The sequence below is a fragment of the Gastrolobium bilobum genome, unplaced genomic scaffold (genome assembly GCF_033153095.1).
Source record: "Gastrolobium bilobum isolate Gb01-03AN ecotype WA unplaced genomic scaffold, APGP_CSIRO_Gbil_v1 utg1425, whole genome shotgun sequence".
Taxonomy (NCBI): Eukaryota; Viridiplantae; Streptophyta; class Magnoliopsida; order Fabales; family Fabaceae; genus Gastrolobium; species Gastrolobium bilobum.
The window spans coordinates 438,596-582,774 of record NW_026898713.1 but is presented as its reverse complement, the minus strand read 5'-3'; the positions used below and the strand labels follow the sequence as shown (position 1 = coordinate 582,774).

The 144,179-nt window shown below is 34.3% G+C and overlaps 5 protein-coding genes across 7 annotated transcripts; 4 read left to right on the top strand and 1 right to left on the bottom strand.

Annotated features, from left to right (window-relative positions):
* Positions 1-30,734: 30,734 nt before the first annotated feature.
* On the top strand, positions 30,735-37,481 carry LOC133318667 (BEL1-like homeodomain protein 8). 3 transcript variants are annotated; one of them, XM_061520716.1, is made up of 5 exons: positions 30,735-30,792; positions 31,850-33,250; positions 35,745-36,148; positions 36,260-36,320; positions 36,649-37,481. In XM_061520716.1, exons 2-5 carry the CDS (start codon positions 31,892-31,894, stop codon positions 37,162-37,164), a joined length of 2,340 nt encoding a protein of 779 aa, XP_061376700.1. In that variant the 5' UTR covers positions 30,735-30,792; positions 31,850-31,891; the 3' UTR covers positions 37,165-37,481. The 3 variants fall into 3 exon arrangements, with proteins under 3 accessions (XP_061376700.1, XP_061376701.1, XP_061376698.1); XM_061520717.1 differs by lacking the exon at positions 30,735-30,792 and adding an exon at positions 30,911-31,597; XM_061520714.1 differs by lacking the exon at positions 30,735-30,792 and having other exon boundaries at positions 30,911-33,250.
* Positions 37,482-57,391: 19,910 nt separating this feature from the next.
* On the top strand, positions 57,392-58,012 carry LOC133318662 (uncharacterized). Its single transcript, XM_061520709.1, has one exon. It carries the CDS (start codon positions 57,392-57,394, stop codon positions 58,010-58,012), a length of 621 nt encoding a protein of 206 aa, XP_061376693.1.
* Positions 58,013-74,931: 16,919 nt separating this feature from the next.
* LOC133318648 (uncharacterized) lies at positions 74,932-109,182 on the top strand. The gene is made up of 20 exons (XM_061520684.1): positions 74,932-74,988; positions 76,001-76,516; positions 77,118-77,362; positions 81,121-81,169; positions 81,620-81,732; positions 82,998-83,191; positions 83,349-83,479; positions 83,587-83,874; positions 84,720-84,869; positions 85,346-85,597; positions 85,807-85,947; positions 92,881-93,183; positions 93,835-94,008; positions 96,450-97,377; positions 97,514-97,534; positions 97,637-97,758; positions 99,142-99,246; positions 105,178-107,562; positions 107,663-107,876; positions 108,436-109,182. The coding sequence occupies exons 2-20, from the start codon at positions 76,001-76,003 to the stop codon at positions 109,041-109,043; spliced, it is 6,939 nt and encodes a 2,312-aa protein (XP_061376668.1). The 5' UTR covers positions 74,932-74,988; the 3' UTR covers positions 109,044-109,182.
* Positions 109,183-112,863: 3,681 nt separating this feature from the next.
* Positions 112,864-121,100, bottom strand: LOC133318661 (phenylalanine ammonia-lyase-like). Its single transcript, XM_061520707.1, has 3 exons — positions 121,071-121,100; positions 115,497-115,852; positions 112,864-114,610 (listed from the first exon to the last, which is right to left on the bottom strand). Exons 1-3 carry the CDS (start codon positions 121,098-121,100, stop codon positions 112,864-112,866), a joined length of 2,133 nt encoding a protein of 710 aa, XP_061376691.1.
* An 8,618-nt stretch (positions 121,101-129,718) lies between these two features.
* Positions 129,719-136,279, top strand: LOC133318676 (E3 ubiquitin-protein ligase WAV3-like). The gene is made up of 3 exons (XM_061520732.1): positions 129,719-129,732; positions 132,473-132,695; positions 134,335-136,279. The coding sequence occupies exons 1-3, from the start codon at positions 129,719-129,721 to the stop codon at positions 136,234-136,236; spliced, it is 2,139 nt and encodes a 712-aa protein (XP_061376716.1). The 3' UTR covers positions 136,237-136,279.
* Positions 136,280-144,179: the final 7,900 nt, after the last annotated feature.

The following is a 144,179-nucleotide window of genomic DNA, read 5'->3' as shown; positions in this document are numbered from 1 at the left end:
GGGGCGTTGCATTATTATAACTACGACATCTTTTGCACTTAGCCATGGTCGGAATGAGTGTATTAACATTTAGTTAGCAACGAGGTTTCTTATGTTAGGCACATTTGGGACGTGGCTAAACTGTTTACTTCATCACAAAACAGAAGATTTATTTTGCCACAATAGAACCGTGGCTAATTAATGGAAATCAGTTTTTAAAAAAATTATTACAAATTGTACAAAAAGTAAATCACACGAATTGCAATGATTCAAAATCCAGGAACAAAGTTTTACCAATTTCACAAATGCCATCATTTTCTAATTCATATATATAAATAAAGTTTTTATTACATTATAAAAGGAATTGTCAAATAAAGTTAAAATTAAAAGTTTGTCATTGTCATTAGTCATCTATACAAAATTACTAAAAATATGACAACGCTATTTTTTATATCAGCCTTTCGAATATCGCCCTTGAAGCATCCTAACCTTTTAAAAGACTTACTATCAAATCACAACGGTAAAAACAACACAAAAAAGAATGGTATTAGTCTTTCTTCCACTTGTGTAAAACATTCTCATTACTTACAAGAATAAAACATAGTAATATTTGAAAAGTCTCACCTATTGGTATGCAAGCAAGTAGACCGCAATCAAAACTGTTACCATACATTATCTTGGCTGATTAAACCTATTATCTTGATTTTCAATGTGCTACAAATACTTAGTTACTTCTTATTTACCTAATTTTTTTGTGAGATTTTTTACAACGGACCTTGAAGTCTCAAATTGAATTGAATTGTGTAGGCCTGTGTCTTTTTGCCCTATAAATAATTGAATGACAAATGCTGAAAACAAACAAACCCAAGGAATTAAAGAAATGATATAGACATAGGGAGTGCGGCATTGGAAATTGTATATGCCTAAGTGGAAAAGGAAGGTCTACCTAGATGTATTTGTTGTTTTGCCTTTTCTTTAATACTTAGAAATGTTGGATTTTTAAATTTATCAAAACTTATTCTACTAAAAGGTTAATTTTGGTTAAAATAAATTATGCTGCTTTCTTTAGCAAGATTTATGTAACTGCACACATCTTGTATGATCTCTACTCTCTAGTTTAATCAGAACAGATAAAACCAAATACTTCTCAAACTTCCTCCATGAAACTCCTAATTATAATGAGATAGTAAAAGAACTTGGACAACAACGCCGAATTTTGGCCTTAGTTTCTACATTTCCATAAAGAATCTAATTACATTAAAAAGCAACCAACAATGATGCATCAACAGTAGACATGATTGCATATGAACGTTTGTAAATAAAGGGGAAATAGAAAACCATCAACAGTTGTACACGTTGGTGTTTCCTTCTTCAACTTGGGCCTGGTTTCCTCCTTCAATTTGGGCTTGAACCATCTTCCCTTCATTACGATCCTTTTTTTCTCTTATAAACCTTCATTGGAGACCCATCAGAAATATTTCCCCAAGAATTCTTTTTTGGTAATTTTCCCTATATTTTTATGAGCATGATATTTATCCTAGTTCTTTCGCAATCAGTTAGACCATAGAGCATGCCACATTTAACAAGCAAGGTATGAAAAACAAGTAGAAAGAGTGCTTACTACCATAGGACAACAGTTTGAAGATCTTATGTAAGTAGAGGCAAGGACTATATATTAATGAGTGAACGAAACAAAGCCCAAAAGATTGACGCACAAGAGATAGATATTTTCATAGTAATTAAAGTGTATACCTCGTGAGCCATGTAACCAAGGGTTCCAATTTCACCAGTCATGTCATGAGGATTGGAAGCCTCAATACGAGCTACTCCAAAATCAGCTATTTTCAAGGTTTGTGTCTTGTCTAGAAGCATGTTTTCTGTTTTAGCATCTCCGAGTACAATATTTTTTGCGTGGAGATAGCTCAACCTATAAAGGAAACAATAAAAAGTTCGCAGGCTTAGAAAGAAAGTTTATTATATTAAACTTATATGACATAGATCAGGCATGGAGATTAGACCCTCTTGCAAGTCAAGAGCCACTTGAACAACCACTTTAAAAGCAAGCTTCCTTCTCTGATTTTTAATGGGATAAGAGTTCAGTGCAACCCTAGGACAATATTCTATAATAACACAATTAACATTACTAGGCATTCCTTCTGCCTCATGCATTTTACTGTTTAAACTTGCCAAATAGGATGTAACCATTTCAGCCGTGGATTGCCTTAGCCAATATAAATGAAACGAAAAGATCCCCGAAGAAATGACATAATATTTTTAATATAATAATGATTAGCATGAAGTGCGTTACTCTTAGAGAAGGGAGCCTAGCATGAAGTGTGTTTAGCCTAGTATTAAGATGTAATCTAATTAATTCATTGAATGTTTGGTTTCTTCAAGGAACCAAATGAAAATGAATGTTCACAATAAAAAAGAATTGCAATGTAACATTAAAATCTACCTTAGGCATTGAATTTATATCTGATTTTTTAATGGTAATTTCATATTCTTTCTAATTTCGTTAAAAAGACAGTTTATTTTCCTTCAACTTATTATTATTATCATTATTGTTATTATTATTGTTATTATTATTATTATTATTTAAGGGGACTGAGCAGGGTTGGAATTGAAATTAGAAAGAGTACCTGCCATCCAGCTCCAATGCTATTAAGACCAGAGTCGTCGAAGGATCCTGAAAAGATCTAAATTTATGAGAGACTGAACTCATTCATCGCTTGAATTGATGGCTACCACACATTTATTGTTGCTTTTGCCCCGTAAATCTCTTCTGATGATCCCGTTTATGCAATTGCATGTTGGATAGATATAAATAACAATTTGAATTAATTAATAATGCAGAATCTCTTTTCATTAAAATGAAAATTACTGGTACTAATGCTACCATTCTCACCTATCTTCACATTCATCCCTCTTGGCATCTCCGCTGACACTTTCTGTTACATTAGTCAAATCATCCAAAATTATTATAAAATCAAGTTAACGTAAAAGTAATAAAATAAATAAAATAAAACATCATTTTATAAAATCTTACTTCATGGTGATCTAGAATGGACCAGAATAAATAGAAGAAAAAAAGAGCAAAGTGGGGACCAATTTCAAAAGGAGAACCTAAAAATAAAATCAAATAAAGAAATTAATGTAGTCGAATCCCTGGATCTTCTGATTATTTAGAAGGGGGTGATCTAATGATAGTTGTTTTCTTGTGATTATATACATACATATATATATATATATATATAAGCAAACCTTTTTGTAGAGGGTGCGGACAATCCTTGGTGCCATCTTGCACCTTATGGCAGTTCTTGGCTCTATGACCAAGTCGTAGACACTGCAAACATATTTACAAAGACAACACTACCATTTCTTCACAAGGTGCCAAATCAAGTTACATCATTAGATTATCAATCTATTAATCAATGTTTATGAAAGAGCATTTACATGATTTAGGAACAGCTTCTTATTTTTCCAATGACTATGAAGAATGTCAGGTTGAACCAATGTTTCATATTTAATCACTTAAAATTCAAAAAAAAATTGAAACTGAACCATAAGCATCACATTTTCATAAATTTCAGAGTAAAATAAAGTGATAAGACGTGTGAGAAATCAAAGCAAAGAAAACCTTACTTTGTACTTTTCCCATTCAATGTTTTTTTAACCGAGCTTAGCTACATGGTCTTTAGGCTTGCAGATGATGTAGTTGTGTTCAGGCTTCATACCAAGAACTCTAAGAAGGTGTTCTCTGTAATTGCTTTTAGAGTCGTACTATTTGGTCTCTTCTATTTTATGCTTGAACACATTTATTTTCTTCTTCTTGGACTTTTAGGCTCTCCTTTGGTGGAAAAGTTCAGGGTGCTATGCTTTCGATCACTTTCAAGCGATTCATCTCCTTTGGCCAAACTATTCATGTTATGCACACAGTTAGAAATTAATATTTGGTTCGAATTGACATATGGTAGCAGTACTTCAACAGTCATTTTCCATAAACAAGGTGATTCCATTATGACTAAGACAGTCAACTGAAGCAGAAAGTCAACATTGATTGTCATCAAGGTCTAGTGTGTACCATTCATAACAAAAATAAATATCAATTAATGTAAAGAACCTTGGGATACACCACCCCAAAAGCTAGCTCAAAGGGTGAGAGTGTCCAAGGCCTTATAAACTCCACATTAGTTGCTCATATAACCAATGTGGGACTATATATCTCAACACGCCCCCTCACACAAGAGCCTATTGGGCTTGAAGAGTGGACAATGCAACAGGCCCAACCTACCTGTGCTAAGAAATGCCACAAGAGAAAGTGGGGGGCGGCGAGGCTCTGATACCATGTAAAGAACCTTGGGATACACCACCCCAAAAGCTAGCTCAAAGGATGAGAGTGTCCAAGGCCTTATAAACTCCACATTAGTTGCTGATATAACCAATGTGGGACTATATATCTCAACAATTAACTTATAATTTTGTTTCCCCCTATAAGGTTTTCCAAGTTAGTTACAAGAATGTGATAATAGAACCTGGGATCAGGATTCGAAGCCAAGAATTTATCCAGAAAGTCAACAGCTTCCAAGCTGCTGATATGAAACAACTGAAATGAAACAAAAAATCTCTTTTATCCTCCTTTCCAATATCGCTAGGAGTATAATTTTATTAAAATCGACATGATCACATAGACCATAAACAAAATGTAAGAGAGTAGTCTTCAGACTGAGTAGATGAAAGAAAGAGAAGTTGACCCGTGAAGATTTGGATGTTATTTGTATCTCACTTTAATAATTAGATAAAATAAAAAGGTGAGAAAAAAAAGGAGGATTTTAATAGAATAATGTAGGAAAGGTTTGGGCATGGATTTTGATTAGACACTGATTCTTTTAAGTTAAACCTTGTGGCTTTGAATAGAGTTTGAGGTGTGATTTTATTTTATTATTTTCCCTTGAACTAAGCATGACAGAGACCCACTAATACCATATTAATGACTTATTACACTATCCGTTGGCTATATATTTGGGACAAGCCGACAATCATTTATTTATTTATTTAAGGTGTGCATGATAGTTAGTATCAATTGTACACCACCAACCATACTAGTAAACATAGAAATAATATCATTGACCACCAAATTTAATTGAAATATTGATTTTCTAGAACTTAACTCAATCTATAATTGGTCACTATTTGTGTGTGTGGTAAAGACGAGTATATAAGAATCATAGGCTTAGGTCATTATCTCTTATTGATGCTATTGTCAAATTATCTAAATGTTTTGTTATATGCTTGAAACGATTGAGCTATAACCAATACATGATCTATGATAATTTCCCATGGGCCAAACAAAACAAAAAACCATGAGTTTGGTGAGCATGCTAAGGAAAGGAAAAGCACTAAATAATTGAGAGCGGGAGTTAAGACTAATTGATTTTCATATAGGAAGTTCCCATTGGGATTCATGGTTCCAAAAGAGTGTAAGCAAGACATCAAAATTGGTCATAACTAATAGGAATAAGTAAAATATCAGACTACAAATTCGCACAATTTTAAAACAGATTACACTTTGAAGCATTGCTCTTAAACAATTTCCCTTCTGTTAAATCAAATACTGAGAAAGATTACAAATTCCTGTTAATATAGCAATTGCAAATTAATAATTAATTAATGAGTTTAATTTGTGAAAATAATAACCGTTGATTGACGAAAATCAACGATTAAGATATGATTGTAAAAGATTGTAAAAAAAAATAGGTTGTAAGTATAACCTTCCTCTAAAAGGTTATATTTCTACCTTTGTATTATAGCAATTCATATTTTTTTTTAGATTATCTTATGGGCAAACAATTTATATTGGCCCGTAAATTTAGAGTCTTACTTGCTGATATTTTTAAAAGGGATATGATATTCTATCTATCTTTTTTTATTGTCTACCTTACCTACTCATCTTCAATACTATTGGATCAAAATCTCACTATTTCTATCTCCTCTTGAGATTCTGATCAAGTGGTATTAAAGATAAGTAGGTAAGGTATGCAAAAAAAAAGGTAGAATAATCTATCCCTTTTTAAAAAACCATAAAACTCTCCTTAATTATTCTAAAGTGAAAGGATGAGAAATAAAAGAAGCCAAACCATTTGAGTACGATTAAATGATTAAATTTAAATTTTACACCCACCTTCGCTTTTTTCTCCCTTGGCTGAGTTAGTGTTTGCGATTCTTTAGAGTATGATTTTAAACACTAAAGTGAAAGAATTTCCACATGTGCAAGCATACAGTCAACAAGTAATATAATAAAGAAGAAAAAGAAGAAGAGTTATCGTTCCCTCAAGGATTTATACAATTGTGTATTAAGAGAGATTCCTTTCAATCAGTTGAATGTTCGTAGAAAATAAAAGCAAGAATATAACTAACATCAAGGATCCAACAAATATGAGATTTACCTAAGGAATCATTGACAGTTGGTGAAGCCATTAAATTCAAAGCAGAAGTAGTGGCTAAGTTGGCAGAGTGAAATAGATTCTATGTATTCTCAAGTTGAAGTTGAGTGGTTTGTAGAAGAGTCAAAAGTCTTTGGTACTGATCTTATGATAAAGAAACCCTAAGCTTCGTGTCATAATCGAGCTTTGTAGCTGAGTTTTCTGTTTCAACTTCTTGTTGAACAAGATTTGCAGCACTTCGTGGCCTTGCACCAGTCTTGTATCCAGGAGGGAAACCATGCAATTGATAGCATGTTTGATAGTGTGGTTATTCTTACCACAATGTATGCATATTTTTCTGCCTCTAGCAGCAGTAAAATGTGGCTTTCCTTTCTCAGTGGTGAAAGGTTTCCTGCCATTTGATGTGTTAGAGAAAGCATGGGATATCAAGGATGACTCACCTTGTATACATGATTGGAATTGCCTCTCTTGTTGTGCAACCGAAGAGAAGGCTTTGCTAACATCATAATCTGAGATCTGACATGAGCATATTGCTCATTCAATCCCTTCAAGAATCTTACAGTCTGATCTTGATCCCTATGTGTTCTTATCAGCTCAAGAAGACCACAGTTGCATGGATCAACGCAATGACACATTGGTAAAAGGCGTAAATTATCAAAATCATCCCAAAGAGATTTTAATTCGGTGAAGTAATCAATTATATTCAGCTCACCTTGTTGGAGCTTGTAAATGTCTTCCTGGATATCAGAAACGCAAAAAATGTCAAATTGACTAAAATGATTCTTGAGATCAAGCCAAACCTCTGAAGCTCGATCCATCCAAAGAATGGATTTCTCGATGGAGTTGCTGATCGATTTATGTATCCATGTAACGACCATGGTATTGCAACGATGTCATGGCGAAAAGAAAGGATAAGTGGAAACTGGTGGGACGATGGTGCCATCAATAAACCCAAGTTTATTCTTGGATAATAGTGTCATGTTGCGCCCAGGTATGATAGTTCTTTCCATCCAATGGTGGAGTAACATGAACGAGAGCAAAATTCTCGTTTGGATGTAAAAAAGGTTGTCATAGATCGCTAGGGTATTCAGGAATCGTATTCGCCATTGTAGAGAGAAAGTAAGAATAAAAAACAATCAAGAAAGAAGTAGAAATGTAACGCCTGGCAACTTGCAAGAATCAATGATTGTCCCCACAAACTAACAAGAGACTTTTCAGCGTGTTTTGTCCTTATTCACACAGTTTCTGAGAAAACTTCCCAGGAGGTCACCCATCCCAGAATTGCTCCAAGTCAAGCACGCTTAACTTTAGAGTTCTTTCATTCTGTTCTACTGAAAGTAGATGTATGTTGTTAGTATAGGTAGTACCAATTAATTCTTATAAGTTATCCTCAACTGTACTGTCCCATACCAGCACAGTCTCTGGAATCCCTCTCTTTCAGATGTTGATTCGATTCATTCATGTACCCACAACTGCAAGATTTGGCCTAAACCGCTCATTGTATGTGCCCTTTCGCACCGGCGATCACTTCTTGCCCTTGCCAGCCATTGGGATGTTAAATGCCAATCAGCTTCCACCTAGTTCGTTCTCGAACCACACCGTACTGGGATAGAAACCCTGCTCTGATATCACTTGTAACGCCCCACATTTTGCAAGGACCAATGACTATCCCCACAAACTAACACGAGACTTTTCAGCGTGCTTTGTCCTCACTCACACACTTCTTGAGAAAACTTCCCAGAAGATCACCCATATCAGAATTGCTCCAAGTCAAGCACGCTTAACTATGGAGTTCTTTTGTTCTAGTCTATTGAAAAGTAGATACATCTTGTTAGTAAAGGTAGTACCAATTAATTCTTATAAGTTATCCCCAATTGTACTTCCCATACCAGCACAGTCTCTGGAATCCCTCTCTTTCGGGTGTTGATTTGATTCGTTCATGTACCCTAAGCTGCAAGATTTGGCATGAGCCGTTTATTGCCTGTGCCATTTCGCACCGGCGATCACTTCCTGCCCTCGCCAGCCCTTAGGATGTTACAGGAAGAATGAAATTTGACACCATATTACCAATGAAAAATATTAGAGAGAAGAGGAAAGCTGGAGAAAGTGGTTAATGTCATTTCTGTATGAATGAAGAAAAATGAATTGTCTTATCTACATCAGCCACACTATACAAATATATATACTTCTGTAATAAGATTAAAATACATGTTAAATGAAGCAACTAATATCTAACAGCCTATGTTGCACCGACACGAGACACGACACAACACGCCAACATGTTAATTCTAAAAAATGCCATATTTCAACACATTAGGACACGTTTTGATATTAAATAATATTTTTAATATAAATAATATAATTTATATTTAATACTTATAAGAGTCCATAATAAGTCATATAACCAATCAAATATTCAAATTCCATAACATAAATTTAAAGTAAAAGTAATTTGTCATACCTTGTTAATTTTTTATGTTAAATTCCATAACAGAAAAAAAATTGACTTATAAATTATTTTTTTATTTTTCTTACAAACAGAAAATAAAAGTGTTTGTTTCATTACTGAGAATGCAAAAACTGCATAAGTTACAATGAGAGACACGTACTTATAGTCAGTTAGAAACAAGCCTACATGTCACAAATATAACAAAACAGAAAACTAACTACGTGTAAGCTAATCAGTTAAACAGGTAGAAGCGGTTAGTTGTCACGTGTGAATAGCACGTGAGAATAGTGTATCTCATCACCCCTCTTCAAGTTGGGAATGGATATCTAAAAGACCCAACTTGGACAGGAAATTCTTGAGAGGAGAAGGATGAAGCCCCTTAGTAAACATGTCTGCCAGTTGTTGAGCTGAAGAGATAGGAAGTAGATGTATTAAACCTTGGATGATCTTTTCGCGAGTAATGTGGCAATCAAGCTCTATGTGCTTGCTCCGTTCATGGAAGGAAGGATTGTGAGCTAGATGAACTGCTGCTCGGTTGTCACAATAAATCATTGCTGGACCAGAGATTGGTACTCGTAGATCACGCAGCAAGTAAGTGAGCCATTGTATTTCACACGATAATGTAGCCAATGCCCTGTACTCTGCTTCTGCTGAAGATCGACTAACAGTACTTTGTTTCTTTGATTTCCATGATATGAGGGAAGGTCCAAGAAAGACACAAAAGCCAGTTGTGGATTTACGTGTATCAGGGCAGGTAGCCCAATCTGCATCAGCGAATCCTGATAATTGAAGATTGCTTTGTGATGAGAAAAAAATACCTTTGGCTGGGGACCCTTTGAGGTATTTTAAGACTCGGTAAGAAGCATCAAGATGAGCTTTTATAGGAGAAGCCACGAACTGACTTAGTTGTTGTACTGCAAAGGAGATATCAGGTCTGGTGTTGGTGAGATATAAAAGGCGTCCCACAATTCGACGATATAAATAAAGATCAGAACACTTTTCTCCTTGGTTCTGATGTAGTCGAACTGTAGGCTCAATTGGAGTTGATACAGGCTTTGCTACAAGCAAACCTGTTTCCTCAAGCATTTCTAAAACATACTTTCTTTGGTTCAAGACTATCCCATTTGTGGAACGTGCCACTTCCAATCCAAGGAAAAACTTCAAAGGTCCAAGGTCCTTGATGTGGAAAAGATTATCTAGGTGAGACTTGGAGAATCTGATTTCATCTATGTTATTACCTGCAAGGATCATGTCATCAACATAAACAAGTAATACAGTAAAAGAATCAGCTGTTGTTTTGGTAAAAAGTGCATGATCACTGGATGATTGTGAATAGCCAATATTTATCAATTCAGTTGTAAGTTTGGCATTCCACAATCTACTTGCTTGCTTTAATCCATAGTGTGACTTATGAAGTTTGCATACTTTGCCTGGATGAGGAGATGTGATACCCTCGGGTACTGACATATAAACATCCTCAAGTAACTCTCCATGAAGGAAAGCATTGTTAATGTCAAGCTGTTCAAGAAACCAATTGTTGGTTGCTGCAACTGTTAACAATACTCTGATGGTAATGAGTTTGGCAACGGGTGAAAAAGTTTCAAAATAGTCTAAACCTTCTATCTGGTTATATCCCTTCGCTACTAACCTTGCCTTATATCGGGAAATAGTGCCATCTGCATTGTGTTTTATTTTATACACCCATTTTGATCCAATAGGATGCTTACCAGATGGTAAATCAACCAAAGACCAAGTTTGATTTCTCTTCAATGCATCAATCTCTTCACTCATAGCTGTAATCCATTCAGGTGACTGCACAGCTTGCTTATATGTGCGTGGCTTAATAAAGGTGATAATATTATGACAGAAGGCAGAATATGTATGAGAGCATCTATCATATGACACTGTAGATGAAATAGGGTAAAGGGAATTGGTCTCAGTGAGGTTGCAGTGGAAATCAGTGAGATATTTCGTTTGGTTTTGATTCGGGTTGAGTGCCTCTGTGGGTTAGGATTGTCTATACTGGAATTGGTATTGGGGTTGGTATTAGTAAGGTCATTGGAGCTGATATCAATATGGTTACCTACTGATGTGGGAATACAAGGTTCAATGGAACTAAGTGGAATATCTTATTGATAAGGCAGAGTAGTTAAGGTCTCTAATGTTTCTGTAGGTTTTGATGGTGTGTCATACTGAGTAGATGATTCAGTGGCAAAAGGGAGAGTTGGTTGTTCATGTGTTTCTGGATAGATTTTGGAGAAAGGGAAGTTATGCTCATAAAAGACTACATTTCGTGAAAGAAAAATTTGTTTAGATATAAGGTCATAGAGGATATACCTTTTTATTCCAACTTTGTGTCCAAGATATATACACCCTCTAGCCCGTGGATCAAATTTCAATCTTCCAGCTGTGATTGTGGTGGCATGTGTTAGGCATCCAAAGGTTCTTAAATGGATAAGAACAGGTGGCTTGTTGAACAGTAGCTGATAGGGTGATTTGAATTGCAGTATTGGTGAACTAAGCCGATTCATTATGTGGATGGCATGGGAAATGCAGTAACACCATAAGTCTTTTGGGACATTACTTTGAAAAAGAAGGGCTCTTATTATGTTGAGTATGTGTTGATGCTTGTGTTCTACTATCCCATTTTGTTGTGGGGTCTCAATGCAAGTGGTTTGGTGAATTATTCCTTTATATATAAAGAAATCATCCATAAGAAACTCCTGCCCATTGTCACTACGAAGGGATTTTATAACTACTCCAAACTGATTTTCTATAAGTGTCACAAAATCTCGAATGTGATTTCTGGTTTCTCCCTTTGATTTCATAAGGATTCCCCAAGTGAACCATGTGTGATCATCCACAATAGTCAAAAGATATCTGTTACCATGTATAGAAGGCATTGAATAAGGACCTCATATGTCCATATGAACTAAATCAAAGGCTGCACTTGAAACTGTAGTGCTATGATTAAAAGGAAGCTTTCTTTGTTTTGCTAGATGACAGGCCTCACATGGCTCATCCAACTTATTACAAGTAATAAAAGGAAATCTAAGTATCATTGCCTTTAGTATAGCTTTTGAACAATGTCCTAGCCTCATATGCCAGACATCATCTTCTGTAATAGTAGAACTAGTGTTGCAAGCAGCATCCCATATGTTTTCTTCTACACTATCATGTGGAAATCTTTTCCTGAAGTGCCTGTGATTAAGTATGTATAATCCTCCCTCAAGATTAGCAGAACCAATCACCACCATGGTTGGAGTTTGCTGTATAGTACATGTTTTTTGCTGAAAAGTCACTTGACAGTTAGAATCATGTATCAACCGATTTACTGATATCAAGTTCACCTTGAATTCCTTAACAAACAAAACATTTGTTAGTTGAAGAAAATCAGAAATCACAACTGTTCCTGATATGGATGCATACACCTGACTTCCATTGGGCAAGGAAATTGATATGGGTTCAATCTTTTGAATAGATGACAAGAATTCGAGAGAGTGTGGATATGATCTGTAGCTCCAGTATCTAAAATCCACTGAAAATCACAATTACCTGATAAGGAATCATTGGTTTCTGCACTGTGTGCCTTGGACTGCACCAGGTTGCTAGCATGATTTGAATTCTGTTGTGTTGCAGGATTCTGATGCATTGTTTGTTGTATCATCTCCATTATGGTTTGGAACTGGTTCTTTGTGAAAGTATCCTTCACTTCAGGAATTTCTGATGCCTGATCTTGATCCCCAACTGATGCCATATTGGTTCTGTGTGCATAGTTCCTTTGTTTGTAACCAGGAAAGTATCCATGCTTCTCTAAGCATGTCTCAATTATATGGCCAGTTCTAGCACAATGTGTACATAATCTGAAAGAGTTTGATCTACCTCTTCCTGTACTACGTCCTCTTCCACGAATTTGAGAACGTCCTCTGCCTTGAATTTGAGAAGGTCCTTGGAACTGATCTGCAGTGTTATAGAAGATTTTGGGACTATCATAAGTCAAAAGATGTCCCTCTAAATGTAATTGTCTCTCTTGTTGCATAATAAGAGAGAATACACGATTAACAGATGGCAAGGGGTCTATCAGCATGATTGAGACCTCACATGTGAAAACTTATCACTCAATCCCTTAAGAAAACGAATGGAATAATCTCTTTCTCTAATCTTCTTCACTTCTGAAGACACATTGCAGCAAGGACGTATACATCTGACACTTGGAGTTGGCTGTAGTGCTTCCAACTCATCCCATAGCACCTTTAGTTGCGTATAGTAATCAGATACAATGTTGTCTCCTTGATGTAATCGGTAGATATCATCTTGGAGATCAGAAATCTTGAATATATCACCCTGAGAAAACCTCTCTTTCAGGTCATTCCAGACATCTAATGCCTGATCCATCCATAGGATGGATTGAGAGATCGATTCTATAATTGAACGATGCAACCATGACAATACCATGGTATTGCATCTTTCCCAAGCACCGTAGTGTGGATCTGACAAATCTGGAGTAGTTATGACTCCATTCACAAACGAGAACTTGTTTTTGGAGATTAACGCCATTTTCATGGCTCTTGCCCAACCGTGATAGTTTTTTCCATTCATGAGAGAAGAAACTAACACTAAAGAAGGATTTTCGTTCGCATGCAAGTAATATGGACTTCCTGGATCTGAAAGATCCAATACAGTACCAGAGGTTTTTGAATTACCTCGATTAGGAGCAGAATTTTCACTTGCTCGATTCACATCTGAAACTTCAGTTGCATGTTCATGAAACAATTCGGAACTCTAATTCGCCATTCGTACCAGCTATTGTCGATTGCAGATCTTGAAGAACCTTTGAAGAAGAAACTACTATTTGTGAATTGAAATGAGAAAACGAAAGGCGAATATCAGAGCTCCGTGAAGAGCTCTGATACCATCTTACAAACAGAAAATAAAAGTGTTTGTTTCATTACTGAGAATGCAAAAACTGCATAAGTTACAATGAGAGACACGTACTTATAGTCAGTTAGAAACAAGCCTACGTGTCACAAATATAACAAAACAGAAAACTAACTACGTGTAAGCTAATCAGTTAAACAGGTAGAAGCAGTTAGTTGTCACGTGTGAATAGCACGTGAGAATAGTGTATCTCATCAATTTTTAGTTAATAAAATAAAATTTAGACCTAAAAATAAAAATAGTGTCGGATGCGTGTCAGAACATTGACCGCGTGTTCCAAAATGTTGATCGCGTGTCGGTGTCCAACATGTAAGCTAATAGCTATAACTAATTAAGAAGCTCTTCGTCACGTGGGCTCCGTAATATTCGTTGAAGCAGGTGCTGAGCTAGCAACAGAGTGAATGATGTGGCTTTTCTTCTTAGTGACGTGGCTCTTCTTTGTAATTACCTTCTTTCCGTCCAGTACGAGGAACTTCAGCTGTCGGTGTCCAACATGCAAACTAATAGCTATAACTAATTAAGAACCTCTTCATCACGTGGGCTCCGTAATATTCGTTGAAGCAGGTGCTGAGCTAGCAACAGAGTGAATGATGTGGCTTTTCTTCTTAGTGACGTGGCTCTTCTTTGTAATTACCTTCTTTTCGTCTTCAGCAGCAGTGGTAGTACGGGGAAGTTCAGCTTCTTCATTTATACCAACAAAGAGCGTGTTACATGGTCCATGGCCTCATCTATTGAGGAATGGATTGATAGGTGCGAGAATAGCATAAAGCAAGCATGATGATGTATGTTGTTGTTTTTGTTTTTTTTTTTGGTTTTTCATTTCAATTCTTTGTTTTTCTAGAAAGTACAACATGGATGGGAATGCTCGCTTTGTGAAGGAGCATTCTTTTTTATTTATCATTACATAAATTAAGAAGTAAATCCAAATTGCTTATGGTTCAGCTACTTTTTTCAATTTGGTACTTTGGTAATTATGAGGTCATTTTTTTGCCTAAACTGTGGTTCTTATATATATATATATATATATATATATATATATATATATATATAGAATTTGATTTTAGAATGTATCTACATAATAAAATAAAACGAAACAGCTAATTATTAAAAAATACATCTATATGGACAACGAGAGTTGATGTAAATGGATAAGCTAGAAGTACTCTTTTAAGTAGGATTTTAGATGCTCTAAGTATGAGGAAAAAGAAACTCCAATATTATAATAATGCAAGAAAGTTTGAAGAACATAACTACATCAGACACTTAGAAAATATTTATAATTCAAGAGAATAAAAATCATAATCAAAATAAAATTTTAATAAAATCTTTATTATTTGAAATACAAAATCCAAACCAAATCAAATTAAGTAAGAAATCTTTCATGATAGCATTTTTCTAACAACATATAATTTATTAAAGAAGAAAATTCGAGAGAGACGCATAAGTTAAAAGGCTCAGAAAAAAATTAACACTGTAAATTCAAAAAAATGCGAATTTTACAAATTTACAGGTTGATATATTCAAACTTTTGATTCGTAAAATCTTCAATTGTGCCTTGATTAATATTTGAATTTTATTAAAAAAAATTGATAAACATTTTAGATAGCTCCAAACCCGTATCCCTTAGCTTAATGATATTTTGATATTATTGTATTTTGATCTGATTATGTAACTGGATTGCTAATGCTTATGAGCCAGCGCTAATTGACCTTTATTTGGGCCGAGATTATATTGTTCAGCCCATTCTCAATTAAGTCGACAGCTACTGAAGAGGAACTGTTTTCGTTATGGCCCAACGATAATTATATGAGTTTATAGTTTCTCTTTTGCAAAATTTATATAACAAGAAATAAATAAACTTTTTAAAATATCCGTCATTAATTTCCTTAATTTCCAAAATGACATGATTTTAGTATTGTCGGAAATAATTTGTTTCAATTTGATGGAGAAACAATAAACCCTAATTATATTCGGCAAATAACGAAACATTACATAATGATGAACCCCAAAATATAAGTTATGAGTTTATAAATTGATTAAATTCTTCTTAAACAAATGAGTGGAGCACAATGGCTGGCGGGCCCCAAAATCTTGTCAAATTTTTTTAAATTTTTATTTAATTTTAAAATTCAAAATTTTCCAATTTCAAATGTATTATTAACTCTTTCGTTTTTTCTTTTATATATATATATATATATATATATATATATATATATCGGAAAACACTTTCTCCTTTATTAGGAGAACTGTTTTATTATGTTTGTGAGAGATTATTTTGCGTATAATATTTTTTTTATTTTTTATTTATGGTAGGACCTATTTGAATTATGTATGTATAGAAATTTTTTTAATCTCATTTTAAATGAGAAATGCAAAACCATATATATATATAGGAAAAAATTATTTAATGTTACTTTTGATAACTTTGTCTAATGTTCATTGAAACGACGTCATTTTGGGGTTGAAAAAAAAAATTAGAATGATAAAGAGTATTATAACCCTGAAATAAATTAAAATTACAAAAACAATATGATTTTCGCCCAAAACGACGTCATTTCGGTGAACATTAGATAAAGTTATCTAAATTAACTTTAGAAAAAACAAACCCTATATATATATATATATATATATATATATATATATATATATATATATATATATATATATATAAGAGAGATGAATACGGCCCCATGATAAAATTTCTAATGCAGGCCAGGACGAGGTTAGAGGTTATTAACAGCAACACCGCAATGCTTTGTTTGGTACTGGATTGTTCAGAATTGATCTTGACCATTTACAAGTAGGGCTTCCATGAACAGAATGAGCTTTTCAAGTTGAGTATCTCTTTTTTGTTTGGGTATTAAATATTTAACAATAGAAAGAGTGTGTGTCATTTTAAATGATGTAAAATAATATTATTTTAAGAGAGAAAATGAGATAGATAAATGAGGAGAGAAAGTTGACAAAAAAATAAATGTGTGGATCTCATATTTTTATGAGAGTAAAATGATATAAGTTATGTTATCTAAAAAGATAAAGTATATATATTACTTGCATTTACGATGGCATGTTTTGATTTCCAATATTTTTTTAGTAAAGGTAACCTGATTTAATAGTGAGGTTTCATATAACATGTTTAACGTACTTTTTCAGGATTGAAATGTGATTTGCAGTGTACTAAGATGTAGTTAATCGGTAAAAAATAATAAAATTATCAAGTGCAGATTATCCTTACGTACTAAACACTCACAAATACAGGCAGAAAGTTAATCTCTTTCTTCTCTCTTTTTCTTCACCCATTTCTTTTGAAGTATCAATTTCACTTCGCTACGGTCAATCGTAATCTCATCATTTTTACATGGAATTGTTTGGTGAAGGAAAAAAAAAAAAATTTATTAGAAAATCTTGATTTTCAAAAATATAATTTTTACATTCAGTTTACGATGATATCAGAAAATTAAAAATTTAAAAAAAATTGGTTTCCCATGAACCCCGAAGAATACCGCGTACCAAACGGTCCGTTAAGGTTTTATAGCTTTACTGTTAGTGCAAAAAAAAAAAAAAAAAATTGCAGTAACGCTGGGATACATTTCAAATTCTAGTGTTTTTTATTTTATTTTTAAAAAATCAAATAAGTGGAACTCATTTACTTATGTCTGCTGCAATTATTAAAATTGTGCGGTCGATGCAGAAAATTTGTAAGTTTTTTATGGAAATTTTTAATATACTACCGCTGCACCCAATTTTATATACATCTATCCAATAAAAATTAAACATCTAAGCACACACGGTAAAATGTAAAAGACAAAAACACTGTTTAAACAGACATGTTTAATTCTTAATGACAGTAGTATCTACAACGGTTGCACGTAAGATGTGCTCCTTTTTTATTAACTCTTCAGTAAAATTCCCTTTTCACGATAAAGAACACCTCTGGCACCTGGCAATTCTAAATAACCTTGCATGCCAATAATTCTAAAATAGTAGTATACAAAATTGTTTAATACTTGAATTTACTTGTTGATGGTAAAGTGTGTGTCATTTTAAAGGATATAAAATTATATTATTTTAAAAAAGAGAAAGAGATAAATAAAAGAGGAGAGAGAGTTGACAAAAAAAATAAAAGTGTGAGTCTCACTTTTTTGTGAAAGTGAAATGATATAAGTTATATAAACACTTTTCCCTTTGTTGATATATCACAAATAAATCTTGATTTTAATGTATTATTTGTGAAAAAAATTATTAACACTTATATTTAATGGTGTTAATATTTATATAATTATTAACATAATTAAATTTATTAAATAAGATGTTAACATAATTTTAAATGACACTTTTACCTACGGTGCATTAAAATTTAATTCTTACAGATAAAATTTATCTACATCTTGCAAAAGAAAAACAATCTTCCTCCTAGATTTTAACTATTCATTCAAATATTTAATGAAAACATAAGTCGTGATATATTTTAACTTGGCATGCTTTCCAATATTTCACGAAACAACGGGATAACTTTCCTTTTTCCCATATTATCAGAAGAAGAAGAGGAGGGGCCAAAAAATATATGTATATTTAAGGAAGGTGGGCATTGACTAATGTCAATTAGGAAACCATCCTTGATTTGATGTCGTTTATTAACCATTATTTATTAAATTCTAATTTAATTAGTGAAAAATAACTGAATTTTTCAAAAATTTACGTATGCTATTTTTTCATTTAAATAGTTTTTAATTTAATCGTACTTTTTGAATTTTTTAAATATTTTTTTTTAGGATAGTTATTCTTACCATTTATTTTTATTTACAATCTTTTACAACCATAATCTTAACCGTTGATTCTCGTCAATCAACAGTTATTATTTATTATAAATTAATAAATTTAATTTGCGAAAATAATAACCGTTGATTGGCGAAAATCAACGGTTAAGATTATGGTTATAAAAAGTTATAAACAAAAATAGATTGTAAGTATAATCTTTCTCTCTATTTTTTAATTTTTTTTATGTATTTTAGTTAAGTTTAATAAAATCTGTGCACACAGGATATTATTTCACTAGTTGTGGTAGCAAATCAATCAAGTGCCTAGCGGGGCCAAAGCATTTCGGAATACATAATAATGTTACTACGATGCTCGCGTTTCAACAATCAACAAAGCCTACTCTCATTGGTTCTCTTTTTCCCATTGTACCACGAAAAAACCCTATTCTCATTGCAACCCACTTTTTATCAAAAAAGGGTCCATCATTGTGATTCGCAAACCTTCTTGGCAAAAGCGGGTTTAGAGCTATTCTAAATTCAAAGACCCTTGTTATGGCTTTGAGCTTCGATAACATCCTATGTGAATTGAAGGGTCCTGTCCCTTTGCAACTTGAGAAACAGAAGAGCATAAGTGTCACGTTTGGGTAAAAAAAATTATCAGACTGTCACGTTAATAGTAAATTTTCCAAAATACCACGCGGCATAATTCGTTACACAGTGTAGCGAATTATGCATGCAAGTAATTCGCTACATAGTGTAGTAAAATATGTCACGTCAAAATGCACAGAACCAAAAATGCCACATGTCAAATTTTGAAAAATTCGCTACATAGGGTAGCGAATTTCTCAAAATTTGACATGTGGCATTTTTGGTTCTGACATGGCATATTTCGTTACACTGTGTAGTGAATTATGTCGCGTGATATTTTAGCAAAATTTACTGTTAACGTAACAGTTTAGTAATTTTTTTTATCCAAACGTGACAAAATGGTAAGGTTCCCTCAAAGAGACGCCGCTTCTTTAGATGCTTTCGTGTCATTAAGCAAATGAATGGTCAATGTGAGTGAAGGATAGTCCAATACTCCAATGTGCCTTTTCGTGAAATTTTATTATTCTTACTTTAAGCTTGAACACATATCGACCCCATTTGCCAGCTAGATGTGAGAATCTTATGCCTATGCCTACAACAACGATATCATATTTTTTATTTTTTATTTTTCAGAAAATGACAAATTGAAAATTTAAGATTAATGTAAGACACCGATATTTTTGTTGGCTAACCCTTACCTAAAATGTGGGTACGTACACATGGCCTACTTTAGGAGCATTACATTTTACATAGCAACAAATAGTACAAGTGATAAATGTTAAGTCTTCACGATTAGACAGGCTTTCACGTCTGAGTCCGGAGGAACATGACAAGGGGCAGTGGCGTGAATATAGGGAAACCCGAGTGGCAAAAGAAGAAGATAAAAAAAAAAAAAGAGAGGGTATGTGAGAGAAGTGTGATAGGAAAAAAGAAAAGAAAGATTGATCGTGACATGCACTGAGTGGTGTTATACTGTGGACACTCACTCGCGTTCAACCACACAGCGAGGGCAAGGCAAGCCCTCAAACCAGAATGGTTTCATGTGCTCCACCCCCCCCTCTGCAAATGTAGGAACCTATGTAGGGTTTCTGTAGTGACGTGATAGTATTACCTCAGGGTCCTCACTACAATTAAGAGCTATGGTAGTCCACTTTATTAGGGATTGTTCCTTTTGTAGTCTTTTCTTTTAATGGCTAAACATAATTACTTAATACTTCAAATAAATATTGATTTAATTTCTTAATACCCCTATTGACATTAATTTAATCTTTAAATTAACATTATTTTTTTGTTAACATATTAGGGCCCAAATTAACATTCTTTTTATAAACGAGGGACATAAGTTTTCTTTTTGTTTTACTGAGAGCAGTAGTTATAATTTTGATTTAAATATGTAATTTTATGATTTTATTTCAATCAAAATGATTTCATTAAAATTTTAAATACTTTTATGTTTTTACGATTTTTATAAATTTTTTTAATTAAAATTTTACGTTTTACGATATTTTATCCTGCTTCAGATTTTAAATAAAATCTCAATTGTAACTATCATGTTACTAAAACCGTAAAAAACACAAATACATTAAAAAAGAAAACACATTCAGATACATTGATACAAATTTGTTAATATAGCGAATTTTAAAAATTACAAAATGTGAAAGGATTAAGACACGAGATAAAAATTTCAATATATATAATATTTACATAAAAACACAAATTATAAGTTAGACAAAATGCAAAAACTTTAAATATTATCAATACTGTAAAATATATTATTTTTCATATAACTGTAACATCCTATTCGTATCAGAAAGATATATCAAATAGTGATTAAAAAATAAACCTATAAATATAAAAATAGTCGAGAAATATTGAATAAAAATTCGTAGATATGATACTGTTTAATGACTTGAGATGTTGCATTAGAAAAATCAGTTGTAGAGGGTATGTCGAAACATTACGCAACGGAAATTTTTTATCATGTTTAAGTTCCGCTAGTCCTGTTAAGGGATAAATTTTTTGTTACAGGGTCATTTAATAAGGGTTTATTTATTAATATTTTGAATAAATCTTCATTTATTTATTTTAATGTTATATTTCTTAATTTTTCTGGTTCAAATTTATTGCTTATGATCTATACACTTCAAGGAAGTGTTGAAAAAAATATCTTTAAAATATATTTATTATTTGTAGAAATTAATTTTCTTATTTCATTAGAATTTAAGTTAGATCTGGATTAAATCTATTAGTATCTATTTATATATTATATTCTCTTAAATCAATTCAATATACAGATTTATTCTATATTTCTATTGTCTCTTGTTTCTCAACATATTTGTATTAATAAAATTTTATAATACATAATCAATTCATGTTTATATAAAAAATTTAAATTTGAATCAAATTTACGGCAAATTTTATTATGTTATTACATAATTCTATATCAACACAGTTTATGTATGTTAATAATATCATGAGGTTTATTTAATTTATTGTTTTGATAAAATCTATAACAAAATTATATTATTTTATAAAATATAAATAAATAGACAAATGAAGAATGGATAGAATATTTATTGCTATTTCGGTTAGTGAATTTTGTTTAATGTAGATCACCCTTAATTGTGTAGGCTTTATTGTTAAATTAAAATAAATTCATATTTCTGTATATTTCATATATATTACATTGATTATATGTAAAACATAAAATTATTATTAAAGTAACACAACTACATAATTACAATAATATATATTAATTAAAGGGAAAAGTATTTTCCAAGTCACCGGAGATAAAATTATCTCCAGTGAGCTCAAAACGACGTCGTTTTAAGATTAGAAGATTAAAAAAATTATAATGATAAAAAAATTAATATAATCCTGCAATATATTATAATTACAAAAACACTTTAATTTTCATCTAAAAACGATATCGTTTTGGACTTAGCGGAGATAACTTATCTCCATTGACCGGAGAAATCCTTTACCTTTAATTAAATATTATAAAATAAGAACATTTTCAAATTTAAAAACGCATGAGAATCTTTTTTACAAAAACATGTTATATTAATAATCGGAAAAATGTGTAACATTTTAAATGACACATCTTATATCTTTTTACTCTCACAAAGAGGTGAGGTGAGACTCACACCTTTAAAACTTTTCTCACTCATTCCCTCTCATAATTTATCTATTTCTCTCATTTAAAATGACACAACGTTATATCCTTCAAAATGATACATATTTTTCTCTAATGATAAATGGGTTTTATGTTTATCATGTAACATGATATAACATCACTTTCCTACACACACATTAAAGATGTGGGGTCCACATGTTTTTCTTTCTCTTTTATCATTCCACTTTCTCTCTCTATTTTTTTTTGTATGTTAGAAACAACACTTAAATCATGTAACATAACAGTAATAAAACCCTGGATAAATACTTAAAAAATACATAGTAATGAAAATCATTAAATTATTTTTTCTTAATATTTAATATTCTTAATTCTTTAATAATTGTCAGTATTAAAAAAAATTATATCAGGTTGTGAACAGAAGTACAGAACTGTAGATAAGACAAAGAAAGCAAGAGATTGGGGAGGTTGAGGATACGAGGCAACTGGAGACTACGTCACCTGCGGATTGCAAATGCACCCTGTAATTTTCAACGGACAGAAGAGTGAGAGTTTTGGGGGTTCGAACCCAGACAGACAGGTTACAGTAACTGCAGCATATCTTTTGCTTAGCGGCAGTGATAATTCGCCATTTACCAATAAATTGAAAAGCTGCTCACACTAAATTCCTAGCCCATAAAGCCTGTCTTTATTCTCTTTCCTTCTCCCCACACACACACACAGAGACACACACAACTCCCTCCTTTTATTTTATCATCCCACCATTGAATTGCGTTTATTATAGTAAGTATATTAGTCACAGAATAGAAGATTTATGTCAGCTCTATTTCTAGATTTGTTAGGTTCCAATTAATGAGGACAACAGTGATATATAGTCCAAACTCCAAAGTTATCTCTTGCTTAATCTTGGGATTGGCAACTGCTAGTTTATTAAAAATTGTCCCTAATCCCTAACATGTTGTCTTTCACACTCTTTAAGCATTTATTGTTGTTTAATTATTTTTAAAAAGACCTTAATAATTAAAGATTTATTTGTATAGAAATTGGATCGCGTAAGTTTTATTAAAATAATGAAGATTACTGTTACGTAAATTAGAGCCTTGTGTGTTCATGTGCCTGATGTCCATCCAATCACAATAAATAAGCTTATGGACGAGGCCTGACACAGTTGCGCGAGACATACACAAATCTGACTGACCCACGTGGTCCAACAATATGTTGACTGCTTATCAGATTTCTGTCTCAAGGGTGCGACATTGTACGCATTAAATATGCCAAAAAATGATTTAACGTTGGTTAGCTATAGCTATCATTCGCCATGCCACGCTCTGATCTTATCTTTTTGCTATATTGTTGTTGTAGTAAATAAGCATACTGCATACAGGTAAAACTAAGAAATTTTATGACTATCGGATAAAGAAAATATGGAAAATATTACACAGTCTATATAGTAAATATTGTTGTTTCACTTGTTTGGTAATTACCATATTTCCTTTTAATTTATATTAAGGTTGATATAAAAACTTTTGATATTAAGCTTGTTATTCCGTAATTTTCATATGTTACTTTGATTACTTTAGTTATAACTTTTATTATTGAGTTCATAAAATTTATATAAAATATGTAATATTTATATAAAATCAGTACCTGCATTTTAGGGAGAATGCCGAATCAGATTCCAAAGAAGTACCTGTTTAAAATAATAATAATAGAAGACAATATGGTCGTGTAGCCTTCAATGGTGGATGGATTTTAAGTGGCTTTTAATAAAAGGATTTTTTTTTTTTTTTTAGATTTCATAGGAAAGTGATACTGAGAATTATATTTAACCACATTTGAGATAAGAATTATAATTTTTCTTTCGGGAATATAATTTTTTAGGATTTTGATTTGTGAATATTTTTTAAGGCAAAATGTCATCCAAGAATATAGTGGTATTCTTGAATTTTTGAGAGATGAGAAAATATGTTGGTCTTCTCGCCACTAGTGCGGTGATGCCGTCTCTAATGTCAAACAATATTTTATTCACCCACCATTACCGTTAGCAATGCAGCTTTTAAAATCTCTCTACATTTTTAGTAATATTGACCATCAATCAGATATAGAATAAGAAATTTTTACAATCCCCCGCACTCACAGGAGGGTGCCAAGTGGCACAATCTCTTTAATCTCACTACCGTAAAACTTTAGAATGCTATAATTTTTTACTTGAATATTCAAATCAAGATATTCTTTTATTTCGAATAACTTTTTGAGATCTATTCAATAACACCTTACACACATATTTTATCTCTCGCAAATATAGTTCGATTTTGTAATAAGGGTACCACAAACGTAGCTTCAGAGACATCAAGCATGGCCAACATGTTATCATCTATCTCTACTTTGTTTCTTTTTTCCTTACAGCCAGGGATCTCCATTTTTGCTCCCACTTTTTCTTCACAAAAACAAATTTTGAAATTAATTATTATCTCGCACAGGTGCTGCTGCAACTATAACAAACAGAAATTCAATTAATTAAAATTTTAACAAAATTGTTAGAAAATCGAGGAAGCAAAACAAATCAAGATTTTCTATCTCTTCCCACCAAAATTTGAATTTAAATGCTCTTTTGATCGTAGAGTTATTATTTCAAAATTGAACTATGTTTATGGAAGATAAAAATATGCAAAATGATGTTTCATTGCGTAGATCTCGAAAATTATGTGAAATAAAAAAATATTTAATTTGGATACCCGAGTCAAAAGTTAAGTCTTCCAAAGTTTTACGGTAATGAAACTAACGAGATTGTGCCAAGTGTTAGTGCTGCGGGGGGAGGAAGCACTCATGACCTAAAGAAAAAAAAATGTGTGAGTGCCGCGAGAGAGGGGGGTGGCACTCATTGTTGCTCCCCCTGCCACGACACTAGACAACCCTTATTGGTAAATATTGAGAATCAAATACTAGATGGAAAAATTAAAGGAATAAAATTTCCCTTTCGGTCAAAGAGCCGATTTATGTCTCTCATATTGCAGGACAAGATGTGGGTTTCCTATAGACACAATATTATCTGGCACCCACTCTTTTAATAAAAAATAAACCCAACATGTTTTTCTATCGGCATGACATGATTTTTGTTTTCATGTAATATAATATTTGCATTTCCGTTATATATATCATGTCTCTAACGAAGGTAAGCAAATGAGAAAAATCAGTTCATTAGGGGTATTTGGTAGAGAATTTTTTTTATCAAAGAAATACAATTATCGAGGAAATGATGGAAAAGTTAAATAAAAGTTATTCGGTAGGCCAAAATATTATCAGAAAAATTTTGGTGTAAAATTGCTACAAATTTGAATTTGCTGGGAAAAATAAAATATCACCATCAAGGTGGTATTCTCAAGTATGCATTTTTCTTCAATTTTATACTACAAAAAATTTTCAATCAAATTGTTTTCCTATACAAATTTTCACTAGTCTATACCAACCATGGTCATTTGTGAATCCCATTTACCACTTTTCTAGCATTCTAAAAAAATTTCGAAACACCCCCTTAAAATTGGTATTAGAGGGTAGAAATGAGTTCTTAAAAGAAGATTATAAGTTGGGGTTTGGCTAATTTATATGAGGTTATAGATTTAAATTTCACTGTGGCTATTATAAGAGATAAGATTAAATATTTTTTTAAAGATAAAAGTAATATTACTTTAATTATTTAAAGAAAAGATATATGAATTATGTTTTTAATAATAAAATAGGCATTAAATTGTTTTTTATACGGATAACAAAAGGGGAAATAGACTTTTATGTTATACAAGAGAAATTTTTTCTCAAGCACACATATTAGAGAAGAGGTCCACTTTATATTTTTTGTCTTTTCTCTATTCTTTTTTTCTCTCTTTTCTCCTTTAATATATATGTATAAAAGAATTTTTCTCTCATATAATACGAATATTAATTTCCTCGTAACAAAAATATTGTTAGAGAAGTTTTATATTAAAGATTAAATTAATATTTTTTAAAAAAATTTAACCAAGTAATATGATTGATTTAAGTTCATGTTTAGACATAAGTGATATTTGTGTGCTCCCGACACAATTTTTTTTGGGGCGAAGGTGAAAGAAAGAGAGAGAGGAGAGATGAGAACAGTGACTAAAGTGTCACTGTTGGCAAAAAAAATATCAAAATGTTACGTCAACAGTAAATTTTGTCAAAATGTCACGTGGCATATTTCGCTACACTGTGTAGCGAAATATGTGTGCAAATAATTCGCTACACAGTGTAGCGAAATATGCCACGTCAGAATGCACAGAACTAAAAATGCCACGTGTCAGGCAGGGAGAATTTTGTTACACTGTGTAGCGAATTTCTCCCCGTTTGACACGTGGCATTTTTGGTTCTGACGTGGCATATTTCGCTACACCGTGTAGCAAATTATTTGCACACATATTTCGCTACACAGTGTAGCGAAATATGCCACGTGGAATTTCGGCAAAATTTACTATTGACGTGACATTTTGGTTTTTTTTTTTGCGAACAGTGGCAAAATGGTCACTGTTCCGGAGAGATGAGACAGAAACAAATTTTAGTCCAAGTATCAATTTTTCAATGAAAGGATCATGGTAGTCTTGGACCATATTAAAATTTTCCTTTAGACAGATAACAGGAACAATAATCAAAATGTCACTTTTTGACAAATTTTTTATCCAAATGTCACGCGAACAGTACTTTTTACCAGACTGCCACGTACACTTTTGCAGGAAAAAACTGACGTGTCATAATTCGTTACCAGTGAAAGCAATGTTGAGAAAACCGGCCCACCAACCGGTCCGATTCTTGCAACGGACCGAATATGTAATTAACCCGGTATAAATTGTCGAACCGATTTTGGAAAAAATAATTCGAATTTTGGAACCGCTGGGGTTCAAACTCGAGTCTCATGAGTATGCCCAACACCAACTTACCACTAGGTTGAATTTATTTGTTGGTTAATATGCACCATTTAATATATACATATATATATATATATATATATATATCATATTATTTAATAGAATTATTTAAAAATTGCACCTAGTGGGAATCGAACCCTTATTGTGAAGATATAAATTGTAGTATTTACCACTAAGCTACATTTGGTTCTTAGTTCACTTGCACCATTTAAAATATTTATTATATAATTAAGTATAAAATATAAATTTATATACATATCCGGTTTATGCGGTTGAACCAGTGATCCACTGACCCGGTACCCCGACCAAGTCGATCACCGGTCCGGGTTTAATAACATTGAGTGAAAGCGAATTTGGTCTGCAATATGGCCACGTGTCACGAAATTATTGATCACAAAATTTGCTACCATGATAGCGAATTATGACATGTGACAATCTGATAAAAAATAGTAGCAAATACTGTTCGCGTTATATTTAGATAAATTTTTTAACAAAAAGTGATAGTTTGATCATTGTTCTCATGTAACAACAGCAGACCTGACCGTACATGGGACAGCATTGATTTTGATTATCTGCGAGAAAAGGTAGATGAGAGAGGAGTTGGTCATTAATCGACACCACAGGCGACAGCTGTACCTTCTAACCTTTTCAATTTGTAGAATCTTGTTAATATATTCTTGAGATATTTTTGTGCTAGAGTTCATAAGTTGCTCATTTTTTGTGGCATGTAAGTATTCTGAAACTAAATAATTCCGTCATAATTCTCAAAACTTATTTTGTCAAAAATTATGAAATTTAATTTTTTTGCAATCCTTTTTCAAACAATCGCACTATCAAGTTTTTTTGTTTTAAGTAAAAAGATTGCCAAACTAAAAGTTCAATCATATTTGTAGTGAGGCATCCATTAAGGCAGTTATTGATTCAAACCCAAAACTTACTTTTTTTTATATTCTAATTTAATGATAATTTGTTCATAGCCTTTCCATCTGAAAGGGTTTGTGGTTTAATAGCGTTTCATAGCAACTTTTTTTTAAAAGGAAGTGAGAATTTGCAAACCTAGAGAGTAAATAGAGAGAAAGTAAGAAAATGAAGAGTAAAATTGATCATAAGGTGATTAATTGTCATAAGGATTGATTGTCAGTCGTCGGATATAAAATTGATCTAATGGTGATTAATTTAATTGCAAAAATGATAAATTTAATTAATAATAAATATAACATTTTCGATATTAAGTTATGTTGGAAACTTGTTTCATAATTTAAATAATGAATTAGTATTTTCCATGTTGTCATTATTATGAAATATTTCTCATATAGTATTTCTCTTTCTTTTCTTTATATAATTCTATATAGATCCTATATATTTTTATGTGTATAATTTTTTTAATTATAATATTATAAACATTAATTTCTTCAAATAAATGTAAAATCTGGCTTAATAATAAAAAGTATGTTACTGACAGTGTTTCTTTTTTCAATTTATGATTGGAGATGGTACTTTTGAAATTATGACCATGACCGTTGCTTCTTTTCTTTTAGCTTTGGTAATGGTAAATTATAACATTAAAGGTGCATGAAAATTGAGTAACTGACACTATTATTAAATCCGATTGAGTTGGGATATTGAGTTATTCGTTAGATCGATTGATCTGGATATATATAGATATATAAAAATATGAATATATAAATTTAATTATATTTTTTATGAGGAGGGATATTCTAACTACTAAAATTTTCTACTACCAACTTACTACCTATCTAATTACCATTAGATTAATATTTTCTCTCTCTTCAAATTTTTTTTAATATTCTCTCTCTTTGATCGAATGGTGATGTAATGGGTAGTAATATAGTAGTGAGAGTTTTTGGTAGTTAGAATATCCTCACTCTTTCTTTATATCTAAAATGAATTAAATAAGGTTCATTAAATAAGCTAAAAAACATAAAGTATAAATAAATAAAAATGCACGCTATTATTATGTCAATTTAAATTGCAACTCAGAATCCCCATAAACATACCTCTCAAAAGACATTGAATTTATATTTTTCAAATTCAACTACATTAAAATGACATATGTCACATTATTTTAATTTATTATAATGCAAATTGCTTCAGTATTGGAAATTAAAATTTGAGATCATTGTAGAAGAGTATACTAGCAAATAAAATTATAAATTTTTTCCACACTAAAAAAAAAATTATAATTTTTTTTAAAAATGAGTTCTACATTTTCCTGACAAGATGAAACAATTTTGATTTTTTATTTTTTTTAACGCATAACTCGACCGGGTCATCGGGTTACCGATTTTGTCCGGATTTTGACTGGATTTGATTGGGTCGATGTTTGACTGGTCCAATGCTTAATCCGAACCGATCCAATGACCGATTCACCGGGTTCCGGGTCAACCTGGCCGGATTGGATCGGGTTTTACAGGTGGAGCCGTGAGGTGAAAGGATAAGTTCGATCTTCTTCAATATTATATGTGGAAAGGGTTTAAAGCCTTAATTCTGTATTCACTCAGCATAAAATTACCTTATGAGGAAGATACTTGTGATTTATCAAAAAAAATAAAATAACACTAATTATTACAATTATTAGAAATATTTTAACAAGTGTCATTAAGGAATTAGTTAAAAATTAAAAATAAATTTTATAATTAAAGGGTTTAATATTTCTTATGATATAGGAGATCAATTTAACTGCTACACTCAAACATATAAAAGGGTGTGGATTATATGAAGAGTAGAAAATAAAATTTATTTCCTATAATATGAGAAATATTATATTCTTAATTAAAATACATAAATGTTTATTATTTTTTAAAATAATTTAGATTATAAAAAATATTATTTTTATTTCTCAACTTTTGATTTAGAGACACATGTTAAAAACCAACTTTTTGATGGCGACGAGTATTTGAGATTAATGTTTCTCGTGTTATAAGAGATAAAATTATTTTTTATATACACATAAAATTATGTGGGACTCATATGAGGTCATGTAAAGAGAAGAAAGAGAAAAAAAATATAACCCTCATATATTTTTATATGTATATGGAAAATAAAATCAATTTTTACATCATGAAAAGTACTAATCTCTTTAAATTTTTCACATTTTATTTTATTTTTAAAAAATCTAATTTTGACATTTTAGTGATATAAAAATAAGCACTTAAATTTAAAAAGAAAATAAAAGATGATTGAGGAAGTCAGCAAGCTAATAATCAGAATCAAAAACTCCATTGCATCTCCCCAGACACACACACACATACGCATACACACGGTTTCAAACACACAGTGAGTATGAAAAGGGTGAAAAAAACACAGACATGAAAAAAGAGGGAGATGAGTAACGAAGGGTAGGGGCCCCAACCACAATGGCCACATTTTTCATCTGCTTGCGTTTTTTTTTTTTTTTTAACTTTAAACTTTTAACTGCGAACTTTACGTTAATTTAAACGTCAAACCTTAACGGGCAACGATAATGATGGTGATGCTAGGCTTGTAGTGGTGGTAGCTTTCTTCAATCTCATCTGAAAGGTTCAGTATCCATCGCCAAAGTTTCGATATACAGGTAAACATGTAAATGACCTTACCCTCCTTTCTCAGAGTCACAGGTTTCAGTTGTCTACACCAACTAATACGCCAATAATAAACTTCACGTTTCCTTTCTTTTCTTGGCTATTTTTCTTCAAACTTCTGATTTTTATTATATGTCGTTTCTCGTTTCATGTGGGGGGGTCTGCTGCGTCGTTTTCTTCGTTAATCCAACGTAGCTGTGTTTTCTTATTTCTTTGTGCTTTTCTCTGAATATGTTTATGCTTTCAGGGTGTCTCCACTACCGTTGCTAGCTCAAGTTATTTTTTATTTTTTATTTTATTTAAAAAACACTACTAGAAAAATCATATAGCGAGGAAAATTTCCTTGCTAATTTCATCCTCGTTACTACTTTCCTTCGCAAATTCTATCGCAAACGATTATGCGAGGAAATTTGCCGGGGTATAAGTAGTAGCGAGGATAAAATTAGCGACGAAATTTGGATAGCAATTCCCTCGCTATATAGGATTTTTCTAGTAGTGAAAAAAGAAGAGAAGCTGCTATAGATATTGGTGATGCTAGCTGTGTGTTGTTTGTGAGAGTCAGTAACTAGATCCTTTAGAATGGAACCCCATAACTAGGGTTTCACTCGTTAGACATGGTGATTAATTAACGTTGTCATGTTGTTTTACGTAATTGGGTGGTTCTTGTACCGTTTGGTGGGTGGAAAAGCATCATGTAATGGAGCTGCTTTTGAGAGAATTATTAATGCTTTTGGTGTCTTCGTTTTTTTCCTACGGCAAGTTAAAGGTAGTGAGAATTGATAAAGGAAACAAGAACAAGTAAGTAGCTTTATTTGAGCCATTACAAAGTGAATAGAATAACGATGCTGGATCGGTTTCTTCACTCTCAGTTTTGCCTTGCCCACACATGTAATGTAATTATTGTGTTATATTTTTATGGTAGTTTTCTCCCTCCCTCTCACCTGTAGTGCAATTTGTGGTTATTTTAATTTAATTTTCGGTTAGAAAAAATGTGAAATTATAACTGACTTTTTTTTTTCTTATTGTTTTCTAATTAATTAAACATGTAAGGTCGGTTAACTCATTGTTTATGAGTTAATAAGAGGCTTTGGAATGAGCAGCTTAAGGCCTGAATCTCATGTAGCGCAACAAATTCGGCGGGATAAATTGAGAATCCAGAACAGTTCACAGGAATTTCCTAACAATATGGAACAGTTATCATTATTACACCCTGGGTTTAACTTGGATCTTCTTCCAGTTAGGAATGTTAGGAATTCTAATTTGCTTGATGAAGAACCTGCTGTTTATTCATCAGAAATGCAAAACTTTTCAAACCCTTTGCAAAGGAACGGATTGGAGTATCAGGAACTAGGTGCAGCTGAATCTGGTAGCAGGCTAATGATGCATCAGTATGGTTCATTTCCTCATTCCTTGTCTGGTATTCATTCTTCTTCCCAAAAAGAACAGTGTAATTATTTGGGAAATTGGAGAAGCAGTGCACAGAATCAACAAGGTTGTGATTGGATTGTAAATTATGGAAGCAGTTCTCTGTCTGCTGCTGAGCTCAACAATGTGTCCACTTACAATGAAGTTACTGAAATACAATTTAACAATGCTTCTGGTGGAGAAATTCAAAAGCAATTAGGTGTAATGCATCATCATCATCATCCTCCTCATTCTTCTTCATCTCCACTTTATCAGAATGCTTTGCAGGATATTGTTAAGTCAGCTTCTATTAGTGCTCATGGATCAGACATGTCTTCACTGATGCAGCAGCAGCAGCAGCAAACTGGCCATGGCATTTGGGTAGGTGATGCTAATGAATTTGAACCTCAACCAAGCTATGGAAATCAGAATAATAATCCGTTGCGTTTTGGGTGGACAAATCGAACGGTTGATTCTAATCCTCAGAGCTTATCTTTATCATTATCATCAAATGCACAATCCAAGCCTTGTGTTTCTCAGTTTGAAGATGGGACTGCATCAGATGACCTTCAATCTGGAAGTGGCATTTCTAAGGATCCTCAATGTTTGAAGTATATGAAGTCTATTGTGAAGTCCTCTATAGAAGACACGGTTGGGTTAACTTCAAAGGCTAGTTATAGAAATGTGGGTCCCCTTGGCCCTTTCACCGGGTATGCTACTATTCTTAAGAGTTCAAGATTCTTAAAATCTGCTCAACAATTGTTAGATGAGTTTTGCTGTCTCTCTGGTTCAAAATTTGGGAAAACATGTGATGGTTCAGAAAGGGTCTCTGAAGATGTTAGTGCTTCTACTTCTGCTGATACTGTCACAGTCAATGAAACTGGGGTTGCCACAAATAATGCTAGTAATTCAGGTTCTTCATCATCTATGTTCTATATTTCAAACGAAAATAGTGCTGATATGGGAGCCGGAAGTGGTAGCTTTTGTCTTTCTTCGCGGCCGGATTATCAACAGAAGAAAGCAAAGCTACTGTACATGCAAGAGGAGGTTGGTTCTCACTGTTCCCATATATGACTTTGTTTTATTAGTTGCTTTCCAATCTGGGAGTAGATCCTCTCATGTGAAAAAGTGGTCATGTGGTCATGTTATTTGATCACAACTAGTCATTTAAAAATTATACACATTTCTGTCTCTTATCTCATCATCAATGAGTGGTTGTGATCAAATAACATGACCACATGACCACTTTTCCACGTGAGAGGATCTACTCCCTTCCTATCTAGTTATTTTGGCATAATGTCTGTCAGAAACTTACTGTAATAAGAAAAAGGCCAAATGCTTTTCTGAAAAGTTTGGTTGCAAAGTTAAAACCCGGTTTAATATCTCACTGTCCACAGAATATGGGGAAACAAAATTGTATCCTAGTTTGCATTTTAATTTGTCCATTCCTTTCAATGTACTTCGATTTTTGTAGCTTATAGCTTTCGGTAGTTGCTATAAAGGTACCGTACTCTCTGTGATTTGTGGTAGTTCTATCGTAAAGATTTATTAAATATAATCAACAAGCAATAAATGTTTTTCTCAACTCACCCAGGACCATGGTATATATCCTTAAAATATATGAGTACAGGCACAAAGGGCAAAAGAATAAAGATCTCATCACATTATATAATATAATACAACTTGGGTTGTTGGTAATGCTATTTTGATTGGGTAGCCTCCTTATGGTCAAATCTATTCCTTTTTACTTTCTAGTTCATTTTTGTGGTCTCTTTAATTGTTGCTCTTATCCTGTTCCCTTCTTTCTCATTGTTGGTGGTGCCTTGGCTTTGAATCGCCTTTAAACTTGGGATGTATTTTCATCTAAATCCTACATTTATGTCATAGGTTTCCTCACACTTAGTGAATTCGGAAAAGAAGAATGAAAAAGAAAATTGATAAAGTTCATTACTCCTGTATGAATTGATTTTAATGTTTATTATTGTAGTGCTCTAAAGTTACTATTTGCTGTTATATAATCAAAAGACCTTCAATTGAGGTGACGCATTGCGGTGGGAATGATTATAAGAAACAAGTTCATTATCGAACATTATATTACATTTATAGGTCGCCTTTGGTTGTAGATTCTGAGAGTGTTGACTAATTTCTCTGTCATCCATAATGTTTAATGTTTCATTGTTTGTTTATTTCATTGATAAATTGTTGGTCTTCATATAATATTATTTTTTAATGTAATGTCTTGTGAATTCTAAGAGTGAAATTTTGAATGATTTTATTGAATCTATCTCTGCATATTGCTTTGACAAAAATGATATGGGGAATTATGAAATAGGAATTCTCGGTAAAGTACCGTCAACTTGCCCTCAATTGACCTCTTGAGTAGTTATCAATAAGAATGGTTAATTGTTGATAGAATGGAAATTTATTGATCAAGATTTTTTTTTTTAATTTTGTAATTATCCCATACAACAAATTAAATTAGCTCCCTAATTGGCATCACCATGGAACTGGCTATGTAAATTTTAAATGTATCTAATCTTGTTAACATAATGATTGTACTGGTCTAAGATTCATCTCTTTTGTTGTTCTTTCATTTTTTACTTGGAAAATGTGTCATCCTCAATTGCTAATTTCGTATTCCTTCCATCCTCTACTACAAATGAATTACATTTACTGTAAGAATATAAATATAATGTGTTGCTGACTAGAGGAAATTTTAAGTATGCATTTGTAAATCACAAATCCGTTTGTGTACCCACTTAGATGTCGATGTGTAATTACTCCGAAACAGTTTAGTGCTCCAAACAAAGTTTCTGAAGATAAACGCTTTCAAGTTTTGATTTAGGTGATGAATAATGGGTATATATAGATTATGTGGATATGACTGCATTGTTTCACTCCTGGTTGATTTGGAGTTACCATAGTTTCAGCCTTTCAGGCAGTGACAGAGCAAAATTGTGGACGCTGCATCCAATCAATCCCCTTCATTTCTACTCGCAAACTTAACTTTATTGCTAATACTGGAATGCCCCACCTGGTTACTGTCAACTTGGTCAAATTGACCGGTACCTGTTGGTATTTATTGTCTGTAAAATGTACTTCAACATGCAGCTTGTACAAAGTTGGCTAAAAAGAATCTCGATTGCTGTGAAGTTAAACAAATATTATGTTAATATGTTTCTACATCATCACTTTACAAGGCATGCTACAGTTATTTGAAAAATCTTAGATTTTGTGATGAATTGCTCCCGTGAAGTCAAAGTAATTTTATTGGTTTAAAATAAGGGGAAAGTCATATTTACAAACTTTTTGTTTACAAACCAAATTATGTTTACCGGTAAGACACTCTTAAGTGAAGTCTAAGAGTGTCTTACCGGTAAGACATAGTGTAGTTTGTAAAAAAAAAAAAATTTGTTAATATAACCCTCTTCTTGAGTAATATGATTCTCCAGGTTATCCTAGATCGAGCTGGTTATAAATTTTTGTTAAATCTTTTAAAAGATTGCTTTTGACACTGTTGCATTGTGCAAATATATAATAGGTTACAAGGCATTTCAAGCAGTACCATCAACAGATGCAAATGGTTGTTTCATCCTTTGAGTCAGTAGCGGGTCTTAGTTATGCTACTCCTTATATCTCGTTGGCTCTCAAGTCAATAACAAGACACTTCAGGTGCCTAAAAAATTCTATCTCAGATCAGCTTAAGCTTATAAGCGAAGTCTTGGGAGAGGATTTGTCAATACCTTCCACCAGCACTAGTAGCAAAGTTGACACTAACATGGAAAGGCTAAGGTGCATTGATCATAACTATCAGAAGAACAAATCTAGCAGAGTTGCCACGGGCCTTCTTGAACCCCAACAGCATGCTTGGAGGCCCCAGAGAGGCTTACCAGAACGTTCAGTGGCAATTCTCAGAGCTTGGTTATTTGAGCATTTTCTTCATCCGTATGTGTCTCTTTCTAGCTCCCTGACTCTTCTCTGTCTTCCAAAAAGAAAGAAAAAGAGATTGAATTGTGTTTTTTATTTTTTATTTTTGGCTGTTGAATTTTTTTTCAGTTACCCCACAGACACTGATAAACACATGTTGGCTACTCAAACAGGTCTTTCTCGAAACCAGGTTGGGGTTTACTCCTTTAAATTCATTATTATGCCTGTAGGCTTTTTGATTCGGTTTATTGAATTTTGTATAATTGACATATGTTCACATTTGTAAAACTATTCCTTCATAATCGAAAGGTCACGAGTTCGAATCCAGAAAACAGCCTCTTTGCAATTATACAACTAGTCGGGTTTAACGGGGGAGTGGTTTTGGTTTTTTTTGACATATGTTCACATTTGTAGCTTTTTATGTGTCTCCATAATTGACATATAATTACTATCTTTGCTAAGCTGTTTAATGTAATATACTGCTAAAATAATGGTGTAACTGTAACCGATTATTGTAGGTATCAAATTGGTTTATAAATGCCAGAGTTCGTGTGTGGAAGCCAATGGTTGAGGAAATACACATGCTTGAAACAAAAACAACAACAGGTGCCAACGAGAACTCTAGTAAAAATGAGGGAACTTCGTGCACTGAAGGTAGTACCAGACAGCCTAGAGTGGATAAGCCAATGAGCAAATTTGGCATGCATTCAATACCTGAAAACCAATATCAGGATATTGAAATGGGTTCATCATCCATAGCCACCAATGTGGAGGAAAGCGAGTTGAATGCAGAACAATGGAGTCAAGAGAAACGGTCTAGATTGGAATGTATGAATTCTAGCATGGATGGTACACTGATGGGTTTTGTGCCATATAGACGTGGTGGAATTGAGATTGGAGGACTTGGGTCTGTGTCACTAACATTGGGTCTTAGGCATGGCCATGTTGAAGGTGTGCAGCAACAACAACAACAACAATTGCAAGAGGAGCAGCTTAGACGTCACCTTGGAGGGCATATGATCAATGACTTTTAAGGTTGATTATCATGCCTTGTAATGAATGGGTTGGGAATGAAAAAGGAGTTAAGAGTAAAGATAAGGGACACCCTGTGCTACTAAGTCACGTGCTATAAGAAGTGACAAGCAAAATTTGTGGCCAATAATTTGGAAAATGTGTGGGGTGTTTACATCAAGTGTGGAAATGGGTGGCCAAAGTTCTATACTTTGGTATATCTCTTCCACGAGGGCATTGAAAACGGTGACAATTGTGTTGTGAGGTTTGTGTTAGAGAAAGATGGGGTGTAAGCCAGTGAGTAACTTATGGTTTAAGCATTTATTAACTTGATGTGATCTTGAGCACGGAAAAAAATTCAAGATTCCAAGATTTATAGAAATATAATTATTTATTATATATGATGGGAAAATTTCATTCTCTCCCAAAAAAGAAGAAATTAGTGTATAAAACGTAATCTTTGTGAAACATAGCTCCATGATTTCGTTATTAAAATTGAGTACCATGATTTCGTTATTAAAATTGAGTAGATGGAAATTTTAGAAATATGGGGACAGTTGAAGTAGGAGACAATAACCATCTGACAGGGTTCTTTTGTTAGTATTGTCACAATCTACAATCACATACAACGGACGATTATTAATTATGCTCCTTCAAAATTAAAATTTTGCTTCAGAAGGTTCGGGTTAGAGTCATGTACGTTGCAAAATCGAACTCGTTTTTAACTTTCCTATGCACAAAGAAGCAAGTACATTCTGTACTTAAAAAAGAAGAAAAAAGAAGCAAGTAAATTTAAGGCATGCATTGCCATGTTCCGATTATCGACTTCTGTCTATGTATGACCTGCTAGGCCAATTGAGACCTAATTTTAATATCTCTCTCTATATATATATATATGAAAAAAATATTTATCTTTTTTAAAGAATCTAACTTTATGTCATTTTAGGTCTTTATCGTTGATTTCCGTCAATCAACGGTTAGGATTTATTAAATTTTATTATGAATTATTAATTAATTAATAAATTTGACTTAATAAATCTTAACCGTTCATTGACGGAAATCAACGATTAAGATCTAAAATGACATAAAGTTAGATACTTTAAAATGACAAATGTTTTTAAAATTATATCGGAAAAAACACTCTTCTCTAGGTAGTTGTAGTTGTTCTTGTGCTATTTGAAAATTAAAAGGACTTATTAGCATAATTTTAAACTAAAAAGACTATTAAATTCATAGGAGACTAAATTAGCTAAGCATAAATTGAGAAAGAGAGAAAGAGCATTTCACCTTATGTTTGGAGTGAGAGAAAGAAAATATGAACAATTTTTTTTTTAAGATTTGAGATTTTTTCTTATTTGGTTGGAGAGAAAAATGTAGAATAAAGAAAATCTAAAAAATCAAAATTCAAATTTTCTTTCAAGTCTCTTCATTTTTCTTATTTTCTTTCCTCTCATCCAAAACTAAGGACCAGACTCGGTTTATAGCACACCATTGTAGTTAGAAATTTCACATATTAGATAAGCAATTAAAAAATAGGTTTAATGTGTCTCATGTTTTAGGAGATAAAATTATTTTTTATATATTCATAAAAGTGTATAAGCTTATCTTTTTTTCTCTCTCTCCTTTTAACATGACCCCACATGAGCCTACCCATTTTTATGTGTGTGTACGAGATAATTTTATTTTCTACAACATAAGAAACATCAAACCCATAAAAAAATATACTAAAAAGGGATTTTTAAAAAGAAGGAGTAGATGACAAATTGTAAAAGTTATTAAGTGAAGACTTATTAATGGTTGGCGTCTCTTTACTCAAGAGTTCATGGATTACATAAGTTTTGATGTCACGTAAAAAAATCAATTTACCTAAGAGCTTAAGTTGTTAAGTAAAGATTTATCAATAATTTTTATATGAGCAGAGTTATATTGATTTTTTTTTTTTTACAAACTTATAAACTGTATCATGTCTTATCAATGAGACTTCACTCAAGAATATCTTACCGGTAAGACATAGTGTAGTTTGTAAACAAAAAAATTGTAAATATAACTTTCTCTAATTTATATTATGGGTTTGGTGTTTGTCATTTCAAATGACATAAGTTATGTCATTTTAGGAGAGAGATAGACACAGAAAATGGAAATCATAGGAGAAAGAAAGTGTGTGGTTTTTTTAATTTAAAATTCAAATTTTCTGTGTCTGTATCTCTCTTAAAATGACATAACTTTCTGTCATTTAAAATGATAAACACTTTTCCCTTATATTATATATCACTAACACAAAGTTTTCCAATTCAATTTTCAACTGCTACTACAATTTCTGTTTTGGCGGTTGAAACTTAAACGGTTGCAACTTACAAAATCCCATTTCAACCGCTTGTAAAATTTCTGTCGTGTTCCAGTGAATCTCACCGATAAGACTGTACATATGCAATGAAGATATGTCTGGATGACTTACTGTGCTACAAATTTCAGAAGTATTATTTTGCTTACTGGTTATAAACATGATAAGATATATGTATTTTTGAAGAAACGATAGGAACACACTATTACAAAATATAGCAAAAGCAAACTGTCTCATATCTTTATTAATTAACAGAAAACGAAATACATTCAGTTCTAGGGTACTGAGAAATTCTTGCGTACATGATGCAAGGAACAACCAGGATTGCATCATAAATTCTAAATCCCAGCCCTTCCTTTGCTTGTAAATCTCTTGCTCATAAGAATTTTTCGTATTTTACCTACACATATAGCAATCATCGATTTAATTATCAAACATTAACTTACAAGCCTTATGAATATATATATATATATATATATATATATATATATATATATATATATATATATGAGGCCGGATCCTTTGACATCGGTGTCAAATTTGAAGTTTGACACCTTATCTGAGAGCCGTTAGATTAAAAAAGAGCAATGACTCTGATTTGTAAGCATGTGACACCATATATTGATCTTTTTTGATCTAACGGTTCTTAGATAAGGTGTCAAATTTGGTGTCAAAGGATTCTGCCTATATATATATATATATATATATATGGAAGTATCTGTTTACAAACTTTTTTGATAAATTTTTACTAATTATACTATGTTCTTCCGGGAGAACATAGTGAAATGAGTGTTCTCCCGGAAGAGAATATAGTGTAGTTTGTAAACAAAAAAGTTTGTAAATATAAGTTACCCCTATATATATATATATATATTCTTCATCTATCAAACATTTCATTCCTCCCCATAATGTGCACCATAATTCTTGTGAGGAATGGAATGTTTATCATTATGATCTCATTGACCAAAGCCAGGTTTGCCATAATCCTTGCGAGGTATGTTATGATGATCATTATCGTCATTGATATCAAATTGGCCAGAGCCAGGTTTGCCATAGTCCTTTCGAGGGATGTTATGGTGATCATTCTGATCACTAAGTAGTTTGTTTTCCGTGCCTAGCTCCTGTTGCGTTTTTCCATGCATTTTGGCTACTAAATTCCTCATATCTGTGGCCATACAAGAACTTGCAAGCATCAACACTAGTGCAATTGCCAGAAGCCTCATTTTGACACTAGTTATACCACCTTCCCCTTCCTGTCTCAACAACAATATTAGAGAAATGAAATCATTGTATGCATGCCTGCTTTATGCTCTTTTCTAGTAACAACAACAATATTATTATAACCAATGGCATAAGCTATGTATATGATATAACATTAAAAAAAAGAAATGGGAAGCAGGGGAGTAATGTCAGATATGTAAATAAATGTACAATAATTCCAAAAATAACCAACATGTTAATGCTAGTTAACTCACCAGATATAACTTGGATGCTATATATCTATTTATGAATCTGTATGTATGGAGAAGAAAGAAGAGGCTCAAGCTGGTTTTATAGGGCATGAGAATGCTATGGCTAATGAGATTGGAAATTGGGAAGTCAACTTCAAATAATACAATGGTGGGGTTGTCACCGAATGAGGCAAGCTTAAGTGCGATGCCCATTAAAATTGTTATTCAGCCATATCAAATGATGAAATGTTCTGTCCAAATTTATATGTGGACTAAATAGGGAAATTCCACCTGATTCAGGGGTATTGGTTATGTTGATTGATGTAAATTTGGGATCGCTAATTCCTCCTCCTTTTAAAAAATTAATATCCGTTGCAATTTGGTTGTTGGGAAAAGACTAATTCAGATAAAAATCATTGTGAGGACTCTGGTCATTTAGCCTACAGACTAAAATTAATATCCGTTACATATTCATTTTAGTCACTTCAATTTGTATATTTATCTCAATTTCAATATGAAAGCGTGTTTGATCCTCATGTATCTAATATTTTGGCGTCTTTTAGTACTAATTTATATATAATTTGGTAACTAATAAGTAATAACAAAGGCTAATGTTTTCAATCATTGATTCAATTGAAAGAAATGAAAGTGCGTAAAACCTGTTCTTAAATAGAAGGATAAATATCAAGGTATGATGCTAGTGGGTATTAAAGGGGATTGGTTCAAGTGGTATAAGCTTGATTCCGTTTAAGCAAAATTTTGAATTCAAGTTCTTGTAAAAGCAAAAAATCCCATTTGGAAGAACTAATCCTCCAGCTCGAACATGATTACCTTCCACATGATATCTGTGGTTTATCCAAAAAGAGGTATGATGCTAGTGGGATGGATAAAATCATATCAAATCATATATGTTTTAAAAGCTTGCGCTATTTGTATTTATTTTGGATTGACCTTCATAACCCACTATACATGGGTTGACCTGGTAAGACCCTTTAAGGGGTCACTTCTTGTCTCCTTATAATAAGCACGTAGTCTTCACCTAATACGATTTTTCACTCCCCTACACTGCTTACCATAGTACACATAGTAATGCCCATCCTCACAGTGAGGTATTCAAAAATGGTTATCACTCTTCTCGTTCATCATTTGAAATATTTATCACCTATATAAATCTCTTTTCTATATATATATAATGGGAGTATTGAGGTATAAATCTATCACTTTATACAAACTTCCTCAATCTTTTGCCATTAGACCAATTATAATGGCTTCTTATATAAACCTCTTTTCTGGCACTGACGAGCCACCTTTCATTCATACATCTTTTGAGCTGTTACTCTAAGGTCATTATGCCCTTGCATTTCCCCCTTTTGTGAACCATCTCTGAGAAAACATGTACAGTGATTCCTTATAAAGATTTGGTCTATATCACATTCTCCAAGTGCATCCATACAGGGAAATGCTTTATCTTTTGAGGGAACAAATTTAATGTGCTTCCGACACACATGGTCCGAGAGAAGAGAGAGACAGAGAGAATGTGAGGAGAGAGGAGAGAGAAGGAAAAAGAAAAGAGGGGGGGTCACTGAAATAACTTCTTTTTCGAGGAATATAGACCTATCTTCACGACACAACAATCAATATTATTAAAAAGGAAAAGTTTAATACAAATTTGTATTGCTTCTAGTATTAGATTAGCACTTTTTCTCTGTGCAAGGTTATTTTGCATATTTCTATACAAGGTGGAAAAATCGCCTGTATATGTTGCATATTTTGAGTGCGAGAATTTCTAATACAGAGGTTTATAAATGTTAGTGCATATGTGTTGGGCATGTGATACGAAATGGGTAAATACTTATCTACGATAACATTTTACATATAGGAGGGCCTGCAAATTATTTATATTTCACTGTACAGACCATATTATAAGCCATAACACTGCAACTGCAGAGGCTCAATATCTTTTATTTAAATTCTACCTTAATGAACCACATCTTTGGCCTCAAACAACAATAATATATATAACAATAATTTTATTATCTACTTCCATCTTCATTTTTATCACCACCACCACCATTGTTGTTGAAGTCCTTCCTGGGCATTGTGATATTGCTCAATACAGAACAAAAAAAACAACTATTCAACTATGCTGTGATGGCTTGTGGAGAAAAAGAACAACTTCAGAAAAAGCTTTATTTAACTTCTTGCTTCTCTATTCTGTTTCTTGCTTACAATTCGATGAACTATTTGTAGGTTGTAATCTGCCTTTTAAAAAAAATCTGAAAGATTAAAATCTATTAATAGCCATAAACCAAAAATAAAACTGAAAACAAAACTACTGACTCTTGAACTTTTATTCTCCTAAAAAAAAATTGTTGAATTACACCAAAAATAAAAACTGACATTTAACGTTTATTAAACAAAACTCCCTCGTAAATTAAAACACTTATGCCTTCCTTCATGCCAATCAATTTCTTGCAATTGTCAAAAATTACCGTCGGTAGAGGTTTCGCGAAGGTATCCGCGTCTTGGTTCTGACATGCCACGTGCACTAATTCCACACTTCCTTCCTTCACATGATCTCAGATGAAGTGAAAGCGAACGTCGATGTGTTTGCTTCTCTCATGATTCACCGGGTTCTTTGCCAACTCAATTGCCAGTTTGTTATCAACTCGTATCATAGTCGTACTGAGTTATTATTGCTTCAACTTGCCCAACAAATTTCTGAGCCATATCGCATGACATACACGCCAAGAGGCTGCCACATATTCAGCTTAACATGTCGAGAGCGTCACGATCGGTTTCTTCTTTGAATGTCATGTAAGCGTCGTGTCACCCATAAAGAACACATATCCCGATGTGCTTTTTCGATCGTCTAAGCATCCACACCAATCGCTATCGGAGTACCCAATCAACTTGTAATATTTCGCATTTGAATATAATAACCCGAGTGACAATGTTCCTTGGATATACCGCAGGATTTGCTTCAATGCCGTCAAATGTTAATAAATCGGATCCTCCATGAACGGACTTACAATGCCAATACTTAACGAAAGGTACGACCTTGTGCATGTGAGAGAGCGAAGGCTTCCCACCAAGCTCCTGTATTTGCTCGTGTTAACTCGTTCTCCTCCATCGAACTTCCAGATTTTTGCACCCGATTCCATTGGTGTTGATACCTAGTTGCAATCTGCCATATTGTACTTCTTCAAAATCTCTTTTGCATATACCCCCTGTGACACAAAAATACCTGTCTCTCCTTGTCTTACCTCTAGACCAAGGAAAAACTTCATCAATCCCAACTCTATCATCTCGAATTCCCATGCCATTGTGCTCTTAAACTCTTATATCATCTCATCATTCTTCCCTATAAAAACGAGGTCATCAACGTAAAGAGCAACAAATAACAAATTACCTTTACTCTTTTTCACGTAAAGGGCATGTTCGTAAGTACATTGCTCGACCCCGTTCTCCTTGAAGTATGTATCGATATGAGTATTCCATGCCCGCGGTTAGGGTTGGCAAAACGGGCCAACCCGGCTCGACCCGGCCCAACCCGCATTCAACCCGTAAAAATCGGGTCAGGTTAGGGTTGGCTCGAAAAAATAAACGAGCCAGAAAACCCAACCCAGCCCAACCCGAGCCGGGTTAGGGTTGGCTCGATAATCAGCTCGCGGGTTGGCTCGGAAAAAAGCTCGCGGGTTGGCTCTAGGAGAAGGAAGAAGATTCTGAAGAAGAGAAAAAATTCTAAGTGTTGAGCGCTAAAACGTTCATCCAGAACGTTTTAGCGCCCTGCTACAGAAAGAAGCCAAAAGATGCTGGTGTGGAGCGCTAAAACGTCCATCCAGAACGTTTTAGTGCGCTGCTGCACGTCAAAGCCAGAAATATGCAGGTCTTCAGCGTTAAAACGTTAAAGCTCAAACGTTTTAGCGCCCTGATGCTGGAAAAGGATTCTGGTCTTCAGCGTTAAAACGCTCAAACTAAACGCTTTATTTTTTTTAATTTAAAAAAAAATACCCAACCCGCGAGCTGGCCCGTTTAACCCGAGGGCTGGCTCGTTTGGGTTAGGGTTGTATCGGGTCGGGTTGTATCGGGTTGGCAGCTCATTTAGGCCAACCCAACCCGACTCATTTAGGACGGGTTGCGAGCCAACCCGACGGGTTGACTCGTTTTTGCCAACCTTACCTGCGGTGCTTGCTTTAACCCGTAAGGCGCTTTCTTCAATTTCAGCGCTGTCTTTTCTTCTCCGATTTTCTTGTACCCGGGTTTTTGTTCGATGTAGACATCTTCTTCGAGCGGACAATTCAAGAATGTTGACTTGACATCCTTTTGAAATATCGGCCATTTGAATTTAGCCACTTTTGAAATGAGCGATCAGATTGTCTCCATTATTGCAACGGGAGCAAACACCTCATCATAATCGATTCCCGCCTTTTGCTTGTAACCTTTTGCAACAAGTCGCGCCTTGTACCGTTCTATTTTTCCTCGAACATTCATCTTTCTCTTTAACACCCACTTCACCTCAATGAGCTGACTTCCTTTCAATAATTCCACTAACTCCCATGTGTTGTTGCGGACAATTGCTTTAATCTCCTCGTCCATGGCAGTCTGTGACTTCTTGTTCTGCTCTGCCTCCTCAAAACTTATATTCTCGGAATCCGCCAAAAGACATACAAGGTGTACCTTATTTATCGAATCATACAAATCTTGCAAACTTTGCATTTTGGGTTGTTGTGGTTCATCTTCATCGTCAGTGGTTTCAGGATATGTCGGTATGGGTTTTGGTGTAGCGATTGATGATTCTCCAAATTGAATGATAACCTCTGTTAATCCCAACGACTTGCTTCATTGAATCGAACATCACGACTCACCACAACCTTCTTGCTTTTCGAGTTGAGTAACTTCTATCCTTTTGTTTTCTTATCCTACCTAATAAAAATATACCTTTTGCTTTTGTCTTCGAGTTTCGTTCTTCGCTGATCGGCACGTGTGCATAGTCCACACTACCAAATACTTTGAGATGAGAAATTGTCAGTTTTTGTCTTCTCCATGCCTCCTGCGGTGTTTTATCATTCAACTTCACATGTGGACACCGATTTTGCATAGAGATGGCACATTGCACGACTCCTGCCCAAAATTCCTTCGGCATCTTCTTGCTCTTCAGTATTGACCGAACCATGTCGAGAATGGTCCGGTTCTCCCTCTCAGTCACACTGTTTTGTTGTGGATAGTACGAGCGGTTAGAAATCGTCTTATGCCTTGCTCCTCACAATACTCCATGAAAATCGTTGAAGTATACTCGCCACCTCTATCGGATTGTAGGGATTTGATGTGTCTACCAGTTGCCTTTTCCACCATCATATTGAACTTTGTGAACACCTCGAACGCCTTGGATTTTTCTTTCAGAAAACAAACCCCAGTTTTTCGTTTGAAATCATCAATAAAGGAAATGAAATACCTTTTATCGCTAAAAGATTTGGGGGTGATTGGACCACATATGTCGGTATAAATAAACTCGAAAGGTTGCTTAGCCCGATATTCTGCCTTCTTTTGAAACGAAGTTCTCGCGTGCTTTCCGAGCACACATTCTTCAAAAAATTTTCCCTCGTAGTCCATGTCCAGTAGCCCAAGCACCATGTTCTTTTTCGCCAACTCGTTTAGACCACCATGACGTAGTGACCAAAGCGGAGATGCCACAACGACGCCTTGTCCTTCTACGTCTACTTGTTAACATTTTTCTCGCACGTTTCTCAAATTCAGGTTGTACAAGAGATTTCTCCCTATTTCAACTCGAGCGACCGAACGCCCTTGGTAATCTTTCAAGTGTAAAACCCGGTCTTTTATATGTACCGAATAACCTTTCTCCTTGAGTTTCTCCATACTCAAAATGTTTCTCTTGAGGTCTACTACATAATACACATCTTGGATTAACCCAACTAAGCCATCCTTTTGTAAGTAACAAACCGTACCTTGGCCTTTGACCTCAACCTTCGTCACATCTCCAAACGACACATGTCCAGTTTCAACCTTACGCATATCTTTGAATAGGTGCTCGTGCCTGCACATATGGTTTCTTGCACCCGTGTCGAGGTACCACACCGTGTTATTGCCGGTGTTTCTTTCGTTGTGTGTCATCATGAGAAGACATTCTTTCGTCTCATCTTCCATGGCTAGGTTGGTTGTCTCTTCCACCTTTTTCTCGACTCGACATTCTTTCGCAAAATGCTCCACCTTACAACAATTGTAACACTTATCGAAGTTGAAATACTTCGCATAGACCATATTTGCCACAGTTGTAGCACTCGATGTTGGAAAATTCGACCGATCGCCTCTCCCACAACCGTGTTCTCTTTCACGCCAATTTTATTAGTTTGATTGCCCCTTCTCCTCATAATACCCTTCTTGACCGCGACCTCTACCACCGCGACTATTTCCTCGACCTCCACAGCCACACCCTCTACCTCGAAAGTTTTGAGAATAGATTGTCTTTTCGTCTTTGATTGATGCCTTGGTTTGAAGTGTTTGCTCGGGTGTCTCCTCCTTTTTGTTCTTCTTACGTTGTTCGCGTGCCTCGAGAGGTCCAGCGAGCTCATCGACTGTGAGAGTTGCTAAGTCCTTTGACTCTTCTATGGCACATACTACATTCTCGAAACTACCGGTTAACGACCTCAAAATCTTCTCCACAACTCGCGTATCATTTAACGTTTCTTCGTTTCGGTTGAGTTGGTCCACCACGGCTTAAACACGCGTGATGTAGTCGAAGACACCTTCCGAATCCTTCATCTCCATGCCTTCTAACTCGTCGCGAAGAGTTTGAAGGCAGACTTGTTTAACTCGGTCGGCTCTTTTGTATACCTTTTCCAAAATATCCCATGCTTCTTTTGAAGTTGTCGCACTCGCAATCTTCTCCAAGCCGACTCGTCAACAGCTTAGAACAAAACGTACAATGCCTTATCTTTCGATCGCGTCTCTTTCAACCCCTTGTTTTGAGCCGCCATATAGCACGCGGTAGTTGTCGGTTCTTCGAAACCTTTTTGAACCACCTCCCAACTGTCTTGAGACTAAAGAAGAGCTTTCATTTGGATGCTCCAATTCTCATAGTTCGCCTTCGTTAGTCTAGGTAGCGACACATTACCGGTCACACTTTCCATTGGCTCTGATGCCAATTTGTGGAATCGCTCAATACATAACAAAAAGAAACAATTATTCAACTATGTCGTGAGGGCTTGTGGAGAAAAAGAACAACTTCTGAAAAAGCTTTATTTAACTTCTTGCTTCTCTATTTTGTTTCTTGCTTACAATATGTTGACTTATTTGTAGGCTGTAGTCTGCCTTTTAAAAAAAAACTAAAAGATTAAAATCTAGTAATAGCCATAAACCAAAATTAAAACTGAAAATAAAACTGCTGACTCTTGACCTTTCATTCTCCTAAAAAAAACTTACATTTAACATTTATTCAACAGGGATGTGGTAGTGATTATTCACACTGTTTCCACCATACTCTTAACCCGAATTGTTGTTTTCATCTTCTTGGTTTGGAAGTTGCTCATTCTTCCTTTTCATTTCATTCGTCGAGGCCTTCTTTCACGCATCCAAGCATATTGACACACTCAACATAAAGAGAAACATTAGTTAAATCAAGTTCATGAAACATTAGTTAAATCAATTTGTGGCAAAGAGAATAAATCAATCCGCCAAGATAATAAGTTTCCTGCTAACCTTACCTCTTTGGCTTGCGATATAGTAAAAATGAGTGTGTTTAGGATGGTTGTAGTAATTAAGCTACTTATATACAGGAGCACCCTAGCTAGAGTTTATGTTATGCTGTTAGTGTGTGTGTGTGTGTGTGTCTATATATATATATATATATATATATATATATATATATGGGGCAGGATATTCTTACACCGGTGTAAGAGTTAGAAGTCTTACACTCAATCTTAATCATTGATCCACTTGTATCTATTGGCTCATATTACTAAAAAATTAGAGCCCTTAGATATAAGTGGGATCAACAGACAAGATTAAGAGTGTAACTTACACTAGTGTAAAATGATCCTGACCCTATATATATGCATCTGAACCTTTGATTTTCATGCATCCAACGGTTATAATTTAAGAAGTCATACGAATTAATTAATATTAATTAATCATTAATTACACTATAAATACCCACCGATGATTTTCGTCTATTGACCCCGTCTATTGACGGTTGAGATGTGGTGTAAGACTTGTTAGTCTTACACTGGTGTAAAAAGAACCTGCCCCTATATACATATATATATATTTAAAATTCTCACTAAATGAGGCAAGAATATGTGGGATGCCCAAACTATCATCACATAATTATGTTTTTAAGACATCTAAAATCATGGCACGACCCATACTTAATAGCAAAGTTGCAAATTAGATGATGGAATCGGATAACTCATTATCCAAAGTCAACGAGCCACAATGTATTGGGATTAATATCTGTCAGTTGGTAAGTGCTGTATTCATGGACCTAACAAAAGCTCAGATTCTGGAAGATCCAATAAAGGACAACACAAAAGGAAATTCATCCAAATAAGGAATAAAATCTTTTATTAATGGCGATCATATTCAGACAGCTAAGCAGTTCGATTTGGACCCCCAATATTTCTAAGAGGTACAGACATTCACTCATGCCAAGTAATTCATCTATAAATAAAGGGTTAAGCCAATAAGGTACAAAAAATTCTAAACCCTGTCTCTCTTAGCTGTCACTATACAGACACCACACGTCTTGACTATGTCATTTATTATTGTGCACAATGATTTGCCTACCATCAAAGGCATCTCATTCAAAGATACCTGAGAGAGGGCATATAGATCCAACATAAACATTACCAACCATTAGGTTGGACATCTCAATTTATCATATCGGAACATTGACGCTGTATGAGGAAAGTCGGTAAAATTTGATTCCCATCCAATCACGGTGAAAAGCACGGCTCAGTGCAAAGCCACCAATAATCGCCCCATTAGCAACAACAGCCAACGCGGCAGCCAAACCCTCGTATACGATGGGTATTGGGGATAAGAAGATAATATTATCAATGTCTATGGTGACAACAATAGCTTGGTCGCGTGCCCCAACAACGCTAAAGTGACACGATTATGAGCACACAGTGCACAGAGAAGCCTTCACATATGCGTCAGAATTCCAGGAAATCTACCTCCCATCCACCACAGTTGCTAACGCAATGCTTTGAAATGCAAAACCTTCCACTCCTTACTTGCAATCACGATTTTCGTTCAGATCGCAAACCACAACAATGAAAGGGCAATCTCACCGCCCTTAGAGTTCGGACCTACTGGATAAACGGGTCGATGATTCGTAGACCATGGACTGCATCTGTGGCACCAACTTCGACGATGGCGGAGAGATGGTGAAATGTAACGAGTGCGATGTTAAGGGAAATGGCACCTTCGTCTGCGACAAATGCAAGAGCTAGAATAATGGTTGACAGTGATTGGCGATTGCGATAAGAACGAGGGGACGGCCTAACAAGCTGGTTAAATGCTAGGAATAAGACGGAGATTCCAGCGCACCCGTAATAAAAATAGCTTTTTTTAGCACACATGTCGTGCCTGCAGATCGCCATGCTGGTTGACTAGTTTCCAGAATTAACGCTAAGCTCACAGAGTCCTAGAATATGGTCGCCAAGTACTCTGCGTTCGGTATGGGGCAAGAGACAGGCTTGGGGATGATCTAGAACTTGATCAGTTATTGTCGCACTATATTTTGTTGCTCTGTTCCTTCAAAGAATAACTCCAACAACACATCTGAAGATAGAGCAATCGTTGCAAAAGGAAGATAGTAGACCTGAACTTGTCTAGCAGTGAGGAAGGTGTAACATCTCGTGTGTACTCGGTGTATTAAACAAAGGTATTAAGCGCAACTTGATTAATTAAATAAACGCAGAAGCTACTTATCCAATTATGAACACTCTTACTTTATCCGAGTGAATAAGTTTTTTCTTTTAACTTTATTTATTTATCTATCCTTATATAATTACAATAAGGGGAGGGTTATACTTACCACCAGCTAAACTTACCACCCTTACAACCAATCTAATCATCGTTAGATTAGAATTAGATCTAATGATGATTAGTTACCCCTTATAATCTTAATTTTTTCTCGGACATCCCCTCTCTGTCTGCCTCTCTCTAGGTTTCCATCAACTTTCTGTCTCTCTCTAGGTTTGGCATTCACTTCTCTAATACAATTCATTAATCGATTCAATCACCAACATGCCACCCATTTTTACCTCTTTTGCTTTTGTCCTTTTTATTTTTGATATATTATTTAGTAAATTTAATTTTATTTTTCTATTTATTTTTTGTTCATTTTATTTTGGATTTCTGTGCTGTGATAAAGTTGTTTTATTCACGATTTGTATAGGAAGGCAGAAGGATTGGATTGTGTAATAGATTGGTAAGTATATTGAAAGAGTTTAGATTAGCTCAATGGAACTTTGAGTGATGAACAAACCTGAAAAAAGAAGAACATTAAGGAACCAATGGAACTTGAACTTCGAAAATCAAATCATTCAAGTAATCAATAAAAAAATAAAAAAACCAATGATCAAATCAATTAAATGAAGAAAAGGAAGGAATCGAAAGAACCTGAATAACATGAAGGAAGACCCACCGAAACCCAGAACACTAAATACCCAAATCAAAGTGAAAAAAAGAAGAAGATTAATCTAATAACCTTGCACTGAATAAACTTGAAAAACATTATTTTGGAGGAATTTAACGGGGGTGAAAAATTAGATTTGCAACAAAGGAATCAGAGATTATACCAAACATAGAGAGGGAAAAATTTAAAACGATTAATGAATTGTATTAGAGATAGGTGATTGCCAAACCTAAAGAGAGACAGAGAGTGGATGGAAACCTAGAGAGAGGCAGACAGAGAGGTGATGTGAGAAAAATAATTAAAATTATAAGGGGTAACTAATCACTGTTGGATTTAGTTCTAATCTAACGGTGATTAGATTGGTTGTAAGGGTGATAAGTATAACCCTCCCCTTATAATAATGAAATAACCTCATAATCATAAATAAAAAACTTAGCCATGAACCTACATCAAGTAGTCATGACAACATCCATAACCATGGTGTATACAAATACACGTCCTCGATAAGAAATAAACAAGATTTTTTTAATAGTGGCATAAACAATCCCTATGCTCACAACAAATAACAACATAATCCAACATGTCTAGTCATAATCATGTCTCATTATAGTAAAATGAATAATCATAAATATGCATGTCTCATGGCATCAAGCAAACTCTACGCCGACCTCTTGCCTCTAGATTAATCCGTCTCATGGATATCAGCTCCTAAAAAATGTGCCCCAGAAGGGGTGAGATTTTGACAAATCTCAGTAAACTGATGTCGAAATATAAATGCTATGGCTTAACATCATACAACAGTTATTTAGATATGCTAAGTGGTTCTTATAAATCAACAAAGCTTAAATACCCATTTTTACATTTTTTAGATTGGAGGTACCATCAGTTTTATCAAAACTGCACATGGACTACTTGTCCATAAATTTCCATCTTTTACTATGTTAAACTAGACTCTTCTAGCTTACCAATGTGGTATCATACGCCTCAATTGGAGTTCTATAACTCTGGATACGCTTGTCGTAAGTTAACTCCTCAAAACTGTCAACACTCTGCACACAGGGAACCAAATAGGCCTATTTCTCTTCCATCACATACATCAATATTTACATACACGAGATCCTCAGGTGATACAATTAAGATTACAAAAACTAAAAAAATATAACTATTACATAATCATTGTCACCTGTATAACATGTTACAACACATAACCAAAATAATAACTAAATGACTTAGATATAAAACCGTGAACAACCCTGAGCATGGAAAAAATATCTCATGCAAGACCAATGCTCATGCACTAAGTCAGTGATAAGAAATAAGCAACTATATTAACATGCTCCAATAATCCAAAATGTAAGCATGTCATGTCAAGATACTTCATATGCTCGAATCCACACTAAGTGGGCCTTTTGCCCAATGCTACTCCTGAAAGCTGAACAACACCTGAAATGTGGCCCCATAGCGTGGGGAAAGATTTGACAATCTCAATAAACCAAGGGTCCTGGAAGGTCACTTCACCCAATGGCTCACTCAAATGTACAACAGTAACAATACATATATCATTGAACATACATCAAGCAATCACAACTGGGTCCACATCCAAGAACATATCCCCAAAATATTATTCAAGACACCCATCATACAACTCCTGAGACATTCCTAGAATGCTCCCAACATGGATTATAACTCTATGGCATCATACCAACTGGAACTTCCTACGGGGGCCTATCCAGTGGAAGTCTCTTAAGATAAATAATGTATTGCCAGAGATACAGGTATAATCACACATATACCACACAAATATGTCAAAATGCATGATCATATCACATCATATATCATTACAGTCAACAATTTCCAATCACTATCCCAACGGGCGTGGTGGAGCACACATGGGGATTAGCCTAAAGACAACAGGTTTATGATATGCCTCCAGCACAGATATGATTTTAAGCCCAAAAGAGAAAGAATCTTGATCAATCTTGAATAAATAGGGCCATGATTACCATTAAATTGATAAATCCTAATCAAATATCTTGACACTGATTTTATTATATTTTTGTAGGAAAAAGTACAAGAAAGGGGCCCAATTGAGAAGCGTCAGAATCTTTCTCCAATCACGCTATCAGCGCGAGATTCGCGTTAGTAGCGCGAAGATACTGAATCTAAACAAATCCACGCTGATTTGAACGTTGCGAAATCGGTAAGTATACCGTTCGTTTCAAGTAATAAAGTGATAAGTAGAGTATCGTTCCCACGAGAATTAATGCACCAAGTACTAGTTTAACTATTGGTTGAGTTGTGAAAGATAATTGATTTTGGAATTTAAAAACAGAATTTAAAATAAAATAATATTTAAAAAAAGAATTTAAAAACAATTAATTTTTAACGCATGCAAGAAAAGATCAAGAACACGAGAAAGTATTGATGAAAAATTTATGAAAAGGATGTAGCCAGGATGCACTTCACCTCCGATCCTCCCTTATATTCCTATATTGTATTTTATAATTAATTAATTTGTTTGTTTAGACAATTCATTATTTCCCTATAAAATAGTTGAACCCTAATGTCTTAGTGATTTCAACCCTTTAATCCAATTAGAATCCTAATGTCTTAGTAATCCCTCTTGAATTAAGCATTAAGCAAATGAATTATGAGTATGCAATTTATGTAAGCCTATGTCTAGATCATACAAAAATTGTTATTCTACCCTTGTCCAGACTAAAACCCCAATATGTCTATTGTGAGTCCTAACCCTCAAAGCCCTATAATTTAGAGTGATCAGTTCTAAACAGGATAAGAAAAATTAAACCAGTTAGAATAAAACAAACTAACTAATTAACTTATAAAATATCAGTACAGAAATTATAAAGGATTCACATTGGGTCCATGATCCTAACTACAAAAAGAAACTAGCCAGACATAGCTGGCTTAAACAAATCAAAGTAATAAAAAGAATTCATAAAAGCAATAAAGAAAAAGAAAAAGAAGAAGAAGGATCAATGATCTTCGTTCTTAAACTCCGTCGGAATCCGGATCTCCAGCGTGAGCCTCCAAGAATTCTCTCCAGCCAAAGATTATTTTCTCTGGGGTCTGAGTCTCTATTTATAGACTTTATGTTGTGCTTACAAATCTTGATCAAATCTTCATGTTAAATCTTGGTCCAATCTTGCTCCGATTCAGCCTCGGATTTGTTTAAAATTTTCTCACGTAACTCCCGCGCTACTAGCGTGATTTCCTTGCTAATAGCGTGGGAGTTTTATTCAGCCTACTGCAAGCTGGTGCTACTAGCGTGAGTTCCACGCTAGTAGCGTGGAAGTTTTGAATGGCTGGCGCTACTAGCACCAGTTCCACACTGGTAGCGTGGGTGTCTCAAGATGAATTTTAATTGTGGCGCTACTAGCGTGAGTTTCACACTAGTAGCGTGGGTGTCTCGGGATGAATTTTAATTCTGGCGCTACTATCGTGAGTTTCACGCTAGTAGCGTGGGGCTTCAGCTTGGAAACTTCCACTTGGACTTCTTTTTGTCCTATTTTCCTGCAAAATCAAAAGGAAATCAGTTGCAAGATCTCTGATTGAGATTTTATCAAATAATCAGTAATTCTAGCCCTTATTATCCAAGATTGATCAAGATTCTTTATATTTTTGGCTTAAAATCATATATATGCTGGAGGCATATCACTATCCCAACGGGCGTGGTGGAACACACATGGGGATTAGCCTCAAGACAAAAGGTTTATGATATGCCTCCAGCATAGATATGATTTTAAGCCAAAAAGAGAAAGAATCTTGATCAATCTTGAATAAATAGGGCCATGATTACCATTCAATTGATAATCCTAATCAGATATCTTGACACTGATTTTCTTAAATTTTTGTAGAAAAAAGTACAAGAAAGGGGCCCAATTGAGCAGCGCTAGAATCTTTCTCCAATCACGCTATCAGCGCGAGGTTCGCGTTAGTAGCGCGAAGATACTGAATCTAAACAAAATCAGCGCGAGATTCGCTCTAGTAGCGCGGGAAGCACGTGCCAGGGATTAATTACGCCAATATTAGTCTTAACTTTCGATGTTTCGATGTTTAAGCACGTGCGAGGTAAAGCTAACAAAGAACCTTTACAGTTTGATCCAGAAATCGAGAAGACTGCAAAGAGGAACCAGAAGCTAACCAAGCTAAGGAACATAAAGGAATCCTCGAGTTCAGAGCCAAAAGCTGAACCCGAGATGGAAGCTAATAATCTACCACCACCGGAGGAGGAGTTAATGGAGTCAATCCTGGCTCCATTATTCACAGGGCCAAATTCTAGCATTGTCAGGCCACCAGTCAACGCCAATAATTTTGATTTCCAGCTAGCCCTGATAACCCTGGTGGAGAAAAACCCATATGGCGGGGAAGCCTATGAAGACCCCCATGATTTCATGGATCGATTTTCGAGAATCTATGACACTACTAAGCACAACGGGGTGTCCGATGACACAATTAGACTCTGTCTGTTCCCTTTTGCTGTAAAAGGAAAAACTCTGAGATGGTTGGATAGACAAGCTCCCAACAGCATCAGAACGTGGGATGAACTGGCTGCTAAATTCTTTGCTGAGCACTTCTCCATGGAGAAATACAACAAGTTGGTGAATGAGATCACCAACTTCACTCAACAACCATGAGAAACTCTATGTGCAGCTTGGACCAGGTTCCCAGAGTTGATCAGAAAGTGTCCCCAGTACGACTTGCCGGACGGAAAGAAAGTCAGAGTCTTCTACAATGGAATGACACCAGAATCCAGAATAGTTGTCAATGGCACAGCTAGTGGAACCATAGGGAAGAAGACACCAGCTCAAACCATAGAGTTGATCGACTTCATGGCAAGGATTGAGAACGCATCAATGACGGCTCAACCAGTTCAACCAGTTCAACCAAGAAGGGGAATCCTCCAGTTGGGAGCCAATGATGCATCATTTGCAGAACAAAAGGTCCTATCTCAACAGATAGCTAGTTTGAATGCAAAGTTGAACAAGTTGCAACTTTCTACAACTCAAGTTGACGCAGTTGACTCGGTTAACTGTGAGTATTGCAAAGGTTAGCATGATAGTAACGTTTGTCCAACATTGGTAGGAACAGGTGTTGTACAAGTTAATGGAGTCTGGTATGAACCAAAACCACAGTCAAATTTTCAGGGAAACTAGAACAATGCTCCTAGAAACAACTACCAAAGGAGAATTCAAGGTGGAGGTTTGGATTACAAATCCAACAACTATTTACAACCTCCTCCAATTCCACCAACTCCAATATCTGAACTAGAGATAGCGCTGATATAGTTGACAAAGACAACTGACACATTTATGAATGAGACAAGGGCTCATCACAAAAATCAGGATGCATCTCTCAGAAACTTGGAAAACCAGATTGACCAACTGTCAAGACAACTAGAAAAAAGGACTAAAGGTCAGTTTCCAAGTAATACAATAATCAATCCGCGAGAAGAATGTAAGTCTATTGTTACAAGAAGCGAAATTGTCATCACTCCTCAAGAAAAATCGAAGGCGGTTCAGAAAAATAAAGCAGACGAACCAGTTCGTGAGCCAGAGAAAGAACAAGAAGAAGAAACACCTGCAAAAGAAGACAAAGAGGAAGCAAAGGACAAAGTTGCAGAGACTCCAAAGAAGCAATGAGATTTCTCTCGCTTTGAGAAATCACCTTATCCCATAAAGTCAAGGGAAGCACAGAAGCAACAACATGCCAGGTTTTTATAAATATTTAAAAAGTTGCAAATTAATATTCCTTTTGTTGAAGCTTTAGCTAACATGCCTAACTATGCTATGTTTATGAAAGAACTTTTGTCTAGAAAGCATAAGTTGCAGGAATGTGAAACAGTGGCTCTCACAGAGGAGTGCAGTGCCATAATCCAGAAAAAGTTTCCACCAAAGCTTCAAGATCCAGGGAGTTTCAACATCCCTATTGCGATAGGAAACATTGATGTTGGTCGGGCATTGTGTGATCTTGGAGCAAGCATTAACCTTATGCCGCTGTCTGTGATGAAATCTCTCAGAATTTCTGAGTTGAAGCCGACAACAGTATCGCTCCAACTTGTTGACAGAACGTTGAAAAGACCAAACAGAGTAATAAAAGACGTACTTGTCAAAGTGGACAAGTTCATCTTTCCTGTTGACTTCGTAGTCCTCGACATGGAAGAAGAAGTAGACATGCCTCTTTTGTTGGGTAGGTCATTCGTTGCTACAGCAAGAGCTATGATAGATGTGGAAAACAGAAAGATGCAATTGAGAATGGACGACGAAAAAGTCACCATCGATGTGTTCAAAGTCATGAAGCATGCAGAAGATAATGGTGATTGTTTCTGGGTGGACGTTCTTGAAGCACTCTTCCTTGAAAAGGACGACGATCAAACTCTTGAGGAAGAGAAGTAATTCTTTGATGAAAACCCTCCGAAGGAAGATGTTAAAATTCCAATAGAGGAGTTGAAAAAGAAAGAGTCAGACACCATAAACGAAGCACCAAAGGTGGAGTTAAAAGAGCTCCCATCTAATCTAAAATACGTTTTCTTAGGAGATGAAGAAACATATCCTGTCATCGTCAACAAGGAGCTACCTGAGACTGAAGAAACAAAGTTGATGAAAGTGCTCAAGGACCACCAAACAGCTATAGGTTGGTCCATCTCTGATTTAAAAGGAATCAACCCTTCCTTTTGCACTCACAAAATATTGATGGAAGACGACATCAAACCAGTAAGACAGCCTCAGAGACGACTCAATCCTACTATGAAAGAGGTGGTTCGAAAAGAAGTGGTGAAACTCCTTGATGCCGACATGATCTACCCAATTTCAGACACTGCATGGGTAAGTCCAGTTCAAACCGTGCCAAAGAAAGGCAGAGTTACAGTGATCAAGAACGAGAGCAATGAACTGATTCCCACCAGAACTATAACTGGGTGGAAGATGTGTGTGGATTACAGAAGAATAAACGATGTCACACAGAAGGATCACTTTCCTCTCTCTTTCATTGATCAGATGCTGGAGCGGTTGTCTGGACACGCATATTACTGTTTCCTAGACGGTTGCTCCGGCTACAACCAGATACCTGTTGCACCAGAGGATCAAGAGAAAACAACTTTCACTTGTCCCTTTAGAGTGTTCGCCTACAGAAGAATGTCGTTTGGTCTCTGCAATGCACCTGCTACTTTTCAAAGGTGCATGATTTCCATCTTTTCTGATATGATTGAAAAATCATTGGAGGTATTTATGGACGACTTTTCTATTTTTGGTTCTTGTTTTGATTCATGCTTAGAAAATTTAGCTAAAGTATTGAAGCGTTGTCAAGAAACAAACTTAGTTTTAAACTGGGAAAAATGTCATTTTATGGTAAAAGATGGAATAGTATTAGGCCATAGAATTTCTGAAAAAGGGATAGAAGTTGATAAAGCTAAACTGTTGATAATTGAAAAACTTCCCTCTCCTGCTAATGTGAATGATGTTCGAAGCTTCTTAGGACATGCAGGTTTTTACAGACGATTCATCAGAGACTTCTCCAAGATTGCAAAGCCATTGAGTCAATTATTGGTAAAGGACAATGAGTTTAAATTTGTTGAAGAATGCCTAAAGTCCTTTAATCTTCCGAAGGAAAAGCTAACAACTGCACCCGTCCTGATGGCGCCGGATTGGAGCCTTCCTTTTGAGCTCATGTGTGATGCAAGTGCATACGCAATTGGAGCACTACTCGATAAGCGTACAGATAAGCTACTACATGTCATATATTATGCTAGTAAGGTGTTAAATGAGGCACAAGTAAATTATGCCACAACTGAAAAAGAAATGCTAGCTGTAGTATATGCATTAGAAAAATTTAGACCTTACTTGATAGGATCTAAAGTTATTGTTTTTACTGACCATTCTGCATTGAAGTATCTCATGAGTAAACAGGATGCGAAGCCACGGCTGCTGCGATGGATGCTTCTGTTCCAGGAATTTGATCTGGAGATTCGAGACAAGAAGGGAGTTGAAAAAAAAGTAGCAGATCACTTGTCAAGGATTCAAGACAAAGAACTGCAATATGGACCTGAGATTGAGATAAAAGAATCCTTCCCTGATGAACAAGTGATGGCAGTTAGATCTGGACCATGGTTCGCAGAATTAGCGAATTACAAAGCTATAGGATCAATTCCTGAAGAATTAACATGGCAACAGAAAAAGAAGTTCCTGCATGATGCAAAGCGGTACTACTGGGATAACCCATACTTATATTTCCAATGTACTGACGGGATTATTCGCAGGTGTGCAGCTGAGATGGAGATTCCGAAAATTCTTTGGCATTGCCACGTGTCAGATTATGAAGGACACTTTGGTGGAAATAGGACTGCACAGAAGTCCTACAAAGTGGATTTTACTGGCCCACAATATTCAAAGACTCAAAGGAGTTCTTAGAGAAGTGTGACAGATGCCAAAGGACGGGAAACATATCCCGAAAGGACGAGATGCCGCTTAATTGCATACTGGAAGTAGAAGTCTTCGATGTATGGGGAATTGACTTCATGGGACCCTTCCCTGTGTCGTATTCCAACCAATACATCTTGGTTGCTGTCGACTACGTGTCCAAGTGGGTGGAAGCAGTGGCCCTATCGACGAATGATGCTAGGGTAGTTGTGGCCTTCCTACAGAGAAACATCTTCACCCGATTCGGAGTTCCACGAGCCATCATTAGTGACGAAGGAACCCACTTCTGCAACAAGCAATTTGAAGGTCTTCTCAAGAAGTATGGAGTCACACACAAAGTGGCCACACCATATCATCCTCAGACAAGCGGACAAGTGGAGATTTCCAACAGAGAGCTGAAGCGGATCTTGGAAAAGACTGTGAGCAACACTAGAAAGGAATGGACAAGGAAGCTTGCCGATGCACTCTGGGCATACAGAACAGCTTTCAAGACTCCCATAGATATGTCATCATTCCAACTGGTGTACAGTAAGTCCTGTCATCTCCATGTTGAGTTAGAACATAAGACTATCTGGGCAACTAAATTTCTGAATTTTGAACCAACTAAAGCTAATGAAAAACGATTACTGCAATTACATGAGTTGGATGAGTTCAGGTTAGCTGCTTATGAGAATGCTAGGATCTACAAGGAAAAGACAAAGAGGTGGCATGACAAGAAGATAGCTCCGAAGGAATTTGAGCCAAGACAACAGTAATTATTGTACAATTCTCGACTAAGATTGTTTCCAGGTAAACTCAAATCTCGCTGGTCAGGTCCCTTTGTTGTGAAAAAGGTATATCCTTATGGTATAGTAGAAATTTCTCCTACGGACACTGATAATTCTTTCAAAGTTAATGGTTGTAGGCTGAAATTATACTATGGAGGACAGGTGAATCGGGACAAAGTTTCTGTCCCTTTGACTTCACCTGAGTCTTAAACTGTTCACGCCAGGCTCGTGACGTTAAACAAGCGTTTATTGGGAGGCAACCCAATAAGTTTTTTTTCAATTTTTTATTTTTATATTATTTTTATTCTATTAGTTTTTGATTATTTTATTGTTTTTGTTAGTTTGTTTATTTGAATTTTATTTTATTTTATTTTTGATTAAGAGATAGAAACTTTTAGTGTAAAATTTTACTTTGAGATGGAGGAAAGTCTGAAGAAGAAAAAATACTGAAAAAAAAATTTAATGGTGACGCAAAGAACATCAAAGTGGCGCAAAAGGCGCCAACAACTCTAAGTTTCGGTAACTTTGTGCAAAAAGTGCCCCTTTTGCGCGAAGAAAACAAACACCGTTCGTGCCTCGAACCAATTCTCGCGTATTTTGCGCCACTGAATGAAAGTTCCTATAAGTTCCCGCAATTTGCGCCAACTTAAGTTGAGTAGCTGGCGCAATTTGCGCCACCACCATTAGGTCAAATCTTGTTTTAGATATTTTTTAGAACCCGTCTTTCTTTTTTCCAACCCAAGAACCCATCACCGCCTACACCACCCTCCTCCAACCGATCCATCCATAGCCACCAACCAAATCGGACCAAACCCATCTCCTTCCTCAGCCAACCGATCCACCATCTCCAACCATCTTCTCTCTCCCAACCGCTCAGCCCATCCTTGACCACACTTCAACCACCGTCCACTAACACCTACTGCTCACCATCCTCCTCCTACACCGCCTCATCCCTTCTTTAATCTTTAAATTTTACCCAACAATTTAGCGCGATGGAATGCGCAATGAGGACATTACGCCTATCGTCTTTGGACCTTTCCTGGATCTCTGACTATTGGACCTGTATTTTATCTGGATCACAATCTAATAATAAATTATTAACACTTTTTACTTACTCATTGAATAATGAACAACAACGAAAAGAATTTGATATGTGAAACTTAATAAATATGTTATTAACAATATCATCTATGAAAATTTTGTTGGAAATTTAAGTGAGTTGTGATATTTTATATTGATACAACATCAACAATACCTTTATCCCAAACTAATTAAGGTGGATGGTAGATGAACCTAAATGAAAGGAAAGGTACGAAGGGGTAAAATAAAAATGAATAATAATAATAATAATAAATATAAGAGTAAAAATAAAAATGAAAAAAAGAGGAAGAAGAAGATGGGGAAGAGGAAAAGAGACAAAGGAAAAGAAGGGGAAAATAAGAAGAGCGTGGAGATGGAGAGGAAAAAAATTAAAAAGGGACCAAAAATGTGTTGTTGTTAAAGAGGCATCCACAAAAACTAATATCATTCCATTGATACGGGAAAAGGCTTGCCCATAAGTAGGAGTATGATTTTGGCACTCACAATTGAAGGGAAAATGTTAGAAATTCAAATGAGAAGAGTGACATTCCACATTGATTAAAAAAGACAAAATGAATTTACCAACAAAAAAAAAAAAGACAAGACAAAATGAAAACTATATAATTGGAAAGAGCCATTAATTATATTCATTGCTTTAAAATTTAGTTTGAAATATAGTGTCAAGCTCGGTTATTGCATACTTTCGTTAATCCATTAAACATCGAAGGAAAGTATCCCTTCTTTTGATCTCCATGCAGGTATGCCTAATTTAGTATGTATATTACTAAAGATAGACAGTGTGTTGTATTAATATTAATCACATCACTTACCAACTGACAGATATTAATCCTAATACACTGTGTCTCGTTGACTTTGGATGATGATCTATCCGATTCCATCATCTAATTTGCAACTTTGCTGTTAAGTATGGGCCGTGCCATGATTTTAGATGTCTTAAAAAAATAATTCTTTGATGATAGTTTGAGCATCCCACCTATTCTTGCCTCATTTAGTGGGAATTACATATATATATATATATAGAGAGAGGTAGGATCCTTTGACATCCGTGTCAAATTTTAATTTTGACACCTCATCTGAGAGTCGTTAGATCAAAAAAAATCAATGGTGTCACACGCTTGCAAATCAGAGTCGTTGATCTTTTTTGATCTAACGGCTCTCAGATAAGGTGTCAAAATTGAAATTTGACACCGGTGTCAAAGAATCCTACCTCGTATATATATATATATATATATACACGAGGTAAGATTCTGACACATTTATATCTAAGGGCTCAAATTTTTTAGTAATGTGAGTCATTAGATACAAGTAGATCAAATGTCAAGATTGAGGGTAAGACTTCTAACTCTTACACCGGTGTAAGAATATCTTGTCCCATATATATATATATTAACTGTATAACATAAACTCTAGCTAGGGTGCTCCTGTATATAAGTAGCTTAATTGCTGCAACCTTCCTAAATACACTAATTTTTACTATATCGCAAGCCGAAGAGGTAAGGTTAGCAGGAAACTTATTATTTTGGCGGATTGATTTATTCTCTTTGCTACAAATTGATTTAACTAATGTTTCGTGAACTTGATTTTGTAGAGGCAAGCAGATACTGGAAGAATGAGGCCTGCAACTTTGATACTCTTTATGTTGAGTATGTCAATATGCTTGGATGCGTGCAACAAGGCCTCCACGGATGAAATGAAAATGAAGAATGATCAGCTTCCAAACCAAGAAGATGAAAACAACAATCCGGGTTTTATGGGTATGGTGGAAGCAGTGTGAATAATCACCACCACATCCCCAGGAAGGACTTCAACAACAACGGTGGTGGTGATGATAAAAACGAAGATGGAAGTAGCTAATAACGAGGAGACAAGAAAATGACTCCTTAATGGGTCTTACTAGGCCAACCTATGTATACTGGTTATGAAGGTCAATCCCAAACAAATACAAATAGCACAAGGTTTCGAAACATACACGATATGATATGATTTTATCCATCCCACTAGCATCATACCTTTTTTTGGATAAATCAGAGGAATCTTGTGGAAGACAATCATGTTCGAGCTTGGGGAGTAGTTCTCCCAAAGGAGACTTTTTACATTTACAATGACTTGAACTCAAAATTTTGATTAAAGAGAATCATGCATATACCACTTTTGATAGCCACTAGCATCATACCTTGATATTTATCTTTCTATTTAAGAACAGGTTTTACGGACTATCATTACTTTCAATTGAATCAATGATTGAAAACATTAACCTTTGTTATTAGTTACCAAATTGAATATAAATTAGTACTAAAAGACACCAGAATATTAGATACATGAGGATCAAACACGCTTTCATATTGAAATTGAGATAAATATAAAAATTGAAGTGACTAAAATGAATATGGGCTAAACTGTAGTGTAGGCTAAATGACCAGAGTCCTCACAATGATTTTTATCTGAATTAGTCTTTTCCCAACAACCAAATTGCAACCGCGGATATTAATTTTTTAAAAGGAGGAGGAATTAGCGATCCCAAATTTACATCAATCAACATAACCAATACCCCTGAATACGGTGGAATTTCCCTATTTAGTCCACATATAAATTTGGACAGAACATTTCATCATTTGATATGGCTGAATAACAATTTTAATGAGCTTCACACTTAGTCCACATTGCCTCACAAAATGCAACGTGGATCCCACTTTGTGTTTTTCTATCTTCTCTATTTAATGGGACCCACATTACACTTTGTGCGTGCATAAGATAATTTCTTTCTCATATAGCATGAGAAAAATAATACCCAATTAATAAAGATATGAGACGGTTTGCTTTTGTTATATTTTGTAATAGTGTGATCCTATCGTTTCTTCAAAAATACATATATCTTATCATGTTTATAACCAGTAAGTCGAATGATACTTCTTGAATTCGCAGCATAGTAAGTCATCCAGACATATCTTCTTTGCATATGTAATTATATACAGTGTTATGGGTCCAACGACTATGAGATTCACTAGAACACGACACAAATTTTACAAGCGGCTGAAATGAAATTTTGCTGAGAGGATAAAACGTATTAATATAGGAGACTTTTTTTCCCGCAAATTTCATTACGAACTCTACATCCTATTTAAGAAAAATGTTACAAATATCATTGGAATCTTCTTAGTATTGAACTAGTGAATTACCCGTGCGATGCCCGGGGGAAAAAGAACAAAATATTTATCGTCCATCGTGGTTGGTTAATTGCACTGCAAACCTTATACTTACAAAAACCTGTGTTATTATCTTATTCTATATTTCAGGTGGAAAAAATTACAGCATTGACACAGAACTTTGCAAATATCAATCATAAACAAAAATCTGCTATCGAAAGTGATCAATATTATGCAAATCAAATACAGTTATCTACTCGATAAGTTATGTAAAAAATAAATACGCCACAGTAGACTATGTTAAAATGATGATGGGTAAAAAAAAATAAATGCATACAACTTATTGCTAACTATAACAACACTAATAAAATCAAGGTAACAAACAGACCAAGCAAATATGGAATTAAAAGATCAGTTTGTACCTATAATAAGAAAACACTATTAATTCAGTGTCATTCTGTAGCAATCATTGGAGGAATGAGTTCAACACATATCAAACATGTCATTTCCTATGTTTATGCATTACCAGGGATATCCTCTTCTACCATCATATTTATGCCTACGATACAAAGTGCAAATACTTATTAAATAAATTACGCTAATATGTTAACACCCAGAAGTAATAATCTCAGGAAAAAAAATGAGTTATTTTTTTTTAGAACCCAAAAAACGTTGTCTGAAAGGGATTTGAAAGCAAATTAACCAAATTGTATGAGTCATATTTTTTGCTTACATTGGAACAAATGTGTCTAAACAACATCAAATCAATACGCATGCTAAAAACTTGTAACAATATAAAGAACCCACAATGATAAATTTTTAAAAAACAATAACATACATTTGGGTCCACCAAAGACTTAAAGAATGAGGTGACAATAGCTTCGCTGCTTCAAACACTTGAATCTTAATATCTTGGCTCATTATATGAGTCCAAAATATTTTTTTTTACGTTGACCTTAAATAACATGGAATTTTATTAAGAACGTTAAGTTTTCCTGGATAATGTTTCAAATCAGAACCCTACATAAAAAAACTACTTCAAAATTAAGTATAACTCGTGCGATGCACAGGAAAAAAGAAATTTATTTGTCTGTCTCGTAAAAGTTAATGTAAATCATAAAAATATATCTCTGCATTTTAATTAAATCAATATTGTTAGCTACCTAACTCCAACTTTTTGTACATATAGAGTTGGCAAATTTTTGAGTTATTATGTTTAATATAAAATAAGAAGAGCAAAATTTTAATTTAATTACAAAAAAGTATAGGCGGGTCAGTCTTCCAGACCGACTCCACTTTGCAACCTCTAATTATCAGCATTATAAACCAGCATGTAATAAATTTTTATATTATCCAAACGTAAAAGTTCTTATATTTGCATCTAAGTTTTTATATTTTATTTCAGAGATGGACTTTCATTTATAACAATCAGATTTTAAAAAAAATAATAAATAATTATTTTTTGCAAGGATTTGCGCCGTTTGTATTTGAAATTTTACAAATTTGTATTTACAAAAATTAAAATCACATTTAAGAATTTAATTATAAAAGAAGAAGGATGCAATTTTAATTTAATTATGAAAATGTTTGGTAGGCCGGCCCTCCGGGCCGAGCCCAGTTTGTCACCTATAACTATTAGCATGTAATAGGTTTTTATATTTATTCACAAAAAAGGCTCTTATTCACAAAAAATAATAAATAGTTATTTTTTTGTAAGAATTTGTGTCGTTAATATTTGGAATTTTATAAATTTGTATTTACAAAAATTGAAATATGAATTAAGAATTTAATTATAAAATAAGAATATCGGAATTTTAATTTAATTATAAAAATGTGTTGGCAGGCAGGGCGGGCAGGCCCTCTGGGCCAAGTCCAGTTTGCAACCTTTAACCATCAGCATTTTATGTAAATAATTATTTTTTGCAAGGATTTGCGTCGTTTGTATTTGAAATTTTACAAATTTGTATTTACAAAAATTAAAATCAAATTTAAGTTGTCTCCCATTAAAAGATGTTAAATTCTTTTTCCACCAATATCAATTTCAAATTTTGAAATTTAAAAAAGGAGTGGGATATTAATTCACCTGTCTGCCACTAACTATTGCTGAACTCTTTTCTTTGAGTCTTTTGGTTTTTCGATAAATATGAAAAAAAAAACATTCAATGTTTTTTTCAGAATGAGGGTTAACAATTCCCATGTAGAAAATAGTGGAAATTTAATACAGTTGTCTCCCACTAAAAGATGTTAAATTTTTTTCTCACCTATATCAACTTCAAATTTCAAATTTTAAAAAAGAAATGGGATATTAATGCACCTGCCTGCCACTATTTAATGTTGAACTCTTTTCGCATTAACTATTTAGTTTAAATATTTTAAAAAAGAATTAAATATCTATTTTAGAATTTTGATTTAAATAAATTAAAATTCTATATCGTATGATTGTTTTTCATTCATCTGTTTTAAAATTCTATATCTCGTATAATTATTTCTCATTTTCCATCTTATCGTTATGAGCATTGGCAACTCCTATATTTATGAGGATTCCATTCATATATGCATTAACAATTTTCCATTTTTATTCATTGAATTGGCAACTCATTATTAAACGTAAAAGTGCAAACTTAAAAGTGCTTTCTAAAGAATTAAAGAAATATCACAATCCCTATATAGTGTAAATGTCAGATTCTCATCCAAACCTTAGGCATAAATCCATGTAGAAAGTAATGGTATAATAAATGAGCTGCCACCAATAATTGTCCAAATGTTTTCCCACCACTACAAAGTTTAAAATTAAAAATTGAAATTCAAAATTGAAATTTAAATGAAATTCGAAATTTAAAATAAATATTTCAGAAAATAATGAGTTATTATTAATTTGAAATTTTCAATTTGAAAGCAGTGGGACATCGAATGAGTTGTCTGCCACCAACAAATGGTTCACTTAAATTTTAATTTATTTTAATTCGATTTTTAGAGTAAATTATTTTATTATTTTATTTTTTTTGTGACTAATTATATATTTATTTAATTTAAACTGTTTAGCCTTTATTTTGCAATTTAAGATCCCATTGAATCTGTTGAGCAATTAGAGTGTGTCATTTCAGTTCAAGAATCAGAAAAACCATTTATAGTGGCAACGACAATTACGTTTTAGGTGGCAATGATAATAAATGACATTTATAACTATTAATATTGTTTGATTTATGTCTTTACATATTCCATTAATTCTGTACATTAAATTTTCATATATGTTATCTTTACCTACTTAAATGCCATTTAAAATGACGTTTCACTTACCCGTAACTATTAGCATGTAGGTCAACAGATTGGACTTCAGCGTAAAACGTAAAAGTCCTTTTTTAAAATGACGTTTCGTGCAGTTTTTATAACTTCCAACAGATTGTAATTATACCTGATTAACCCCTTTTTTTTAAAATGTCATTAATCCTTGCTGCGTTGGTATTATAAAAGTTTGGACACGGGGTATAACAATTTTTTCAATTAAATTTCAAATATATATGATCCTCCAACAACTACAACACTCACCAACTATTCGAGAATAGAAGTTCACACAATTCACAGTCACCTCTGAGGCTGATAACCTAGCTAGATGTTTCAACTTCATCTCTCTTATGAGCCTGTCTGCTCCCACTTCAATTCCCAAAGCCTAGCCCTCACCTACACCTTAAAACCCAACCGGTTGTCTTTTCCTTTTAATGACATTTATGCCCTTCTTTTACTTCAATAATGTAACCTACGTTAGTTCCTTTGAACGCAAAGCTTCGAACATTATTCAATAAAAAAAAGATCAGATTCACAAATCTAAAAGGAACAAAGAACAATGAGATGCAGTGAGAAAATTTAGTTACGATTTAAAAAAAAATAAATCTTACCACTGCACTGAGAAAATGAGATGTGGTGGCAGTATTATGAATCCTTCCATCATGAAAAATGAATAAATCAGTCAGTATAAAATTTATGAAAATGAATTCATAGGGATTGTTCGAAAAGAAACAGAAAATTATACCAATAGAACAATCCCTACACACATGAAAGAAAAAAAAATGCAAGCAAGACAAAAAAAAGAAGCAACACTTCCCTATTTATAGGCAAAGTCGTAATTTATTTATTTAAAAAAAAATTTAGCTTGTAGAATACACTTCACCATTACCAATGCAGAAAATAGTGGAGGGAACTTAATTGTTAGGCGACTGATTTCAATTTCAATTAATACACTTTCCATCCATTTCAAATTTCAATTTTGAATTTTGAATTGAGAACATCATTAATACAGGTGACTGCCACCAAGTATTTTATAATGATTTAAAAGAAACTCTCCCTCCTTTGTAGAATTTTTTTATTTACGAAATAAAAAATATTTCTAAAAAAAGTATCTTTTCAAACTATCTCTAGTGTGAACACAAAGCTAGAATTAAGGAGGAAGTGACACGTCAACAAAGTTTTCAAAGTTTGGTTCTCCTTTCTATATATTAAGATTAAGATTAAGATACCCTTTGATTCGCTCTTAATTATTTAATTAAAATTGATTGACTGTTACACTAATAAATTTTTAAATAAAATTATCAGAATATTTTTTATGATAATTAAAAAAATATTTTCACGATATAATTATTTTCCAAACATGGTTAATGTCATCTTTCTTCAGAATTGGAATTTGTTCGGTCCATTTTTTTTTGCCAAGAACGTAGATGCTATGCTCTACTTATATCGGCGTCATGTATCTCCAAGATACATTGCTAAACCTACTTATAAAATAAAACCCTAATCTCTCTGTAACTTTTGCGTCTCACTAGCGATTCGTACAGGTTGGTTAATGTTACTCAATTTTTTCATATAATTGTTTTGGTGCTATGATTTTTTTTTTCTCCCTTCATTTTTTTTAAACCTCTGCGAACTCTACGCTGATGCGAAATAATGTCTCTGTAATTTCTGCTGTTGTGAATTAGGGTTTTGTTGAATTATTTTGACGAACTTGGTGGCGTGCGTGCGGTTTTGTTGTAAATACACACACATATATATATAGGAAAAATAGTGACACGTTCTTTCATTTAAAGATTAATCAACGACAGTCGCCGACAAATTTTTTGATCTTTTTCCTTCGTGCATCGCACGGGTAATGCACTAGTTTAAGTCAATTAGGAAACCTTTTATATAATACTTGTGAGTTGTGACCAATTTGAAATCCAAAATAAAACTTTCAATAGAACATTTAATTCAAATTTAAATTTTGAAAATGAGTTGCAAATCTTTCTATAAAATATTTAGAAGAGGATTTTAACAATTTGCAATAAATTCATTTAATTGGATTGTGCAATGCAATAATAATCAGGGGCGAACCTATAGGGGGTTAGGGTGGGCCCCCGCCCCCCCTAAAATTTGATAGGAAAAATATATATATAGGTATTTTAATAATATTACAAAATGTGTGTGAGTGGGTAAATTACTGACATGAGTGAGCGTGAAGAGGAAGCACAAAACCTTAACCGCTCAAATCAAACTTTTGAAAATTGTTCAGCTTGCAATTGCAAGAGAAGACAACTGAAGAGGAAGCACAAGCATTTTCATTGAAGAGAGCGTGGGACTCAATCTTGAAACACTCTTCAAGTACCTCTTCACTCTTCAATAGTAATCTTCTCCAAATATTTTACATAGAAAAGCAAATGATGGAAAAGAAAATTTCCTAGTCATATTTTTACTTCATCTCCTATCAAACATAGGCAAATAATTTCCCAAGCCCATTTTCTTGGAAATTTTTTTTTTCACCTCCTACCAAACACGTGATTAGATTAAAAAATTGTAGTGTGTTCTTCTAAATTATTCTTAACCTCTTTAAATTTCTAACAATTTTAGCTATAAAAAGAATGAAAGGACACATATAACTTTGTGGGTATCTAATTTATTGATAATGGATAACATGATTTATATATGGGTTCGTCTCTTCTGCAGCAATAGCATATGAATTTTTTGTAGCAAACATATTTGCACATGCGGATTCTGACATTTAAAAAGAAAGAAAAAAGTTAGGATCCGCATGCGTAAAATAAAATCAAGAACAAGCTTCGAAATAAAATAGAAGACCAATTTCTTGATGATTCTTTGATTATATACATTAGAAAAAGAAATTATTTTGAATTTTAACTCGGATTCAATTATATATGAGTTTAACAATAAGAAAATACGTAAAATAAAAGTCAAATAAAGTGATCTTAATCTTTGTAATAGGCTTACCCTAAACCGCAAGGGTTAATACATTTCCTCACCCTAGGTTTAATGGGAAGGTAACCGAGATGAAAGGAAATACATACAATAACCAAATATATGTAATGGGATGATCATGTCATTAACCTAACTAGCTCTGGGGCAACAAAGCATTGCTAGTGCTCTGTGTTGTCATTAAATAAGTTATGGGCTTGTTGGGCCCAAGCCCATTTATGTCAGTGGCTATGTTGGGCCTAATGGGTCACACACTAACACCTTATTGTCTTGATGATATAACATTAAAGGTATTGGGCCTAATAATGATTGTTAGCCCAAGAAGAAGTTTGGAAGCCCACCTAAAAGGGAAAGGGTGCATGGTAGTAGTAATGGGCTTAGATGGTCCACGACATTATTAATTAATTTAATTAGTTAAATTAATTATCAAATATTTAAATTGAGAATTTAAATTTTGAATTTGAATTTTGAATTTAAATGTTTGAATTTGAATTTGAATTGACTGTGAAAGGTTGTTTCATAACAAAAGGATAAGATGAGATCTTGATGGATCAAATCCCAAGTATCAAGAGAAGATCTTTGGACATCTTCTAGCAAGATTGGGGCGCTGATTTGGTGATTGTTTGATGGTCATATGGTCAACCAAATAAGCTCCAATCAGATTTGGTTTGTTGAGAGAATAAGTGAGTGAGTTGGTTCAATTTGAATTGCAACTACTCAATGTATTTGGACTGTTTTTGGGCTGAATAAGGGCGCACCAAATGGCTGGCCATATGATATTAAGTCAGATTTTTGACTAGGTATAGACTTAGTCTAAAGAGGATATGATAGGAGGTTGTTGGCTAGATTTGAATTGCAACAACTCCACTTATTCCTCCACCATTGGGCGCTACATAGGTCAGATTTCTGGGAGAAAAATCTTATTCAATTCAATCATTCTCTCATCTCCAAAAGTGCATCCTTCTGTTAGGTTCTCTTAAGGGTTTTTCAAAAATTACCTTGCCTCTTCTCATAGAACTTCATGCCCCACTTTGTGAGTCTTCATGCTGAAAACTCACTCAACTAAACACCTTGATACCTAAGCCTCTTTCTCTCGTATTGGACGCCTAGCTAGCCTTCCTTGTGGTGTTCGATTGGTGGCTTTTAAGAAGTGTTCTTGCATCTTGACGTAGGGTGGTGTGGATCAACATTAGAGGGTTTGAACCTTCAAACCTTACACTAATCACTTTGGAGTTTTGAATCACGAACAAAGGTATCATTACGTCCTAAAGTACGTATCTTAATTTGCATGTGTTTTCGCTCTTGAAAAATTTTGTTTTCATCCTCACATGCCTACAACCTTCAAGGCCATTTTCTTTCATCATTTACTCCTGATTTGTTTATCTAGAATTAGCTTTTTATTCAGAAAATAATTATCCACATTAGTCAATATATGATAAATATACGTACCTCATCCAAAATATTAATGTTTAGTTTTTCTTTAGCTTTTTAAAGGAAATATATACGGCAACCAAATATGTTTAATAGGATGATCAAATCATTAATCTAACTAGCTCTGGGGCAACAAAGCATTGCTAGTGCTCTGTGTTGTCATTAGATGGGTTGTGGGCTTATTGGGCCCAGGCTCATTTATGTCAGTGGCTATGTTGGACCTAATGGGTCACACGCAAACACCTAATTGTCTAGATGCTCTAGCATTAAAGGTATTGGGCCTAATAATAGTTATTAGCCCAAGAAGTTGTTTGGAACTCCACCTAAAGGGGTGGAGGGCGCATGGATCATTGTAATGGGCTTGGATAGTCCAAGTCATTACTAATTAATTTAATTAGTTAAATTAATTATCAAACATTTAAATTTTGAATTTTGGAATTTAAAATTTGAATTTTGAATTTTGAAATTTGAAATTTGAAATTTGAATTTGAATTTTGAAATTCGAATTCGAAATTTGAATTTTGAATTTTGAAATTTGAAATTTTGAAATTTGAATTTTAAATTTTGAATTTTGAATTTTGAAATTTGAATTTGAATTTAGAATTTGAATTTAAAATTAAGTGTTTGAAAGTTTGAATTAAAATGTTTGAAATTCGAATTTGAATTGGTTATGAAAAGTTGTTTCATAACAAAAGGATAAGATGAGATCTTGTTGGAACATATCAAGAGGAAATCTTTTGGACATAATCTAAGAAGATTTGGGGTGCTGATTTGGCTGTTGGTTAGTCATCAGAATAAGTTCCAGAAGATACGATCTGTTGGGAGAATATTTGAGTGATTTGATTCAAGTTTGAATGCAACTACTCAAATGTATCTGGTCATTATTTTTGCTATATGGGGCGCACCATATAACTGATTATATGATGATTTATGATCAGATATTTGATTAGGTTTTGAACCTAATATATCATAAAGATATGATAGGATGTTGTTGGCAAGATTTGATGAGATTTGATTTGCAACAAATCCTATTCTCTCTCTTTGATGGAGCGCCCTTTTGGAAGGGATTTTTATTGATTAAAAATCTGATTTGTTTTTAACAAATAGGCTCCTCTTTATATATGTTCCTTCTAGGGTTTTTAGAAAACCAACCAAGTCATTCTCTCCTAATTTCCTGCGCCACTTTTGTGAGATTTTCTCTTAGAAAACTTCACTCTTCCAAACACTTTTACATAGCCTCCTCTCATCACACATTGAGCGAATAACAAGCCTCTTTGTGGTGATCAATTGGCGGCTTTACTGGAAGGAGTTCCTGTATCTAGACGCAGGTGGTGTGGATCAACGTTAGAGGGTCTGAACCCTTCAGACCTACCTTTGATCATCTTGAGTTTTTCACGAACAAGGTATGACATATGTCTTAAAGTATGTATCTTGATATGCATGTGTATTCCACTTGCGGAAAAATTTTATTTTCCCCTCTCACATGCTAAGACCCTCCTTTTCTTCATTATTTCTCATATAAGTTAAGAGTTGGCTTTTATTGTAAGCCATCAATTACATTTTTTTTTATACACATCATCAATTACTTTATTAAGTAAGTCATAGTTTCGAGATCAATTTATAATTTCCATAAGTAAAAGATTTTTTTTTTCGCAAATTTCCTTAGGAACTCTACATCCTATTTAAGAAAAATGTTACAAATATCATTGGAATCTTCTTAGTATCGAATACCCTTTGAATTCGCTCTTAATTATTTAATTAAAATTGATTAACTGTTACACTAATAAATTTTTAAATAAAAAATCCGAATATTTTTTTTATGATAATTAAAAAAATATTTTCACGATATAATTATTTTCCAAACATGGTTAATGTCATCTTTCTTCAGAATTGGAAGTTGTTCGTTCCTTTTTTTTTTTTGCCAAGAACGAAGATGCTACGCTCTACTTACATCGACGTCATTTATCTCCATGATACATTGCTAAACCTACTCATAAAATAAAACCCTCATCTCTCTGTAACATTTGCGTCTCACCAGCGATTCGTACAGGTTGGTTAATGTTACTCAAATTTTTCATGTAATTGTTTCGGTGCTATGATTTTTTTTTCTCCCTTCGGTTTTTTTAAACCTCACCTCTGCGAACTCTACACTGCTGCGAAATAATGTCTGTGTAATTTCTGCTGTTGTGAATTAGGGTTTTGTTGAATTATTTTGACGAACTTGGTGGCGTGCGTGCGGTGATATTTGTTCTGGTTCGAAATTCTGGTTTAAAATTGAAAGGTGAAAAGTCTCCTCTCTCTCTTTTTAATTTGCATTGCATGCCCTATTTTCTTGATTAGGCTGATATTATGAGCAATCTTCCTGTATACCTTAAAATACAAACCAAAATGCCGGTTCCATTGTCCCTGTTTTTCCAAACCTATGGAATTTCTGGGAATTAAGTGATAAAGCATGTGATTAAGGGAATGCGTCCTCTCACCGGTCATAGTGAACAATTTCAGTGATTAATTGACTGATCAAATGTCTCACATGACATTGATCTATGGATTGGGTCTCAACATCTCATCCTTTCATTGATTTATGATCACTAGTTCGTAGAACAGAGAAGAGGGAATGGGTCATTTTAATTGGTGACAGCTGACCGTTGATCTATGAATGAATGATCATGATTTTCTCATGATATGATCATTAGAAGATCCATTCCCATTAATTTGCCATGGGATGACGGGAACGATCATACAATTTCCACATCTTGTGTGTGCCATTATTATTCTTGCCTTTACAAATTCCAGTTGTTACTTTCATTAGCTTATTTGTTTTCATTCTACGTCCACGGGATTCCTGTATCTATGAATTTTGAATAATTTGCCTAATGGATATTGATATTTCCGCTATAAGTGGACAATTACTAATTTATGCTAGTTGTGTTAGTTTTTGAGATAAATCTTTTTCGCTTGAGCTACTTGAGCAAACAAAGAGAAAAATTTAAGTTGTTTTTCTTTTTACTGGTAGAAAATAGATCAATTAGTGCATCTCATCCTGTTGCGTCTTATTGCAGGCTACAATTATTGCGCTTTTTTTTTTTACCTTAACACCAAATTGAATAGCAATAAATGGCTCTATTTCAAATGATTATATCCTTTCTCCATTGGTACCATGCTGTACAGCTAAACCTGATGGAGTTTGCCATGTGCCAAATGACATTTGTGTATTGTATGTTGGTTACTGTGTCTGTATATTGATATAAAGTATCATTATGTTGGTCTCACAAGTCACAATGTTATGCTAACAGATGACAACTGGTACAAGTTCCACTCACAAGGCTAAGGATGGAGAAAATAATAATGAGAGGCCAATCCGAACTGGTGAGAAAAGAAAAATCGGCTCACATCCCAATGTATCAGATACAAATGGTCTCAGAAGGTCTCTTAGAGAGAAACCATCAAAGAAGATGATTTCAAACCCTTCAAGTACTCGAAAATCTGAGCGACTTGGAAAGGGAACACCGACAACTCCTGCAGTTAGAAGGAAATCTGAAAGACTTGAGAAACAGAAGATACCAAGTCCTTTGAGGAGATCTGGAAGAAAGAGTAACTCTTCTTCGAGTCCTTCGGATTCTAAAAGCTCAGGGTCATTGAGGTCAAAGCAGAAACAGAAGAAGGAAAAGAGCGTGATACAATTGACTTCTGAATCAAAGGAAATAAGAAAATATGAGGAACTTGATCTGGGAACTTCCCCTGTTAGTACAAAGAGAATGAACTCCCGTATGTACCGGTCAATGTTCAGGAAACCAAAGAAAGGTGATACAGCAGGTTGCCTAGCGTCATTCTTATTGCAACTTTTTATGTTCTTTACTTAGCCATGGGTTTTGTTACTTATTCAAATGTAATAAACATCAATGCTAATTTGGTGGCTAATGTTATGAGCACTATCATTTTATAAAAAATGTGATTGAAGGTGCTAGTAATGGTGGATCTTTCTTCAAGTCTCTCCTTGGCTTCTTTATGGTTTATCTATCAAAAATTAAGATAATTGAAAGTTTGGCCTAGTGAGGCATGCTGATTATTCTTAGGTATTTATATTATCCATTCTTTTTAATTGCTTGACTTTCAGATTGCCGTGCGGAGCTGAATAGGATTGATAAGTCAAATCAGGATGATGACAATGGTGGAGGCAAGATTGATGAGTGCTCTAAAGGGAGTCTTTCAGATTGTGAAGAAGCCTCCAAGAATGGTACGCAACCATCTGAAGATGCTAAAGTTAAAGAGATGAGAGTTGACTCTAGGTTGATTGGGCCCGAGAAAAGTCTAGTAGAAAATAATGTGACTCTAGGTATGTTGGTATCACCCACAACTTCTGAGACTGGTGTGGTACATCAAAGGGTTCAACCTGATTGCGGCAGAGAGCAGACATTACAGATGTTAGTGTCAAGGAATTCCATACTGGCTGAAGATTTAGTTTCTAACATTGTTGGGCATGACAAGGGTGAAAAATTAGCGCCTTCTAATAGCAAGGGAGTCAAGGTGGGCACGGATTCAGATGTTTCTGCTGCATTGGCTAATGATGAAAATAGCAACTTGATTCCCGATACTAGCTCTTCAAGGCTAGGTGGGAATATTATGGGGATGGATGCTTCATGTTCCAAACGAATAAGGTACTTGTTACTTGTTGGCAAATGATAGGTAATAATATCAATATACCATTATTCATTGAATTAGAATGAAATAAGAGTTTTAAACCATTCTTTATTCAGGTGTTTTGGTGTGTTATGTTGCTTTTATTGTGTGTAAGAGTGTTGGCTTTTGTCGTTCTCCCGTACCAAAATGTCTTTTCTAGTTTATTTTCAAATTATTGAATCATGATTGTATGACACATTTCTATTAAAAATTGTTCGTATGAAAGATGCTGCTTGATATGTCACTTTAAGCATCTTTGTTTTTTTAGACTTTGTTGTTGTAGTAAAACATGTTGGTTTTTTGGACTATGTTGGGTATTTCTTCCACCGAAAGTGATTTTTGATAAAATTGGATTTACAATCAAGAAAGTCAAAAGAGGAACAAGAGAATTTTTTCCCTAGAAAGAACTCTTTTTGGATATTTTTTGTATATTACTAAACTGAATTCCAAGAAAATAACACTGATTGAGATAATCCTACAGAGATAGATAGATTACAAATCCCTTTCCCCAATTACACAACAATTAAAGAAGAACAAAAGATAGGTTCAACATAATCGAATAGGTTCACCACCTTAGCTTGCCCATTAGACTGAGGATGATAGGCAATGCTATATCTCAACTGAGTACCTGTACACTTGAACATTTCAGTCCAAAATGAGCTGATAAAAATTGTCACGGTTACTAACTATCGAATAGGGAAAACCATACAAGCGAACTCATACTTGTGAATAGCCTCGCTTTAGCGCGCTATAGCGGAGTTGCGTTGCGGTGCAGCGGTCGACCGTCACAGACCGCGCTGCGACGATTAGGCGAAGTGTAGTGGATGTAGCGGCCGCTATTGTGGCTGACGCTACAGTAGTTTTTGCAAAAGTGTTCTTGTCGTAGAATGAAGAGATTTACAACTTAGATACAAGTGAAAGTGAAGATGAAGATTTGGATGTTCATGATTTCAATTATGATTAGTTCCGTAAGTTCTTTGATTTTGACATTTCACTTAAGTGGCAGTTTGAATTTTGACTAATTTGGCAACTTTATTTTGTTGTGTTACATTATTTGAGACTTTAATTCCTTCAATTTGCTTATGATTTGAATTTTAATATTTGAAATCATTTATGTTTTGAGTTTGAGATCTTTCAAATTTGTTTTTTATGTCACATTTTCATATTTTAAGTTTTATATTTGTGAAGTACAATTTAATGTATCACTTAGGTACACTTTGCACAGTAGCTTTGTAGCGCTACCCGTTGTAGCGCTATAGCAGTTTGGAGGGTCAGCCGCTATCCGAGATTAATAAGTATGGGTGAATTACTTCTTTATTAAGAAACAGGGCTACTTTCTTGGTTGTATATGGATGAGCTAACGGAATGAAGTGAGCATACTTCGATAGTCGATCAACTATTACAAAAACCATGTCAAACCCCTGAGCCTTAGGTAGACCCCCCACAAAATCAATAGAAATATCAAACCCATACCTGAGTAGGAATTGATTAAGGTTGCAAGAGTTCGGTAGGGGACAAATTTTGAGTCTTACACTGTTGGCAAACAGAGCACACAACCACAGTTTTTAATTTGCCTCCTCATACCCTCCTAGAAAACCAAACCAAAAATTCTCTTAAATGTTCTCCAAAAACCCGAATGGCCCCCTATATATATAGGAATCGTGGAATTCCCTTAGAATGAAGGGAATAAATTTAGACATCTTAGACAACACCAATCTGTCTTTGTAAAACAAGCATCCGCCTTGCAAAGTAAAATCTGGGTGAGATGTGAGATCCAACACTAAATCCTGAATAATTCCTTTTAACTTAGCATTGTTGTGCAACTTAGTTTCCAACTCCCCATAAGCTGTAGGGTCGACACAAGTTAAAGAGGAAAGCTGCAACTATCTTGAAAGAGCATCTGCGACTATATTCTATTTGCCTGGTTGGTATTGAATCCTCACTTATTAGCAGTTCCTTGGCAAATGAATCTCAAAGTCATACCCAAGCAACTTAAAGAACAAATTTATGAGCTAGTATAGGAATCTGACACATGGCAGATTTAAGAACCTCAAGCTGATTGTGCCTATGTACTTCATAAAAAACTTTCTTTTTTCAGCAGGTCGGTTAAGGGCTTAGCAATTATTCCTTAATCTTGAACAAATTTTCTATAATACCCCGTCAGCCGCAAAATCCCCGTAATCCCTTCATGCTCTTAGGCCTGGCCTAGTCATTGCTTCCACCTTCTTGGGGTCTGCCATCACCTCCTCATAAGAGATAATATGGCCATGGTACTCAACATGTTGCTCTGCAAAGCTGCATTTCTTGCGGTTAGCCACTAGACTATTCTGCCTCAACACCTCAAATACTGAATGAAGAAGGCTAAGTGTTCTTCTCTACTGTTGATATAAATTAGTATATTATCGAAAAAGGCCAAGGCAAACTTGCGCCAAAATATTTTTAGAATTTCCTTCATGAGAGATTGGAAGGTAGACTAAGCATTGGTGATGCCATTTGGTGAGCCCAAAGGGCATCACCAATTACTCATAATGGCCTTCATGAGTTCTGAAGGTTGTCTTTGGGATGTCCTCCTTTCTCATGCGAATCTGGTGGTACCTAGATTTTAAGTCCAATTTTGAATAAATGTTGGAACTGTAACACCTTGAAGCGTTTGTCAATAGCCTCAAACCTTGCATCCATGTTCTGTGTCGCTACCATTCAAGGCACCCTTGGGATCAAAGTGCTTTGATACCAGTTGATAAAACTAGATTTACAATCAAGAAAGTCGAAAGAAGAACAAGAGAATTTTTTGCGCAGAAAGAACTCTCTCTGGATATTTTCTGTATATTACTAAACTGGATTCCAAGAAAATAACACTGATTGAGATAATCCTACAGAGAAAGATAGATTACAAATCCCTTTCCCCAATTACACATCAATTAAAGAAGAACAAAAGATAGGTTCAACACAATTAAAGAAGTGTTGATCTCTTCCGGCCCAAATTCCCAAATTCCAAATGTGCCACTTGTGCCCTTTCAGTTTTCCTTTTAACCAAAACCTCCTCAACTAACTCCTGCCATGTTAGTCTCTACTCTCTCTCCTCTAATTGAATTAGCTCAGTCAGTAGCTTCATGACCCAATGATCCTCCAAAACGCTTTCTAGTGTAAACCTTGATAAGAGGAGTCGTATATGTTAGAGTATAATATAAATCATTAAAAAGGTCCTTACCCAATAGCTTAAGCCATTTGGTTGAATTGATTTTTTACATGGTATCAGAGCCTCGGTGTCACAGGTTCGATCCTCACTGCCCCTATTTAATTAATAATTAATTAAGTCTTGTGGAGTTTCTTAGCACAGGTAGGTGGGCCTGTGTATTGTCCATCCTTCAAGCCCAGTAGGCTCTTGTATGAGGAGACATGTTAGAGGAGTATAATATAAATTATTAAAAAGGTCCTCACCTAATAACTTAAGTTTTTGGATTGAATTGGTTCTTTATAGTATCAGATTTCTTCTTTTCGACAAGTCATTTGCAACTCAGGAGTTTCCCTACTGTTTATATATTCTCCTAACCTCGACGAATACAATATTTGGTTGTATAAGTATGTAAAGTATGTAGATGCCATCTACTAAATGGAATCTTTTGGTAGGAATAATAGCATCGGTATCTTATATATGTTGACCATTTAATAATGATTTATGGGAATTTGGCTTATTAGGTATTTTTAGGTCCTAAATGATTGGTTCTTTACTTTGCAGGTTGGATGGTAATCCTACAGTTAATGAGTCACGTAACCCTTCTGCAGAGGTTGGTTGGAATTCTTTTTTGCTTTTCACCCCACCCCCAAAAAGAGTAAAAAATAAAAATAATTGCTTAAATTTTGTTAGAAAAAGCCTTACAGTGGATATTAAGCACAAACAAGTTAACATCTAGCATGTATGTGGACTACAAAAATGTTACTAGTGAAACAATGCTAATTATAGAGTATTTATTAATAATTAATTAACCATGCCCTGGCACCCAGACAAAAGAATTTGTTTCTTTAACTCACAAGTGGTAAAATATTTTGAAAACACAAAGTTGAAACTTAGAATTCTGAATCTGAATATTTTTGCTTGTTCATTCATGCACAATTGTTTACCATATATAGACTAATATTAGTACAAAAGTTAAGAGTTGTGTATTCTTCTACATTTATGTTGTTTGTTTATATTAATCTGTGGGTGGCTCATTGATCTCGTTGTGTTTTGTCATTAGCTTCAGGATGGAGGTGATACTGATGCAAGCATGCTGCAGAAGTGTAGTCCTGCAAGACTAGCAGAAGTTTCTAAAAATTTATGCCTTATTTGCAACAGGGAAGGACAGTTATTGTGAGTACATTTCTTACGTTGGATGGCCTGTTCATGCAAGTATTGTATCATTCTTGTGCATTCATCATTTAAAGTCCATAGTGGTTTGGCATGTGCAGAACGGATTCATTCGTCTGTCATTATGGTTTTCCCCATTTACCCCTTTCAGCGTAAATTTCCATAGTTGCTAACTAACTGCAATGGCATGTACTTAATAAGTTAATATCTATTTTGTTGGCATGTTGCATGCTTTTTTGTGTAAGAACATATTATTCACGTGTTTGTTGAAAATGGCTGCTACCTGTTTTAGAAACTGGACAGGTCATTGATTTAGTGACCTTACTGGTAATCTGTTGGACTGATTCAACTTTGTTTAACCAACAGTTGAAATTGATAATGTCATAATTATATTAAATTTTTTTTTTTTTTAAAGTAGAAGTGTTTGCCATTTTGAAGGACACAGTACTACATCCTTTTAAGTAAAATGACAATGTTTCACAAAAAAATCTTCCCTATCCCTTTCTTTTTCTTTTACCCAAATACTTTCTCCCTTTCCCACCTAATAAAAATAAAAAATAAAATAAAAAAACTTAATTGAGCTGATTGGTCAAGCTTTTCTTAGAGGTTGTGTGATAAGAACTGGTTATCAGAAAGACAAAATAACAGGATCTAAACATACTTTTTGGCCCAGAAGAACTGGATTTTCTGATATTTCACTAAAGATAATGTTGAATACAAAGTACAGAGAAACAAAAGACAATTACAAAGACAAATTACAGTAACTGAGCTATACTAATGGAATTACAGAAATCTGCTGATAATCATCACAGTGAAGGCTGGTTCAGCACATTCGATAGGTGCTGAGGCTCTCCCAAGTTCCAGTCCTATTCCTTCCCCTTTTCCCATTCTTCCCATGCCTTTTATTCCTTCTAACTACCTTTGCCACTTCAGCAACCAACTTCTTTCTTTCTTCTAACAAACTCATTCCTCTGGAATATTCTGAACAGTTGAATCATCATTTAGCAATAATCTTCTATAACACTGCCTAGCATACACTTAAATAGGAGTCCTATCATTGTGCTTATTCTCTCCCTTGAGTTTGTCAGAAATCTTGATCTTGTCAAACTCAAGGACGACCACTTCCTCTCGAGGCTTCTTTTCGTTCTTTTTCTTCACCCGGAAATAAAAAATCCCACTGCATGAATATTACTGCATGATGTATGTCTACATTATGTTTAAAGTTCATGCTTTGATTTTGCAATCTTAGACTGGACTGCTTGTTGCAGATTTTGTGGTGGAAAAGAATGCAATGGATGCTACCATCTTTCTTGTCTTGAACCTCCCTTGCTGGATGCTCCCCTGGGAGTTTGGTATTGCCATTTGTGTGTAAGGAAGAAGATTGAATGTGGTGTATATTCAGTGTCAGAGGGAGTGGAATCAGTTTGGGATGTCAAAGAAGTACCATTTTCAAATGTTGATGGTAAAGTAATAATATATCACTTTTTGAACTATTCTCATGGATGGTTCCCTTATTATTTTAAACCATCCAGAATTTCATCTGTATTTTCTTACTCACTGCGAATATATAGCGCATACTCTGGTATCTGACATTGTCCCTTCAATGGTAACTGTTTTAGGATTTATGGCTCAGAAGGAATATCTTGTTAAATATAAAGGCCTTGCTCATGTCCACAATCGTTGGCTGCCAGAAAATCAGTTACTTCTTGAAGATCCTTCGCTGCTTATGAAATTTAATCAGAAAGTTCAGGTTTTTTAACTGTTAATCTTTGCTTTTGCATATCATGTTTGGTAAATCAAGCTTTATGATTGTTATGCTAGAATGAGTGTATATTGCTGAGAGTTTCATTACTTCAGATCCTAAGGTTGAAGCCAGAATGGAGTTTACCACATCGTCTGCTGCAGAAGAGAGCGTTAATCAGTGGTAAACATTTTGATGATCACGGGAATAAACATGCAGTTGATAACTTTGACTGTTGCTATGAATGGCTTGTGAAATGGCGTGGTCTTGGTTATGAGCATGCTACATGGGAGTTGGACAATGCTTCATTTCTTTGTTCACCTGAAGGCCAAAGCTTAATCAGAGGCTATGAATGGCGTTTCCAGAGAGCAAAGAGAATTTCTTCTTGCTCCAAATTAAATAAGGTGCCTCAGCCTAATGATTTTGAACATATCTGCTAAATTGTGAAATGAATCATGAATCTGAAAGCGACTTTCCAAACCATGAATCAGATAATATTCATGATCACATGTTTATAATAACATAAAATGCATCTTCTGCATAATTAAATATCATAACATTTCTTAAATAGTGCAAAATATCAATATTCAAGGCCAAATATTTGATAAAGTTTCCAAAAGTTAAAAAGTGTAAACTCTAAAATAATTCAAGATTCAACAATCATATAGCAAATTGAGTTCAATTTTAAGAGCACAAGTCACTGTTTTGTAATCTATTATTATAATCCTCGCAATTAGGGTATGGGTCCACAGCAATTAGACTAAAAGATGAGGACAATAGATTTAGGGTTTAAAGAGCTGGAAATAATTGGGTTAATTGGCTTGAATCTGAATTAAATGGCATTTTTTGACCCTTTTCTTTTTTATTTAAATCTAACAATGATGTTAAGAAGAGGGAAAATTCCCCGTTGGACTGTGCAGATCCTGTCTGTGGCTTGGCTTAAAATTGTTTATCTTGAATCAATCAGATTTGAACAAAACTGTGATTCTGCCCCAAAGAGATTTACCAACTGATTTATGATTAATAGTCTGTGTTGCATTCTTACCTGATGTGAGGTCAATTGACATGTCCCAAACATAAATAGCTTATATTGTTTGAGCAGTGGCATGAGATGAGATGCTATCCTGCGTTTGTTCCCTATAATATTCTCAGCCTTATTAAATTATAGCTAAGTTTCATGATATTATTGCTCTGATAAATTCTCCTCCACCCTGATTATTCTTTTTGGCTTCGTCTCAACCATCTGAAGAAACCACACCGCGGAAGTTCTGTTGATAAACTATCTCAGTTGCCTGGTGGAGTTTCTTCTGGATTTGGTAACAACAGTTTGTTGGATGCAGTTAACAAGCTACGTGAGCATTGGCACCAGGGTCAGAATGCCATTGTAATTGATGACCATGTGAGCATTACTGATTATATTTTTCCCTTATGTCAATAGATTAATTTTGGTTTATTAATTCCAATCTGGTTTCTGGTTATCAATCTTTATATCCATTTATAAAAACCAAAATTGCAGCGACTGGTTTTTGGATGGAAGTACTGTGCTGAAGAAACGAGAATGACTAGCAAATATATTTTGGCTTTAGTTTTCTAATATTATTGTATATTATAATGATTTTAACTAATGATTTCCCTACTTCTTATGTGTTCGCTTGTCCTTGTTTTATTTCATCCATTATTAACTCTTGCTTGGCATCAAAATTGTTATTATTTTTTAATGTTTGATGAGTCTGTTAGCACTGATTTGATTATATTAAGATTGTGCTTTATTTATATTTCATGGTCGGTATTGGAGAGCCATTTGAAATTTTTAGTGATAGAAATTGTGTGATTTGGTATTCTTAGAACTAAGTCCCTGCTTATAATGAATTTCAGGAACGAATTTTGAAAGTAGTTGCATTTATCTTATCGTTGCACTTTGATACTTATCGACCTTTCCTCATCATCACAACTGCTGCTTCTCTCCATTCATGGGAGGGCGAGTTTTACCAGTTGCAATCTACAGATGTTGTTATCTACAATGGAAACAAAGAGACGCGTAATAGCATTAGGAAAATTGAATTTTACGATGAAGGACGGTGTATACTCTTCCAAGTTCTCATAATTGTTCAAGAGATCCTCATTGAGGTATGTTCAAGAAGCTGGTTGCTGATATTGATAGGGTTTATCAATGTTGTTTTTGGTCAGCGATTGGCCCTCAAGAAGGGGTGGGTGGGTGGATGAGTTGTCTCATTGGTTGATTTGGATTTATGTTTTCCTTCTATATTTTGTCTGTTTTGTCTTCTCTGATAAAATAATAATGTTATGCTTGTTAACTTAATGTTATTATTGTACAGGATATGGAGGTTTTGGGAGGCATAGAATGGGAAGCAATCATTGTGGATGAGTGCCAATCGCCTAAAATCTCTTCTTATGTCACACAAATTATGATGTTAAACACACATTTGAGGGTTCTTCTTTTCCGAGGCCAACTAAAGGTATGTATCTGATTAAAACCATGTATAGATTTATTTATTGTAAGTTGTTGAAAAGTATTTCTATAACAACCCTCACAAGCAAGTTTTGCTAATTAAGGAATTTAGCAAATAATTGAGAATTAAGTATGTGTTCAAGGAGGTAGTGTCTAGTTAATCATGTAATTAGCATGATTATGAATGTGAGGATACAATTCATATTTAAAAAGTCAACTAAGATTTGAATAAGGGCATGAAATATGAGTAGGGACATAGATGTCAATTTAGTGAAAGTTTATGGCAATTTAGTAAATTGGCAAAAACATAGCCTAAACTTAATTCTAATAGTCTAGTTAAATTGTGTGGGAAATTTCATGAATTTTAAGTGATATAAAGGTATGTTAATTATGAGTAGAATAATTATGAAAAATAAGTCAAAGTTAGATAAAATAAGAATCAGTATAGTTAATTTCTATTTAAAGTAAAGTGGTGTGATGATTAAATTTCTCAAGTAACCATTCTTGTTAGACAAGTTACCTTGTCTTGCTAGTCAAGTTAGCTTATTCACTAAGATTATTCCTTACTTGCATACCAAGTTTCCATGTTACTTGTTCAACAAGTTAGTGTGTTACTTATTTACCAAGTTAGTAAGTTGCTTGAACACCAAGTTTGAGTGTTTATTGCTATCAAGTTATGTAACTTTCTGATCAAGTTAAGTTTCTTGCTCACCAAGTTACCTTATTTCTTGTTCATCAAGTCACTACCTTACTTGTTTAACAAGTTGTCTTCAAGTTGCCATTACTTGTTCATTAAGTTATCAAGTTAGTTTCAACATCACACTACACCTACTTGGCAACCAAGTTGCCATTTTGGCTTCTTCTTCAAGATACCTTGACTTAGTCCTCAAGTCACCATTACTTGATCATCAAGTCTCATAGCTTGGTCTTCAAGTTAGTGTAGCTTGTCCACTAAGTTACCAAGATAGCTTCCTAGTCACGTTTTCAAGCCTTGGCCGCCAAGTCCAAGAAGCTTGGTCACCAAGTTGGCTTCTTCTACAAGTCCCTTTACTTGTTTTTCAAGTCGCCTCAATGCTTGCATATCAAGTTTCTATTACTTGCCTTAAGTTTGTTAAGCTTGTTCATAAGTCATCTATATAGCTTCTTCAAGACACCACCTATGCTTACTTGCTAACCAAGTTGAGCTTTTTTAACAAGCTTTCCTCTTCTTCCACATGCCTATTGCCTATAAATAAGCCTTCACCTTGAAGCTTTTATATTCTTCTTTCTACATGCTTTGGCCATGAGTTGCTAGAGAGTTAAGAGTGAGATTTTCATCTAGTTTTAGCCATTTTCTACATAAATCTGTAGAATATGTAGAATATTGTAGATAGTATTTATTGATGTAGTTGGTAGTTGTATATTTAGTTGGTAGTTGTATATTTATTGATGTAGTTGGTGGTTGTATATTTATTAAAGTAGTTGAGGTAGTTGGATGTACTCAATATAAAAAGGACCCATTGGGTCTCTCAATGAATCAAGAAAGTATTATTCAGATAAAACACTTGTTCTACTTCTTTTCTTCATGGTATCAGAGCTGGTTATATTCCAGTCTCTTCCCCGTTCTGATTTATTTTTAAGTCATTTTCCTATTCCTTTTTTTTCGTTTTAGCCACTGCCCAAGCCAGAATCCTTACCAAGGCCACCATTAGGTTCAGAACAAGATTCTGAGCCAGCCCACAGAAGACCCGTAGCAGTACTGTTCATTACTGTAGCAGTACTGTTCATTACTGTAGCAGTACTGTTCATTACTGTAGCAATTACTGTTTCACTGTAGCCAAGATTGCTCTCATTCATTGATTTTTGCGAGCAACCCTCTTCCTGTTTTGAGGGTCAAAATCGTATTTGGAGGAACTTTTTTCTGGGTACCTGTTGTTAGAAAACCATGGACGTTGAAAATTTTGAAAGTTCGTCTTTTCAGAAATTGATGTCTCAACCTGCTGAGGCAACTAGTCATGTTGCTCAAAAAGGTATGGCATTCCATGTTGAACGTAGTAATCGTTGGATCCTTGATTCAGGGGCCTCTGATCACATGACAGGTAATGCAACCTTATTTTTCTCCTATACCCCTTACTATCACCCGTCACGAATAAGAACAGCTGATGGGAATTTCTCCACTATTGCGGGAAAGGGATCCATTAAACTTTCTGAGCATATTATTTTGAACTCAGTACTTCATATTCCCTCTCTTACTTGTAATCTCATCTCTATTAGCAAACTTACTGCTGAGTTGCATTGTGTTGCTAAGTTCTCTGCAAATGCTTGTATCTTTCAAGAACAGGACTCGGGGATGATGATTGGCAGTGCTAGAGAGGAAGAAGGGCTATACTATTTTACAGATGTTCATTGTGAAAAGAGGATTTTCTTGTCCTAACACCCCTCAACAAAATGGGGTGGCTGAAAGGAAAAATAGACATCTAATTAAAGTTGCTCGAGCTCTTTTATTCACGATGCATGTCCCTAAATATCTGTGGGGGGAAGTCGTCTTGACAACCTGTTATCTCATTAATCGGATGCCTTCTCGGGTACTAAATTTTCATTCTCCTTTATCCTGTCTTACTAAATCTTTTCCCTCTTTCAGTGCTCTTTCTTCTCTTCCTTCCAAAATATTTGGCTGTGTGGTTTTTGTGCATATTCCTCCACATCAAAGGTCCAAACTTGACCCTAAATCCATCAGATGTGTCTTCATAGGATATTCCCCTAATCAAAAAGGTTATAAGTGTTACTCACCTTCTCTCCGTAAGGTTTTTGTTTCCATGGATGTTACCTTTTATGAGACACAATCCTTTTTTTCCCCGACTTCTCTTCAGGGGGAGTCTATTGGTATTGGTATGGATGAAGATAAGCCTGGGAAACCAAATGATGCTCCTGTCTTACCTTGGCCTTTGGAAACAGGTGGAGTTATTGGGAAGGAAACTGGGGGAGCAACTATACCTGAATCTAATGATCCTCCTTGTGATCCTCCTGGTAAATGGGGAAAATTTTACAGCAGGCGCAAAACACATGAAGATACTCTAGACTGCCAGGATCCTGACTCGAGTCCTTGTTCCAGCAAGCCACTTGAATGTACTAGTACAACCAACGTTGATATGCCTATTGCTCTTCGGAAAGGTACTAGATCTTGCACTGCTCATCCTATTTCCCATTATATCTCATATGAAAAGTTGTCTCCAGGTTTTCGTGCTTTCAACACTGTTAGATAGTACCAGGATACCCAAAAATATCCAAGAAGCACTTGATGACCCAAAATGGAGGAATGCAGTATTAGAAGAAATGGATGCACTTACAAAAAATGGAACATGGGAGTTTGTGACATTAGCTAAAGGAAAGAAAACTGTTGGTTGCAAGTGGGTGTTCACAATAAAATTCAATGCAGACAATAGCATCAATAGGTATAAGGCCAGATTAGTTGCTAAGGGATTTACTCAAACTCATGGGATAGATTATCAGGAGACATTTGCTCCTGTTGCCAAACTTAACACTATCCGCGTTCTGTTATCTCTTGCCGCCAACCTTGATTGGCCATTGCAACAGTTAGATGTTAAGAATGCCTTCTTGAATGGTGATCTCCATGAGGAAGTTTACATGGATCCACCTCCTGGTTTTGAAAAAGGGGATGGTTCTGTGTGCAAGTTGCAGAAGTCTCTCTATGGACTTAAACAATCTCCCAGAGAATGGTTTGGGAAATTTACTCAAGCTGTTAAGGGAAGAGGGTTCACCCAAGCTCAGACTGATCACGCTTTATTTTTTAAACACTCCGACAAAGGAAGAATTGCTATTCTGATCGTTTATGTTGATGACATAATTGTCACTGGTAATGATAGCGAGGAGATAACTTCTTTAAAAAAATATTTAGCTGACCAGTTTGAACTAAAAGATTTTGGATCTCTCAAATATTTCCTTGGCATGGAAATTGCTTGGAGTAAGGAAGGAATTTCTTTAACTCAGAAAAAATACATTCTAGGCCTGTTGCAAGAAACAAGTATGCTTGGGTGCAAGCCGACAGAGACTCCAATTGAAGCTAATATCAAGATGGGTGTTGAGGACGGGGAAGATGTTGATAGGGAGCAGTAGCAGAGACTAGTGGGGAAATTAATCTATTTGTCTCACACTCGTCCTGATATTGCTTTTGCTGTGAGCATGGTTAGCCAATTCATGCATTCTCCTAAGGAAAAACACCTTAGTGCTGTTTATAGAATTCTCAAATACCTCAAAAATACCCCTGGTCGAGGAATTTTCTTTAAAAAGGGGCACAAAAGGATGATTGAAATCTATACAGATGCAGACTGGGCTGGCTCTGCAATGGACCGAAGATCTACTTCAGGATATTGTACTTATGTCTGGGGAAACCTTGTGACCTGGAGAAGTAAGAAACAAACTGTTGTTGCAAGAAGCAGTGCAGAAGCAGAATTTCGGGCTCTAGCCCATGGTATTTGTGAAGGAATTTGGTTACGAAGGCTTCTGGAGGAGTTGAAGATCTCTTATTCCCTACCTATCAGATTATATTGTGATAATAAGGCTGCTGTCAGCATTGCTCAAAATCCTGTTCATCATGACAGAACAAAACATGTGGAAGTTGATCGTCACTTTATCAAAGAGAAATTAGAAGACGGTAGTGTATGCTTGACATATATACCTACCAAGGAACAGACGACGGATATCCTCACCAAAGGATTACTTAAGCCGACCTTTGAGAATTTGATCAGCAAGTTGGGAATGATCAATATATATCTCCCAACTTGAGGGGGAGTGTAGAATATGTAGAATATTCTAGATAGTATTTATTGATGTAGTTGGTAGTTGTATATTTAGTTGGTAGTTGTATATTTATTGATGTAGTTGGTGGTTGTATATTTATTAAAGTAGTTGAGGTAGTTGGATGTACTCAATATAAAAAGGACCCATTGGGTCTCTCAATGAATCAAGAAAGTATTATTCAGATAAAACACTTGTTCTACTTCTTCTTTTCTTCAAAATCCTATCTCACAAAACTTGTAGTATAGGATCTTGTGATTATAGCCTATGTTTTAAATCATTATTAGAAGTTCATATGAGTGAGATATACCTCTCTAAAGCCACGAGATCCTAGCTGCCCACTTGAAAAAGAATGAGTGTTTGTGATGTTTCCATGGTTCAGAGTTGATTCTAGGTCCTATTAACCTATTTAAGTCGTCAATCAAGAGAGTTGATATATGAAGATCAAGTTGCAAGTAAATCATAGTGTGCATTTCAAGTTACTTTTCAAGGAAAACTAATTCAGGTAAGCTTTCGGTTTAGGGATTTTCTCCCTCATTGTTATTCCTCCATGTATAATTGACAGTGACATATTTGGTATATGTGCATACATGTGTATTCATGTAGACAAGTATGTAAATGATGTGAATGAATTGTATATTATAATATTATCAGCAGGGAAGTACAAATGCTTCCGTAAGATTATCAGCAAGGAAGTACAAATGCTTCCGTAAGATTATCAGCAGGGAAGTACAAATGCTTCCGTTATAATATTAGTAGGGAAGTACAAATGCTTCCGTTATAATATCAGTAGGGAAGTACAAATGCTTTCGCAATAATATCATGTGGGGAGTACAATTGCTTCTGTATTAATATCATGTGGGGAGAACAAATGCTTCCGTATTAATTCAGTTAGTATTATGTTGACAAGATTACATGTTGTATTATATGCTTTATATCTGACCTTTCATGCAGAAAGTGAACTCATGGGTGGAGATTGCTCCACAAACCCAAAGTTTATTGGGATTCATTTCTCACCCCGTTGTGGGGCTGTAATTTAAATTACAGGTACATCAGTAGCAGGAGCGCGCTCAAAGGGCAAGGGACCAGTGCAATGAGGATAGAGAACTCATCATGAGTGGACATTTAGTTATTTTACATGTTGATATAGACATGTTTTGGTAGTGCATGACGTATATGATCATGCTTATTCACAGTTGATAATCATTTAGAGAGGCATTTATAGCTGATGCACAATTAAGTATTATGACAGGATCATGTGTATGTATGTGTGTTATCAAGTCAAGTAGTTGATAATTGTAATGGCACGGAGCCATATTCAGGATAAGTATATATGATGGACTTCAACTTATTTCAAGAACAAGGTAAGATAGAGGGATGCAATCTGTAGTTTAGTTCAATTTACAACTGTTATACTGTCAGTTATACTCTATTAGGAATGGTATATGATATCATGTTCGGATAGTCATTGGTCATTGATTATGGTCACAGAATTCAAACTTAAATTCTATACATGTATGAGACTGTACAGATAATAATAAATTGTAAAATAAACTAAAGAATTTTGTGCAGGTATGAGACTGTATAGATAATATAAAAATATAAATTAAGCAAGGTAATTACATAAAAGGAAAAGTCATCTTGCGAAATTACATAGCATAATTAGAACTCTTCCGCTACTTTAATCAAGTAAGATGCGCTTATATTATCATATGTGAGTTAACAATCCGATTATTAAATTGGGGCATTACAATTTCTATTTAAGGATTATATCTCCTATTTAGGGATTGTATATTCTGTAATTGATTCAGATTTGATTTGTATTATTTTCCCTTGATTACCTAGTTTCTTAGTTTTCTTATTTTCTTAGTTTCTGAATAATAGATATTGTAAATTCCTAGTTTCCTTTTATTAGAGATTGTATCATAAATAGAATGTGCTGCTGAGGATTTCCTCAAGCAATTCACAAATCCTTTTCCACATAATGGACTTAAATCAGACCTGTAGGTTACAGTTTACACACGGAATTCATTCAATCTCCTCTTCTTTTGTCTATATTAAACAGTTTCTTTTGATGGTATGTTTCAGCTTCTCCCTCAACTCAAAGTTGTTATGTTTCCTTATGTAATGCTACTGGCTTTTGCAGGATAGCATTGTAGAAGATATTATGACTCTTCTTGATCATCAAAATGATTATGAAAAAGATGGTTTAATATCTAATTCCAATAACAGTATTGTTCAACTGAAGGAGAGGTTGTCAAGTCATATTGCATATAGATGCAAGTCTTACTCCTTTAGGTTTGTTGAGTATTGGGTTCCTGTACAGATATCTCATGTTCAGCTTGAGCAATATTGTGCTACTTTACTTTCAAATGCTTCAATTCTTCGCTCATCGTCAAAGATCGATAGTGTTGGGGCCATTCGTGATGTCCTTATTTCAATCCGGAAGGTGAGTTTGTAAATTTTAAATCAGTTGCATAGATGTCATGAGATTGAAAGACAATATAAATTTATTTTAGGTTGTATAGCTGTTTTGTGCTACAATATGTGGATTGCACCATCTTAATAAATTTGGATTTATTATTATCAAATGGTTATGCTGGCACAACAGTTAGTGTTGTCGGCCTGTGACACGGAAGTCACAGATTCAAATCATGTAATCAGCATCTTACAAATGGAAGATAAGTATAGGTCCACACAATGGGTATGACCCTTCCTTGGACCCTGTGCCCAATGGGAACTGTATAGCACCAGGTTGCCCTTTCGATGGTTATGGGTGAACTGTTAATAATTCCTTACTTATATGGAGTAAACAATTTATAATCTTGTGTATGGCACATCAATTTAATCAATTTGGTACAGGTTTGGTACATCAGTGATCAGAAATAAATTTGATTTAGATTTGCGTTGTTAAAGTGAATCTATTTTGAAGTCTAAAATCTTGTGATGTTTATGTTGTGAAGCTGAATTGGTAAAACGAATTTGATAAAAAAACTGTTTATTTTGTGTTGGTTTACTTTTTTCAATTAACTCCAAAGCTGTCAAGTGGTTGTATATTTTCTTAATGGTTTCATTTTCTGGTTGTGCTATCTCTTGACAGTGCTGTAATCATCCCTATACTGTTGATCCATCCCTGCAACCTTTGCTTACCAAGGGCCTTGAAGTGGTTGAGTATCTGGATGTTGACATAAAAGCAAGCGGCAAGCTGCAACTTCTCGATTCAATGCTCATGGAATTGAAAAAAAATGATTTAAGGGTACTCATTCTTTTTCAGGTACACATTTTGCTGACTATCTTCCCATTCCATTATCTACAAGTTTCTTTAGCTCAAATATTTGTTATAACTGAGTCCTAATAGTGATTGTTAAATGAGAATGAAACGAAAATTATATGATATAATCCGCGTAATCTAGATACACAACGGATACACTAATATATAACTGAATAAAAGGAGTTATACATGAATAATACATGATGTGGGACTTTCTCTCTCACACTGAACTATTCTACTTACAACATTCTCAACAATGATAAAAGAACTGTTCATTTATTTATTTTTTGAATTTCCTAGTTTCCTGGATTAACCTAAGCTTCTAAAAAATTGGGCAATATGTTGATGTATGATTCAGCTTTTACATTTAAACATACTTTCTGTTTTTAATTGAAACATTCAAACAGGCTTTTGAAATGTGTTTATGGCATTGAGCTGCTGGTGCTAAAATCTAAGCAGGCAGATGTTGGGAAATGTGTTTCAATATTTCCCATATGCAATCCTTGGTGCTAACATTGGGGTGGGCACACGCTAAGATGGAAAAGCTCCACACCCCATGCAGGATTTACGGATGGTTACATGAAATGCGCCGAAACCAAAACAAGCCACCCTTACAAGTAATATATGAATCTCAAAAATTTTGGGCAAATCCAAAGGAAATTGATTCAACTATAGTTAAAAACTACTTCAATGTGCAACTTGTGTGAACTAGACAGAATTTCAAGATCAAACTTATCACCAAAGATGGCTTGTTACTTGCGTGTATCTGTAATTTAATACAAATTTATATTTGCTTCTCCACCACGTTGAAAATTTAGAATTCTTTATGTAGTCTTCTTAAACTTGATTTGTCTTATTACATTAGTTTTATATGGTTATTAAATATATTTTGTCTTGTATACTACTTTGATAAGTTGTAGCGCATTATGTGCTCCTTAGTTATGATAATGTTAATATATAATTGGTTCTTTTATTATCTGATTATATGAAATGTAGTAGTAACATCATTTGGGAAGAACTTTCATATAATTCCTCCTTATGTTTTTATCCGAAGATCTCCTTTTAATACTATATAAATAATAGGGATTTGTGCTTATGTTAAGGAATAGAAACTATTAAATGAAAAATATAAGTATTTATTTAACATCTTGAAAATATATTTTTATTTCTTAACGTGTGCACAACAACACATAAATAACAGTTTCTATGTTTGATTCCTTAACATATGTCCTAAGTGTACACGATAACAAAAACGTTTTATTTATATATTAAAAGGATCTTTTTAGAAAAAAGTTATCAGAATAATAACCAAGTTCTTCTCGAATGTTGTTATCACTCGTACTTTTCTTATAATCAGATATTAAGAGAACCAATTCTATATTAATGCCATCATAACTAAGGATCCCATAAACCTTAAACAATATTGCTGAATAGTATCTATCCAGCTTAATATTTAATATCATACACGAGTTATGCATAAATAGTTCTTTCCCTATGTGGACAATATATTGGTTTATCCTGTATTTATGGTGGATTAGATGAACTAAAATTTCGTAGACGAGACTTTGCAATTTATCTTCGTTGAGGATTAAAGTGTTTATTAGATTTTTCAGGGGATGCCATTTTTGGTTGGCTTTTTCACCTTTTTACCCCTTATTAATTAATTAATAACCATTTTGCCCCTGATTCGAAACTATTTATCAATCTGCCCCTCTTTAGTCGACTACCTTGCATTTTTAATCGACTAAATGACCAAAACAGACAAAAAATGACTGCTGGGAGATTTAGTCGACTAAATCTCCCTATTTAGTCGACTAAATCTTCATATTTTACAAAAAAAAAATAAGCCAGTATGATTTTAATCGATTAAGTAGAGAGATTTAGTCGATTAAATCTCCCAACAACCGTTTAGTCGATTAAAAATGCAAGGTAGTCGATTAAAGAGGGGCAGATTGGTAGATAGTTTCGAATCAGGGGCAAAATGGTTATTAATTAATTAATAAGGGGCAAAAGGGTGAAAAAGCCATTTTTGGTTCCTTATCAGCTATTCCCCCCCCCCCCCCCTCTCTTTGAATCACATTATGGTTCTAATTAGAGCTATAGCACTACATGGATGATTTATTTCTTTTTGTATATTTTAGTACAGTCTCACTACTCATGTTTTCTTTCTGTTTTTCTTTAGTTACGGAAAATTGTTTGGGTTTGTATGGGTGAGCAATATCAGAAAAGCTTAGAAACAAGTTTTTATTGATAATTACACTCTTACTATGACCCGAAGGTTGTTTTTTCTGTTTGTTTTGCTTTTTCATAGCAATTTTTCTCTGTATTTATGTATTTGTGCCAGTGAGTATATGGGGACTGTAATGCCCCTCTTTCTCTTATTTGTCATCATTCACTTGAGGGAAGCTTCATTGAGTTATATTAAATTGTTATTGAGGTTGCAGTCTATTGGAGGTTCTGGAAGGGATTCAATCGGAGATATTTTGGATGATTTCCTGCGACTAAGATTTGGTTCAGATTCTTATGAACGGGTTGATAAAAGTCTTTCGGTTTCCAAGAAGCAAGCTGCCATGAAGAAATTTAACAACAAGAATGATGGACGGTTTGTCTTTTTGTTGGAAACATGTGCTTGCCTTCCAAGCATCAAATTATCATCAGTTGATACTATTATTATATTTGATAGTGATTGGAACCCAATGAATGATGTAAGATCCCTTCAGAAGATAGCACTCGATTCACAGTTTGAATTGATAAAAATATTCCGTTTATATTCATCTTTCACAGTTGAAGAAAAAGCCTTAATCCTTGCAATGCAAGACAAGACACTTGACATCAATTTAAATAACATAAACCGGAGTATCAGTCATATGCTATTGATGTGGGGCTCATCATATCTATTTGATGAATTGAGAGTTTTTCATGATGGTGAAACTTCTGTGTCAAGTCTGAAATCCTTGTTTGAACAACCACTTTTGAAAGAAGCAGTCCATGAATTCTCGTCCATACTATCTCAGGATGGTGAAGACACTGACAAAAGCAACTGTTCATTTTTATTGAAAGTCCAGCTAAATGGGGGAATATACTGTTCAAATTTTGGTTTGCATGGTGAGGTGAAACTTAGGTTACTGGACGAAGAGCCCCCACATATTTTTTGGGTAAAACTTTTTGAGGGAAAACAGTTTCGGTGGAAGTACTCATGCAGTTCGACCCAGCGGAGTCGGAAGAGAGTTCATTATTTTGATGGGTCAGTACATGGGCCTGATCTTGTGAGTGAAGGTATAGCAAAGAAGCGGAGGAAAGTTGGCAACAATATTGTTTTTCAGCCTTCTTCAAAATCTGAAGTTGAAAAGTTATCCACTGGAATCAAGGCAGGTTAGTGGTCATTTTTAGTACTTTCACTTTGTATGACATTTCATTGTTCAATTCAACGAGGTTGGAAAATTGTCAGAATTCTTGTAGCCTTTGTTGTTTTTATGGCATACTCTTAAACAGTTACATACTTTTGTAGGAACGTCTGGAGATCTAGTTGGTAATGTCTCTCAATTCTTGCCTAGTTCAACTATTTGTGTTGGTAATCCATTCCATGTGAATCACAGACCTATCTTGATTTGTTTGCTTGATCAAATGTCAGATAGACCTCAAGGTGATGATGTTGAATCTGAGAAAAAAATTAGACTGCATGGCGAACAGAGGAGCTTACATCTTTCGCTGAAGCCACAGATCACAAAGCTTTGCAAAGTTCTTCTTCTCCCAGTATGCAGCATGTTTTCTCTTTGTTAAGTTTTACTTGCTATTTGTTGTCCTGCTCTCTTCCTTTACCCTTGACAAGTTGCAACTTTATTACCAGATTGTTTGTTCTTGTTGAGATATATAGTCCCACATTGGTTGTATGTGCAACTAATGTGGAGTTTATAAGGCCTTGGACACTCCCACCCTTTGAGCTAGCTTTCTTTACATGGTATCAGAGCCTCACCGCCCCCCACTTTCTCTTGATGCGTTTCTTAGCACAGGTTGGCTGGGCCTGTTGCATTGTCCACTCTTCAAGCCCAATGGGCTCTTGTGTGAGGGGGCGTGTTGAGATATATAGTCCCACATTGGTTGTATGTGCAACTAATGTGGAGTTTATAAGGCCTTGGACACTCCCACCCTTTGAGCTAGCTTTCTTTACAGTTCTGATGAAATGTGATTTATTAGGGATTGTAGATAAGTATAGGCAGTTCAACAATATTATTTAATGTTAAAGCCCTTCAATGAAGTGTCACTGATCTGAAATTGTGAAGGCTAATGTTGAAAGAAAAGAGACAAGATAAATTTGAGAAATCTTTTGCTGGAATTTCAGATTTTGGCTGTTCTTGGTGCTATAATATAACTTGTTTAAAAGGCCGACAATGGTGTCTGAATTGGGAAATCAGAATCTTTTTAATATTAACAGGAAGGACTAAGGAGATTGCCTAGAGCAGAAATTGGGAAGAAGACAATGTATTGGAAATGGCTGCTATAAAAGGTGATATTAAGCAGTATAGGGAATAAAATAAGGTAAAGGGATCAATAAGTCTTGGATCTAATTGTAGGGGGAGACTTATATTACTTTGTTCTAGGCCCATCAGGGTCCTTATTTTGAACAGAAGATAATCATAAAGTGGTGGAAGGAAATAAACGAGAAAAAAATTAATGACATAATGTTTTATAGTGCACTGTTGATGGTTTCTCAAGGGTGTGTTGGTGATTGTTTAGTTTTGTATCATTGATGGATTGATTTTGTCGGATTATGAACTGATTGAGTAATAAGTACATTGTAATAAGATGTGGGTAATGACTTTACCTATTATCAACGAAACTAGGATTCGTTATCATGAATGCAGAAGTGGAACCTAAGAAAGGTGATGTTTGTGTATACCTTTTCAAGTAGTCCCAGTTTCCTTAGATATTTGAATCCCTGTGATTTTGACCTTGAAAATTAATGTTGCAGTCCATTCCTCTAATTAAACCCTGCATTCCCCAAGGATCAATCTTTATAACACTGTACAATGTTACTGATGAGTATCATTTTTGGTTTGGCAAAATTTGTATTCATATATGGCATACCTCTATGAGTCTGAATTTGATGTTATGGTGACATTTCTTTTTGTAATGCAGGATAACGTCAAGAGTATAGTCGATAATTTTCTGGAATATGTTATGAGCAATCACCTTGTTAATTGGGAACCAGTGTCAATATTACAGGCTTTTCAAATATCTCTGGTCAGAATATTTTCTCGCATTTTCTTCTATTCTGTCTCTTTTCTATCCTTCTCCCACCTCATCATTTTCTCTTTTCTTTTGTTAAAGAAAATTGGTCTGTTGTTTTTTTGCCATCTATTTATTTCTCGATTGTTTTCACAGTCTATGTCACATAGGATTTGTGAGTTAATAATCTTGGCTTCGTTTTCCTTTCCTACAGAAACATGCTATGGAATTTGATTTGAATGCATCATACCCAATCTCCGTAAATTATAAGAGTGTATTGTGTGCTTATTTTATTTTTGATAAACTATAATACTTCATTAATTTCTGTTGATTTTTATCATGTTGATAATTTTCTGTTGCAAGTTGTAACGGAACCATCAAGTCATTTTTCCTTGGCTCTTGAACTGGCTTGTCAACTGCATGTATGCCTTGAAATTTTTGTTTCAGATGAGATTCTAGTCTCTGGGTAGCTTAGTGAGCTCGGTCACAATGCGTGTACAAAAATATTCAGATTAATGTTGGTACAAAATACAAAAGTTTTAAAGGTGGCTCAACCACATGTTGACTAATTTCACATGGGAGTTCTACATTTACACCACACTCCCCTAAGCTGATTGCCAAATTGCTAGTGAGATCTCGAAATCTTGGGAAGTCCCTTAATCTACACATCAACTAATTGAAGTCTTGAAGGGATGTATGGAGTAGAATCAGCCTATTACCCCAGTAAAGGATCACAGTCTTAGATCAAGAAAATAGAACAAGAAATGCAAAAGTACGGATTGAAACAGCAACACTTTCTTTATTTCTATATTATGAGATTATAGAAGTTACAACTCAAAAGAAAACATATTCAACAGAAGGAAAATTTACAGAAAGGAAAAGTGTTACCGAATCAAAGTCAAAGCATTACTGAGGCTCTGATTCTCTCCCAAGTTCCATTCCAGATGCCCAAGATTCCATATGCTTTCCCTTAGGTCTTACCTTCTTTTTTATAGATGCCACTCATGCCACTAATTGCACTAACCAATTAACTAACTAATGCTGATTCACTCCTGTTAACCGGTTGCAATCCGCTACACCTCTTCCTACTGTACACTCTCCCATACTTCTTATAGAGATGGACTGCATCACATCCACCTCTTGAAAATTCAATGAATAAAATATTGTACTTTCCATCCCACATGTGAAATATGACAAGAACTTGAGATGATGATGAATTAGATGACGGCAAGACAAGAACTTGAGATCTAAGTGAATGTGCGTGAGTGATGTTCTGTAAGATGGGCTTCGTTCCCATAACAACTATTTCTTTTCTTTTTTTAGCGAGATTAGCATGCATAGTCGCTGCTTGATGGGCTTTGTTCCATGTGAGAGTGGGCAAATGAGCTTGTGAGCCTGAACAGAAAAGAGAAAAACAAATGAAGCGGATTTTTTTTTTTTTGGGGATGGGGTGGAAATTGCTAGAGAAAGGACATATCTCAACAACAACACCCACCACCAATGAATGGTTAGCATTGCCAGCCAACGACACAATTAGGGAAGCATCATCAAGTAAAGTTTGAAAGCAATCAACCTTCCCTTGGGCTAGGTCTACAATTGTCCAACCCATTCCTGACAATAAATTGCTCCTTCGTTTGTTCTTCATGTTGCCTTCTCTGTTCATGGGTGCGCTCCTCCCCTCTCTCAAAAGTCTTCACGTCCGGTGGTGTGGGTAATGGAGGTGAACTGACTTCCTCCCTCTTCCCCATTCCCAGCACATGGTTGTCACCTATCTGAAAATTGTTCGTAAATCGTCGGCTGGATTCCTCTGTTCCACCTTGCCATTTATCCGCTCGTCTACTGTGAAATCAATTTCGGTAGATGGTGTTCTCAAGAACACAGATGAGCTTCAACATCTTTGTTGTTGTGTTCTATTCAACTCATTCTTTCTTCCAAAGCATCCAAGCTTTTGATCTTCCCATCCTATCTTCCATTGCTCCAATTCTGATTTCCATAATTTTTTTGGTAGCATAGCTCCTAGATTGAATATTTGATACCAATTGATAAGGATCAAAGTCCCACATGAAATGCAAAAGTACTGATTGAAACAACAACACTTCCTTTATTCCTATATTCCGATATTATAGAAGTTAAAACTAAAAAGAAAATACATTCAACAGAGGAAAATTTACTAAAAGAAAAAATGTTAGGGAAACAAAGTCAGAGCATTAGAGAGGCTCTGATTCTCTCCCAAGTTTCAGTCCAAATGCCCAATATTTCATATGCTTTCCTTGCGCTCACCTTCTGTTTTATAGATGCCATTCATGCCACTAATTGCTCTAACCAACTATCTAATTAATGTTGACTCACTTTTGTTAATCGGTTGCAATCCTCTACACTTCTTCCTACTGTACACTTGCAATCCTCTACACTTCTTCCTACTGTACACTCTCCCATATTTCTTATTGAGATGGACCGCATCATAGGGGTACCAATAGCTTCAAGTTTACCAACTTCCATAAGGCGATCAAGGTCTTTCTTCCTTTGAGAGATAAAGTTACTTGGTTTGGAATAATCGACCTCTAATCTAAGAAAGTACCTCAGCTCCATGGTCTTTAATTTCAAAATCAATCGTCAACATTTCATATAGTAGTTGTTTCTCAATTAGATCCCGCTCTATTTAACGAAGAGAGTGTGGTGTTTTAAACACGATCCTGTAACATTACACGAGAAATTCGTGTTTAGGTCGACTTGTTTTCGAATTCGTTTTGACAAAATTTGACACGAAAAAACATGACACAAACCCAAGTTAATCTTCTTTCATGTTAAATGTGTCGTGTCAACACGAGATTGGAGAAATCAGCATTCAGTACACAAGTTATTTGTGTCTTGTCATGCCGTATTAACCTGCATAGTATGCGTGACATTTTGAGATTTGCGGGTTATTCATATTGTCTCAACCTGCAAAAAGTAACATACTTTGAAGTTGGTAGGTTATTCATGTTGTATAGTGTCGACTCGCAAAATAAGCGGGTCATGTTCGTGTCGAAGGTTTTACACAAATCTTTGTTCGTATCAAGTGTATTTGTGTTTGTCCAACATTGACATGACATGAACACAACCGATGATAGGAATTGCCAACCCTACTTGTATTACAAGAGCACTATAAACTTTGTATTACACGCGGGGAGATTGTTTGAATCCATATAGAGCTTTTTCTTTTTTAAATCATGCATACCCTATTTTCTCATTTCTTGGAATCAAATCCGTGTGGGATCTCTATATAAACCTCTTCCTCTAATTTGCTATGAAGGAAAGCAATTTTTTTTTTTTTTATACATCAAATTGCTTCAATTCCCAATTAAGGTGAGCAATAAGAGGTAATGGGACTTTTGTAATGTTTATTTTGGCCATTGGAGCAAATATTTGCTGATAGTCAATGCCATATGTTTGAGTGTAACCCTTAGTAACTAACCTTGCCTTGTACCTATGAAGTGTACAAAGTGTACTATCAGACTGATACTTCAAAGTATAGATCCATTTAAATGCACTGCTCTCTTTCATTTTGGTCTATTAACAAGTTTCCATTTTTATTGTTTGTCAAGGCATTCATCTCTTCATGCATGACTTGAATCGAAGGCTGAAATAAAACTCGTGCTGCATGGAAAGGTGAATAAACAATATGAGAGATAAGGTACTTGGTATTAGGTCTTGTTCCCTTTCCTTAAGGCAATGGGTAAGTCATCATAATTAGAATTATAATCTTTCGACGAAATATTTATAGGACATTGGAAATTGTTTACTAGTAACACCTGTAACAACCCTACCTTATTCCATAGCAACTCTAATTGTCCTCCTCGTGGTGAGATCTTGAAAGATACAATGAGTTAAAAAGAATGCCATGGCACAATCTAGATCTTCGGTAAGTTTATGTGTGAAGATGAGATTAGTAAAGAGTTTTGGAACATGAAACACATTTGTTAGGCATAAGGAGGGTTGGAGTTGAATGTTACTAGAACTCGCAATTGATGTATGAGATTTATTAGCAACAACAATAGTATGAGCACTAGGTGGCATTTCACAAGACAAAATTTGTTACAGACACGGCATGTGGTTGGTCGCTAAACAACCCGTGATTTACTAGAATCGATGCAAGAAGAAGTAAGAGATTGGGAGCATGTGTTCTTACCAAATAATAGAATGAGGACAGGTGCCTGAAATCTTAGTAAGGGAATCCTTAAGGTTCTCAAGTCGCTCCAACTCATCTTTCCTAAGTGTGGGAATTTCATTGGCCCCCGTTGAAGCTTCAACATAACCCAAATGGGCTTGGCCTCTTTGGAAACCTTTGATCCACATATTTTGTTAAGAACTTGTTCCTTTCCTTGAAGATAAAAAAGTCTTCTTGGTGTGGCCAAATTTCTTACAGTAGCTGCACCAGCCGCTGTCTTTGTTAGGTTTAGAAAAGGTTGAGGAATAACCCTTTTAATGGATTTGGTTGTTATCACGGCAGACCCATTAGTGGTATGACATCTAGCATGACTTCCCGATGACTCCATCATTCCATTTGTTAAATTTGGAGCCGTTTGCTCTTTGATATGATTAAATTTCCATTACTCTTTGATGGTACTCTAAATGAAGTAGGATTATGTAAATAATTTTTTCCAATGAGACGGTAGGTCATATACAGAAATGGAAGATCGTTTGGAGCGAGTGGTAGGCATAACGGACTAAGAAGTGGGTTGTGTGGTCTGGGTGGATATAGACTAGCATGTGCGTGGAAGAGAGAGAGTGCATGTAGGTGATGCTCTGTGCATAGACTGAGGCTATATCCAAGGGAGGAGGTTATCACTAGCTGTCTCGGAGTGGTGGTGGTTGCAAAAGTGGCTGGACGAGCCTCCCCGTGCACTTGCAATGGTGGCATGTGGATCTAACGTGTAGAGATGCACTTAAGATGGCTGACGGCAGCATGTCTAGGGAATAGACGGTTGATTGCAGTGGCTGTGACAATTGTGGATGAGAAAGTCACTAGTGGTGCACACAATGAAGGAGACAAATAGGCACTTGTCTATTATGAAAGCTGTCTATGTTGGTTGTAATGAAGGTGGCCGTCACAATGTCGTGATAAAGACAGGCTAAGGTTGTGAGGAAGCGAGCACATCTTTGGTGCTACAGGAGTCTGTACTCCTTTATTAAAAGTAGAAAATGGTGGGGATTTAGGGGGGGAAAACCATACAAGGATGGGTTAAATGGGAAAGACAAATATATTACTTTTTTCATATTTAGTAAAGGATGCACTGAGTCTTCCGTACTTCGGTAGTACTGAAGATATTTTCGTGCAGAAACAAAGTCTTCTTGATCACGACCTCTAATACCAAGTTGGAACTTACTATTCTGACTCTGAATATTTTTGCTTATATATTCGTGTACAATGCCTACAATTATAGATTAATTTTAATACAGAAGTCAAGAGTTGTTGCAAAATCCAAAAGTTTCAAAGGTGTCTAAAACATATTTTGACTAATTATACATGGTTGTTCGTATTTACAACATATTTTAATCAAATAAACTTTACTTGAGGTGATTTTTTAAACATATTTATGGAAGATAAAGGACAAGTAGGATAGATGCAAAATGTTGAATGACTTGTTCAACTTCTATTTAATATTTATTCATTAAGATGTACCAAAAAAAAAAATTCATTAAGGTATATTTGCTCCATTTTTTAATGCTTATTTGCAGTCTGGTTACCATCTTTACAACCCATTTGATTCAGTTGAATCTTACTGTCACATTCCTTTTTTGAGTGCAATTATGCATATATATGTTTAGTATATTCTAGTTAACAATTTGTTATAGTGTCTTGTGATGTAGTTTACAGGACTTTGTTTCCTACCACTTATAAATGCATGTATTCACATAATTTCATTTAGTATGTATAGCTGATAAGTTTTTTTCTTGTATTTTCAGATTTGGACTGCTGCTTCTATGCTAAAGCACAAACTTGACCACAAAGCTTCTCTTACACTTGCAAAACAATATTTGAATTTTGACTGTAACAAAAAAGAGGTGGACTACATTTATTCTATGTTGCGGTGTCTAAAGAAAATATTTTTGTATCGTACCGGAAATTATAATGATACTGGTTCTCCAAAAGCTTCTGAATCATCGAACAGGGTTTATTCGTGTACAGGAGGGGCACGGGAGGTTGAATTGTTCAAAAAAGATATGTCCAAAAGTATAAAAGATATTCGGAAGAAATGTGAAAAGAAGTTGAAGAAGCTACACCTTATTCAACAGGAACAGAAGCAAAGGTTCAAAGCAGATATTGAGGCTGAAAAGGCTGACTTTGAGAAAAATTACAAATTAGAGTTGGCAGTTATTCGATCCTGCTCTCCCAATGATGTGATGAGAACACAAAAGCTCAAGGTTTTGAACAGCGAATATGATAAAAATATTGTAAAACTGAAATTTCAGCAGGAAACACGTCTCAAGGATCTTGAGGACGTGCAATTAGCTGAAACACTAAAATTTCAAAATTGGGAGACCACTTGGGTTCAAGAGGTGGAATCTTGGGCACAAAATGAATTGTCAAACATTGTTGCTTCAAAGGAACATGGGACTCAGGTTGAATTCTTGCAGCCTTTTGATCAAGTACAGCCTCACAATGATCCAAAGAATCATTTTGCTGAAGGAAAGGATCATGATAATATGGTTGAAGCCATGACAAGGGACAGGAATGTGTTTCCTGAAACCAATTCCCCTGCAGCTGTGCCATGCAGTAGCACAACTGAGCTGCAAAATCCTCTTGTCAAGCATATTGGTGCTGATGAAATGGGCATTATGGTTTCAGAAGATCGACCAGTCTCTAGGAGTGAGGATCATAATATTGCTAAAAATCAGTGTTACAGTCAAGGAAATACTATCTCTAACCATTCCCATTCCAGAAAACAGAATTCTGGTGGTGCTACAAGAATGACAGATGAAGGTATTGGATGTGAATATTTTAGCCGTGGATATCAAGATGGTTGTAGGGATGATGCTGCAACATTGGTTCTGCCTTCATCGAATGGAGAGGTATGTGATGGGGAAACATCAGATGTTACTAGCAGAGAGGTGGCTCCTGAAGTGTGTAAAACCATCAGTTCAAATGATGGTCAGGACGAAGTTCATTCTTCTAAGAAGAGGAAACTTGATGGCTCCGTTAATGGCACAAAATTTATTGCTTCCTTGAATTCACAATCACCTGAAAGACATATATCTCGGGGAAATGCCATGTGCTTGCCAGATTCTGAGAATGCTACACACATCCAGGAGGCGGATGACTGTAATGGTTCAAATAATTCTTTCACTCAGAATTCGCCTTTGTCTGATGAAAGAATTGCTGACGGGTCCATAATCAGTGTATTAGATAAAAAGGCACATTTGGGTATGCCTGGGACTTCCAATGGTACTGATTGTCCCGAAAAGGTTACTGCTGTTGATCACCTTTCATCCATGGAGCAAATATCTGAAGGTTCGATAAATGTTCCAGTTTTAGATAGTGTTTTATCTTCAAGGCCTTGTCAAGCTGCTAGTCCAAGCATTAGTCCAGCTACAGTTTCCCTTTTGAATCCACCTTTGGAGCAACAAATTTCTGATGGAGTCTTTTTGAGTATACCTAATGGAGATATTCCTGTTATAGTGCCAGAAAATAGTCATACAGTGGCTGATTGTCATAATGATATAGAAACTTTAATGAACCCAATGTTACTGGATGGAAGTACCACATCAGACCAGCAGGAAGGAGTACGCAGAACCATGATAGAACAGAATACTGCTGATGCCACTGAGCCACTTGAACAAATGCTGCAATTATCATCTCTAGAGTTCCCTCCTGACCAGAATACAGCTGGGGAAATGCAGAATTCTTTGGAACAAGTAGAGCTGGTTTCCAGTCCTGTTAATGTTCTACCAGCCAATCAATCCAATCATGTTTCACTGATCACGAATCCTTCAGAGCAGGTGCAGCAATTCCCATCTGCAGAGCTCCCTTCTTTCAACCTGGATCCATCTAATTTTCCTCTGGCAACTGAAGTTGAACATCAGCCAATTAATGAAGTCAATCTCCCAAGCCATGATCCTGAGGCATCAACTGTGGTTCCAAATCAAGATGTAGTGCAACCAGACTCAGCATCGGAACATGATTCACATTTGGTTGTGCACCCTGACACAAGACATTTGTCAACTCCTATGCAAACTGCAATTCATTCAGCTTACAGAATGCTTCCACATTTGAGCTATGATCCACTTGAAAATGAATTGGAAAGAATACAAAAAGTAACGGAACAAATTATGAAAAACCATGAAGAAATGGTTAGCTTCTGGATTGCTTATTATATTACATTACTGTCTGTGATAATATTTATTCTAGGTGTCTATATTTTTCTGATTAATATTATTCTTGGTGGAGCAGAAATTGCAGTTGAAATCTGATTTTGAGAAGGAATTAGATGAACTTCGCAGGAAGTATGATATTAAATCTCAGGAGATTGAAGTGGAGTTTCTGCAAACCAAGACCACCCTGGATACAAATCTTAACATAGTTCTTGTGAATCAGTTCTTGGCAGATGCTTATAGGTCTAAATGCTTGGATCGTAAAGCATCTAGTGCATTAGGAATGCATCAAGGTATAGAGAGATTTAAATTTTAATATTGCTTTTACAGCCCTGACTGGGATATGTTTGAAATACCTAATCTCACTTCAGTTCCTTTCCGATTATTTTTCTAGTAGTAGTAGTTGTTTCCTCGCCATCTATTATTTTCTTGTTGACGGATCAAGTTTCAACCTAAGCTATAAGCCTGAATTGGCAGCGTGTTCTTGACAAACAATGCACATCAGTAATTTTGGTGGTGGCACCTTCTATTTTCCTTTTTCATAAACTAAATTATGGATATGTGATTTTGAAAAAAATAAAATAAAATATAAAATGAAGTCAATGGATGTTATCTACTCATTTTATCAGCAGTTCTTGGTTTTTTTGTTTTGGTTGTTTTGATTATTTTAAGGGAAAGGTGAAAATTTATGTACTTAAATATGTATTTTTACGCATGTCCGTAAGTGTGTATGCATTCATTTCATATTTATGTATTCTACACCTTAGCAGGCATACCGATAACTAAATTTAGGTGCTTGCATCACTGGGGTTTCTGTTTTGAGTCTTTTCTTAACCATTATATTAATGTCAGATTCGAGTTTGGGACAGCAGCAGTTTCAGCTTTCAAGGCGGCAAAGTGATTCTCGGCTCCCCCTGGATACTGGCCCATCTTCCTGTGGGCCTCCTGCAACGAGTCTGCAGAGTCCCTCCACTAGGGCTAGCTCTCAGCAAATGGCACCGCATATACAGGCTGGTTATAGTACGTCAGGAGTTTTCTCCAATGTTTCTGCAGGACTGCCTCTATTCAACTCCATCACCTCCCCCTCAGGAAATATTCATGATGGTGGTGAGATACGCGCCCCTGCACCACATCTCGTGTCTTGTAGACCCCCAACATCTGTACCAGCCTCAAGTTTACATGCTCTTCCGCATGGAATGCCAGCACGTAGTAACCTTCCTGCAGCTTCTCATGGTCCACCTCACTGGAAACAAACAACGTTTCAGTCTGATCCTCTTATGGGGCGCCTGCCTGATAGCGCAGGTGGGTTACCCGCTCCTAACTCTTCTATAAATGTACAAAATGTTTTGTCAGATGTGGCTTCAGTGAACCTACCAAGATTTGGCACCAGCAGTAGTATGCTGGCTAACTCCCATCAACCTGCATCTCCTGATTTAGTCTGTTTATCAGATGACGACTAACTAGAGAAAGTATTTTGTATAGTTATCCTAACACCAGGCCATGATATAGGTTTTTTTTTTCTCTCTGATGGGAATTCTTACATGAATTCCCGTGCCATTAGTTTACCTCTTATTTTTTGCAACGCTATGTTATAATTATTGACACTAAAATGTACATATAGGTTATTAATTTTCTGTCCTATTTTCTCTCTGGTATGGAACAAATGGCTGGCGGTTAAGAAGAAGCAAGTTGAATTGTGACTTGTGAGTTGGCTATACGTCAAACAATTTTTAGACTGTTGTATGCGATTAAATAAACAATATTAGGTAGGGGTGGTTAAAGTTGGACTCGATTTTTTTTTTCTTTTACAATTCAGTTTTAGTTCTGAATTTGTATTAAGGAAAAATAAAATAAAATATAGAAATGAAAAATAAAAAAAATTTAGTAGTTAATGTAAAAAGAACCGGTTTGGTTTTTTTATTCTCCAACCGGTTTGGATAAAATGCAGTTTTTGATCCGGTATTATATAAAGTGCTTTTGTTTTAAATTGATTCGAAAAAAATGATTCTTTTGATTTTTTGTACGCTTTTAGCATCAAGAAATACTTAGGTGTGAAAGAGAAAACTATTTTTAAAATGGCAGCCTAAAATTTTTCTTTATGATGGACGTATTCGTATAGAATTTCGTTACGTTATTATCCTCGAGTTTGTTGAAAGTTTCATTTTTGTTTTTGGTGGGGCAGTCATTTGGTTAAATTTTCAAACTTCGGTTCATATGGCTTTGCAATAATATATAATTAATGAAAATTTAATTATCCATTTAATGTAGTATTAAAATTATTTTTTTAAAAGTAATGCAATCAATTATGTAAGGGAGGGATGTATCATTAGTTATGCTGTGAGGGCACAGAAGTGCCTGTATTGCAACGTTGGTTCTGTTAGTTTTGCATGGGGAATGTGCACAATTTACCTAAGTGCAGTGTGGCAACTGAACATTCCTCTTATGCGCAACTGATTGCCCGTCCCTCCTATGCACAACTGATTACATTTAAATTTGTTTTAGTTGGATAATTTATTTTTAAATTTGTATTAATGATGCCATTTTGCCAATGGTGCTCTGATAAATATTGTTGAATATCTTGCTATTCTACAGTGTTACTGGTACGATAATTGTGTTTAAGGAAAGAAGCCGGAGATAAGCCTTTTTAGTTTGATATTACGAAGATTAATAATAATGCTTAGGCCAATATAAATATGGGCTTTACATATCTCATTTAACATGAGGTTAGAAAATCTTCTACACACACATAATTTTAATGGGTCCCACCATAAAAAAGAAGAAGAAGAAGTTTAGTTTCATTAATATGATAACCAATCCTACTACCTCTGGTCCTATTTATTATTTATGTATTAATTCGGATCTTATGATTTCATCAAGAAAAAACCATTTTTGATTCAAATTCAAGAATCGTTAAGGAATTCCAGGAATTCATAGTTGAAATGGATTGAATTTATATTAGTCTGGATACAGCAAACCAATTCGATTAAATCAAATGTACCCATGCAATCAAATAGATTCATTATGTCAGAGTTACTCAGGGACCTACCGGTTTAGATAAATATCTAATGCGTTCCTCGACCGGAGAGGTTATTTTTGGTGGAGAAACTATGCGGTTTTGGGATTTGCGTGCTCCTTTAGAGCCTATAAAACCATACCTCTGAGTTAAGGTATGTAATGAGATACGAGCCCCCGAGCATCTCCTTGGGGTTATCCTGCACTTGGAAAAAGAAGTAGAAAAAGGAATAAATATAGTGATAATTTGATTCTTCGTCGCCGTAGTAAATAGTAGAGTAGATAAAATCGAATTTTCGTTCCGCTATCCCATCTAATGAATCATTAAGATTTGTTTGAAAAAAAATCCTAGGCATTCATAGTTTCCGTCGTTCCCACATGATCTTCTACATCCTAGGTCTTTCCGCTCCTTCATCTGGCTTATGTTCTTCATGTAGCATTCAGACCGAATGACTCTATGAAAAGAAAGGTCTATCTATTTTATTTAGTTATTCAGTTAAACCAATTATTCGTTATTGGAGCAGATAGCAACAACCATCTCATCCGGGAAAAGCCATCTTTTTATCAACAAACTTACCAAGAGCTATAGTCATAGTGATCCTCCTATTCAAATCAAATACTTCAACCATTTCCAAACACCTCATAGCATTTTCGGGAATGGGATCTTCAGAACCATCTGATTTGATTCGTTCTCAATAGTCACGAGATGATCATCTTAGGGTGATCCTTTTGTCGACGGATGCTCCTATTATACTCGTAGTCTCTGAAGGATGAGAACCAACTATGTAGCATCTAACCGTTACTGCATTTGAGTTCTTTACAAGTACGTATAATTACAGCTCTGATCACTTCTGATCTTTCTAAGGAACCTCGCCCTTCACTGGAAGGCTATGCCCCATCCTAAGGTGCTGCTAGATGAAAGGATCTTATCAACGTAGATGACGTTCTGACCATCTGTCAGAGAAAAAAGAACGGTTGGCTCTTGGCAGATGATTATTCATCTGCTTCTCACATTCCATGAATAGTCGGCACATTGAGGAATATCCAGAACGACATTGACGGGTTAGTGTGAGCTTATCCATGCGGTTATGCACCCTTTAAATAGAGGAATCCATTTTCTGAAAAATCCCGGCTTTCGACCCATCGCTGTCTCGGCTGTGCTACCAGAGGCTCTGGGGAAGGGAAGTCGAAATAGGAGAGCACTCATCTTGGGGTGGGCTTACTACTTAGATGCTTTCAGCAGTTATCCGCTCCGCACTTGGCTACCCAGCGTTTACCGTGGGCACGCCGCAATAGGACGTGTGAACCAAAAACCTATTAATAGATAAGAACACACTCCAACCAATTCCCAAAAGATATAAATTTGTATCAAATTAGAACTAGTAACCAATCCCAACATTGCAGTATTAAAAAAACCCATATAAGCAAAAAATCTCAAATATCCTTGATCATGAAACACAATGGGATAAGATGAGATAGAATGCAATAGAAACAAAGACAAGGGGAATGGGTTACCTACTCTTAACGGTCAAAGAGAATCCTTTCCTTCCGAATAAAAGAATTTCGAATGAATCAAATCTCCCCAAGTAGGATTCGAATTGATTTACTCTCTTTAGTCATTCAATATTCAATTCAGAATTTACAGCAGTATCGGCGAATATTTAGATAGATAGTGAAATGGTAGATATATAAATAAATAGAACTAGTTAGTATCTAATATCACATATACATGTGTTTTTTTCATACCGTAAACTAATTAATCGTGTCTTAGATTCAATCGGGTGGCTACTGTTGTTTTACCTGTTTGTCTGTCCCCAATAATTAATTCTCGCTGGCCACGACCTATAGGTATCATCGAATCAATAGCAAGAAGTCCTGTTTGAAGAGGCTTATACACGGAACGTCTCGAAATAATACTAGGTGCGGGCGATTCGATTAATCTAGATTCCGAATAAAAAAAATATTGCAAGCAAAACGAACTCTCACTGACATGAAAAAACAATTCTCCTGTTAAAGGAGAAACTGTTCTCCGTATAAATATTGTCCGGTACACATGAATGGTGAGGGAAATGCATATTAAGTAGTAATTGAGTTGGTTACAAATTTTTGGTGGATGGCATTTTTCGTTGTACATAATTAAATTCTTTATTAAAGTACAAGGTATTATCACAATTACTTCCTCCTTAAGAAAATGAAGCCACTAAGCATAGCATGTTGCTTTACAAGGGAAGTCATCACAAAACTAATAAACGTTGTACTAATGAATATCTACGAGGATATAGGAAGAGGAGTACCATCCCAATCCTCGAGGCATTCTAACATTGGGTCTATTATCTTTCCCTGCGTAATTGCATTAAATACTTTATCAAAATCCTCTCCGGGGGACTTAACTTTTTCTCCTGTTAGAAGATATGTCCCCAATTCCTCTCTGACAAACTTATACAATGGATAGGACCTGCATCCCTTAATTTTGTTAGGACATGTTGAAGTCCCATTTTCAAAGGCATTCCTTGAAGTTTCAACATTTTTTGGCAAGACTTTCTTCAGTTCCTCCTCAAAAGCACCAATCTTCATGAAGATGGAAGCATTTATACTTTTCAAACCATTATTAATCAGCAATGCATGTTCCACTAGCACTTGCCTTAGTTTTTGCATCAGTGGGTATGTAGCATTACAAGGGTCATCAATGTAGGCAAAAACATACTCACTATCAACCACTTTGAGCAAATCTTTCTCACAAGACCTGGACTGATGAAGCTCCCCATTTAGGTTCAGGACTTTTTTAGCCACTTGGCTCACCGTATTCTTAACTGTTTTCTTTAGGTTCTCCTCCAAATGCCTCAAATCTATTGCTTGACAAAGAGCAATCAAGTAGGTTGAAACCATGAGCTTTAATATTTCAACAGCTTCAGCTGTTTTCCTAGCAGAGATAAGTCCCAATGAATTCACGTCTTGATTGTGTTGTTCTGCACTTTGCACATGATTTGTAACAGGGTTTGCTAGATACTGAAGCTCAGAACAATATGAAGCCATTGCTATCTCACCACCCTTAAATCCATAATCCAAGCTTGGACAGTGACCCCCCGAGAGATTTGAAGGCAAACCATTGTTGTAGAAATCATTAACCAACTCAGACATTTGAGCAAAAAGGAGTTTTCCAATGGCAGCCAAAGCTAACCTTGTGTTGTCCATTGAAACCCCAACTGGGGTACCCTGAAAATTGCCACCATGTAAAGCTTTGTTCCTTGATACATCAATCAAAGGGTTATCATTCACAGAGTTGATCTCCCTTTCAATGGACTTTGTTGATAACCGAATCACTTCAATTTGAGGACCTAACCATTGTGGTGAAGTCCGAAGAGCATATCTATCTTGCTTAGGCTTTTGGAAGGGGTCTATATCATGTAACTTTTGAGCCTCTTTAACATAAGCACTTCCATGCAAGATATGTTCCATAATAGCTGCAGCTTCAATCTGGCCAGGATGGTGCTTCAATTTGTGAGTCAAATGGTCTGTGAACTCTGGCTTCCCTTGCATGACTTCAGCAAAAATAGCAGACATGACTTCAGATAAGATGGTTAAGATGTTGGCATCAAACACAACTATAGAAGCCAAACCAGCTCCAACCCCAGTTCCATTCACAAGTGCTAGACCCTCCTTAGGTTGCAACTTAAAGCAGCCCTCACCAATACCAGCTAGATGGAAAGCTTCTGCAGCACTTAGGGACTCACCATTGGGCCCAATAGCCTTTGAATTAGGCCTCCCTGTCAGGATTCCAGCTATGTATGAAAATGGAACCAAGTCACCTGAGGCTGAAATTGAACCACGCAATGGCAAGCTTGGTGTGATGTTGTGATTGAGCAGTTTTGCAATGGCTTCTAGTATCTCATATCTGATGCCAGAGTAGCCTTGAAGGAGGGTATTGATTCTTACCAGCATTGCAGCTCTTGTTGCACTGTGTGGCAAAGTATGGTTTGCTTCTTTCCCATTCCCAAAAATTCCAGCATTCAAAAACCTGTAACAAACATGCTTTCTTTCATGAATCACAATTTGCTTGAGAAAGTGTCCACAAGCGAGGCCATTGGCTTTGAATGGCATGGGCATAACTAGTTAGTTTACATTGTAACATTGCTAGTAATTATTTTATTTTAGACCAAACAATATAGGAATTCATTCATGGTTCACTTATTCCTTTAATCCCATCAAGGGTATAAGAGAAACACACAGAGAACATTAGCTATATTGAATAGAAATGTTATTTGTGAATCAAAATTATAATGTGGTCTTTTATATTAAGGAGAAATTTAATAATGAATAATGAAATATGAACCGATTTAGAGTAGAAAGCTATGGATTTTTTTCCTAAAAAGGTGAAGTATGTAGATCTGACGGAGACAAGAGAGACAGTGGTATAGACTGAAGCTCTTTGGAGTCACCATTCTAGCCTCATGCTAGCTAGGGTGAAATGAGGGAGGTGTATTTGGACTATGGCGATGGTTGATGAGAGATTTCTGCATAGTATTAACAATAGCAAGCGAACGGAGAAAGATGATGGAACGAGGGAGCTAAGGTCCCTTTATATAGGAGATTGGAGATTCCCTTCAAATGCACAAAGTGTGATGCCGTAACTCTATAAGCCACAATAAGTGTGAGATTACGTGACCTCTAGCATATAAAAGGCCGTGTGTGCGTGAAAAGTATAAAGTAATATGTGTATAAAGAAGTCATATATGCTCCACATAAAAAGTGGTGGTAGTCGTACCAGACAGTTATTTTGAACAGACCGATGTATAAAAAAAGTATAAGCTAAAATAAATTAAGAAAACGAAAAAAAAAATTACAATTCTTCATTTTAGGTTAAACAAGAATTTATTTATTTATTTTATTTTTTAAATAAGTACCTTATGAGTTCGGTTTGAAGGGCAACACCCTGTGTGGTTCTTCTGTGGGAGGTTGCACCAAAACCAGTAGTGACCCCATAACAATCAATTCCTTTGTGCACACTATCCATCACCCACTCACTGCTGGCCTTCACTCCCAACCTCGCCGCCTCGTTCAGCTCCACCGTCACCCGCCTCTCCGCCACCGCCACCACCTCCCCCACCGTCAATGTCTCCCCACCCACTCTCACCACCGCCTTCCGGTAATCCCTCACCATCCTCTTCACTTCCTCAAAATGGCTCCCCTTCAACGACTCCGCCGCCGCCTTCCACTTCAATGGGTCCGCCTCCGCCGCCAACACGTCCCCGTTTCCGTTCTCTCGGTGATGCCGTAACATCATTTTTGTTTTACTATATAAAGAGGTTGGTGAATGAATGATGATGAAATTATGAAAAGCAGGCAAAGAGAAAAAAAAATATAGAAACAAGAAAACGAGGTTTGATATGTTAAGGAATAATATTCCTTAACATGATACGTTAGAATATGTTATGTATGATTTTGTAATGTAAATGAATGCAATGTTTGCTAGCTTAAATAGATATATATACAAGAATAAAAAAAAGGAGAGTAGTAAGGAGATGATGACACGACACGAGGGAAACCCTATGAGTGTGGCAATGAGGGATGCATGAAACGATCGTTGATGTGCTTCTGCAATATTGTTCCACCCATTAGCATAACAAGGGGAAGAGAAACAAGACTCATTCATATATACTCTGCAATGCATATACAACCCGCTTGGTTTGCATTTCCAAGGTGTTTTGCCCTTAAATTCAGGGAAACGCGAATTTACTGAACATTTGTTACACATAATTTTGTTTTTTGTTTTTTTGTTTAACTTGTTTTAATTGTTCTTGCCAACAAGACATGCAAATATAATTAATATATGTATATGATATGATACGTTATGTCCCTGAGATCCTTGTTTTGTTGTTAATTTATTGTGTGTCCATCAAAATGAGAGGCTTGGATAAGGAAAAGTTAGCCCCAGCTAGGTTAGTGGATCTGCTAAATAAATAAAGGGTTGGCTTTTTCTCCCGTCAATGTAGAACGACATCGTTTTGAGGCGAAAATCAAGATATTTTTGAAATTATAATTTATTTTAGGATTATAATAGTCTTTTTCATTATAATGTTTTAATTTTTTAATTTAAAACAATGTCATTTTTATTTTTTTTTGATAACAAAACAATGTCATTTTTATTTTTATTTTGATAACAAAACAATGTCATTTTAAAAACGAATATAGATAACTTATTTACATTTACGGTAGAAACATGACATAAATAAATCCGATCCAAGTTTTAGGCTTACAAATCCAACCCGTTGCAAATTAATTAGTGGCAATATTATGGGCCTATAAAAGCAAATCCCTATGAACATATAAATTTGGATTGCTGCAGCTAGCAAATTAGAGGACAAATGCTAGTGGTGGATTCCTTTATGACACTAATGTTTTTTGATACTTAATTAAAATAAAAATATATAAGTCCTAGTCCTGATGATGTTATGTGCACAGCAGATGTGTAAATATAATGAATGATAAATGTTCAATCCATCAACGTCGCTAGCGCAATCTACCACGCCATTGTAATCAATATTTGGTCACCAATTCAATTACGACTCCGTGTACCCTCCGTGAGGAGAACAATATATCTAGTAAAAGACAAACCTATCTCCGTGCTTCATCAAGAAAGCTTATACGAATTTTCTTGGTTTGGTGATCATGAAAAGTTGCGCAAACTTTTTCTTCTTCTTCTTCTCAAAAAAAGAAATAAAAAAAATAGAGGCATTAATTCGAGACATTGACCATATTGCCACTCTTTTAATAAAAATTTACTTGATTGCCATTTCTGAAAATAATTTGTCAAAATGCCACGCCTGAATCTCGTTGGTCTGACAAGCGGGAATGGACTTGACACGTGTCAGCGTCTGAATGGTCAACCATTCTCGCTGGGCTGCCCAGCTAGAATGACAGAATGCTGACACGTGGCAAAAGTACATGCAGAGAATGCATGTGCTTTTGCCACGTGTCAGCATTCTGTCATTCTAGCTGGGCAGCCCAGCGAGAATGGTTGACCATTCAGACGCTGACACGTGTCCAGTCCATTCCCGCTTGTCAGACCAGCGGGATTCAGGCGTGGCATTTTGGCAAATTTTTTTTCAGAAATGACAATCAGGTAAATTTTTGCCTAAAAAGTGGCAATATGATCATTGTCCCCATTAATTCATTATCCTCTCGCATCGAAAACAAAGTTATTTTCTTTCGTTAAAATGATGCAAATAGCTTGACCAGATATAAACTTGGATTGAAAAAAGAAGAGCCATTTAAAACACTGATTTTATTTCTTTTTAAAAATTTTCTATGAAGGGATAGACAATAGTTTCTTGTTTATAAGGCTTATGCAACTTTTTGATTTCATTTTTACATAAATATTTGGAAAAATAAAGAAAAAGAAAATGAAAAAGCTTTTGCTCTGGCTAGTTTTCTTTTTTAATATTGAAGATAAAATCAGGCCGCGCATAAAAAGTATACAAGATGCTTTAAAGCTTGGAGTCATGAGGAAGGCCTCTAGGCCATGTGCTACCAATAAATTTCTATTCAAAAATGATATATATATATATATATATATATATATATATATATATATATATATATATATATATATATGAGGAAGATTATATTTACAAACTCTTACAAATTACATTATAAATTCTCGAAAGTACACTAGGTTACGCTATGTACTTTCGGGAGTACATAGTGTAATTTGCAAAAGTTTGTAAAAAAAGTTCGTAAACGGATCCTTCTCCTATATGTGTGTATAGTGTTTATGGTTTCTCAAGCTGCTTAAGATAATCTTATTTTCGATCACTCTAAAACTACGTCGTTTTGGGTGTTAGGATAATTAATAAATGGTGTTTTGATAAAACTTATATAATAAATAAACAAACAAAAATATAATAACACCTTCATTGGATAACCGGAGATAAGATTACCTAAAGTGACTTGAGAACTAATTTTCTCATATATATATATATATATATATATATATATATATATATACATATTCTATCAAATACATTCTCTTCTATTTTGGTCAATTATGTTAAGTTTACTTAAAAATTTGGGCCGCTCTAATTTTATTGAATATAAAGAATATATTTAAAGAGTATGTTGCTAATATTTGTTAGAGAAATATATTATAAAATTATTAATATAACTTTTACCAACACCTTAAACTTCTAGGTTAAAATTAATTTTTTATATAATATCAGAGTTTCCGTGACAAATTGGTTATGAAATCGATCTTAATTACCTCCTTCATTTTGTTAATAAAAAATTAAATATTATAAAGTTTTTTAACACATGTTGGTGGAGTCTAATACATTGTCCAACTTTTAAAACCAACAGACTATTGTGAGAGATCAAAGATGTAATAGAAAAATATAATATAAGATTATCAATATAACTTATACCTAACAATTTACGCTGTTGGGTTGAATTGATAGCATTGATGCTGCTCTTCTCCGGTGGTTAATTACAATCCAAATTTAGTTAAAGCTAAGATACACAAATGTAACTATGCAAGTTAGCACGTCATTATACACGTGGAGGATAGGAGATCGTTTCCTCTCATGTTACTGATATAAAACATTTTTTTTTATCTTATGAGCTTTCCCTTTATCCTTAGAGTATGAAATTAATTATCATTATATTAGATAAACTGGATTTTTTTATTTCTTATTTTACACAAATACTTTCTCATTGTCTCGAACGTTCTTGCAAAAGCTTTTCAATTACTAACTTCAAACCTACTACTTATTTGCCTCTTAATTATGATTAGTTCAACAAGTACACATGATTGTATACATCAACTCCTGTTTACCGAAAAGCAGTAATAACACTTCATTTGGTTTACCCGTGATGATTTTGGTGTCTTCTTCCTAACTCAAACAAATTTTTCAACAAAACAAAAAACCAATTAAATCTGAAGTCAAAGATAAAGCTGCATTCAATGCAACTATACTATTAGCTAGTGTCCACGAACCGCTTCAAGAGTTACTCACGACTTCTCGTTTCCGTTATACCGAAGATGCCAATTTCTGCCGATAGATCATAGATGCATGTATTGAATAATTTATATTTTTCTAATAAATTCTCCCACATCCTTCTATTTACTTAAAGTAATAAGTATTAAATATAAAAGTAAAAATATTGAATATTTTAATAACAAAATATAAAATACTTTATTTTTGAGGATATAAAAGTGTACATAATAATAACCTAAACTGGAGCGCGAATAAGGACCATTATCTAAAAAAATGTTTTTTAATTTAAATAGTAATTTATGTTTATCTCTTTATTTTTTCATGCAGACAACTTGTTTTAAAACTCCTCCTCACCTCCCGGGTTGACCCGGGTCAACCCTGACCCCTCCTCTTAAGTTGGACCCTATATGCACATCGATTCCTTCGACTCTCAAAATCCGACCGGGTTTAAGCGACTCTCGGGACAGAGGGGTCAAAGAGGTCCCTGCATATTTTTTTTTAAAGAAAATTCTATGAAACAATGTCGTTTTATTAAAAAATAAATATAAAAATACTTACAAACCTAAATCTAATTGTTCTCTTCTCTCCCAGCAACCTAGACTTGTGGTATCTTAATACTTTGGTATAATTAAAATATGGGTTTTGTACTTTGGCATCTTGATACTTTAATTAGGTTGTGTAATATTTACTTGTGGTTGTAGTTTGTGAATTATGTTAAGTATATTTTGAATCTTTGATGATTAATGATTTATTTTTTAATATTTTCATATAGGATATATATATTTAATTTTTTTAATATATAAAATTATATCAATATAGTGACTCCGTGACCTTCTAGTTGAACTCGTGATCCCGTGTCCCCTAACCTCAGTCGGATTGATGGCGGGCCAGATTTATAAACACTGTGTTAGATTACTCAAATGAGAGCACTAATTTGTAAGCGCTACCCATTAAAGTGAGTAAGTAACTCGTGTATCAGTGTATGTTATCATATGGTACTTATGGCTCAGTGGATCCATATTTTCACTTGGATTTGGGTCCAAATGCCTTCCATGTTTCTGGCTTCTGGGCTTGAAATCCTAATAGCGAAAAAAACATTAAACCCTCTGCAAACCCAAAACGATACCTGAGCAAATCCCAGACCCAATACCTGGTGGCCCATGTAAAGCAATTTTTAAAAAACAATTATTATTATTTTATTTTATTTTTTGGAAATATCAATTATTATTTTTTTACTATATAAAGAAATAAATTTATGATAAACCATACAAAGGATTTACCAATAACTCATTAATAAATAATAAGAATCCCTTTTCGACAAAGTTTCGTATAAGTTCTAATAGGGATGGAAATTCGTGAAGAGTTTGAAACATTTAACAACATTGGAATATATTTTAAATTAATTTTCGAGTTTAAGCTTAACTAATAATAGTCTTGACTTCGAATATTAAATATGCAGCTATATTAAAAATTTGATAGAAAGACTTTTGCTGTTATAATCTTACTCGACTCCATCAAATTAGCCAATGAAATGGGGGAGAACTTTTAGTCATCACTGACCTCCGCACTCCGGATTAGTCTCATAGCCGGCTCAAAGAGTCGAAGCTTGTGGGGATACTGGAAGGAGCTAACTCGCCTCAGAGGTAATTAGGGTTGGGTAACTCCAAAAAAAAAAAAAAAAAAAAAAAAAAAATGGGGGAGAAATCTCCAAAATACTAAACTACCAAATAAAGCAGGGCACATGTAGTAGCGCAAAGTTGATCTCAGTCGTTTTTGTCTTCGAATATGTCATTAAGACAATTGGCACAAAATGGAGAAAAACAAAGTTATAGAAACATCAGCAATTTGTGGTCTGTCAATGAATTAAATATACTTGTAATGGTAACATGTCAATGATCTAGAAGAAAATTTGAATGGACCAGTCAAATGTGATCCACAGATGTTTGCATTCTAGTTTTTTGATAGCTGAATTGTAAATGTTGCATAAGCAATCCAATTGTCAAATCAAGATTTTTCCAAATGTACTTGTTCTGTATAATTGATTATTGAATTTGTCTATATATTATGCATTACTCTTTGTAGATTTGTTCTAGTTTGCTGGCACGCTAATACGCTACTTATATATGAGTATTTGGACACTTTCAAAAGCTTTGCTTGTGATATTTTTCTAATCGTGGATAATTATATTCAATGGGTCGTTTTAATTGATTTTAATTAGGTCGTTTTCCCATATGTTATTAGTTCCTATATTTTTCATTTCTGGTCCCACATGCTCATTTTCTAGATGACATGGTTTGTTAGAAACCTTGCATTAATGGATTTAGATGTGATCTATTTAGAGTATTGATAATAGTCTGAAGGGCTCTATTGGCATTTAACCCGACATTATATTTGCACCGTATATACGAACGGCATGAAGAAAAATAAAAACAATTGTGAGTTCTGAGAAGAGCAACGTTATCAATATACCTTTTAAGCTATTTTTTTTTTTACATATTTTTTTTAGATGAATTTTATGCAGGGTTTATTTAATAGAAAATGAGTTTAATTAATAAAATCCACATAAAAAAATATTAAAAAATATGTCAAAAAAGTAAATTATTAGAACTTTTTATAATAAGAACGTAACTTCATTCGGATTGGTTTCAGTAAGTGAGATAATATTTTCAAATCATATATGATATTATGAATTTATGATGCATGAAATTTGTGTCCGGTTCAATTAAGTAAAAAACTGATTAATTAAATAACGAGTCATCGACTCAACATACCAAATATAATTTGATAATAACAAGTGTTATATGTGAACAATATTTTATGAATGACATTTAAGATTAAAAATATATAGAAAATGTTTAAAGTTAATATTGAATTGCATAGGATTAATATAGTAATGCATAACATCTCTTTTAAGAAAATATTTTCGGTACTCCAAGACCATAAAATACTCATTCATTTTTGGGCATGGAGTATGTATTTTATTTTATTTTTGAAATATTTTATCGATTTATTATTTCATGATTAGTTCCATTTTGGGTGGGTCTAGGATTAATATTTTAAATCTCTTCCAAAAATAATACTGGAAAGAATCGAACACATACTCTTTCTCTTGTATGCTCAACTCTCATATGTCAACTCAGTATTTGGTGGAGTATGAATTCTAGTATCACGAAAAATGAGCTCTCTTTTAATTACTTGATCAGTTTGAACTTTAAACTGACACCAAAGAATATCTTAGAAGTACTAGCCAGATGTGGAGATACGTTTCTAAAGTTGAATGTGTCTCTAAAATTAATTAAAAATGGGTCTTGATTAGTATTATAAGTCGGCTGAAAAAAGTACTTTTACAGAAAAAAAAAATCATATGAATTTGTACATAAGAAATTTTATTTGAAACTTCACATATTTAAAGATAAGTTTATGGTTTAGAACTATATGTGAGTTTTGACATGCATAAAGTCAAAATATCTATATATACATAACCCTAAAGTGTTATATATATGTACTTTAAAATATTTACAGATAATTTACTCTAAAAAAATCAAGGACTAAAAATATATAAGACTTTTTTAGTCCTATATATGTACTTAAAAAAAGTCTTATATATTTTTAGTCCTTATTTTTTAATAAAGTAAGATCAACGCATGGAATCAAATGAAAATTAAGGTGGAGTTTGGTCTGATGATGACCTTAAAAGGATTAATTAATACTATATATGTGGAACTATGGGATGTCAAGCAATTTGCCTGGTGCATATACTGCTCCCTGCCCATTTTGTCTTCATTCTCATTGCACACATTGTCACTGCCGCGTGAGTTGATCATAGATTTTCCATTCAGGATACACCACCAACTTCATTACTCCTATCATGCATGTTTGCCTACTTTTTTTAGCAAAATTTGACAATCAGCACAAGCCCACCATAACATTCAATTTTGCCTACAGTTTCCTATCAATCCATTTAATTTTTGACAACTAGCTCATACCTATCTTACTATTCACCATTCATTTCACCCTACTTTTCCCTTAGTAATTAATCAGTATGCATGTTACCCAATACCCAATATCTTATCAATGTTATGAAATCTCTTTTGCTCATCCACTTAATCGATAGACACCTAAGAGAGTTGAAATTCACCTCGGAATTTAAGGAACACAACTAATTTATGCTCTCTCAACAACCCAACTTGAAGACGAAAGATGGAGAGCCAGAATAAAGAAAAGAAGATGAACAAACCCACTATTACACCTCTGACACAATCACCTTAAAAAACATAAAGCCGTGATATTGCCCAAACTGCCGCTTAATTATGACTTCCCTTAGAAGAGGGCCTATTCTAAAAGAGGGCTCCATCTTTATAACTAAATAAAAGTTTTATTCTTCTCTACAATAATACATGAAATGGGAGACCCAGGAATAATTGAGGTTCCTTTGGCATTTTTACCTACTTTTTTTGACCATTAACTTGTCAATCCAAGGAGTAATGCCAGGAGAGGATGATGTATTAGCACCATGGTAAAGAATCTCTCAATATACTTTCTTTTAGCCCTGAATTCGCCACACTTTCTGGGGCAAGTCAACAAGAAGACTTGAAGCAGGACAATTTTTTTTCTTGGGTTGATCTCCCAAAGGAACTACCCTTTAATCTAATCATGTCTCTAGATGATTGAATGACACTTAATTAAACATCACATAACACAGTTTTTTTATTTTTTTATTTTTGAAAGAACAGAACACAGTTAAATGTGATAAGATTTGGTTGAAACCCTTAATTATTGCAGAGGTTGTTAGAGAATAAAATAAAAGTATTAAAAAAGCCCTCACCGCCCCTCACTTTCAGGTGGAATATAAAAGCATAAAGTAGACCAAAAAAATGGACTTGTGTAGCACAAGGCAGACCAAAAATGGACACGCTTCAAGCCTAAAGAGCTCTTGCGTAATGGAGTATGTTAGAGAATAAAATTAAAGCCTTCACATAACGCCTTAATGTTTTGGACTGAGGTGGCGTTTATCATTGATCACTGAATTAATTCAACGTTTGCGGTTCTCAATCTCAGTCTGAAGCGCAACCTATAAACAATTTACTTGAGTTTGCAGCAGCCCGAGCTAATTTAATGAGAACCAACAAACAAAATACTAAATTTCATCTTAATTATGTATTTTTGTTTCTAATTTAGATTTATGATAGCTGTTTATATATGATCTAGATTGAGCTGATGTAATTACACTTAATTGAGGATAGTGTGCTCATGAATTGGAAGATTTGTTTTCTTTCCTTGACAAATCTAATCTCGCTTCTCTGTGTGGTTGATTATAAATCTAATCTCGTTGTTGCTTCATTTCTTAAGTTGAGCATGTACATCTTAAATGAGTCACTTTTTTTGGTGGCGGAAAGGATATTTTTTTTGGGTCCTACCTTCTTGATCTTTTGGTGATATGAAAAAAGAATGCACCCAAGGACGGAACTCTATATGGAATTATGATGGTTGAAATCGCAAGCTGCTTTTATATAATTTGACAAAAAAAAAATGTAGGGATTCTGTAACTCATTTGGTTGGGTCCATGTCATTATCAAATATCAATGCACTTGGTATATGATCACTAACCTTAGCCATAGACATACATATAGTTGGAGTTGGAAAGCCAAATGGAGTACTGATGGGTGATCACTGACTGATGGATTTTTGGGGGGAGAGACTATGGTCCAGTGACCATGAGTGCCCATTATGCTTAAAAAAAGCCACTCTTCAATGTTCCCCATTAATATTCTAGCTTTATTCGTTTGACCAAAATCTATATATATATATATATATATATATATATATATATATGAGAAATATAAGAATCATGTTGCAGGAATGACACTGTTCATTCCTGCAACAAGGATACGGCGTCGTATACTGACTTTGGTCTCACTTTTTTTTTTTTTTTTAAGCGTGGGACCCATACTTGATTTGTGTGTGTAGGAAAGTGCTCTTGTCATGTCAAATGACAAAAAGGAAACCCTATATATATATATATATATATATATATATATATATATAGGGAAATATAAGAATCATGTTGCAGGAATGGCACTGTTCATTCCTGCAACAAGGATACGGCGTCGTATCCTGACTTTGGTCTGACTTTTTTTTTTTAAGCGTGGGACCCACACTTGATTTGTGTGTGTAGGAAAATGCTCTTGTCATGTCAAATGACAAAAAGGAACCATATATATATATATATATATATATTCCTTCACAGGCCTATCAGTTTAAAGGCCATGGCAACGGATATGCATAAATAACATTGCCTTGGTCTCACGGACAGGTTAGTTCACTAAATATTTCTGCAACAAATAACCCCCATATGTAGTACATGATTTTTATATACATTAGAAAGAGTGTGCTTGGTAGGAGAGGGACAAAAAAAAAAAAAAGTAGAAAAAGAGAAATATTACTTTTCTTTCATATTTGATTTGATGGAAACAGAAATTTATATTTCATTATTTTTCTGTTATTTTCCATAATTTCACTGCATCATTGTGATTAAATTACAGTGGTGGAATTAAGGAAGGTTAGGGAGGGCAATCACCCCCACAAGCTCAAATTAAGTTATTAACCTTTATTTTAGGTTTCATTGGGACTTAAAAGAAAGAGAGTGTAAAATCTAATCTACAAATTTTTATTCTTATTATTTTATATGTGATAAGTTATTTTTTTTTATGTCTGCCTTTGTTACACTCTCCATGTCTACCACTCTCCAACGAGATCATCTTCTATACATCTGTAGTAGGTACATCTGTCATTCAATAAGTGACACTTGGATAAAAAAAATATTTTTCTCTCATTTTCATACAAGCATGATAGTCATTCCTTATTTTTTATTGTATAGATGCACTGAGTGAATGTATAGCAATAATACCATAGATATTTTCCTCTCCAACATCTCCAAGTCAGAATCTCAACTAATTTTATTTTATTTTGGAAGATAAATCTCAACTAACTTTTATTATGTTTTTCTACTCTTGATATTCTGATCTAATGGTGTTGGAGATTAGTGGACAAGATAAGAATAAAAAAAAAAAAAAATCAGTGGAATAATCTATTACATTTTATACATGGGAAGAGTTATATTTACAAACTTTCACAAACTACACTATATACTCCGAAGAGTAGATTCGGTTAGGAATGTACTTCGAGGAGTACATAGTATAATTTGTAAACAAAAAATTTATAAATATAATCTATCCATTTATATGTACTAAAAAAATTTAAGGAGTTGTTTAAATATAGTAATCTATTGACCATTACCTTTCTGAGTTATGTGACCTTTTATCCATTTACAAAATTTTAGGGCTCCGTCAATTGTATATTGCAAATAGTGGCTGGTTTACTAAGCGAGCTTAATGGTTGGTGGACTTATTCCACTCAACACTCAAGTTTCACTTCATGGACATAGAAGGTGAGCGAATAAATTCATTAAACCATAGAAGCACTCATATAGGTCATTAAGTAGATCACATATTTGTGTTGTTCTAATTATTTCAGTATCACTCTTTTAAAACAATAGTATGTTTCCGAAACTTTGCTTGTAACCAGTGGCGGAGTCGGGTTCAAATTTAAACCTGGGTCAAAAAATTTTACGTGTATTTATTTTTCTTAACTTTAGTTAGTTCATATCATAATATATTTAAATTGGGAAAAGATCTATTTATAAAAAAATGTTGCAAATTTTTGCAAATTATACTATATACTTCCGGATGTATATAGTGTTACCTAGTGTATTTCCGGAAATACATAGTATATTTTGGAAGAATTTATAAATAAAAAGTTTATAAATATAATCCTCTCTATTTACATTATATTAAATATAGAGCACCTGAACATGCAGTATCAAGAAGAATTATAATTTTATTAAATATTTTTTTTATACAAGTAAAAATTAAACACATAACCTAATATAACTTACCCAAATTTCTCACCAAAAATATTTTCAATTTTAGATAGGTTAAAATATAAATTGTAACTGGGTCAAATTATAATTTTAACTCGGATCAAATTATAATTAATTATATAATTACATATAATAAATATAATTTGTTAAAATTTAACCCCTATCGAGACCACACTCAGATGCACCTGGCTCCGCCAGTACTTGTAACATAAAAAATGTTTCCCCTTTTTATCTTTTCCAAAAGCCATCAAGCCGAGAAGTCGAGAACCCACTTGATCGTTGGTTTTACTTTGTAATTGTAATGGATTGAGGGATGTCAACTTGTATTTCGCAATATTCAGTTTTGGAGGTTGTTTAGTCAAGTAGAGCTCGTGACGGCGAGTTATGAGATTTTTCTTTTTCTTTTTTGGTAACAATGAGATTATTTTAACCTAGATGTTAATGTCATTGCATCTATTTTTTTTTTTTAAAAAAAATCAACATTTCTTCCTCTAATTTATTATCAGGTGTTATGGTGCATGTCTTAAATTGATGCAATAAAATTGGATTTCCCCTATCAATTATTGGAATATGTACTATTAATTGTTGGGATATTCGGATATGTATCTCACACATTCAATTTAGTTTCGCGAATAATATTTCTTTAAAGTGGGCATTGATATATAGCAAATAAGAGAATTGGCTCCATTGATCGAGATTATTAATTAACATCAAGAAAAAAAAATTTATTTTATTTTGCGGGTGATATTCTTTTATAGAAATTTATTAATTATAATAGCTCATAACTTAGTACCGGAACAGTGTATCTATCTCAACTTTTTTTATTAAATTATAAAAATAAAGTCAACCATATTTCGAACTATCTTGTGGAGTACCGCAAAAGGAGGTGATCAAATTGCTCATTCAAGAGATAAACCAAAACGTCAAGTTTTTCATTTAATGAAAATTAATTTTGTTTTAGAAACTTCGTCGGCCGAGGGATAAAGACAACACAGGCTTCTTCAAAACCGAAAAGGTTAATAACAAAATTGAATTGGCATAATAATCAATATCATATCAATATGAAGCATGCCACGGAAACACACGTTGAATTGGATTCAGAAAACGACTGGCTCTTGGGTGGGCTGTTCTTCACGTGCTACTTTTCTGTCTCTTCTCACACCAAAAATAAATAATAATTTAAGAAGTTTTGTGACTAAATCAAATATAAATTTAAAAAACCCTTATTTTTGTCTTAAAAATAGCCCTTATTTGAAATTTAAAGTGCATTACATACTCAACAATAATGTCACGAGAGAACTTGTTTTTCGGTTCAACAAATTTTGAATATAGGGCTAGAAATTATTAAGGGTGACAATTTGAATTGGCCCGTCCCGTCTCGTCTCGCCTCGCCCTGACCCGTCATCGATTCGTCAAAAATGGGACGGGACGAGTTGGTCTGTCATTAAATATGGGCTGGAAAAATGAACTCACCTCGTTTTGGTGGGTTGGCGGGTCAACCCACTAACCCGCAAATTAAAAAAAAATGTAATTAAAATTCAAAAATAAATTATATTTTATGAAATTTTCTAATATTATTTTATTTTATTTCACGCTTCTCTTAATTTTTTTCAGTCTCAATCTTAAATGTATACTAATATTTGTCAAACATTCTTTAGGAACTCATTTGTCTCTATATATAGATAATATTTGTCATAAATAAAATTGTTATTCTTTGTTTTTTTAGGAAGTATTAAGATAAAAAAAAATTTGGATATCACAAAAATATAATGACAAATGAAATACTACCTAATTATAAGAATAAAATAAAAAATTATAATCCAACGGGTTGAATCCGTTTTGACCCACTTCTATATGGGGTGGGTTGAAGTGGATTGAAAATATCAATTCAACTCGTCTCGTTTTGGCGATTTAACGGGTTGACCTGCCGACCTCAACTCATATTAGCACATCTAGAAATTATATTTATATAAGTTAGTGCGAGAGCGCATCCTCTACCATGTATTATTAAAGAAAATCATATCATGGAAAATAATCTTAATCATATAAAAATGAATTAATAATAATAAAAGAGGAAGAAAAAATATTATGATATAAAATAATAAAGTTATTGTCGTTGATTTATTAATAATATAATCAGGTTAAATAAGTCATGGTCAAAAAAATTCACAGTAGCCTATCCAAAAATCATGTCATGATCGATGTTTTATTAATCAATTGAATAACTTTCCAAATAATAATTGCGAATTGTTTTCTTTATTCTTTTTTTATCAGATTTGATTATTTTAAATGCGTTGAATTTTATAATAATAATAATATTTTGCTCAACTCTCAAAATCTCTTACGATTGATGCTGACACTTTCCGTAATGTATTCTATGACATCCAATTGGAAGGGAACACATTCACAGTTTTATGATGCTAATTATATTAAGGGTTCTCTTTTTGTCATTTGACATGACAAGAGTACTTTCTTACACACACAAATCAAGTGTGGGTCTCACGCTTAAAAAAAATAAATCAAACCAAAATCAGGATACAACGCCGTATCCTTAAGATACGACGCCGTATCCTTGTTGCAGGAATGAACAGTGCCATTCCTGCAACATGATTCTTATATTTCCCTTATATTAAAGGGCGTGGACAATCCATGTAAATATGGGGCCAGGAAACGGGAATGGAGTGGGTCATTAGCGGTTGGTGTATGCCATGTGCAATGTTAAATATTAAATTAAACTAACAAAATTCAACATAGTTGATAAATAATTAAATTCCTTAAATATATTAATTGGAGTTTGATCTAATTGTGTGTATGGAAAAAATTTTGTTGGTAAGAACAAAATCTACTTTAATAATCTTTATACTTCAAAAATATTAATTTTCGACTATAAATTGAGTGATACCTTGAAAAAGCTCAAATATTAAATTAAAAATATGCATAATAATTATAGTAAATAAATAATTTTTTTTTCTTTCAATATGTCTAGAAAGAGCTTTTAGTAGAAAAGTGTGTTTAATAATATAAATTTTTATTCTTAAAACCTTAATTGATAACAAAATATGAATTAAATTCTTTACTTTTAAAATAATCATTAATTTTCATTCAATAGGTATAAAATGACCAATTCCTAAGAAATTATTATTAAAATATCAAAATTTTATATTTATTTTTAAATATCATAATTTTATATTTAATAAATAATAAATATTCAAAATAAATATAAAATTTTATCTCATAAAATTTTTAAAAAATATATACAAATAAAATTCATTTTTATAATACCAAATTATTATCTTAGTATCAAATAAATAAATAAACATACGCATCGAGCTAGCTTATTATTCATGATATCAATCATTTTTACCACATGAATCATGCCAAATATGTTGGAGAATGATATATAAGATAATGTGTATGTAAAATTTAAAGCACAAATTATAAATAACTAATATTACATTTTATCATAATTATAACAAGTTTTTGAATATATAATCGTTTGTATTAGGGGTGTTCGCGATCTGAATTGGATCGGTTTTGGAAGAAAAAGTCAGCTGATCCAATCCTTTCGGTTTGATCATGTAATCATCCATTCGGTTTGAATTTTTTTTCAAATCCAATCCGATCCGATTCAATTTTTTTCGGTTTGGATTGGATTGGTTTTCGATTTTTTGAAAATCTTAAAATTTATTTCATGATTATTGTGCAAATAACATCTTTTGTATATATTGGTTTTGTAAATTTTTTTTTTAAATATAAAAGCATAAGTAAACGATAATATAATTATTTTTTTTGGACAATGAGATATGAAGCTCTACATAGATAAAATTTTGTTAATGAGATCTGACTAGATTTTTTTCTTGGGTTTAGAATTTTTTGGGCTATGATTGGGGAAAAACCCAAGTAGGTAGAGGAAAATTAATATATTGGATCGGTTTGGATTGGATCGATTTTCATCTACCAATCCGAAAATCGATACAATCCAATTAAAATTTGCGAGTTTTTTTCGGTTTTCGATTTTTCGGTTTTCGGTTTATTAGGTTATCTGTTTTTCAGTTCGGGTAACGCGGTTTGAATCGGTTGATGAACACCTCTAGTTTGTATTGCTACAAAATCAAAATCAAAGTCGAGGTATGTGTTAGATTTTTATCTTTTTTTATATTTTTGGTAATAAAATAACAATAGGGAAGGATATATTTATCGCCAAAATTTTTTACCACATTTACAACTACTCTAATCACTGTTGATTTTTGTCAATCTAACGATTATAATTTATTGGAAATTATTGAATCGTATTTATTAATTGATTATTAATTCTCAACGAATCCAATAAATTATAACCTTTTGATTAGCGGAAACCAAATAGTGATTAGATTGGTTGTAAAAATGGTAGACTATTTTAGTGGTAAGTATATCTTGCCCCAATAAAATAACAAAATATATAATTTTTATTTTTTAAAATAATTAATTTAATTCACAAGGATTAAAAATGAAAAAAAAAATGACAACAATAACTGGTATCCTTAAATGCTTTTAATTAATGATGGTAATAAAGTAGAACACAAGAATGGCAGTTTTGTTTGACATAATATAATAATTTAATAAATATAAAGCCTTCAGATTTGGCTATGATTTGCTACAATTTTGTGATTCTATCTCTTGAAATTCTCAACAAACCAAAGCTTTTGCCGACTAACCTATTGCAATTCATCTCCTCTCTCTCTTCATCCTTCGTCGTCGTCAGTTACGATAACAAAAACTCAATCTTCTTCTCTCCTCCATTTTCTTCTTCTTTCTCGGCAACTGCTTGTGTTGATTTTGTCTTCGCCTTCTTTGGATACAATCTATGCCCAAAGGCATTAAAATCCTTTTTCACTGCTCATAGAGTTTCGCAGCTCTGTGAACGCCACTGCTTCAAGATCTGATCATCATTTTGCGAACCCTTTTGAACCAAAATGGGAAGCAAATGGAGAAAAATGAAACTTGCTTTCGGGATCAACATGTGTGTTCAAGTTCCCAAAACTATAGAGCATTCATCCTCGTCCCCCAACTCCGCCCCCACAGTTTCCGATCATGTTTCACAGTCCGGTGAGGCCTCCGGTCACCGCACAACTACTCCAACACCCTCGTCCTATGATATCCGCCTCTCCAAATCCAAATCCAAATCCTTCAAGGTTTGCATTATTCATCATTCCTTTTGCATATTCACAATAGAAAGTTAGTCTTTTTTTTTTTCTTTTTTTCTGTTTCCTTTACTTGAATTGCTTTTTTGCTCAATGGTAGATTCGGATGGAAGATTTTCACTACATGGGCTAAGCCTCATTCATTGCAATTTTTTTTTTTATTTCAATTCTGGGATTGTCAAGGCTCTACTCACTTGTTAATTTTTGCTTTTGTTTTGGCCTTTCAATTGGGGTATCATAGAGTGGGACATATCTGACTATTGTGAAAATGTTTTATTATTCGTTGTCGTGTTGTTGCTTGCATCTCTATCAGTGTGCATACTTCGTACGTTTTAAGGACCAATTTTTGGCTTAATTGAAAAAATTGTTGGATTGCATTTCAGTCCCTCCTTTTCTTTTTGTATCTCCTTTTTATTCCTTACCATGATATGTTAATTGCTAAGTGCTAACCCCACAAAGAGTCAAACACCCTTAACCGTTGATTATGAAAAACCCATCTGCAGGCAAAGTAAAAGTTGGAATTTTTTAGGATAAGAGATTAAAAAAATGAATGAATTATCTTTGATCTCTCCTTCTTTTGATGACATTTTTAATTTAGTATTAATTAATTTTTCGAAAGGTTCAATTTAGATTTGTGATTTTCCTTTACTTTTCTGAAAGACGTTTGCTGATTTTTGTTAAATTTCCTTGATATCCTCACTGTGTTTGTGCACCTAACGTTGACATTTTTTTTTTTAAAAAAAAAAAAAAAACTTTATATAAGCTGTATGTTTTCCTGGGAATCCTTGAATTTTGGTAATTAGGCATCTAATAGTAAATCTGTGGGGAAGATGGGTAGCATTCTATTTCATCTTTTCATGCACTAGTCTTAGTAGAGGACCTGCATCGGGACAGTGGGGGCACTGTTAGGCAAAATAATGCAAGTGATTTTTCAAATTTTTCATTTATTTATGAATCTATGACTACTTTATTGAGGAATTTTTCAGATTCGCGGATTTTAAGAACATTTTTGTGCGCAACACTTTTTCCATCAACTAATTTTTGCTTGATAATAGTTAAAAACCTCCAATCCATAAATGTTAGAAAAATGACAAGTGGTACGAATGAGTTTCGTAAAACAACTTATGAATTGGAGAGAATAAAATAATTTGTATTTTACGAGTTTCTTATTTCTTATTTATTTTTTCTTGATTATTAGTAATAACTGTGCTACAAAAGCTTTAAGTATCAAATAGGATTGCTATGAATGTTATTACTACATGAGGTGGGATTTAAGTAGAGAACTAGTGACCGGATATTGCTACTGTTTGGGCTGGCTTCTCAACCACATTTTAAGTAGTGTTCTAGATGACATGAACATGACCGATTTAATTAAGCCAGTGTCAAACGGTGGTCAGAGTTTCACATTGCCAAGTGGTGTTCTAGATGACATCAAAATGGCTCTTTTCCTCTTCATCTTGGTTTGAGGGTATACCGTTTGTAGAGTCTTGTTTAATGTCTCCAAGGAAACTTCTCCGTATTCATATAACGCGCATCATTGTGTTTGATATCCTTTATTTCAGTCGTCCTGAATGCCATATTAACACTTAGGGCCTTCTCTTCCTCACATTTTTTTTCGCATTGTTTGCAGGGGACATGTGCAATATGCCTGAGCATAATGAAACCAGGGCAGGGGCATGCAATTTTTACTGCAGAATGTTCTCACTCTTTCCATTTCCAATGCATCACTTCTAATGTAAAATACGGGAATCAGATTTGCCCTGTCTGCAGAGCAAAATGGAAAGAGGTTCCTTTTCAGAGTTCTGTTTCTAATGTCTCCCGTGACATCTCTCAAATCAACCGAGTAACTGTTGACGATTGGACAACTGTTGTACGGAGACTTCCTAACCCACAAGTTGGTACAGGTCGGCAGATTTCTTCCCATAATAATGTTCATGAGCCGGCTATCTTTGATGATGATGAAGCTTTGGATCCACAAACTTCAGCTATCCAGGTTAAAAATGAGGCTGATAATAACATGAAAAATACAATGGAAATCAAACTATATCCTGAAGTTTCAGCAGTTTCAAAGTTAGCCTGTCATGAAAACTTTGCTGTCTTAATTCATCTCAAAGCTCCTCATTCAGGGAGAAAACAAAATAGTGAAAGAAACAATACTGAATCATCAGCTTCAGTTCAAAATTCTCGTGCTCCAATTGACCTTGTCACAGTTCTCGATGTAAGTGGTAGCATGGCAGGTACAAAGATTGTGTTATTAAAACGAGCTATGGGTTTTGTCATACAGAATTTGAGTTCATTAGACCGGCTTTGTGTCATTGCCTTCTCTTCCACAGCCCGCCGCATCTTTCCTCTTCAGCGGATGACTGATGCTGGACGACAGCGGGCATTGCATGCCATCAATTCTTTGGTTCCAAATGGTGGGACAAACATTGCTGAAGGTTTGAGGAAAGGTGCCAAGGTGTTTATTGATCGTCGGTGGAAGAACCCAGTTAGCAGTATCATATTTCTATCTGATGGGCAAGATACATACACAATCAACCGTGTTGGGATCGATTACCGGTCACTTGTACCAAACTCCATTCATCGTGATAATGGTGAGGGTTTGCAGATACCAGTGCATGCATTTGGCTTTGGTGCTGACCATGATGCTACTGCAATGCACTCAATTTCTGAGATGTCTGGGGGTACATTTTCTTTTATTGAAGCTGAGGATGTGATTCAGGATGCATTTGCACAGTGTATTGGGGGACTTTTGAGCGTGGTGGTTCAGGAATTACATGTAGAAGTGCAATGTGTTCACCCTCATCTGCAACTTAGTTCTGTAAAAGCAGGAAGTTACCAAAGTAGCTTGACTGAAAACGCAAGGATGGCATCTATCAAGGTAGGAGATATGTATGCTGAAGAAGAAAGAGACTTTTTGATTACAATCAATGTTCCAGTTGACGAGTCTAGTGATGAGATGTCATTGTTGACGGTTAGAGGTCTTTATAAAGACCCCATCACAAAAGAAATGATGGGTTTGGAAGGAACTAGTGAAGTAAAGATTCAGAGACCTTATGTAGCTAGAGATCCAGTTGTCTCATTGGAAGTAGACAAGCAGAGAAACAGGGTTCGAGCTGCTGAGGCAATGGTTGAGGCTAGAGTTAAAGCTGAACGTGGTGATTTGGCTGCTGCAGTTTCTGTCCTGGAGAGATGTCATAAGGCATTGTCTGAAACTATCTCTGCCCGAGCTGGTGACCGATTATGTGTTGTTCTTTCGGCCGAGTTAAAGGAGATGCAGGAGAGGATGACAAACCAACGTGTTTATGAGCAGTCTGGAAGAGCCTATGTTCTGTCAGGATTGAGCTCTCATTCATGGCAAAGGGCAACTGCACGAGGTGATTCCACAGACAGCACCAGCCTTGTGCAAGCATACCAAACCCCTTCAATGGTTGACATGGTTAGCCGTTCCCAAATTCTGAGGACTCCACAACCTGCAAGTACCCTCCGGTCAACTAGATCCTTTGCTGAGAGGCAGCGAGGAAGAAAATGATGAAAATTATGTTTGGAAAATTCTACTCATCCTAATACCTACACTTACCTTTTGGTTTCTTTTGTAACCTTTTGATAAAATTCTCTGATTTGCCGGTATAAAATTGTAAATGCTTTGGCTGGATAATGGGGCTTTGGTAGGATATTAGTATATCATTGTGAGGAGGGATGCACATAACTTTTCATTTACAGTTAGATTCTGGATGTACTTCTGATTCTTTTCATTAATAGAGCTCCTCCTTTTGCTTTCCCTTTTTAAAATTATGGACTTCTGTTTCTTCATGTTAATCTTTTTGCACCATGTAGCAAGGGATTTCATATACCAACCGCATAAATATAATCTGATTATTGCTTTAATTATAGTTGATACAATACAAGATCAGCTGTTCTGGATTCTGCTTGGATAAAATTATGGTAAAGTAATCATTTTAATCTGGCATTATTGCTGTTATTATATATTAAAAGTGCATTTGATTTTTTTAAAGAAATTATATCCATTTTATTATAATTTTCATTCCCAATTCTTTGATAGGTTCTTATTTTTATATTTTTGGGCTAAGGAAGTAAGATTTCTCATTCTTATCTTTCTGGTCTGGCAAGCTGGATTTAGACGAATTTGATTCGATGGTTCATATTTATTTTATATATTGAATCATAAAATTCAATTTATTGTATATATATATATATGGGTTTACTAATCTACATCAATAAGAGATAGTGTATCTCTTAGCACTCTCACAATCATACAGTGGAACCCACATAATTATAAAATAAAAAAATATAAACAAAAAACAAAAAAAATCATGTGTCTGTGGAAAAACACACTACCCTCCTATGGCTGGAGAGTAGTTTTTCTCATATATATATATATATATATGGGGAGGGATCATTTGACTCTAGAGTAAGACTTACAAGTCTTACTCCTCATCTCAACCATTGATTTCCGTTCATCTAACGGGTATTATTTATTAAAAATTAATAATTAATTAATTGGTATAGATAACCGTTAGATGGACGGAAATCAACGGTTGAGATGAGGAGTAAAACTTGTAAGTCTTACTCTGGAGTCAAAATATCCTTCCCCATATATATATATATATATATATATATATATAGGTAAAATCATTTCTGCAGTCGCTTTATGTATAGCAACGACAGATGTATGGTTATATATATATAAATTATGATTTAATGCTTTCATCCTTTGTATGATTATGATTTCCCGCATTCAATGCTTTCGAGTATATATATGGCAAATATTTGATTGCTGCACGTACAGCAACTGCAAAAATGTAAACCTTATATATATATAGGGATATGATGAACTTACACCGGTGTAAGAATAATAAATCTTATACAAAATCTTAACCGTTGATTTTCGTGCATCTAATGGTTGAGATTTATTGGGAATTACAAATTAATTAATGAGTGAGACCTAATAAATCTTAACCGTTAGATGCAGAAAATCAATGGTTAAGATCTGGTGTAAGACTTATTATTCTTACACTAGTGTAAGATGATCCTGCCTCATATATATATATATATATATATATATATATATATATATATATATAGAGGTAGGATCCTTTGACACCGGTGTCAAATTTAAAGTTTGACACATCTTCTGAGAGACGTTAGATCAAAAAAGATCAACGACTCTGATTTGTAAGCATGTGACTCCATTGATCTTTTTTTATCTAACGGATATAAGATGAGGTGTGAAAGGATCCTACCTCATATATATATATATATATATATATATATATATATATATATATATATATAAATGAAAATGCATTAAGTTTTTCTAAAATAAAAAGTATAAAGAATGGTTTGAAGAAAATTGATAACAAATTGATAACAAAATTTTAAAAAGTTAAGGTGAGTTTTAAGAAGATAAAAAGAAATCTGAAAAAGAAAGAAAATTGGATGGCTGAGAGTATGGTAGTTAAAATTCTGAATTAAATTTTAGCTTTTATGATTTTATGATTTTTTTAATCAAAACAATTTTAATCAAAATTCTAAACACTTTTAGGTTTTATGATTTTTTTTACGTTAGAATTTTATATTTTATGATTTTTTTATCCTCTTTCAATTTTAGGTAAAATTTCGATTTATACTAAGACTGAATGTAAACTAAAAGAGGCTTGAGATAGAATGCCTGTGAAATTTGTCATAGAAAAAGTGTTCGAAAATAACATTGCTCTGTAACGCGATTGGCCGAACGTGTAATTGTTCAAATTCAGTAAAATGTTGACAGAGACAGGTTTGGCTTATCTAATAAGAGGTTGGAATAAAATTGAAATACCAACATCCGAGTGTGTATCAATTACTTCGGATTGCTACTGGTTTTGGGTAAACAATTGTGATAAAAATTTAGTAGGAAATTTTTTGGTAAAGAGCCTTATTATTTTTATAATTTTATCCAATGAATAATAGATCAATTAATAGAGAATAAAAATAATTCAAAAAAAAAAATTGAAGAATTTTTTTATTTTTTTTATTTGACTGTCATTTGTTCTCAATCACTAGTTATTACAATTATTAATATTTTGAAAAAAAAATTTAAATATTATTTGAATATATATTTTAAATTATAAATAATAATTAATTTTAATATTTTTGAGATAAATTGATTTAATTTTATTAATATAAACAAATTAAATATAAAAAAAAAAGTAGATATAGATAAACAAATCCATAGAATAATATATCTGCCTTACAAAATGAGAAAAACTTCGATTTAACGGAACTACCAAACTCGTGCTCCTTTTATTAAAAAGAGATTTTTTTTACCTTTTTTTTTATATATTTATCTTTAAGTCCTAAAAAAAAATTCTTTTTTTTAGTAAAAAGGAGCTCTGAGTCGATAATCCGGTGCATTTAAATTTTCTTCTACAAAACCGACTGTGTCAATAATTTATTAATTAAAATTAGGAAAAAATATTTTTTTTTGCTACATAAATTTCTACTATCTCATACTTACATAAAAGTAAGTAGATCCTATTATAAAAAAAAAGATAGAGAAAAAATTAATGAAATTTACTTATTTTTATGTGAGTGTAATATAAATTTCTTTTACAATAACAACAAAAATATTAAATCTTTAAAATTATGTTTAACTCATTACAAATTAACCAATCTAATCTTTTGTGACGTGAACGTGACTTCATTATAGTTTTTTAAGGGGTCTTAGACCTTTAAATGTACTAATTTGGTATCTGATTAAGATTTATTATCGTTTGAGATCTTCAAGTTGGGCGGGTAGCGACTCTAAATCTCGCCCTTATATGATATTGGACCGATCATATATTTGATCCAGTATAAAATCAGTCTTGCAGCACTATTTTTTTTAAAAAATTGATTTGTGAAAATTTGAACAAGATACATGAAAAATATCACTAATGAGACTCAAACATAAACCAAGTGAATTATAATTTATAGCATTTATTACTAAATCAGCTCTAATTACTTTTTTATTTTTTTGTAGGTATCAGCTCTAATTATTAGTTATAATGTTTCTAATTTTATATTTATTATATTTTATTATATATATATTTAATTCATGTAATTGAAATATTGACTAATAATCTACTTAAATCTATTGATCTAATACGCCGACCGAGCCGATAACTGATAAAAACCTGAAAGTGATTCGGATAACCTTGTTTTCTTTTGTTTTACTCAAAGTACTTTGGGCCTATAATATTAGCTCATCTCTTTTTCTTATTAGTGTATCAAAATATTAATTTTTTTTAAAAAAATCCCACTAACTAAGTACTTTTTAAAATGTCAGTTGGATATTAAGTAAATGAGAAAAAATGTCATGATAAGAATTTAACTCTGCAATTATCAAATAAGAATATATCCATAAATTCACGTTAAAAGGGCTTTTTCTGAAATAAATAACCGAGGAGATATCGTTGCTTTGTTGGATTGGTAAGTTCCCGAACGATTGCAGAATGGAGAGGCACCGTTGATTGTGATAAACTATTATTGGCTCATTGCTGTGCCGACGCTTTACAAGTTGGCCCATGGCCAACAAATGAGAAGGTCGTGGGGCGCTCTGTTTAATTTAAGGTAAATAACGTGTTTACAAATTTTTTTGAATCTTTTTTACAAATTACACTATGTTTTAAAGGTGTTTATCAACAAATTCAAATCAATTCAAACCGCGATAATCGAACTGAAAAATCGATAACCGAATAAACTGAGAATCGAATAATTGAAAACCGAAAAAAACCGCAAATTTTAATTGGATTGGATCGGTTTTTGGATAGGTTGATGAAAACCGATTCAATCCAAACCGATCCAATATATTAATTCTCCTCTACCTATTTGGATCTTTCTCTAATCATAGCCTAAAAATTTCTAAACCCAAGACCCATTAACTCATCAACTAAACACAAGAAAAAATCTAGTCATATCTCATCAACTAAATTTTATTTCTGTAGAGTTTCATATCTCATTGCCAAAAAAAAACTATATTATAATTTACTAATACTTTTGTATTTCAAAAAAATAATAATTTACAAAGCCAATATATACAATATATACCAAAGATGTTATTTGCACAGTAATCATGAAATAAATTTTAGGATTTTAAGAAAATCGAAAACCGATCCAATCCAAACCGAAAAAAATTGGATTGGATCGGATCGGATTTGAAAAAAATCCAAACTGAATGGATGATGATATGATCAAACCGAAGAGATTGGATCAGATGATTTTTGGTTTCAAAACCGATCCAATCCAGACCGCGAACACCCCTACTATGTTTTCCTGGAGAACATAGTGAAATTAGTGTTCTCTCAGGAAAAGATAGTGTAATTTGTAAGAGTTTATAAACAAAAAAAATTGTAAATATAACCTGCCTCTTAATTTAAATTAAAAATAAATACCATTTTCGGTCCTCAACAAATTTTACTATACCCACTTTAGTCTCTAGCAAATAAAAATGCTATTCGTGATCTCTAAGAAATTCAATGCAGACCCATTTAAAATAGATCCATTTTAAATATTCTAAAAACTCTTTTTATTTGCTAGGAACTAAAAGCGTAATAAAATTTGGTGAGAAGCGGAAAAGATATTTAGTCAGACTGCGTTCAAACTTCAAACTCGATCCTTTTCTTCAGTTACTCTTAACTTAAATCTTCAACAGTAGGTCGTACTTGCTACTTGCTGTTGCTACGTATGTCTATGACGCTAAGTGATATACATGTATTTAGGAAAACCAGTAACATTCGATTGAATGGTTTTTTCTCTTCAACGATTCAATCCAATGCTTGAGCACCCCTAATCGAAAGATGATTTATTTATACAATTTCTTTATATATTTTCGCTAGTACTTATTTAATTAAATAGAAAGGAAATCCAAATTACACTAACATTCTTACATCAAATGAGCAAGTGACAAATTCATAACAAGTGATTCAATGCCACATCTCAGGGCTTTTTGACACTTTTGCCCTCATTAATTAATTAATAATCAATTTACCCATGGTCCAGAACTATCCACCAACCTGTCCCCTTTTAGTCGACTACCTTGCTTTTTTAGTCGAGCAAATTGTCAAAATTCAGAAAGTGGACTACAGCAAATTTAGTCGACTAAAAAATCATCTTAATCGACTACATTTTTGAGATATTTAGTCGACTAAGTAACGATATTTAGTCGACTAAATATCGATTGAAACCCTATATTTTCATGTTTCCGGTCTCATTTCGATTGTTGTTGTTGTGTAAACCTAAATAGCTCCCTTTGTTCATGTGTAATCCTCTCAATCCGATTGTATTTCATCCCACCATCTCTACAGACCTAATATTGTGAAATCATTGTCATTGCCCAATTCCAAACCCCCAAAATCCGAACCCAAACCCCCAATTTCAGAACCCTAGTCCCAATTTCGTGAGGAAGATGAGCACAAGTCCAAACATGTATGTGACAATGATCTACTATGATAGAAAGCATTATGAAGGCCCCAATGGTGTTCAATTTGAAGGAAAAACAAAAATGTTGAAAATCAAACGGGGCACTACATACAATGAGTTAAAGGGGAGAATTCAGCAAAAATTGGGTCTGCAAGGCAGCCAATGCGTTCAACGGATGATTCCCAGGGTAGAGACTACAGTTGGTAAGGATGCTATTTACTACATTGGTAACGATATATGTGATGATGAAGATGTTGAATGTGTCATAGATGCAATTGTTGACCGAAAATTTCAAAATTTTATTGAGATATATGTTGAATTAGATTGTGGTCAATCTTCATCTGCACCCATGCATACAAGAAGTGAACCGTATTTTGGTCATGAAGAAAGAGTAGTCGATTTATCTGCACCTGCACATGTCATAAGTCAGATAACACTGCGGGAAATAGATGAGGATGAACAGGATGCCGATATGGACAGCGATGAGGACGGTGAACCTGAGAGTGTTATTCCGCTAGGTGACACGTCAGATATTGACGTAGAGGGTGATTTCGACGCTGACACAAGCTCACCATCCCCGGGTTCGCAGGTTACGAGACCACTTCGTGTTGACCCTGTTAGCAGTGGTAAGATTTGTTTTTTAAAGATTTAATTTAGCAATTATTTTTTTTTTGTTATGAATGGTATTGACGGTGGCATTATAATGCATCCGTAGGTTCTGAGGTCGAGCCATTTTGGAATGAAAGCTCACATTATTCCTTCATTAATTGGGCCCACCCTAATGATGAGACGGAGATATTGTATGGTGACGATGATGATCACGGTGGCTGGAAATTAAGGGATCCTTTATATTTGTATCAGGAGTTTCGTAGCAAATCTGAAATGCAACATGCAGTCAAATTATATTGTATGAAGGCTCACCGTACTGCCGTTGTGGCAAAAAGTGATTACCATAGATTTGTGATGAAGTGTCGACACCATAATGATGGATGTCCCTGGTATGTGAGGGCATTGTTACCGAAGAATGGAAATACTTGGGTGGTCAGTAAGTGGGTTAAAGAACACACCTGCCTAAACCAAGGTCTTACCCGGGATCATAGACAGTTGGATTCTGATGTGATATGTGCAACCATTATCAGTATGTATTATTCGATATATCTAACTTCCTAAGGTATGTTTACGTTAATCAGTTTGTATTCTGACTGTTGGTCGGTGTTTTTTTTTTATATAGGTATGTTAAAAGAAGATCCATCATTGAAGCCAGTTCTTATTCAAGAGAGGGTACAACGTTTGTATGGATACAACATATCTTACAGGAAAGCTTGGAAGGATAAAATGAAAGCCATTGTCAAGTTATTTGGCGACTGGGATAAATCGTATGCATTCTTGCCTGGTTGGCTGACATACATGACGCAGGTTAATGTGGGTTCTGTGTTCAAGATTGATATGGACCAATGTGTTGATGAACGTCGAGTGTATACGGATAAGGCTGTCTTTCACCGAGTATTTTGGACCTTTCACCAGTGCATTGAGGCCTTCAAATATTGTAAACCCATAATCCAAATTGATGGCACGCATCTGTACGGTAAATACAAAGGAACTCTTTTGATTGCAACTTCACAAGATGGAGATGGTTAAATTCTCCCTATTGCATTTGCTATTGTTCCTCCGGGTGAGAGATTGGATGATTGGTTGTGGTTTCTTAGCCTCATGCGTTTTCACGTCACGCATAAGCATGGCATTTGTCTAATATCTGATCGTCATCCCAGCATCATCAGGGCTGTAAGAGATCATGCCGGTTGGCAGCCACCATTTGCGTATCACGTGTTTTGTCTACGCCACATCGGAAGCAACTTTAACACTAAGTTTAGAGATGTGGAATTGAAGAAAACCCTGATGAAGCTAGGTACAATCTTCTTTTTAATATGTACAAATTGTATATAATTCATCTTTTTGTATCTAACGCATCCTTTTGTATTCCAGGGTACTTGAGTTCAAAGATTCATTTTGATATCA

What these genes read in the sequence shown, in the direction of transcription:
- LOC133318661 (XM_061520707.1), bottom strand. Translation starts at nt 121,100, where the DNA reads ATGGAGTCGAGTAAGATTATAACAGCAAAA. An exon ending in GTAAGATTATAACAGCAAAA is followed by an intron (nt 115,853 to 121,070) that starts GTCTTTCTATCA and finishes CATCACCGAGAG; the next exon opens with AACGGAAACGGGGACGTGTT. An exon ending in CTTCAAACCGAACTCATAAG is followed by an intron (nt 114,611 to 115,496) that starts GTACTTATTTAA and finishes TGTTTGTTACAG; the next exon opens with GTTTTTGAATGCTGGAATTT.
- LOC133318667 (XM_061520716.1), top strand. Translation starts at nt 31,892, where the DNA reads ATGAGCAGCTTAAGGCCTGAATCTCATGTAGCGCAACAAATTCGGCGG. An exon ending in TACTGTACATGCAAGAGGAG is followed by an intron (nt 33,251 to 35,744) that starts GTTGGTTCTCAC and finishes AATATATAATAG; the next exon opens with GTTACAAGGCATTTCAAGCA. An exon ending in CAGGTCTTTCTCGAAACCAG is followed by an intron (nt 36,321 to 36,648) that starts GTTGGGGTTTAC and finishes CGATTATTGTAG; the next exon opens with GTATCAAATTGGTTTATAAA.
- LOC133318662 (XM_061520709.1), top strand. Translation starts at nt 57,392, where the DNA reads ATGCCTAACTATGCTATGTTTATGAAAGAACTTTTGTCTAGAAAGCAT.
- LOC133318648 (XM_061520684.1), top strand. Translation starts at nt 76,001, where the DNA reads ATGACAACTGGTACAAGTTCCACTCACAAGGCTAAGGATGGAGAAAAT. An exon ending in AATTTAATCAGAAAGTTCAG is followed by an intron (nt 83,480 to 83,586) that starts GTTTTTTAACTG and finishes TCATTACTTCAG; the next exon opens with ATCCTAAGGTTGAAGCCAGA. An exon ending in TTTTCCGAGGCCAACTAAAG is followed by an intron (nt 85,948 to 92,880) that starts GTATGTATCTGA and finishes TGGCTTTTGCAG; the next exon opens with GATAGCATTGTAGAAGATAT.
- LOC133318676 (XM_061520732.1), top strand. An exon ending in CCAAATCCAAATCCTTCAAG is followed by an intron (nt 132,696 to 134,334) that starts GTTTGCATTATT and finishes CATTGTTTGCAG; the next exon opens with GGGACATGTGCAATATGCCT.